At 37.9% G+C, this 127,620-nt stretch overlaps 3 protein-coding genes across 6 annotated transcripts; 2 read left to right on the plus strand and 1 right to left on the minus strand.

Annotated features, from left to right (window-relative positions):
* Positions 1 to 3,997: 3,997 nt before the first annotated feature.
* On the minus strand, positions 3,998 to 57,377 carry KDM1B (lysine demethylase 1B). Of its 4 annotated transcripts, none has more exons than XM_027874535.1 (22): positions 57,321 to 57,376; positions 56,916 to 56,959; positions 53,115 to 53,217; positions 52,284 to 52,414; positions 50,929 to 51,018; positions 50,319 to 50,430; positions 49,836 to 49,952; positions 49,110 to 49,148; positions 43,067 to 43,271; positions 41,685 to 41,869; positions 39,378 to 39,554; positions 38,770 to 38,844; positions 36,198 to 36,335; positions 34,471 to 34,642; positions 33,031 to 33,158; positions 30,011 to 30,142; positions 29,623 to 29,697; positions 16,333 to 16,449; positions 12,111 to 12,236; positions 11,016 to 11,138; positions 6,560 to 6,712; positions 3,998 to 5,964 (listed from the first exon to the last, which is right to left on the minus strand). In XM_027874535.1, exons 3-22 carry the CDS (start codon positions 53,202 to 53,204, stop codon positions 5,881 to 5,883), a joined length of 2,469 nt encoding a protein of 822 aa, XP_027730336.1. In that variant the 5' UTR covers positions 53,205 to 53,217; positions 56,916 to 56,959; positions 57,321 to 57,376; the 3' UTR covers positions 3,998 to 5,880. The 4 variants fall into 4 exon arrangements, with proteins under 4 accessions (XP_027730336.1, XP_027730426.1, XP_027730548.1 ...); XM_027874625.1 differs by lacking the exon at positions 57,321 to 57,376 and adding an exon at positions 57,148 to 57,165; XM_027874747.1 differs by lacking the exon at positions 6,560 to 6,712 and having other exon boundaries at positions 57,321 to 57,377.
* Positions 57,378 to 57,575: 198 nt separating this feature from the next.
* TPMT (thiopurine S-methyltransferase) lies at positions 57,576 to 83,986 on the plus strand. The gene is made up of 9 exons (XM_027872066.1): positions 57,576 to 57,760; positions 59,388 to 59,571; positions 66,651 to 66,743; positions 67,331 to 67,463; positions 70,098 to 70,150; positions 70,965 to 71,039; positions 80,521 to 80,606; positions 82,877 to 82,921; positions 83,573 to 83,986. The coding sequence occupies exons 2-9, from the start codon at positions 59,432 to 59,434 to the stop codon at positions 83,683 to 83,685; spliced, it is 738 nt and encodes a 245-aa protein (XP_027727867.1). The 5' UTR covers positions 57,576 to 57,760; positions 59,388 to 59,431; the 3' UTR covers positions 83,686 to 83,986.
* An 11,364-nt stretch (positions 83,987 to 95,350) lies between these two features.
* On the plus strand, positions 95,351 to 97,212 carry NHLRC1 (NHL repeat containing E3 ubiquitin protein ligase 1). The gene has a single exon (XM_027846113.1). The coding sequence runs from the start codon at positions 95,351 to 95,353 to the stop codon at positions 96,566 to 96,568; it is 1,218 nt and encodes a 405-aa protein (XP_027701914.1). The 3' UTR covers positions 96,569 to 97,212.
* Positions 97,213 to 127,620: the final 30,408 nt, after the last annotated feature.

The raw sequence follows: 127,620 nt of genomic DNA on the forward strand, positions 1-127,620 counted from the left end.
TCATTTAATAGTGAAGTAAAGATAAATTGTGAGAATGTCATACTTGTGAGAAAGACATACTTAAATGTGGACTGTGCCTGTTAACTTGAAATTGGAATGAACAGGATAACCCATAGTATCCACTCTACAGTTTTCAAAAGGTGGTTATACAACTTGTATTTCTGATCTTATTTAGTAAAGGTTACTCCAACATGGGACAAAATGTTTCCAATAATGATCTACTTGTAGATTTCACTGGTCTCTCCTCCCTCGGTGGTTTAGAGATTTGGTACTGGTGACTTTTCTTTATACTAAAGTTTTAGACTCTGCTGCATAATTACCAGAAATAATTGGGCCCCAAGAGAATAGTCTTTAAAATATTTGGGGCTTTTGTTGTTGTTAAATATAATGCTGGAGTATAAAATAGGCATGAGGACTGGTGGGTGTATATGGAACTAGTATGTGCACCCTAGCTTTACTTCTGTAGTTCTCCCCCTTTGCTTTTAATTCTAGGGCCAAGCAGAAAAAGGACAGTTTTTCAGATACTTGAAGATCACTGTACCCCGTAATATGCTCCATTATTTTTAAAAATTGCTATAGACATCTTGGGGGATGGAGCAAACTTATAAATCAGTTGTTAGTAATTATTCAGTTAATTTAATCAGTGTAGTTAGCCAAGTAGATGAATATTTTTAAGATACTTTTTTATTGAAAGATGATATACAATACAACAATCACATCGATAACTGAACGTAACACTTTTCATCAGGAGTCATGTTTTTCAGTGTGTAGTTATATGCACCAAATAAAACATAAAAATTTGAATTGTTTCAACTCAGCAGTAAGTTTTCAGTATAAATCATTTCCTCTTTATATCATTCTATTTAAGGCATAATTTCCTCTTGTTTTTGAGTGTTTTAGTTACATTTTTGTATGAGCGTGAAGAACAGCAAGAAGGCCATTTTAGCTGGGCAGTAGTGTTTGGGAAGGGGTGACTGGACTATAAAAAACTTTGATGATGTCTCCTAAGACATGCAATGAAGGAAGGAAAGTGACTAAAACTTCAAAAAAGGTTGTTTCCAAAAGCTTTCTAGAAATGATGATAAACATTTCAAGGGACTGGAGAGTCTTTTGTGCATTTTAACCAGTCTTCTGGAGATGGTAGCCCCAGAAGTAGCATGATAAAGTAGAAAAAGCATTAAATTTAAAAGTTTGAATCTTTGGGTTTTATTACCAATTTTGTAACTTTGGGCAGGTAATATATATGGTTGGGGTCGGGTAATGAAGCACTCTAAATGCCAGGCAGGAGTTTGTATTTAATCCTAGAGATTAATACAGAGCAATTTGAGTTTGAGGAGAGGTATGACAGTGCTTTAGGAAAATCACTTTGGCATCTGTGTGGAGAAAGAAGACCAGGAAGAGGCAATAAACTCGATGAGAAGTGATGAGGGCCTGAATTAGGGTATTAACTGTGTGAGTAGGGAGAAGGGGCTCTATTTGATATGTGGAGATAGAAAGGACTGGATTTGACCACTGCCAGTGTGGGATGAGTAAAATGTGAAGTGCTGAGGCTGAGTGGATGAATAAAAAGGCATTTGTTAAGCTTTATGTCCCAGCGCTGTACTTAGAGCTGAGGATACAAACAGAGAAGTGAGTCACTACTTTCAAGTGTGTTCACATTCTAATTGAGGGAGAAAACACATATAGGAGGATTCAGCTGAAGGATAGATAAGTAGTTCTAAGGGCTCCAGGGAGGTACAGATAGGTAAGTTAGGTAGCAAAGTGCCAGGCGTTCTGGAGGGCATAGTAGTAAGACAAATGGGAAAGACTGGTGGTCCTCCACTTACTGGAAGGTTTATAGTTAATTCCCTGCTCATCCAAGGGGTGAGGAGGGCCTGAAGGGAACTGGCCGACCACTTTGGAGAAGGAGGAAGTAGAGATTTCAGCTTTAGGGCAGGGAGAAGAAAGGGCCATTGGCAGTAAGGTTGAGGGATGGCACCTTGTGACACTTGAGTTGTCTAGTACTTAGTTGGGATCTGAGTGGTCTAGAGGAGGTGAGTGTAACAGATTGAGAGCCTAGGTGACTGGAAGATTTATGGCACACTCAGCAGAAATAGGGATGTTTAAGAGGGGGTTTGGGAAAGAAAATGGGATGCAGATCATAACCTCTCCATATTTGCTCGTTCTATGTGACTGTTGGACACCACCGAAGATGAAAAAGGTAGGGAGAGGGAAGTGGCTCCCAGCAGTCACTGCCTAGAGTATGCAGCTCACTTTGTGAGGGACTTCTGGAGTAGCCATGAGGTAATCTGGGTCCCAGGTGGTATGTTCCCCAGTGGACCTGTGCAGGTTGCTGAGGGTGCCCTGTCTTTAATTGGGAACTTACACAGTGATGGGAGGAGGTGTAGTGGAGAAGTGTTGAGCAAACATGAGATGGGTAGATGAAACTGTTGGAGAAGTCCTACTCCTGATTATTAAGGATGCAACCCACTTTTCCAGACTAGTAAGATGAGATTCCCATCCTATGATGTCTGGGCACATACTGCTTGGGGTCATTCCACGATTGTCCACTTTGGAGACCATTTTCTAGTCTTCATCTTCACATCTTGTCCTCAACATGATTTTGTAGAGTGCTTTACTGAAAATGTAAGCAGTCTGTATACATGCACATGCACGGGAAGAAAGAATGCATTCCTCTGAACTATCAGTCTAATAGTTATTATGTAGTTATATGATGAAATTAAACTAGGCAGCTAGGTGATAACAGTGGAAAGAGTACCTGTACCTGGGACTCTTCCTGTACCTCGAGTCTGAAAGACCTGAGTTCAAATCCTGCCTCAGGTACTTATCTGTGTGACCCTGGACAAGTCACTTAATCTCAGTTTCCTCATCTGTAAAATGGGGATAATTATAACTACTTTCCAGAGTTGTGAAGACACAAAATGAGATATTTGAAAAGCTCTTCGCAAGCCTTAATAGCCCTGTATAACCTTTTATTATCCTTTCAAAATGTTCTAAAATTTTACCAGAAATTGAAGACAAGTTCCTAGACTTAACGCTTTACAGATTCATTTTTTTTTTTAAATCAGGACATGTCCTTTTCTAATTCAGCCCTACATTTATCATTCACCAGTCTTTCAAAAATCACCAACAGTAGGCTAGTTAACTAATAACTTTTAATTAATAATCTCCTGTTAGAATATTGTCCACTTGGGATTAGTGATTTGACCTCAATAAGTGCAGCTAGCTCACTCTTGGTTATCAAAATTCTCAGACACTTTTGTTCTGCCTTTTCCAATCCAAAAAAACCTTTTCCTTGGTAGAAAAAAAAACTAAGTTGAACATCTCTGCCTTTTCTTTGCTGTCAGCTATCCTAAATTTCAGTCCATCTTGTCCCTTCTTGGATCCTTTTTTCCCAAGTATAGCTAAAACGATGCTTTTTGCTATCCTTACCTTTCCTCACCAGGCTCAATTCATTCTAAGCCATTGCACTCCTGACATTTTTACAGGATCATACTATTATAGTTTATATTTTAAATCAAGGGTTATGCTTTTTTTAGGTCAACTTGGTCACTCTAAATTTTCTCCAGTGAAAGGCTAATGTGGCATGGGATCTTAACCCTGGGATCTTGAAGGTTATGCCATCAGCTGGAAAGGGTTCAGGGATGTAGTGATAGATTGTTGCCTTTAAGGTCTAAGAGGCTTATAACTGGAGCTATAGATTTTTGTGAACCTATCAACTCCTGAAACATGTAAGTCCAGCACTCACAGTACTGAAATCACAGATCTTTATTTGGGGTTTTCATGAAAGTGTTTTTGTAAATGCACTTTGGCTATAAAGGTTATCAGCCTAGTGATATGAGGAATAGTAAAAAGGATAGACTGCTATATTGGTAGGAATGGTTAAGCTGGGCTAAACTGTTTAAACTCATGGAAGGGTGGTATGAATATTTAAATTTACCTACCCGTAATAGTTTGAACACTGATTAGAAATACATAGACATTTTGAAAAAAAAAAGACATTTCCAGTTTTATTAGGCATCTTTAACATAGTCACACAACAAGAGATCATGCTCTGCATTCAAACAATATACTTTAAAAAAAAACCATTCATTGCATATTTACAGGTCTTTGTAGACAAAATGGAAAAACATGCACATTAATTCCCAAGACTGAGAAAAAGAATATTGTGGCCTGTTAAATAACAAAGCCTCAAACCACAGCCTACTAGTTTCTGAAACATTAAATGTTTTAAAATATAAACATTTACTAGAATTTTCCATTTAGGCATGTTTGTCCCCACAACTAGAAGTACAGTTTTTAAATGTCCTCATATATACTGACTTAATAATTTACTTGTGTTGTGTATGTGTGTACTGTTTCAAACTTGATGCTTTGCACTGATTACTTAATTCCTGCCATACTTTTAACATGCTCAATAGTTTAAAGTGTAATATTCTAACTAGTACCACTGTTCTCTTACAGATAAACGTAACTAATGGTGGAAGTAATTATGGTTGATTTAGATCTGAATATTAAACAGAAATGTTTAGGTTATATCCTTAAGATTCAATTTTTAAATCACTGAAAAGCAAGTTAAATTGCCATGTTTGGATTAGGAAAAAAAAAAAATCTAGTTATCTTTATTCCCAGACATTTACATTGCAGATTGTGATGAAACTGTATTTACAGTGGGACAAATAACACAAAATAGCTTTCCCTCATTGAATCTCTTTATAAGGTAAACTTCCTGAAAATATGTTTTAAGTAACATTACACTAAGCACTCTATAATCAAAATAAGTATTCATTGTGTTTGTAGGCAAGAGCGTGTGTGAGATAGGGTAGAATGGGGTTAATCTAAAATGGGGGGGGATGATTAGGAAAATCTGACATTTTTCTGTAATTTTCCACTGGACCTGCCTATGGAATATTCTGAGCAGAGATCTATTAGAAGATATATTCCAGTTATTTGTCTTATTTCTAGCAAAAATCTTTTCTAAGCTTTATAAAATTATTTTCTCAAATCTTTAATAGTGATTGCCATACTTAAGGATATTTCAAGTATATTAACCATGAAGTTTGGCTTCAAAAAAAGTTTTTTTAATGCCACTTTAATACAAAAACTAAATAAAGTTTGTTTATTTCCGATTCTCAGTTTTTCAGGCTAATTTCCTAAGCATTCAATGGTTTGTGAAATTTGCTCTTGAGAAGAGATTACTTTTGGCTCTCTTGCAAATGTGACTGAACAAATAGAAAATGTTTTATCATAAAAGATTTCTAAAATTTAAATACCCTCCAAGTAGCCAACTGGATGAAATATGTACAGTACAAAAAATAGTCTCAGAGTTTCAGCTTATGTTTGATTAAAGCAAAGATCTGCATAATGCCAGTCTTTGTAATTCAAGCCGAAAATAAAAACTTAGTTTTAGGGAGATACAAAAGTCTTAAGGCTCATGTGGTAAAGAGGATGAATTTTCATGATTTAGATTCATGGCTACATCTAGGTTGTTCAATGATTCCCTTAACTTTTCACCTTTTGAAGGTGACAAGCTGGATGAAATACAAATTTGAAGTAAGTCTCCAACCATGAACCTTACTTTAAGACACAAGGTCACTAAATGTCCATAGCCTTACTGTCTGAAACACAAAGGGCTATATAGGCATGATGTGAGCTAGTTAAGAGGAAAATAAAGTCAAATATAAGTGCTAACAATCATTTTCTGTGGCTAGTGCTTCCATATTTAGTGCTAAACAATATACATCAATATGTCACAACAGAAATATTTCAATTTCTGGTATCCAAAAAGTTTAAGTGAGAAAAATCAGTTGGAATGGTGTCCATCTTTGTTTGCAATGTTTTTCCCGTGGGAGAAAGAGCTGGGTCCAGAGAAAATTAGAATTAAAATGCTGCTATCTTGCTTGCTTCTCGTACACCACTCAAATATGCACCGGTGACTGTTTGTGGAAAGTGCCTATTTGTTGCCTGTAACAAAGAGAATGAAGTCAGATATAAAAAAAAAACCAAGGTAATAAAGTAAAACATGCTCCAAAATTACAATTATACATGCTCTCACAAAGCAAGGAAAAAGATCAAGGACGGTTTGGCGAGTTTAAATGAAAAACTGAGTTTTACTCTATAGACAATATACCACATAAGGTCATTCCCAATCAACGTTTTCCAATAATATTTTGATAAGACTATAGCCAAACCCCATTATAAATCCCATTGTACAATCAACAATACAGTAAGCTGATCACTGTCCATTTACCAACATGGTACCAACAAGCCCTCTGCAAAGTAATTTCCCCTTACACAGTATTTTTGTTGAACCAATTAGCAATGTTAGATGGGATAGATTACAGTGTGAACATGAACATTCAAACAGCAAGTAGGCACACACATAGTGTGAACATGAATACTCATAGTTAAAGAGATAATTTTTATAGATGTTATTACAAATCTACTTGGTACCTAGCTCCATTTATTTAGCCAATTGTTCCCTGGTCATTCCCAGGACATTTCACTAGCAATAAAATGAATCAAATGTGGTTGGAGGTTGGGGAATCAAGTCACATACCTCACCAGCAAAAAAAATAGTTCCTTGTATGTCTTCTGCTAGGATGTCATAAGCTTCACCACTTCCACCTGTTCTTACAAAACTATATGCCATCTGGATCCATGGCTCTGTGTTCCACCGAGTAACAAAAAAGTTTACTGGGTCTGGTATTTCCTGTGTTGACCAGAAATTTAAATAAAAAAGAAATCATACTATATAACTGAGTTGAAATGAAATATTGGGGGCTTGGAGGTAGAAAAAAAAAATAACTAATGGTGGAAGTAATTATGGTTGATTTAGATCTGAATATTAAACAGAAATGTTTAGGTTATATCCTTAAGATTCAATTTTTAAATCACTGAAAAGCAAGTTAAATTGCCATGTTTGGATTAGAACATAAATTCCTTACAGTTAAGCCTTAATATGTCCTCCTGAAGCCAAGAGTCTTATGTCTTGAGTCAGGGACTTCGGCTGCAAAAAAAAGTGTTTGGAAACTAGAAGGTAGTCGGGGGGTGGGGGAAGAAAACATATTGGGTGGGGAAAAACAGTCAAATTAGACTGAAAATATTTCATATAGTTCCTTGCAATAAATTAGGAACAAAGATGGACTTGTAAATAATTGTCTTTGATTAAACAATAGTCTACAGGCCCACTAGCATATTGGATAGTGAGTTAACCTCCAAGTTGGGAAGATATGGGTTCCAGTCTCCTCTGACACATAATGGCTGTGTGACCCTGAGCAAATCATTGAACTTCTGGGTGCTCTGGGCAACTGTCTCATGACTAGAAGTTTCTGAGAAAGGACTAACTTGCAGAGATCGATACGGGAGTTTCCTCATCTGGATTTCCCTATATGTCAGTGAAATCACAAGTTCAGTCCCTAAGCCTTATCTTATTGGCCCCCCACAATAGGAAAATTAGGATGTGTAAAATCTTCATGGTTTAGTTTTCCTTATGATAATACTATGATGTAGGAAGCGCAACCATTATCATCCCATTCTTAAATAAACTGAAGATAAAAGGCTAAGGGACTTGCCTAAAATTCTACAGCGAGTATTAGACCCTAGCAGGGGCTCAAGCCTGGGTCCAATATTTTCCACTACAGAGGCAGTTAGGTGTTGGTGCATCAGGAAGAGCTGAGCTCAAATCCAACCTCAGATATTTACTAGCTCTGTGCTCTGGGAAAGTCACTTAACCTTTGTTTGCCTCAGTTTCCTCAACTGTAAAATGGGGATAACAACAGCTTCTACCTCTGTTGTTGTGAGGGTTGTTTGTGAGGATCAAATGAGGAAATATTTGCAAAGTGCTTAGCCCAATGCCTGGCACACTTATGAAGTCTTTCTTTCCTTCCTTTATCTCCTTCCTTCCTTTCCTTCCTTCCTCTAAGCATAGTGCTTAGTAGCCTATCTACTATAGTAGATGCTATATAAAATGCTTATTCTCTTCCCCCCTTTTCCACTATACTCAATTTTTAACTCACTACCAAAGGACAGTGAAGAAAGTACTAGGGAAAAGTTGAAGACTAATGTGTGTACATGTTTTCGTATGTATAAGTAAAGACAGTAAACAAATCCCCATTCCTTCTCCTAAATCCAACTCTATGTCCCATGAACCTCGGTCCCAAGCCCAATGAGTCACCACTTGGAAATGGGGCATGAAACTCAGCTTCTACAAGCTTGTAAGGGGAAAGAGGGTGGAGGGGTTGAAACGACAGGCTTCCAGGCCTTCTAAATTAGAACTTTGAATACATTTTCCCCATAGAAACTTTATAAATGATGGTGAGATGATAAAGTACTATTAGAAAAGCTACTGCAATGGGAAGTTGAGTGGCCAACGGTCTGATCTTAACTCTGCTATTATATGATTCTGGGCAAATCATTCATTCTCTCTGGGCTTGTTTCCCTTTATATAAGAGTTGAACTAGATGACCTCCATTGTCCCTTCTAGCTTTAAATTTTGTGACTAGTAGTATACTTTATGTACATGATGGGTTGAAAAAGTCTTTGTGGGTTAGCCTGCAAACATAACCATGCTTTGCAACATTGTTTCCCATGGGAAAAAAATTTCAAATTCTTAACAACTTAAAGACTTTTGAAATAAAATCCATTTTTAAGTTAGGGACCACTTGGAGAAAAATGCTGTTGGATACAAATGCAAAAATCCAGTTTAATAAGCCTTTATTAAGGCACTTTGCTAGGTGCTGGAGATATAAAGGAGAAGAAGGATTCAGACCTGTCCTCAAGAAGCTTATGCTCTAGCAGTTCTTTTTGTGATGGCAAAGAATTGGAAATTGAGAGGATGCCCATCACTTGGGGAATGGCTGAGCAAGTTGTGGTATATGAATATGATGGAATACTATTGTGCTATAAGAAATGATGAACAGGCTGACTTCAGAAAAACCTGGAAAGACTTGTATGGTCTGATGCTGAGAGAAGTGAGCAGAACCAAGAGAACGCTGTACACAATAACAGCCACGTTGTGCTAATATTGATAGACTTAACCCTTCCCAGCAATACAAGAATCTAAGACATCTCCAAAGGCCTTGTGATGGAGAATGCTATCCACATCCAAAGAAAGAACTATGGAATTTGAATGCAGATCGAAGCATACTATTTGCTCATTTTTTTTTCTCTACTGTGGAATTTTGTTTCCTCTTTCTGGTGGTTCCTCCTTTTGATTCTAATTCTTACTTACAACATCACTAATGTGAAAATATGTTTAGCAGGAATGTATATGTTTAGCCCATATCAGATTGTGTGCCATCTTGGAAACGGTGGTGGAGAGGAAGGGGGAGAAAAATTTTAAACTCAAAAGCATATGGAAGTGATTGTTGATAAATCAAAATAAATTAATAAAAAAAAAAGCTTATGCTCTATTGGCAGGAGGTGGGGGAGTGGAGAAGTATGATATGTACATAGAAAAATTAATACAAAATATTTGGAGGAGTGCACTAACAAGGGGGAGGGGTGTCAATAAAGGCCTCCTGTAAGAGGAGACACCTGAGGTGAACCTTCAAGGTTCCAACAAATGCTGGTGAAGAAGGTATGAACATTCTAGGCAAGGAAGAAAATCTAAAAAATGGCACAAAGGCAGAAGACAGAGCGATAAGAGCAACAAATATGCAAAATATGTGAAGAGGAATAATGGCGGGAAAAATCTTGAAAGCTAAGTTGGAACCAGACTGTAAAAGGGCTTGAAATGACAAAAGTCTTTTTATTTTAGCTTAGAGACAATACAGAGCCACAGGAACTATTTTACCCAAGAAATAATATGGACATGTGCTTTAAGAATATTAAATTTGGCATCTACATGAGGGATGATTTGGAGAAGTAAGAGAAGGCAGTCAGGGTCCAAATTAAGAGGCTATTGCTCCAGTCCAAATACGAGCTGATGAAGGTTTGAACTAGGGCTGTGGCCATGTGGCTGGAGAGAAGGAGATAGGTGCAAGAGATGCCATAGATGCAGAAAATTCAAGACTTAGCAACTGACTAGAAGTTTTAATGAGCAACATACCTGCAAAAGGTATCAGTGACAGCTGGATTCTATCTGTAACTCATGTGACCTCAGATAAATAACTTTTCATTTTTATGGCTGCCTCATATATGTTAGATAAATATTAACATCTGTGCATCTCCTGAGACTCCTGTGAATATTATTCAGTTGAAATATATAAATAGCCTTAAGCTTTCTTGGGGGGAAAGTTGCATTCTTTTTAGGGGGAAAATGGTATATATGGTATTAGTGCACATCACAAAGCAAAAAGCACTAAAATTGGCATCAGAAGCCCTGGGTTCAAATCTAGGTTTTGCTACTTGCTACCTGTGCAACCTGAGGCAAGTCATTTCCCCTCTGTGTGTCTCAGTTCTCTTTAAGGGCAAAATGAGATGGGTGGCCAAGACGATATCCAAGGTCCCTTTCAAATCTGAAGATTAACCTATGATTACTAGAATACCACAAACTGAGGCAGCTAGGTGGCATAGTGGATAGAGCTCTGGCCTTGGAGTCAGGAGGACCTGAGTTCAAATCCAGCCTCAGACACACAACACTCACTAGCTGTGTGACCCTGGGCAAGTCACTTAACCCCACTGCCTAGCCAAAAAAAAAAAAAAACACAAACAAAAAAAGGAAATAGAATACCATAGACTACATCCTTTTAAGGGAAACTATAGCTGTAAGTTTGTAAGTTTGCTAAAGTTTGAAGAATTGTACACAGTCCTCAATACAAAGTGAAACGCTACAGCCTTCAAATTTTAAACTGAGAAGAAAGCCCCAACATAACCACAGAAAAGGAGGGATACAACTGGGGTGAATCACCAATTTGTAGCCAATATCAGGTAGTGAAAAGAAAAGTAAAATTTAGGAAAACATTGAAGAATACATGCACTGATTGTCCTCATTCTTGCTGACCAGTTTTAGTCTAACAAGAAATAAATTAAATTAGTAGATGACATGTCTTTCTCATTTTAAAGAGTCTTACCTGCTCTTTGAATAGTTCCCGGAGTGTGGCCATGCACTGTTGTAGGACTTGTTTGTCATCCAGGTTCTTAATGGATGCTACAGCCTCTCCAGTGATGACTGACATCAAAACACTGTATTTACCCTGAAAAATACCAGAAAAAAAATGCTTCCTTCATTTTTCAAAACCTAAATATCTTCTTTCCAACCTGCTATTCCAAGCTGACAGAAGGGTTTTTTTTTTCCCTAGATAAGGGTTTTTCCTTCCCTCAAAATGACTTTTCCTGCTTTTTCCATTCACCAATTCATTCTTTTATCCAGTTTCACTCCTATTTAGGCATCTGCAGAGATATGCAAGCCTTTCTTTAACAAAGCCACTCCAAAACCAATGATCTAATCATGTCAGGCTTTCCTATAGACTTTCAAAATAATAAAGTAAAGATGGAAAGAAAAAAATGCAAAGGTTTAGGGCCAGGCTGAGATTTAACTATAGAAGGCCCTTTCCTGCATGGTAGAGAAAGTCTACCACTCATTTCCATATGAAAATTGATCAGACTTAAGAGTAAGCCTCAAAGACAGGGGCTCCAAAAATAGTTTACAAAACAGCAGCAATAGCAGAACATTGTAAATTGTGCAATGGTCTCAAGCTTCAATTATGGTTGCAGCAGTAAAGTCACTATGTTCTCCCATCTACCCTTCCTAATTCCAGGGTTCCTTTTTTCCCATTAGTCAAAATCTCACCTGGACACAAGATTATTTTCTTGTGTTTTGGACCAGCTCACCAAGTACCTTTGTGGATGTTTAAAGTACCATGATTTGAGCACCAAGGCAGTATTTTGAAAAGTAATTCCTAATTGACCTGAAATAAATACATGCTGCATCCACAATTCTCATACTCACTTTTAAGTCTGAGAATCTCACACTCTAGGAAAACCAGGCCGAACGTTAGAGCTTCTTTCCCATAAAGACATAGATTTCCCCTTAGGATGCAAATCCCTAGGTAATGTTTTTTATATTCTTTACGTAAACAGTGTTTGGTCTCAGAAAATTGGCATTAATCAAACCAAATTCTAGGCTGGAATAAGAGGATTCAAACCACATTACATGGATCTCATACCTGAGGATCCATATCATAAAAGACACCAAAGAGTCCACGCTTGCTGGAACAAGGAGGAACATGGCCAAAAAAATCAGCTCCTTGAATCTTATTGTCCCAAAATCTATAAGGAAATTCCAAGGCAATCTGCAGAGTGGGAGAAAGAGAAGTTTGTCTTAATTTAACTGTTAAGGTATTCCAATACTAATTCCCCATATATAAGCATCTTCCCTTTTGATTGACAGTCTCCTAATTAGATAGTCTTCAGGATCAAGGTTTGGGGTAGGGAGGTGATGCTAAAACAAGGTGTCCCTTAGTCTTAAGTATGAGTGGACCCCATTTTCAGATACCATGTCATCAGAAAAAAAATGACCAAAAAGGAAAATGGGTTTATGATGTCACAAATTCAACAGATATCCTCCTGGTGTCAAAAGAAACTGAGGAAATTCCCCAGTATGTTGGGTAGGATATGCTATCTTGGGAATAGCTTACAAGAAGATATAAATGAGTCACAGAGGATGCACAGGCTTAGAAGAGTTATGGTCTGCACTGATGGAAGTAATACTGACATCAATGAGATCATAAATCCATCGAAACACTGAAGCATTCCTGCCAACATCATTTTAAAGGTTTCTGTAAGTTGAAATCTTGAATATATACTACAAGCTGTATATGGTTACGTACATAGCCTTTGTCTATTTGGACATTTGTGGAAGCCATTAAAGAAGCCTCAAAGTCAAATATAGGTCTATACTAGTTAGCATTGATCAATTTAAGTGGTAAAATTAAAGACTGAAAGAAATGAGGCCAATCTGTACCAAGAGAAGTATAATGGTAAAAAACGGTCCTGAGTCACAGATTTGATATATTAGCTGTATAAGCATAAAGAGCTACTTAATCCCTGACCCTCAGTTTCCTCATCTGTAAAAATAGAGATAATTCTTTGTCTATCAACCTCATAGCACTGTTATAGTTTTATAAACCTTAACGTACTATGTCATGTGAGTCAACTATTATTAGTGGTAGGAACTAGACCTATGATCTCATTAGTAGAAGGAAGCCTAAGGTGAGAAAACTCCCTCTATCAATGCAAGTGGGCACCTTCTCTGAAACTTATTATTTTAGAGAAATGCCTAGAGCACCAAAAGGTTTAAGTGGCTTACCCAGGCTCACACAGTCAGTTAAGCATCAGTGGTAGATCTCGAACCCAGGTCTTCAAATCAATCTCTCTATCCACTATGTCTTGCTGCTTCGCTCATTAACAGAGATCAGAATTGTTATTTATTGTCTCAAAAGCCATAGACATCTTGGCTAGCTCTCTACCTCCTGTTTTACAGATATTCTTTTGGGCTTTTCTTGGACAATTCTGATGATTATTACTTATATCACAAGCAATTCGACTCTATGCTGTCTTCCACTGCCTTTTCATATCACCCAGCCCAGCCTCCACCATTCATTGTCTTTCCTCCTACAAACATGCTGAATAAAAGTAGAAAAAAATCACGCAACCATTCGGAGTAAATCCATTACAAATTTACATTATACACCTCAACCGGGCCCTCACAGCAATACCAGCTCCTCCCTTATCAATTCACTATTCCTCTCTCCACAGCAGCTCTTCAAGACTTTTAACCCCTACTCTCTCAGTAAAGAACTTTGCCTCAATTGAGGTCATTTACCATGAGCTCCCTCTTCTCCCCGCTTCCTCATCTATCACTCAGGTGCCTTCTGCCATTCTCCCTTCCTTCACCCCTGTTTCACATGATAAAGCGGTCTTACTATTCACCAAAACTAAGCCCTCTACTTGTTCAAGCGATCCCATTCCATCCCATCTCCTTCAACAAATTACCCCCACCCCCACCCATCTCATCCCCACTCTAGCACCTATTTTCGTTTTGGCTTTGTTTTGTTTTTTTTCTGTCTAGCACCTATTTTTGATCTCTCCCTCTCTACTGGTTCATTCCTTATTGCCTACAAACACGCTCATGACTTCCCCATCCTGAAAAAATCCTCACTTGATCCTTCTAACCCTGCTAACTACCCTCCTACATCTCTTCTGCATTTTGTAGCTAAGCTCTCCAAAAAGGCTGTCTACAACAGGTGCCCCCACTTCCTCTCCTCTCATTCACTTCTTAGCCCCTTATAATTTGGCTTCCAACCTTATTATTCCACTAAAAACTGTTCTCTCCGAAGTTACCAATTATCTCTTAGTTGCCAAATCCGATGACCTTTTCTCGATCCTCATTTTCCTTGACCTCTCTGCAGCCTTTGACACCGTTGATTACCCTCTCATCCTTGATACCCTCTTCTCTCTAGGGTTCTGGGGCACCATTCTCTCCTGGTTCTCCTCCCTTCTATTTGACCGCTCTTTCACAGTCTCTTTTGCTGGATCCTCATCCAGATCATGTTCTCTAATCTGAGTGTCCCTTAAGGTTCTGTCCTGGGTCCTCTTCTCTCTTCCCTCTATACCACTCCACTTGGTGATCTCATCAACTCCTACGGATTAAACTGCCCTCTCTCTGCTAGTGATACTAAAATCTACCTATTCTCTGCCTCAGCCGCTCTGTTGACTTCCAATCTTGCGTCACCAACTGTCTTTCAGACATCTCAAGCCGTATGTCGTGTGCATCTTAAACTATACATGTCCAAAAAAGAACTCATTATCTTTTCCCCTAACCCTCCCTATCTCCCACCTACCTATTACTATAGAGGGTAACACCAATCTTCCTGTCTTTCAGGCTAACAACCTAAGAGTCATCCTCATCTCCTCACTATCTCTCACCCCCCCATACCTAATCTGCTGCCAAGGCCTGACAGTTCCACCTTTGCAACATCCCCCAAATATGTCCTCTTCTCTTCTCTGACACTGCCCACTTCTTTGGTGCAGACCCTTATTACCTCACGCCTGGACTACTGCAATAGCCTGTTGGTGGGTTTGCCTGCCTCAGTCTCTCCGCACTGCAATCCATTCTCCATTCAGCCACCAAAGTGATTTTCCGAAAGCACAATGCTGGCTGACCATGTCACTCTCCTACTCAATAAGGTCCAGCGGCTCCCTATTGCCTCCAGGATCAAATGACCAACAGTGTCAAATCAGAATCCTCTGTTTGGCATTCAAAGCCCTTCATATACTACCCCACCCCTTTCCAATCTCATACCCTACTTTCCACCACATACTCTTCAATCCGTAGCCTCCTGGCTATTCCACAAACAAGACATTCCATCTCTTGGCTCTGGGCATTTTCTCTGGCAGTCCCCCATTCCTTCTTCAACTCCACCTACTGGATTCTCTAGCTTTCTTTAAATCCCAACCAAAATCCTATCTTTTTCTGGAAGCTTCTCCCAACCCCTCTTAATTCTAGTGCCTCCCCTCGGTTATTTCCTATTTATCCTATATATAGCTTGCTTTGTATATATTTGTTTGCATGCTGTTTCTCCCATTAGACGAGTCTAATGGAAGTTCCTTGAGGGCAAGGACCATCTTTTGCCTCTTTTTGTAACCCTAGCACTTAACGCAGTGCCTTGAAGATAGTAGGTTCTGAATAAGTGTTTATTGACTGATTGATTAACCTCCCCGGGCTTCAGCTTCCTCACATATAAAATGAGGCAGCTATATTACTAGATGGCCTCTGAGCTTCAGATTAATGATCTGATGATGTTCAATCATTATAATCATTTGGCAAAGTTTATTTTGCAGTTTGATAGGAACTCATCAACCTGTGTCTTTCCAATTTTAACTTGGAGTGATTATTGCAAAGAAGTAAATAAAGGGCTCTTTTTAACTAATGCTGCTTCTAAATTTTAAAACTTTTAAGACAGTATGTACCTTGTCTTTTTCACTAGTACTACCATGTTAACATATGCAATTCTATAAAGATTTACTAAATGCCTACATACAAGATACTAGGTCCCGTTTTCATCATGTAGTTCCATCGTAGAAAATCCTGTTTTACTCATGGCTCCCCCAGAGACCTGACCTCAACAGGTGCCAACACCTTGTACTCTGTGTTCATACTGGTCCAGCATCCAATGGCTCATTTTAGAGAACCACTCCAGTAGATACCTTATGCCCAACCATTAACTATTCTATAATTCACAGTGAATTTCAAGCCCCCTGCCCTCCAGGAATGCATCCAGGAAGAAAAATGAGGACCAGCACGATCTAGAATACGATGGAACACCTCACAAAACAACTACTATTGACCCTTTAGTTCCAAAGGCTTACCAAAGTCATCTAAATTACCTTTTCTATGATTCCTGCGCCTAAACTGTTGATGGCTTTTGTTTTCCTCTCTGGCAATGGTGGATTAAACTGAATAGCACCTTTCTGGAGCAAGGACAAAGGTACAGTGACTAAGACCTGTGGAAAACAAAACAATGAGCACATAAATGGCCAAAGGATACAAACAATTTGCTAAGAAAGAAACTGAAGCTATCAATAGCCATAAGAAAAAATGTTCTGAATCATTAATAATTAGAGAAATGCGAATCATGCCATTCCGTTACCTCACATTCAATTATATTAGCAATTATGACAAAAAACAATATAATAAATGTTAGACAGGCTGCAAGGAAACAAGCATATTGATGTATTATGACACTTTGTAGAGCAATTTGAAACTTTTCCACCCAAGTTGCTAAACTCTGCATAACTATTGATCTATCAGTACCACTATTATACTCCAAAGAAATCAAAGAATATATATGTACAAATATATTTAGGGAACCTCTTTTTTGTAGTAGCAAAGAACTGGGAACTAAGGAGGTACCCATCAATTAAGGAATGACTACACAAATTATGGTATATGAATGGAATAGAATAACACTGTGCCATGAGAAATGATGAAGGGCATGGTTTCAGAAGAACCTAGGAAAGTTTAGATGAACTGATGCAGAGGAAAGTGAGCAGAAGCAGGAGAAAAATTTATATGATAACAACACTGTAAAAACAAACAACTTTGAAAACCTTAAGAACTCTGATCAATGAAATGATCATCTATGATTCTGAAGGACTTGTAATGAAATATGCTTCTGTTACCCAAAAGTCACAACACCACAAGACATGGGTAGCAACTTGATTTATTACCAGAGAAAGGCACATGCATGTGGGAACTCCTTATACCAAGGAGTCCAGGATATAGGCCAAGCCTTGGATATTTATGGAGTGGCAAAAAGGGTCTCATGAGAGGAGTGGAGGGCAATCCACATGGATTGCCTCCCACATAGACATGACACAGGAGAAGAAAGTGAACAGTAGGGGAGAGAGAGTTCGAGGGGGCAGGAGGCTTGGGAATGTCAGACCAATGGAGGGAGGATGTTTTGCCTATCTAAAAGTGTCCCAGCTGCTCAGTTTATCAGTTTGGGTAGACTGACTGGAGCCAGGCTTGTAGGGGACTTGGATTCAAGGGCACTGAAAGCTTAATAGAGTTCAGTTACAAAAGATCACTGATATGCTAGTATAAGGGGTCTTTATCTTTAGCGGCTAAGTCAAGAAAACAAGTTCAGGGGTCCCTCCATACTACCCACCTCTTGACACAGATGGACTCAGAATACAAAATAAGACATGTATGTATCTATATACATGCATATATATAGATACATATATATATATGAGTGTGTGTGTGTGTATACACACACATACATATAGACATACACACATTCACTTGGACATGAACAATGTGGTAATTTGTCTTGCTTGTCTATACATATTTATTAAAAAAGGTCTTGTTTTTCTCGGCTTTTTTTCTCTCCCAGTGGTGAAGAGTTGGGTGGGTGGGAGAGAAAATTGATTTTTGTTTATTGAAAAAAATTTAATGAAAAAAGCCAATGAATACACATATGGCAGATGAGTAACACAAATGATCTAAGAAGTTTATAACCAGATTTATAACACTTTTATGATTTCAGGATCAGAAGAGGGAAAATAAAAAAGCTCATGCATAGCATAAGGGTAGAGCCTCATTAACACATTAGCGCACTATCTCTTCCACTGAAATCTATGATTAAATAAAAACAAATATTTCAAATTGATTCAAATATAAGCCATATTCTCCCCCATCCAAATCTGACTCCTATAAAACTTGACTATAATTTAAAACTGTTACTGTTTTTCAGAAAGAGTGTGTGTGTGTGTGTGTGTGTATTTACATTTCAGAAATCTCGGAGGTGGTCTATATTCAGACCAATGCAATATTTACTGAATTCTTACTATTAGCCAGCCAATGTGAGGGATACAAAAAAAAATTAGCAGTATTCCCTGCCCTCTAAGAGGTTACAATTATTAATATAAGAAACAATTGAAGAACAAGGAAATACTAAACTGGGGGATAATAGTTATGTAAAATAAGAATTCTGAGAAGGAAAATCAAATCTGAGGAGAATCAAAATGTGAGTTGGAGCATCTACAGCAGGCTTTGTGGAATAAGTAGGGTTTGAGTTGGACCCTAAAGGACAGACAGTCTTTAGACAGAAAGGCCCATAGGAAAGAGTATTCCAGGCTGCAGAACATCATGAAAAAAAATCTCTGAGACTGCTAAGTCTCAGAAACAGTTTTGACAGAAATAGGAAGTGTATATTGGAGACTACTCTGAAGCGTGTGAAAAAGTTACCCCCAGAAATGAGTACAGCACTAATAGTTACAGACTCTACTAATGTGTTAAGTACGTATTTGAAAATCTAAAAAATACTTAAAAGTCAGATACTTCCAAAATCAAAATCAAATTCAATACTTTTAAAACCAAAGGAGGGAAAAGTACAAACTGCTCCATCTAGGATGGAAAAGTTGTAGGCAAAGTGATAAAAGCCTCATATCTTGATTCTGGTCATATTTTCTTGATAGCAAAAGGCAAGGAGGGCAAACGACAAATACACATACACAAGGCTAGGCTCCAGCAGAAGCAACAAGCACAAAATATAACTACTGGCTGAAGATCTGGTTTTGATACATAAAATATGAGCTGGAAATTATTTGCCTCTAATTATTTTCCTGGATTGACAACGGGAAAGGCTTTATCCTACAAACTGTATCTTGTATTAGGTCCCTAAAAAAAAAATTGCTTTATGATGAAAGCCAGATATGCAGCTTTGCCCAACATAGCTCCTGAGGCTATGTCCCTTCCTTTAGGGAAGTAACATGACCCAGCAGACAGAGCACTCAACTTGAACACCTGGGTTTGGATCTCAGCTCTACCACTTATTATGTGACCCTGGGCAAATTATGTTACCCTCCAGGCCTCAGTGTCTTCATCTGCAAAATGAGGGAATTAGATTAGATGATCTCAAAGGATCCTTTCCATCCTAAATCAATGATTCTAAGTTATACAATATGAACTTAACTACTAGAAATCTGAGTGCTAAAGTCTCTACCATATCGCCATAAATTTACTGTCAAGGCAATTCATCTGGAAGAGGGGGGGTTGTACTATAAATATGGGAATTCCATGGTAGCACATAATTTACTGAAAGCCAAAAAGAACAAATAGATTATTCCACTCTCTTCGAGTTTCTGTCTTATCGTCCCAACCCTACCAGGTCCACTAGAGGGTTTAAGTTTCTGTACAAGGGAGTCTAATAATTAATAGGTTTAAATATGAGAATTGAGGTAGTAAATAAATCAATTATCACAAAAACTAACTGAAAACATCCATTTACAGCAAGTACCTCAATTAGCCAGAATGTATAGGGTACAGGATATTTCTCCTTAACTAAATTTTCTAGTTAATTCAGATTAAATACTTGAGCAATCTTGTAATAGTTCATACAATTTAGGGCTACACATTCCAGACTTATGTTGTTTTCCAGTCATTTTTCAGTCATGTCCAACTCTCTGTGATTCCTTTTGGGGTTTTCTTGGCAAAGACACTGGAGTGGTTTGCCATTCCCTTCTCCAGCTCACTTTACAGATGAGGAAACTAAGGCAAACAGGGTAAAGTGACTGCCCTGGGTCACATGGCTAATGAGTGTTTGAGGCCAGATGTGAATTCAGGAAGATGAGTCTTCCTAACTCAAGGTCCAGCAATCAATCCGCTGCACCATTGAGCTGACCTCATTCCAAACTTAGTAATTCTCAGAGAGTTACTAGGAACAACAACAAAAGAGAGAGAATCTCATTTCACTGCTGTGTAGCAAATAACATAGCATTTTTACTTCTACCACAGCTAAGTGATAGCTATCTCTATTCAAAGGGCAGGCTGGTCTGCTTCATAGAAAGGAAGGGTAGGAGACTCAAGGAATCCCTCTTCACTTTTCAGATTACTGAGGAGAAAAGTATTTTTTCTTAAATGAGAGAGCTTCAGTGTAAAAACAGTAACTAAGAAGGATCTGAAAAGGAATTCTGAGCTTGTAAGAAGGCTGGAGGATAGAACATGATGCAAAGGAAGACGACAGAACACCCAAAGCCAAGTAACAGATAAAGAGAAGGAAGCTAGACCCCTCGGAGAAGCAGCAGCTGTTTGTCCTCCAAGGAACTGTAATATGGAGCCACAGAGACTATGAGGTTAAGAGAATATCCAACAAAGATCCAAGGAAGAAGAAAGACATCCTGATGTTCAGTCCCAGACAAAAGAGACTGGATAGCTCCAGGTTGACCTGAAAACAAAGAGGTCTGCTGCCCTTCTAGCCCACATAGCCCAGGACATAAGGAAAACAGGTTTTCAAGCCAAAATACTATTTCCTAACTTCTGGTGATTCATGTGGTCAAAAACAATCCTGCCAGAAGTAATCGAAAGGGAGCACTGCTAAAGTTCATGATTTCTTATGAAAAAAATGAAATCCTCAAAGCAATTGTTCTCAACAGTGTGTCCTGTTTCATCACATGTACCATGAAACTGTAGATGTTGTATCATTGGAGAGAAAAGAAAATTTATGAATAAATTTAATACTGCTTCATTCTCATGGTTCCCCCCATTGGTTTTAATAGTTCTTTACATCATGACTAATGGGAAAACATGCATACTATGAATGTATAAGTAGAGCCCATATCAAATTGCACACCATCTAGGTGGGGGGGAGAAGTGGGAGGAGGAGAAAATTTAAAATCTTATGGAAGTGAATATTGAAAACGAAAAATAAATTATCAAAAAAATTAAATCTAATATTAATTTTACTCATTCAGCATGTGTTATGTGGGAAGAAAAGCAATAGATACTAAGATGTACTCAAATGAGAAAAACTATATCCAAAAGGGAAATCATAGTGGACAGCATTTAGGGAAAGATTAGCAGGGCCAAAATTAAAAGAGACATTGTTGTTGAAACAGACTACAGATTGCCTGGAAAAAGGAAGTGGACGAGGAAATGTAGAAACACATCTCAAGTCTGGTATGGAGATGGGATATAGCAGCAATACACAACTATGTGGCACAGTGGGTAAGAGTGTCAGGCCTGGCATCAAGAAGACCCAAGTTCAAATCCAGCCTCAGACACTTACTAGCAGTGTGACCCTAAGCAAGTCACCTAAATTCTATCTACCTCAGTTTCCTCAATTGTAAAATAGGGACAATAACAGGATCTCTGAGGTTTGTTGTAAAGATAAAAGAAGATATTTGTAAAGTGTTTTGAAAACCTTAAAGTGCTATATAAATGTCAGCGATTTAATTAAACTTAATCTAATTAAATTTAATTAATCTACTGGAGTTGTGTCATAAGCACAGCCGCACACATAATTTCTCAGCTTGCCTTAATGGTTAAAGGTAATTGGATCAATGAGAAGACTTGGAGCTTATTCTCACTAAAAAAGAAGTGGTGTAATGGAGCAGAAAGAATATTGCTTTTGGAGTTAGAGGACCTGGGTTTGAATCCTATTACCGACTACCTGTGAAAAATTAGGCAAATTACTTTACTCCTTTGGGTTTCATCATTTATAATATGAAGATGTATGGACTAAGTCAGTGGTCCCCAAAGTGCAGTGTACAAGATGGTTCACTGGGGGGCTAGAAAGAAAATATTACAATTTCTATTTCTATTTTTTTTCTAAAAAAAAATTAAGCTTAGTAATATTTAATATATGAATTGATGCTGGTGTTCTCATTCCATGTCAGGCAGTCATATGTCACATATGGTATGTAAGATATCTTGAAGGAAGATTAAGAATTCTACAACTCAGGTTGATAGTGGCACCCTCATGAATTCATTTGATTTCAAATTCTTTGTGACACACTACTGTTTCCATTTACCCAATTAGGTATGCCTATGGATTATGCTGTCTGGTTTTAACTAAACTAACATTAACAAAATGGACAAGTGACTTAAAAAGAATCCTGAGAAGGAACCTCAGATTCATAATAGTATCATCTGGCACATGGCTTAAAACACAAGACAAGGGAACAACAAAAAAATTCCAAAGCTGACACCTCTGCTCCAGTTAAGAACTCTTCTACTAGCTGTAAGTGACTAGCTCTGGGCAAGTCACTTAACCCCCATTGCCTCACCAAAAAAAGAAAAAAAGAACTCTTCACCAATTATATTACAAGATAAAAACAATAATACTCTAATCAGATACAACAATAAGTGAGTCAATAAACATTTATTAAGAACCTAAGCATTAGGGATACAAAAAGGGGCAAAAGATAGTCTCAGCCCTCAAGGAGCTCACAACTAATAGAAGTCAGAGGAAAAATAAAAGATTCTTAAGATTACTTGAAATATGGTTTCATATTTACTGTAGTCAACTGTGAACCTCATCCTAAGTATATATTAAGCTTCTAGATATTAGCTAGTGATAGTATAAAGCTATCAAAATTAGCAAGACATTAAAAAAATAAGCTTTTGTTGTTGAAAATGATGTAAATGTGGTCACCTATCAAAATTCTCTTATCTACATATTCTAAAAACTTGGAAATAACTTTTTCTAACCTATTTAAAAATCTTCCATACAGTTCCAGTGGGTTTTGAACCCGAATGTCAAAAATATAAAAATACATTGCATATGGTGGTACATGAGTGTAATCTCTGCTACTGGGAAAAGCTGAGGCTGGTGGAATGCTTGAGTTTGAGAGTTCTGAGCTGCAGTAGGGTAGAAACCAATTTGGCAACTGCATTAATTCCAACACCAAAATGGTGAATTCCCACGTGGTGTAGGGGGTTCCGAAGCTGCCTAAGGGGTCAGTTGACTCAGATCAGAAATGAAGCAGGTCAAAGAATCTATGTGGGGCAGCTAGGTGGCGCAGTGGATAGAGCACCAGCCCTGAAGTCAGGAGGACCGGAGTTCAAATCTGGCCTCAGACCAAACACTAACACTTACTAGCTGTGTGATCCTGGGCAAGTCACTTAACCCCAATTGCCTTATTAAAAAAAAAAAAAGAGTCTATGTGATCAGCCTGCGAGTGGCTATACTTTTACACTAGAAGAGACAGGGAAACCCAATCTCAAAAAAAAAAAAAAAATGCATGTGTACGTAAATGTTATGTCTTCTGATCAGTTTAAATAACTGATTGACACTAGAAAAGATGGAAATTTACTAACTGTACTTTAACAAAAAACCTTTACATAATGAGGTTAAAAAGGGAGTACTATGATTTGGCAAGTACAGTCAATGATACACTTGTTCCAATTCAACCTATGTATCTTTGTGAGACCAAGCATCAAAATAAACAGACCTTGGAACTAGATATTTGACTCATTGTATCACTAATGCCTTAAATCAGGATTTTTCTAAATTAATGAAGCATATTCAATCACATTGCTTTCCCATTTCTAATTTTAATAAGAGCAAAAAAGGTTTTGTACCATTAACAAAATAAAAATTTATTTAAAAATATTTTCTGTATGTCATCCTTTAGCTCCTATATTGTATATGTTTATATATAACATTAGTACAGTAGTACATGTACATAATTAACAAATACATACATACTGGAATGTGTATTCAATTTAACTGATGGATGTATGATTTAAAAAAGAAGTATGGATACTAGATTAGATAATCACTAAATCTGAGCCTATGCTCCCATGGACAGAAGTGACTCCTTTATCTTAATCTGATGTGCACCCTAGATTTTGGGACAGCAGATTTCAAAGGGTTCAGCATGGACGTTAAGAACGCAAGGACTAAAACTGTACTGGGCAAATCAGCCCAACGGGATCATGCTCTTGAGAATGAAATTCTGAAGACAGAAAGGGAAACAGTTACAATGAAAAGGAAAACAGGGAGTTTTACAGTGTCAGTCAACAAGTATTTATTAAACATGTTACCATGTGCCAAATACCATGCTAGGATCTGGGAATACAAAGAAAGTTCAAAACAAGATCCCTGCCCACAAAGAGCTCACATTCTAATAACGGAGACAACACACAAACAACTAAGAACATACATAATATACACAGTAAAAATGGAAGACAGTCTTGGTGGGGTATGGGGATGTGGTTGGGGTAGAGGGTGTGGAGGTAGGGGGGAGAGTTTGAGCAAGCTTGAAGCCAGAAGGTGGAGGTGAGGAAGGAGTGCATTCCAGCTATACAGGACAACCAATGCAAATGGAGTGTTGTGTTTGAAAAACAGCAAGCAGGAAGTGTAGCAGGATCACAGAGTACAAGGGAGTGAAGTGTAAAACAGGAAACACAGGAAGGAGCCAGGTTGTAATGAGTCTTAAATACCAAATGTTTGATCCTAGAAGTGAGAGAGAGGCAGAGAGACAGAGTCAGAGTCAGAGTGAAACTGAGAGTGAGAGTGTGTGTGTGTGTGTGGGGGGGAGATGTGGGTGTGTGACAATCAAGCTTATACTTTAGTAAAACAACTTTGGCACCTCAGAGGAGGACAGATTGGCAAGGGGACTTGAAGCAGGCAGACCAACCAGCAGGCTACCTCAATAGTCCAGGCACAAGGGGATGAAGGCCTGCACCAAGGTAGGAGTATGAATGGAGTGAAGGGGATGTATACAGGAGAGATCATGAAATCATGGGAGTGCAATTCAAATCAAATCAAATCATTTATTAAGTTCCTACTATGTCCCAAACACTGTCCTAGGCATGAAGAATACAAAGACAAAATGAAAACAGTTCAAGGAACTTACAGTCAACTGGAAGGCAATGCATCAACCAACCTAAGTTTTAATGAGACCAGTGGAAAAGATGGCAGCACCAGTAGGTAATGGGAAATAAATAATAAAAAAAAAAAGTGGTATGATCCTACAAAAATATCAGTAGTGCTGAAGCTCAGAATGAATTAAGGCTGGCAAGGAAATAAAAACATGATTTAAAAAAAAACAACACTTTTTAAAGCTATGATGCAGGGGAGGATAAAAGACCGGACAGAATTGCTTGGGGGTATATGGAATGATAATAATGGATGATGGAGAGAAGACTCAGTAACAACTTTTTTGCTTCTGCAATAAAAATAACTAGCATTTATATATCACTTTAAGGTTTACAGAGCACTTTACAAATATTATCTGATTTTATTCTCACAACTCTTCGAAGTAGGTACTAATAGGTACTATATCACATTTTACAGATGAGGAAACTGAGGCAAACAGAGATTAAGTGACTTGTGTAGGTGAGTGCCCTTTAGGCTGGAGACAAAACGAACAGAACAAAAATGGCAAATACGAATTGATAAATAGGAATTTAGTAATATCCATGATAAGTAAGGAGAGGTAGTGTTGCTTTAGTGGATAGAGAGCTACCCTGAGTCAGAAGATCTGGGTTTAAGCCCTGCCTTAATCCGTACTGGTTATATGACCCACACAAATCACTTAAATTCTCAGTACCACCAGAAGGCTCTTTAAAACTACAGACTTCAGTAAAATACAAAGCTGAATTAGTCAACCAATCAAAAGGCATTTATTAAGCACTTACTATATTCCAGTCATTGTGCTAGGCACCAGAAATACGAAGACAAAAATGAAACAGTCCCTGCCCTCAAGGAGCTTACATTCTATAAGGGAAGAAGAACAATTACATATACAGGTATGTACAAAACAGATACAAAATATTGGGGAGGGGGGTAGAATGTGCTGGGGAAGTGAGGATCAGAGAAGACCTCATGTAGAAAGAAGATGGTACCTAAGCTGAATCTTAGAAAACTACAGATTCTAAGCAGAACTGAGAAGCGAGGGCAATTACAGACAAAGTACTTCACTGGGAGTTCCCTACACCAGGAAAATCATAGGGGCAGTTCAAAATAAAAAGGAAGAGGACAAGAAAGCAAATTCTTAGCTCCCCTAAATGAATTTATATCCTCAGGCCCAGATGAAATGCATCTCAAGGCACTATAAGAACTGGTCGATATTGTTCATCAGCCAGTCACTGACCTATGAAAGGCCTCTGAGAAAGAAAAAGGCAAAACAAGTTTGAAGAAGGACAAATGTTGTCCCAATGTTTTAAAAGAAGGGAAGGGAATAGAGTCTTTAAACTATACGTCAGTAAGACTGACAGATTCTTGGCAAAACTTGAGGACTAGGAAGCAGCGATCTCAAAGAGCCAGTACAGCTGCTTGAAGAAAAAGTCTTGCCAAATTAATCTGTTCCCTTTTGACAAGAATACTTGAGTGATAGGTCAGGGTCACAGTGGAGATAGATATGATGTTTAAAAAGCTCAAGAGACATAGTTTCTGAGTAATTAGTCATTTTATTAATAATGTCAGCATTTTAATAAAAGGAGGTCTTTGATACTCCCGAATGCTGAAGACAATCATGGCAGCAGAATCATGGCTTATAAGCCCTTGGAAGAGGGGTGTTCCTGAGGGTGGCAATCAACTCTAATAAACTTTGATTATATCATTTACTTCTATGTTACTCCCAGCCTTGGGCAATCTATTCAAAGAATTTATATTCCCCACCCAAGCTTGAGCTAGCTGGGTGAAGTCGCAATTACCCAGAACAAGGAGAATGTTAAGCCTCTCTTCCATCAGCCCCGTCCTAGAGAGACTGGACAAAGAACTAGGAAAGGGGAAAAAAAAGCTGGGGTCTCCTCAATTTTAATAATTGGCTATTAATATGAGAGAAAAATAATCATTTCTCTCATAGAGTTTACCTAGATTTAAGTAAAACATCTGACAGTCTTTCATGCTATTCTTATGGAAAGGACAGAAATATATGGCCTAACCAGCAATACTGTTAGCTGGATTCAGAGCTGGTTAAGAGTTATTATTAATGATTCAATGTTAACTTGGAAGGGAGTCTTAAGAGGAGTGCCCCAGGGATCCATTTGTGCTTGGCCCTGTGCTCTGTAACATTTTTACTAGTAACCTGGATAAAGGCATAGATTCAATTCAATAATTGCTTATCAAACACCTACTATGCACCAGGCACTGTGCTAGGTGTTAGGTATAAAAAGCAAAACTAAAATAGTCCCTGACCTCAAGGAGCTTACATTGTGTAACAGCTGGTATACTTATCCAATTGGAGATGTCTCAAAGCTGGGAGAGGTTGCCCACAGGCTAGACCACAGGAAAGATCTTGGAGGGCTGGAATGCTAGGCCAGGTCAAATAAGACTAAAATTAATAGGGATAAGTGCAGAGTCTTACACTTGGGTTCCAAAAATCAACTGTGCAAGGACAAGATGAGAAGGTATATTTAGGCAGGAGTTCATCTGAAAAATATCTGGAGATTTTAGCAGACTGTGAGCTCAGCTTAAAAAAAAAAAATCTGATCTAAGGTTTAATTTTAACAAAGTACAGAATCCAGGATTAGGGAAGTCATGGTGTCCTGATTTATTTTCTCCTGGTTAGACCACATCTGTAGTACTATGGCCCACTCTGAGCACCAGGCAATTGATGAAGGGCCCCAAGGTCATGCCGGAAGAGAAATGAATGAAGAAAGGGAGACATTTTGCCTGAAGAGACAATTTGGAGGTGGCAGGGTAAAGGGAGGGATAGGGGAGAAATGATCACCATCTTCATATACTAGGAAAGCTGTCACATGACTTACTCTGCTTGGCTTTGAGAAGCTGAGGTAGGAGTGGTGGTAGATATAGGACCTAGAAGCTACAGAGAAACGAATTTAGAATCAATGTAAATGAAAACTTCCTAATAATCAGAGCTATACAAATGTGAAAGAAGCTGCTTTATGAAATAGTGCAACCCCTCAATGGAGAGAGATCTTCACACAAGGGTGGACAAAGGTCAAGTATTCTTGGATGTGGATTGGATTAGCTGGCCTCTGAGACCTCATCTGATTTAAAAGGACAAACATTTACTGGGTAAGACACTGTCCTAGGAATGGGGGGACAAAAAGTCAAAAGAAAAAAGTCCCTATTCTCAAGGCTTGGGGGCAGGGGGAAACAGGGACAATAACTCAGCTATAATACATGTAAATTAACGTGTATACTTATAACAACTCTAGCAGGAAGGCAAGAACAGTGAAGAATTCTAATAAGAGATAGCATCTGACCTAACCCCAGAAGGAAGTGAGGGGATTCTAAGACACAGAGTTGAGGAGGAAGTGCATTCCAGGAACAGATGGAAAGGCACTGACATAGGAATTTCCATGACAATGTGCAGTTTGCTATTTCAACCAAGCTGAATCTCTCTTGGATAACTGAGGATTTTACCATGCTTCAGGGTTATCATTCTTAACATGAACTGAACTATGACACCAAGTCCTGGAGACTGTGCAAGGAACTGGACTAAATCTGCATTGCACTGAGCCTAGGACAGATGGAGCCCAGAAATGTTTTTCTACTAATTCCTGATAGTAGCTTGGTTTTTTTGTTTTGTTTTGTTTTTTTTTTGATGCTTTCATCAAAATATGCAATGTAGCCCCCCAAAAGTCCTGAAGACTCCAGTTATCTGGAATGTAAAACAAAAGCCATTAAAAATAACTCCCACATAAACAGGCACCTTTAAGGACTGGGCCATAGATCCAGCCTCTTTGGAAAGCAATCTGTAATTAAGCAAGAAAAAGACACACAAAAATGTTCACAATAGCACTACTTGTAACAGCAAAAAGTTGGAAATGAATTGTAAGCCCACAAGTTGGGAAGAGCTGAGCAAACTATAGCATATGAATGAGATGTAATAAGTATTATTGTGCCATAAAGAACAACGAATATGAAAAGCTTAAAGAAATACATGAAGACTCATACAAAGTAATGTACAATTAAGAAAACATAAAGAAGGGGCAGCTAGGTGGTGCAGTGGATAGAGCACCGACCCTGGAGTCAGGAGGACCTGAGTTCAAATCCAGCCTCAGACACATAATACTCACTAGCTGTGTGACTCTGGGCAAGTCACTTAACCCCAACTGCCTCATTAAAAACAAAACAAAACAACAAAAAAACATAAAGAAACCAGTAACATATAATGACCACAACTAGATGAATGAATACAATTTTAAATCTGAATTCTGGACCTCTGATTCCATCAGCATGAGTAATTTTGTAATTTCCCCATATGGAAACATTGGTATGAGCTTAGTAAAATTATAACTCACACCCTTCCTTTCTTTCACCAAACAGTAAATTATCAACGTGTAAGGCTGCAAAAACTATTCATCATAGTCATTTTCATGTTATTTTAACTTGTATACTGTCACAAAATGTGCCCTGAATAAACCCATTTGTAGTGGTCAAGAAAAAGAAAATAAAGTGATATATTAGTTACCTTTTGTGCTGCCCAAACTGTACCATCTATGGTAGTGACTTGGACATCTTCCCCAGAATAGTCAATGGTCCGAACCTGTTCAAAAGAAACAATTATGCAAAGACAAATCACTGGACCCTGAAATATGCAAGGCTTTTTAAAAAATGAATTCCAATTACTTCAGAGTAGATGCAGCTCCCTAATTAGGAAGGATAATGATACTAGCCACAGCCTAACAGAATATATACAAAATACTTTCATGGAAAAACACACCAAACAGGGCTCAACACTCACAAGCATGCACTGTGAAAACAAGTAAGTTTTCTATTGCCTCCCAAACCCTTAACTCCACCCACCCTGGAAACAAATTAAATTCAACCCAAAGTGATCCATTTTTGCTAATACACACTGGAAATTTAAGTCGAATGTCCAATCCTTCAGCCAGCTTCTCAATTATTACAGAATACCCTGGAGTCAGAAGTGTGTGATCACCAGCAAACTGAGCAAAGAACTCATTGTGGTCCCACGAGCGAGCAGACACCTGTTGAATGTAGGTGAGGCAATTAACAAGTAGGACTATGTGAGCCAACGTAGACACAGCTGGCTAATCCTGAAAGGAATTCATAAGGAGAAACAGATGCAAAGCACCACAGGGCTATCAAGATACCATGTAGACTAACAAAAAAGTGGACAGGGTAGGTTACAAGCCCATAAAAGATTTTCATATCTTTGATATTATTCTGAAAACTCTGCTTTTTTAAATTTTATTTTTTAAGTCACAGGTCACATCAGCATAAGCTAACATTTATAAGAAATAAAAGATGTAGTCAAGTCATGAGACACATCCACTTCATCTGAGTACTTAAATCTTGTGATAAAAATAAGTCCATATTTGCTTTGGTCTTTTCAGATTTTGATCCTAGCCTTATAGAACTTGTTCCTGGGTAAATGGAGGATTTTAAGAGCTAATCCGGATCTAGTGAGACTCAAATATAAAATGTATCTAGTTTTTAGCTCAAGTTCACATCCAACTCTGTTAGTTAACTTTTTTTTTTTTTTGGTGAGGCAATCAGGGTTAAGTGACTTGCCCAGGGTCACACAGCTAGTAAGTGTCAAGTGTCTAAGGCTGGATTTGAACTCAGGTCCTCCTGACTCCAAAGCCAGCGCCCTATCCACTGTGCCACATATCTGCCCCTACATCCAACTCTGAAAAGGTCAAAACAAGTATAAAATTACAAGGTGGGATTATCTCAATCACAATGTTTAAAGTGGACAGAAGAGGAGAAAATAAAACTAGTAAAGCAGATGGAGTTCGTGATTAGGGCAGGGGTTGTCCTGAGGTTAATCATACTGTTAACTTCAGTCTTATGAGTGAAAGTCTCTTTGTATAGCCTACAAAAAAAAAAAAAAAAAGAGTTGTGTGGTCAAAGAATTTTGGGGGTAGGTGGAATGACCCATAGTATCAGGTTGAATTATTCTCATTTTGAGGTGAAGACAGTCATTTTATTTCTCTCTTTTTTTTTAATTTGTTCCGTATAAAAACAACATGAGTCATTAATGGAACTGATATTCAGGATAGAGAATTGGATTAATAATGTTCTATTCAAATTGATAATTTTAGCACTGCATTCTAGGTCACAGCAACAAGTGCAACTAAAAACCTGGTATCTTTAAAATACTTTGCCCAAAAATTTTACACTACATTCTACATATAAGGATAAACCCAACAATGATGAATGATTTCTTTTAAAAAGAAAATTAAATCAAAATAGCACAACATTCAAATATATTAGTTCTTTTGGAAGGTATCGATTACTTTGCATATTTTTAATTCAGAGTAGACAATGAAGGTAAATTTGCAAGAGATAGTACAGAAGAGATCAATGTAAGGTTGTAACTTGGTACAATGGAAAAAATACTGCTGGCACTGGCATCAGATACCTGGATTCAAATCTCAGCTCTTAAACTCAATAGTTATGACCCAGTAAGTTACTTACATTTCTACTTACAAAACGGGGATCACAATAAACCCATACTATCTACATTCATAGATTTGTTGTGAGGAGAGCACTTTGTAAACTTTAATGTGCTACAGAAATGTTAGTTACTTTTGTAATATGTTAGGTGAGTATAAACATATATGTCTATGTATATATCTGTATATATACACACACACAATCTGTGTGCATACACACATATGTAGTAGACAGATGGCCAACCTTAGATTCATAAAGACCTAAGCTCAAGTCCAGCCTTTGACACACTTTTTCCCAAGTGACCATGGCAGATCACTTAACCTTTCAAAGCAAGAAGCAACTTTAGGTTAGCAAGAAGCTGCCAAGGAGTACTGGTAAATACAAAAATTCTGAATACCTAGTGTTCTTCAAACCAATGAAATAACAGGTTTAGGTTAAAACATACAAGTATATTAGACATATATGATTATATGAATATACAGATATATGTATATACTATACACACAGAAACTTTGACGAATGTCCTAAAACAAGTAAACTATAAGAAAATTAATTATATTTGTAATTTTATATATATAGTCATATTTATATTTGTACTAAAAATTAGAACCATTTGCTTTTTAAACTCATGGCTGTTAACTCCATTATAATCACTGGGGGATCTCAGTAAGAGATTTCTTACAGTTCTGTTTTGTTACATAGGTACAGATTATAACTTATCCACACCATCTCATTCTAGGGCTTGAATTTCATAAATACATATTAACTGAGTACATCTTATATTTCCTTACAGAGTCTCAGTCCCAAACTAACAAATTGTTCTCCTTCACAGCAGAACCATAAACTGACCTCGATGAATATATTTGCTAGTAGTTATTTTCTATCTGATCTTGAAGCAGCTAGGTTATGCTGTGGATAGAGTGCCTGGCCTAGAGGAAGTTCAAATCTGGCCTTAGACACTTACTGGGCTGTGTGACCCTGGGCAAGTCACTTAATCCTGTTTGCCTCAGTTCCTCATCTATAAAATGAGCTGGAGAAGGAAATGGCAAACCAGTCCAGTATCTTTGTCAAGAAAATCCCAGATGTGGTCACAAAGAGTCATGACTAAAAACAACTGAACAACAACAAAACTTTGATCTTGAGTTCATGTTGATTCAATTATATAAAAACGAAGATCTGAGTTGGGGGGAGGGGAGGTAAGAAGGGGAAGGCCCAGGCCTATGATTTTATTGATGTAGGAAGTTCCACATGAGTAAACTACTTCTATTAAAGCAGATTAGCAACTATCCTGAAACGTGTAGTCTTAGGAAGTTGCCTGTGTCACCAGCAAGTGAAGTTATTTGTTAGAGGAGATACTTGAAGCTATGTGTTCCTGACTCAGAGGCTCTCTGATCACCATTCCATGCTGCCTCTGATTCTGACCAACTCCCACTTTTTACAAACCCAAGCCTACCTGATTTAGGTTGCTGCCACATGCATATTCCAAGTTGCTAAGATGGAACTGAAGCACGTGTTCCTCTAGCTCACTGAACTGGATGCCAGATTCCTGAATAAAAGCCTTGTAGATTTCCTGGATTTTTTCTGTAACGAGAGATACAAAGGCAAGAGAACTTTAAAATTTTATTATCCAATTGCTGACTGAACTGAGGCACATTTCACTCTACAAAAGGGAAAAACAGGGTGTTCTTTAGAAGGTACACATGTAACAAGTTTTCATTTCCTGAGAAGGGAAAGATAATCTTTTTAAAAATTATTTTTATTTATTTCATTAAATATTTCCCAATTACATGTAAAAAAATTTTTTAACGATCTTTTTTTTAAAAATTTTGAGTTCAAAATTCTCTCCCTCTCTCCCCGCTCCTTGAGAAGCAAGCACTCTGATTTCAATTATACATGTAAGGTGATGCTGAACATATTTCCATATTAGCCATGTTGCAAAAGAAAACACAAAGTAAAACAAGAAAAATAAAGTAGAAAAAAGTATGCTTCAACCTGCATTCAGAGTTCATCAGTTCTCTCTCTAGAGGAGGACAGTATTTTTCATTTCGGGTCTGGGATTGTTGCAGATCACTATACTGATTAGATTAGCTAAGTCTTTTATAGTGGATCATCCTTACAATATTGCAATTACCGTGTATAATATTCTGGTTCTGCTTACTTCACTTTGCATCAATTTATTTAAGTGTTCCCAGGTTTTTGTGAAATATCCCCTTTCCTCATTTCTTATAGCACAATAGCATTCCAACACAATCATATACCACAACTTATTCAGCCATTCCCAAATTGATAGGCATCCCCTCACTTTCCAATTCTTTGCCACCACAAACAGAGCTGCTATTAATATATTTGTACATAGAAGTCCTTTTCCTTTTAATTTGATCTCTTTAGGAGACAGAACTGTAGTGGTGTAAATGGGTGAAAGGGTATGCAGTTTTATAGCCCTTTGGACCTAGTTCCAAATTGTTCTCCAGAATGGTTGGGGCAGTTCACAACTTCACCAATAGTGCATTAGTGCACCTATTTTTCCACATCACCTCCAGCATTTATCATCTTCCTTTTCTACCATATTAGCCAACTTCTGGGTATTTTTAAAGTTGAGGAACAGATAATTAATTCATTTCAATAAGATTTCTATGGCAAATAGTATGCTGCACTGGGTATTCAAAGACAAAAATTAAATAGTCCCTGACCTCAAGGAGTTTATATTCCATTCAGAAAAACAACATATAAAATATATGGTCATTTATAAAGAACTGGTTAATATGCAAAAAAGTTTCAAATTCTTGAATAAAAAAAGTTAATATCCAATACCATTTATACATCATCATCAAAGAAAAGACTCAAGCCTGCTATTATAAGAACTAAGTATTGAGAAAACTCATCTCCCTCATACCTCCTAGAGCAACATCTTGTAGTTGAGTTTTATCTTTCCTCCACTCAGAAACAACATCCAAAATGGCATTAAAGTGGAAGTCCATGCGCTTATCAATAGTAGGGTCAGTGATTCTTCCACTTTCCTGGATCAAGTCACATCTTTCTCCAAGTTTGTGCATTTGGATGCCAAGCTTCAAAATAATGATAATGAAAAAATGGACATTTTTCTTGAAAAAAAAATTATCACCTTAAATCACAAAAAAAAAAAAAAATTCCTAACATCCCAACACAATGTTACAAATTAGAAGAACCCAGTTCTATAGTTTCTACTTAGAGATGGTAAGTCTCTGTTAAGACTTGTTTTAATTGATTCTCTTATAAAACTAAGAATTATAAATATCATACATGCACAACAAACAATAACTAAATGCCATTATTTACTGAGATGGCTCAAAGAGAAGGTAAAAAATACTTTAAAGTCACATTCAAAGATCTCAGATAACTAACCAAGGGCTTCCAGTAAGGCTCTCTCATCCCTCACAACACTACAGTTACAACTGGTGTATCCTTCTACACTTAGGGTTACATTTACACACCAAGGCATGACGCACCAATCAGAAAAAAAGAGGGGAAACTTCCTATTTTCCACAGTCAAGAGCATCTAGAGCATCCAAGTGCTTCTTAACTCCTGTATATATGATTTTGTGAACTGCTTTCATCCTGCTACTATCCCAACACGAAAAGGAATAGTCAAAAATTGTCAGGCTGAGGAAAATACTTAGAGAAATATGGCACAGTTGTATAATGGAAAGAATATAGCCTGGAATCAGGAGAACTGGTCCTAGTCTTGATTCTATCACTAATTGGTTGACCATTGGCAAGTCATTTAAGCCCTCCAGCTCTCAGTTTCTTCATCTGTAAAATGAGGAGGTTGAATCAGATACTATGAGGTCCCTTTAAGCTCAAGCAGTCTATGATTCTATGAAAAAAAATTTAAAAAATAACATTAGGGTCACAGTACAGCATCACACTTCCTATGGCTCTTTAGTAGCTCACATTTATACCATGCTTTAGGATTTACAAAGTGCTTTATGTACATACCACCATTTGATCCTTTTAACAAGCCTGTGTTTATGCTGTCATTAGCCCCTCAGTTCACAGATAAAGAAACAAACTGAAAGTGTCTTTTTTTTTTTTGTTAAATAGTGTCTTGCTGTGGATCAAACAGCTAGGAAATGCTTAAGGTAGGGTACAAACCTAGATCTTTCTGGCTTCAAGCCCAATGCTCTGGTCATTATACCATGCTGTTTAATCAATATTATCTGATGCAAAATCAATTTTCTCTCACTACCTTAACATTCCTCTCTCTCTCTCCCTCCCCTAACCTTTTCTTATTATCTCACCTTCTCTCTCTCACCCCTCCCTCTCATATATAAATATACACTGAAGTTCAAAGTTAACAGACTAATAAATATTTAAGGAGATATTCTTTATAGCTCTTCAAAAAAAATTTGGGGTAGCTTTCAAAGATACTAAAGACCTTCAAAAATGAAAAGTTCTTTTAGGTTCATCCACTCAGGACAGCATCACAACTACTCCTTTTTTAAATACTAGGAGGGAAAAAAATAAATTATTTCAGTAATCATAGTTTGCTTGCATGTAATGAAAAATAAAGCCATACACACAAGATTCCTGAAATACTATTCTTTCCCTTAGTTATAGTACAGCTCTCTTAGAGAAACCCACTTGCTCACACATTAGGGCTATAGGGTTGTTTATACAGCCATTGACAATCTGAGCTCCTCTTCCAACTGTGACTCCTTTAAAGGATTTGTCATCCCAGACTCTTCCACCAATCCGGTCTTTGGCTTCTAGGACGATCACCTGCATAGACACACAATTCAGGTAGCAAAAATGATGATGTTATCATTGCCGACGCATCCTGTTTTTCTCCCTGTGCTTCCCAGCCCACCACCCCAGCCTCCCTCATTGTACAGGGTTCCACAGTTGATAGTAAATAAGTTCAGTTATGTTGCTCATCATTCAGCATTCTGTTGTTGGTAAAGAAAGGACTTGAAAATGAAGGCAGTTTCACCTGGCAAAAAAAAAAAAAAATCCTGTTTCTAGTTCTGAGAAAACCAAAAAGCCTGGAACAAATCAATCAACTATTCACTGTTTCAGGTTTTTCCCCTATGATATCCCTTTTAATTCAATTCCCAGGCATAATATGAAGGGTGACAAGAGGAAAAATGAAATGAATTTCAAGGGCCTCTCAAAACACTACCTTGTATTCATATATACTATTATTAAAGCTTATTTTTTCAAGATACAATTTTTCCAATGGAATATTAACTTACTCAACTTAGTTTCCATTTACATTCTGTTTCAACTTTTTCAAAGTTTAACCAGCTTAAGATATTAATATTTCTAAACAGTTTTATGTCATACTAATATAATAAGGATGACTGACATTTGCCATCCCTTCACAAATTTACATTTATCAGACTATTTCTCCAAAACCTTCCACCAGGTGAAAAGTAGTGACTAGACTATGGTATTGGAATCCAAATGATTTAGGCTTTTCATTGTGATGATTAGCTGACATCCACACATTTTTCCCTACCATGTTTCCTCTTTTCTATTTAGCAACAAGGATTTCTTGCTGGGTTCTCTTTCCTTTAAGGATTCCAATATCATTTGTTTGAGTGGTTCCTAAACTGCTCAGGACCATTCACACCACTAAAAATGCTTATAAAGTTTATTGGTTCCTCTGTAAGGGTTCTTAACCTAGGATTCAGGAAATTGCTTAAAAAAAACTTAACTGTATTTCACTATAACTAGTTTTCTTTGTAATCCTGTTTATTTTTGTTATATTCATTTAAAAAAATCTCATTCTGAGAAAGGGATACACAAGCTTCGCTAGACTGCCAAAGTGGTCCATTACACAAAAAAAGTTAAGAATCTCTACCCAACAGATAGATTTGCTCTATGAAATCTTGTCCTTGAAACTAGAATGAGTTCTTACTTCAGCAGATTTCTTCCTTATACCCAGATACACAGCTTGGCAAAGTAATGAAAAATCTTTTAGGATGGATATCTCCAGGCCCATATCTTGACATTTTCTCCCGAGAGTAGACAATTCTTGTTGCCCCACCTTCTCTGCTCACCACAAAAACATGTTTCTAGTCTCATGGCCTCTGCCCTGATAATTATGGGCACAGACATCACTCGGGTATCTATCACACCTACTTTATACAGACCCCTTTAAACTCATGACTCCATGGAAATATGAACAGCATGGACTTCAAAAGATTTTCTCCCAAGATCTGGGGTCTAGATGTGTCTTCCTCAAGTATAAGCAGGTCTGAGTAAATTAGGAAAACTGAAGATCCAGGAGTTACTATTCCCCAAATCATTCATTCTCACAATGAGATTTTTTTTTAGTTTGTTTTTTTTTTTAACCACCAGAGTCCAATACTGACCTTTCTATGCCGGCTACCTACTTTAAAGAATGGCATTCAGTTAAAGCAAGGAAAAGTCTCCTAATCATATTTATGAATTTTTTTTTCTCTCTTAACCTCACAAGAAAAAAAAATATGGGGAAATAAATCTTTCAATCTGTCAAGGATCTTTAGGCAAGGAATATTCTAAGTATTTGTTTCTCTTAGAGTTGAGTGTTCCTTCCAACAACAGCCTTTCAACAAACATTTATTATGCACCTACCATGTTGCTAGGTGTGCTGAGATTTTCCCTTATGGACCTTACAGTCTAAAACGTGGCTAACGTATAGACATGAAGAGATAACTTGTTAAAATAAAATAAGTCAGAAGTGCATTAAAGAGCTGCAAACCAAAGTGATATGTGAGGCTAAAGGGGAAAACATTGTTACTGACTCTGGGAAGGAGACAGAGACTAGTAACAGCTTTAAGAAGATGGTATCTGATTTTGGTTTTTAAGGATGGGTAGGAACTAAACAGGTGAAAGGGAAGGAAGAAATTACAAGCATAAGGAACAGTAAATGAAAAGGCAGAGAGGTCAACTGGAATTAAGCCTAGCACTCCAACCACTATTGCATAATGCCTCTAGAAGTCAAAGTATTTCTTTAAAATTATGACAATTTTTATTTCTCATAAATCTTATTTTGATAATTAGATCCACCTTACATAGTGTATCTTTATTGGGACTAAGCAGTTGTCAATATTGGGAATATTTACATTCTCCATACAGAAGGGAACAAACCTCTAATGCCCTCAGAAAAAGCAGTCAAAAGGCCACTTTATCCTCCAGATATTTCTAGCATTGTAAAAGAGTTCCTTACCTTAATCCCAAAGTTGTGCAACTGCCTAGCAGCTGCTAATCCTGAAGGACCAGCCCCAACGATGATAACTGATTTCTTTAAAAAAAGAAAAAGAAAAAATTCAAAAAAATTGTACAATTACAGACTGAAAATACTGCCACACAGTTCATTCATCTCCATCTTCTGTAATCTCTCATAAATCTATTTTCCTTTTGCAAACTCTATCTTAAACTTTTCTATTAACCAATCCCTCCCCTCCCCTCCCACTTAGGGTTTGGAGAAATGATGCTTGCCATTTTCTTCTCTAAAGGGATTACTCATTCCATGTTGTTCTTTGTAGCAGATATACTTAACTTTTCTCCAAGATCCATGTGACCTATCAATGCTACTATTAGTAGTAGTACATTAGTAATATTTATCATCATTTGCATTATAATAACAAACTTAAATAGTATTTTAAGGTTTTCAAAGTGCTTTACAAAGATTCTCTCACTGGATCCTCCAAACAACCCAGTAAGGCAGTTGTTATAGTCATTATCATCCTCATTTTACACATGAAGAAACTGAGCTTTAGAGCAGTTAAGTGACTATTAGCAGTGGTGGTACTGTTATAAACTGCAGTCACCTACATTGTGGTAGTCTTTTGGGAGAAGACGATGGTCACGGCTGACAGACAAAACCCCAGTATTGATCAGACCTTTTCTCGTCATAAAATAAAGTATCCTCTCCGCTTCCTGAACACATCTAATGCGCACAAGGCCTCGGACGATAATGTGATGAGTGCACTTCTGAGGGGTAAGTGCTTCCTGTGTTGCAGAACAAAATAAAATTGTTAAATCAATTAAATATTCCATAGTAGTGAATACACATTAGTTATCAGCTAGCCAGTAAGAATAAACAGAGATACAGGAGCTTGTATTTTATCACAAAAAATTCCCAAACTCTCATAATTCTTTTCCTCCAAAAAAAACCAAACCAAACAAAAAAATGATCACTGTAAGTGGTATAGGATCTAAGAGCATATTACATCCCTGATCCCCTGAACTATTTAGTTTTTAAAAAGTCATCAAAGAAATTATTGGCTGCCTATCTGCAGAAGGAGCATTTAAACTTGTGCCCATGTGACTGAGAAGCAGAAAGGTATCTGTGGGGTCTGGGATCCCCTGTTAATGAGGGCTCAGTCAGAACCACCAATGATAATCCAAAAGCATTTTTCAAAAGCAGAACGTGGAGACAATATACTTGGACACTGTTGTCCTTCCTCCTACTTCATCATTTTGGGAGATAACATGGTCCCTCAAAATTCTAGAGAAAAATGAGAGGTAGGATGGCATGGTGGGTTAGGGGAGTAACCTTGTAGTAAAGATCTGGTTCAATTTCTGGTTGTAGTACATACTAGCTACGTGACCTGGAGTTAGTCACAATCTCTCAGTGCCTCCAGGCAACTCCCTCCAACTTTCTCTTATTTCTCTCTACTTTTTTCTTTATCACTCCTCCTCCTCCCAAATCCCTCTGATGGCAGATCATAAGCAAGAACAAGAGGAAGGGTAGAAGTGCCTTAACTGCATAGAAAGATGTGACAAAGTAGGCTTGGGACTGGTTATGTAAGACAGGTAAAAAGTATAGTCACTTGAAAATTGTGTTGAGCAAATTTTAAAAAACATTTAAAAGTCCTCAGTGTGTTTAGCTCATCATCATTATCACAGGATATTTCTATAATGGGCTACTAGGCAGATATAGCAGAATCTCCTTATTCAAAACACACAGCCAATCTGAAAAGCTCAGAACACTTTCAAGATATATTTCTTTCATAATGAAATGGGAGGAAAACATCAATGAACAAATATATTGAATCTAAATGCTCAAAAACAAGGAGAAAAAATCAAGTAGTTATTTTAATAGGTGGTCAAATCATTACCTGAAGATATTCATTAAAGAATGAAAAATGGAAAAAAAAGATACAATTGAACGTGAACACCTCCATTACACCTATATAAAAACATGTGCATGAACATTAATGATGAAACGATCTAATGTACAGCAAACTTTAATGCTCATTAAGAGTTCTTTTCCTGTAAATTGCATAAGTTCATAAATAGTTCATTCTGACCATCCACATACTGGACAAGAATTACATATAAGTCTATGTTGTTTAAAGAGCCTAAATTAGTGTAGATTAAGTACAACAACTGTAACATAACTATCATTCTTATAATTTCTGAAGTCATTTGAGTGGTCAAAAAATATTCCAACAGGACCACTGGAGTGCTTATTTATCAAGATTACATTTAGGAAGAGAAAAATCTAACAAAGTCAAGAATTCCAGCCTTTTAAAAAGTTTATAATCCTTCCTATTTAGTTTCACAGCCTCCTTATTAGATTTTCTCAGTTTTGCAGATTAAAAACTGATGCCCCAAAAGATCATGCTACTTACCCAAGGTCAGATAGAGCTACGATTAGACTCTTGGGCTCCCATCTCCCTTTCTTGTGCCCTCGTCACTACATAATGCTGCCTCCAGGGCTACCTGAAGAGAGGGAACCATGTTTCCTATTTCCACTGCAACTTGCAAAGTAGGACCTTACACCTTGTAGATGTCTCCCTTTTTCAACAACCAGTCGAGCTTTCCTCTTAAAGAATCCAAATGTCCATGTAGAGATAGCATCAACTTTCCTTAGACATACACAACCCACACTACATGGATATATGGATACATGGACACACATATAAGCATAAATATGTATGTAATATGTACTTTCATATATATGCACACATCCATACATATCTATGTATACTTATATATACATGCACACACATATATACATATATCCATGAATATGTGTGTGCATATACCCACATACATACACACACACTCACTCTTATATCCATGTGTATATGTGTTCTAACTGTACTGTACAACAATGCCAATCTTGCTTACTTTGCAATTAGTATACCACAGAGCAAGGATAAGGTTTCTCAAAGCCAAATACATGGTGGGGTCCCGTGAATATTCTGGGAATTCATAGAGCTCATCCAGTTCCATCACATCTGGCCTCACACAGAGGGCTTTTCCACATTCATTGGGCTGGTAGAAAGGCTGGAAGTACTGGTTCATGCCAGGAACTAAGAGAAGACAAACCAAAAGTAAGTCTCACATCTCATTAACAACAGGTAGTATCCAGGACTCAATTTGAGTGCCACCTTCTATGTGAAGCCTTTCCTGATTCCCCCAACTGCCAGTACTCTTTCCCATTAAATTACCTTGTATCTGTTTTATACACACACACACACGTACACAGTTGTCTCCTCTGATAGAATGCAAGTTTCACTGCAGGAATGGGGAATGGTTGGGCATATAATTCTGGTAGCCTGAGTGCTCAGATTTGACCCTGAAACTCTCACAGGCACTAAACACATAAAGGAAGGAGGCTAAATTTTATTTTAAAGGTATTGCTTTTTGTTTTGTTTTTACACTAAAGTTATTTTTTCTTCAGCTGCATTTCTAATGAATTATGAATCCTACTTAACAAAAACTAACATTTAATCAAAACTGAATGGCCAACTAACTGAGCCCGAAAGTACATTCCACATCTGTAGTTCCCCACCCCTCTACTGGGGAGAGGGAAGACTGTGTCATTATCAATTCTTCAGGGCTCCTATGCCTACATTTTAACAAGGGCCTCTGTGATTACACTCTAGGAGGAAGTTAGGGTACCTTACACCAATGGTATCAGACTCAAACAGAAACAGATTCCTGAAACCACATGCTGACTTAGAAAACCACAAATTTACATTATCTATGTTTTATTGCATTTTTATTTATTTTGTTAAATATTTCCTAATTACATTTTAATCTAGTTCAGGTTTCATATAGGAGTGTTACAGGGGACTGTTTGATACCACCAACTTAGAGGCCACATAAAATCTATTTGTTTCATTAGCAAGGAAGCTAACAATTACATAGGAAGAGAAAGACAAGAAATTTTTTTCCCTTTATAATTTCTTTCATCTGAAAACAATCTTCCCAAAAAGACTTCTCCCAGTGTCAATGTCTAAGAATATGGTCCCCAAAACTACTTAGACATTTCAGGATTTTTTTCCCCTCAAAAACTAGGATGGGCCATCATAAGAAAGCTACACTAAGTTCACAACAGACATGATTGTCAAATCATGCATAACCAAATCCAAAAAGTGAGGTACAACATATCAAGCATGTTCCAGTTAAAAAGGAAATCTTTAAATTTTCATGAATCTCTTGTTTCCAAGAGAAATGGGGAGGAAATGGAGGAGGGAATGCTGGCTTAGGTGAACACTTCTTACCAAAGACACCTGGAACAGCCTTGCACTGCTCCACCTTCTCGGGGCTGGCTTCACTGGGGTCTCGGTTGGTGCTGGTACAGGAGGGGCTCATGCCCACACAGTCAGGATAATAGGCAGATAGTAAAGGTGCAGCCACGCTATCTTTCAAAAAGGGAGGAAGGATAAGCATGGAATACCACCAGTGATTAGACACTTCAGCGACTCTCTAAGGTGGAGATGAGAGGAGAACAAGATGGAAAAGGAAAGAGGAGTTAGGAATATCAAGAAGACAGAAGAAATAAAACACAAAACACAAATATATTCAATAAGGCTAAAAACATTTTCTTCATTTCACATTATCTTTCCCCTTCCTTTCTTATTCTGCATTTTCCCGACTTAGACTGGCAATATTACAGGTCTGAAATCTGAAAGTAAAGGATTTGTACCAAATATGGCTTCTCATACTTAAAAGACTAAGTTTTTCAACCAAAGGTCTTCCACACAGTTCATAGGATGATAGCTCAAGAGCCGAAAGAGACCTCAGAGCCATCTGGTACAAACGTGCTCATTTTATAAATGAGAAAACTGAGGCACTGTAAGGTTAAATGACTGCCCAGGATCATAAAATTAAGTAGGCACTAATACCTACTTTGTGAAATCGGAAACCTGGTCCTCTGATTTCAGAGCTACTGGGCTAGTTTCTACTACACTTCCTGATCAAAGACTTCAGAAAATTTCTATTTTCTATAGCCAAAGTCAAATCAATCAACAGACACTTATTAAGCATATATCATACATAAGGAATTGGTCTAAGTGATGGTCATATAAACAAAAAAACTGTCCCTGCCTTAAACGAGCTTACATTCTGATGTAATCTGATGCAGGGTATAACTGAAACACCATCCCTGAGGTAATTTAGGAAGGTTTACTTTCTTTTCCACCAAGCCCACATTTTAACCTTTTATCGTGACATAAAATCCACTTTGATTTTAAGATAAGAACTGAACTCTAGATACTGGGCGCTGGACACAACATGCTAAACAACATTCCAATCCATCTTTAATGCTTCTGGTCAAAGGTTAATGGAAAGCTTCAACCACAGTATAGTCTTCAGAATAAGATTTTAAAAATACAGACCACAACAAAATTAGCCAGTTCTCAGAATACATAATACTGTTCTATACCAGATTTCATCTATGAAAGTCAAAACACAACTGCTATGTCTGAAATGTCATTTGTTAGGGATCTTAAAGTAGCTAGCAAAAAAAAAGTTGTCAAAAATAAGTCTGTATCAGACAAACAAGCCTTTTTTGATACTGATCTTCAAATACACGCAAGTCAGAGTAAACCCAAGAACTATCTGTTGTAGTTCTAAGATAAAACGGAAGAAGTAGTCACAAAGTTGACAATCTGAAACAGACCGCCACCAAGGCTTCTCAAAGTTTTAGAAAGGCAAGATTAAATAAGATGTTCTTTCATAGTCACTTTTGATAAGTCTATGTTGTTGTTTTTCAGTCATTTTCAGTCGTGTGCAAGTCTTCTTGACCTCATTTGGGTTTTTGTTTTTTTTGGCAGAGAAACTGGAGTGGTTTGTCATTTCCTACTCCAGCTCATTTTACACATGAGGATACTATGGCAAACAGGGTTAAGTGACTTGCCCAGGGTCCCACAGCTAGGAAGTATCTGAGGTCAGATTTGAACTCAGAAAGATAAGTCTTCCTAACTCCAGCCTAGGCACTCTTATTTACTGTACCACCTAGCTGCCCAGTAAGTCTGTATCACCTATATCATTCCTTAATATACTTCAATTCCCTTTACTTAAGTCCTAATCTGATATATCATCATGGCATGGAGGAGACCCTTGGTTTTCAATTCAATAAGCATTTCTTAAAAGCTCCTACTATGTACTTGGTGATCATGACACAAGACCAAAAAATGAAGCAGCCCATGCCTTCAAGAAGCTTATGTTCTCCTGAGGGGAGAAACAATACATACCTAGAAAATGAAGTACAAAAAAATAAATCTATGCAAAGTAATTTCCTATGGAAAAGAACAAGAGGAATCATCACAGACTTCCTGCAGCACATGGCACCTGAGGTGAGTTTTGAAGAAAGATATGAATTGCAGAGATGAGGAAGGAATAAATCCCAGACCTGGGGGATATAGCCTATACAAATATATGAAGGATGGGATGATAGGAAAGTGGTACATTAAGAAAAGCAAGGTAGCCAGTTTGGCTACAACATAAACCACGTGAAAGGGAGAAATGTGTAATAAGCCTGAAAGGCCAGAGCCAGAGGAGTTCGTATTCTATCCTACAGGCAAGGTGGATCTACTGGAGTTACCTGAGGAAGAAAATGAAATGTTTAGCCACGTGCTTTATGAAAATCACTTTGGTAACTGTGTGGAAGATAGGTTGGAGTGGAAGGAGACCTGGGGTAGAGAAACAAATAAGCAGGCTATTATAACAGCTCCAGCAAGAGGAGAAGAGGGCATAAACTAAGTTTATGGCCATGTGAGTGGAAAGCAGAGATGGAAGATATGTTATGGGGAAAACTTAGGAACTGATTGGACATGAAGAGGAAAGAAGAGTGAAGAGATGAGGCTGACTACAAGGTTACAACCATGGGTGAATAGAAGAATGGTGGTACAATCAACCCAAAGAAATCAGGGAGAGAAGAGGATTTATGGGGAAGGGAAGATATTAAATTGTTTTGGATGTGCTAAGTTTGAGCTGTCTACATGGGATATTCAGTTGAAGATGTCCAATGTGTAGTCCCAAAGCGATTCAAGACTAGAATTCACGAGAAAGATTGATGCTGTTAATATAAAAACTCAGGAATCATCTGATTAGAGATGAGAGTTGAACCTATGGAAGCTGATGAGCTTGTCAAAAAAAGAGAGCGAGAGAAGGTGGACGTTTATAGAGATCTGGGCTACACTCACCAAAAGGGAATAGGAAATGGATAATGATCTTGAAAAGGAGAATGAGAAGGAATGGCCAGATGGGCAGAACTAGAAAAGAGTAGTGTTATGAAAACCCAGGGAAGAAAGGGTATCCAGGAAGTCCAACAAATGCCACAGTGGGTTAAGGAAAGATAAGGACTGAGAAACGGCCACTGGATTTGACAATATATAACTGTTAACTTTAAAGAGCATTTTTCAGTTGAGGGATGAGGCAACAGAATGGAGGAAATAGAGATAACTTTTTCTAATTTGGCTGTGAAAAGGAAGAGAGATAACAGAGATAGTAGCAGTAAGTAAAAATCTTAAGAAAAGGGTAAACAGGGGACAGTTAGGTGGCACAGTGGATAGAGCACCACCCCTGGAGTTAGGAGGACTTGAGTTCAAATCTGGCCTCAGACACTTACTAGCTAGCTGTGTGACCCTGGGCAAGTCACTTAACCCCCACTGCCTCAACAACAACAACAAAAAAAAGAACAGGGTAAGCGTAGGTATATTTGTGAGCAGGACAGAAGGAGCAGTGAATAAGGAGACACTGAAAATTAAGGAGAAAGAGGGGATGACCAAAAGAGCAAACTCAAGGAGACAATGGGAAGGGCAGAGAAGAGAGCAAGAGCACAAGCAGAATGGCTAGTGTTTGCAAGGACCAGAATAAGAGTTTTTTAAAACCTTTCTTGGGCCATGGGCTCCTTTTGAGAATCTGGTGAAGTCTATGGACTCCTCCTCCAAACGTCTGTTGTCTATATTCATAAAGAAAATTCTAAATTTCAGTACAGGTTAGTATATACAAACATGATTTTTTTTTCCATTCAAGTTAACAGACTTTCTGAAAATTATCCAAGAACCTCAGCTTAAGAACCCCTGTAAGAAAGCAGAGTGGGAGATGATGTTGAGGTAATTTAAAATACAAAGCTGGGAAAAAGAGCGTACTCACGACTCATGATACATGGCCTCCATTTTTTCACTGAGGTATTTAGTGAGATCCTCTGCTGAAAGGGAGTAGGAAGGATGTAATGGATGGCTTAATGAGAGACAAGAAGGTTAGAGCACTCACTTAGTGGAGTAGGATACAGTTAGCCAGAGATGAGTAAAATGACTGCTGTACATAGGAGTAAGGATCCAATTGAGATTACGTAACAAATTTGAAATCACTTAATAGGGGCCCCAGTCAATTTGGTTGTATGACTTCCTCTATCGACTAATAAAGAGAATGGTAGGCATAATACAAGGTTGGTGTTTGGAAAGGGAAAATTGGCAAAAGGACAAGAAAACAAGAGACTCAATGGCACAGAATAATGTAAGATTGAAATGGCTTAACTATAAAGTCAAGATTTTTAAAGGAGAAAGTGGGTCCAGAGCAAAAGTGATGGTCTAAGAAAGCAGGAAGTGCAAAAGGCCTAGAAGTGGTGTTAAGGATGGAGAATAGGGTGAAGAAGGATAACGATTAGGGAGTGGTTGAATGATAGGAGGTTATTGTCAGATGAGGAATATCAGAATGATGGATAATGGAGGTGGAACATATGGGTAGATGTTAAGTTCAAATATACGACTTTTCTATGGTTATCTGGGGGGGGGAAATGCAGATCAAGGTAGTAAGGAATTGCAAAACAAAGGTTTGCAAACAAACAAAAACAAAAATTGCAAAATAAGGGTTTTCAAGGGGATATCGGCATATAAACTGAAGCCCTCAAGTATAAGGAAAAGGGGTTAGGGCTCAGGGGCTAAACCAGCGGAATCTAAGTTCCTGCAAGTCCTCTTTGAAAGCCTTTGACTCTGTGCCCAAGGTGCGTCTGTATCCAAGAACCAGCCTAGCCAAATTTGGAGAAGCTAATTAACAGGGGACAGACCACTAGGCAATGCATTTTTGTTCAGGCATAGCAACAAAGGAAGGTCATCTACTAAAAAGGGTACAATGATGGGAAGTATCCATACAAATGAAATCACAGGTCCCTGCCAGCCCATTAGGAAATGTTTATCAAAAACCTAATCAAGAAATTTAGCTTGTTAAAAAGTGGCCTGAGAATACAAAGGAATTGAATAAGGCTAAAGGAGGCTAAAACAGCATAAAGCCCCATCCTTAAGAGTTCTGCACCTTGACAGAACATGATTGTGATTAAAAGTGAAGACGACCAAATGTCTCATTAGGGCCACATCATAGACATGGATTCTAAGGTGTTGAAAGAAGTTAGTTTGTAACTTCTAGAGTTCTATCCCCTGATTCTATAAGGCTCTTTTTAGAAAACAGTTTTGTGGAATTTCTAATTCTAAATCATATACCTATTATTAGTTTCACAAAGAATTTAGGTAGTAGTTTTGCTTTGGAAAAGATTTAGCAAGAGAGAAAAGGTGAAAGCCACCTCTTGAACAAAAGAATTTCAAAATATCTCTGCTAAACATTTGCTTTTCCTAGTCCTCCAACCATCACCAGTTTAACCACTGACCTAACTAGATCTGGTACATGTATAGAAAAATAGTTATAGAAATGAAATCCTACTACAGTTTGGGATTAACAATAATTTTTTAAAAATCACTGAAATTTATAATTAAATTTTAAAAATCTCAAATTTTTATTGAGGCAATCAGGCTGTATGGCATGTGGGAGTTATGGTATGGTTCATCTACTTTGGAGATTCCTACCGATGGTCAGGTAAAGATGTTAGATTTCACCAAAATGAACAGATATAGCTGCAATTTGCTAGATAGTGAAACCGAATCCTTGTTACAAGTGGGCAGAGAAAGAACCAAAGACTGAAGATGTCAGAAGTCAAAACACATGGAAACATTGGTACTCTGAGTCTTAAGCAAAGGGGTTAAAAAAAAAAGACAGTATGACCCTCACTCTTTTTTCTCATGAAGGAAAAGGGTAGAGCTTAGCACAAGAGCTCATCCTCACACAGCTGGGACATCTGGCAAGAAACTGGAAGGAGTTTTTGAAAGAAATAACAGAGCAAACTTCACAAGAAAGGGAGATGGCACTTTGATCAGCAGCCAAGTGGAAAGAAAACTCAGAAGAATGTCATTGTCATTCACAAACAGAGCTTAACAACAAAGGTGCCATGAAGGCAAATAAGAAAGAATCTGTAGATGGTAGTTTACTTACTAGATCCTCTGGTTGGGAGCACTGGTCTGAGCCCTCCGTCTACAAAAGAACACCAATATATCACTGCCTATGTAAAAGCCCTTCATCCAAACACAATTTAAACTCATTTAGCTTTGACATTCGTTTTTCATATCAGTGTTTACAGATCAATCCTTTCATCTGAGTTTATAAACTTAAAAGTTATCCCCCATCAGAATGAACCCAGGTGTGATTTTTCAGAAAGCTCTGAGAACCCAGGGGCTTGACCTACAAACTAAAATGACTCTGCAGCTATTAATATGTACTTAGTTAATATGGTAATTTAAAACTCAGGCTTTTTGAAACTTTAATATGAATTTTAGATCCTATTCCAGTAACATTTTGTATGTGAAATATATGAAGAAAAGTTTTGCTTCTGAAATCACAGTGATCTTACTTTATACATGAAAAATAAACTTAATTTCAAAGAATTTGTTTGAATTATAGTAATCACTAAATTCCTTCATGTGTATAACTACCCTTTAACTTTTTAAAAAATATGAATTTTCTGAATGGCTAGTTTTGACTATTTCTAAAATACTGAAAAGTGTATCATTTACCTATCTTCTAGTATTGGAAGAAATATTAAAACCCTAACATAAAGGAAAATCAATATGCTAAATGCAGTAAACAAGAGATACATTACTAGCCTTTCCCAGAAAGCTAGGTTATCAACAGAGTCAAAAGGAAAACCACAGCAAGACACACCTTAACTGAGGTGTTTGGTTTGGTACCACAGCGATATGTCTGCGCGATTTGTGACGTAAGCTGAATTTCCTTTGTAAGCTGTCTCCATTTTCCACAGTCAGGTTTTGTGCACTGAACCTAGAGGGTACACGAGAAGTTTAAAAAAAAAAAAAAAAACAGTGGTGAGTAAGCAAATATTTACCTACTTGCTTCTACTCCCTACTCCTTAAAGCCTCCACCCTCAACTGCTCATGTTGTCACCTTCCTTTCAGCAATCCCGAGCGTTGTCTCCCCTCTACCCTTGGCACTGCAACCCCTGATAATCCACTTTTACCCAACCAGTTCATTTCTGATTCAACATCAAATTACGTCCCAACAAAGAGGTCTGAAAGAAGTGGTCAGAAAATGTTTTCTAGCAATGTAAGAGATGAACTTGGATCCATTCTATCATTTCTAAAACTTCAACTGCATTAAAAGCTACAAATAAAGCAGTATAGTCCTTACCCAATATGGAAGCTGTTGATCAGCCATAAAAGCTTTGGGACTAGGCTCACATTTCCCATTACTAGTCCATATCCTTTTCCAAGCAGCGTATTTTTCATACCCGTCTTTGTGACTAAAAAAAAATTTTTTTAAATCAGGTGATTAAAAATAACATTCAATTTTTACATTCCTGGTTTTTTAATCTTTTATAAGCTACTTCTATCTACAAGACAAATAATAAACGGATGGGAGAAGAGTACTTTATTAAAAGACCTACAAACCAGCCTCTCTAAGTAGTTCAAGGTGTTTTTTTTTTTTTAAAGATGGCTACCCACACAGTGCTCTCTGGTGACTGATATTCCCTTGCAGCACAAAGAGCAGAACTAACTCAGTGGACAAGAATTTCTGTAACCTAGCAATTATTTTTAAGTCCCATGTACACACAAACACAAGCAGAGACAGAATCAGAAAGAAGGAATTCCTTTTCATGTATGAATCGGACTAGTTGACCTATCAAGTGCTACAATTCTAATAATTCAAATTTTTGGTTTAGAAGACAAGTATTTAGAAAAATCCAATAAATCTTTCTAAGGACCAGGAACTTAAGAGCCCGGCCAATCAATAAACATACCTCCGGTAGTAATGGTCAAAGCATTCATTGCAAAAATGTTCCCCACAGGATAGGTGATACCATCGAGATGTATAGCCATTTTTTGCACACCTAAAGAAGAACATTCGCATAGCCATAAAATGAAGTGAAAAAAAATTCTCCAATGAATCCACCTACAACTCATTCTTTGATTAAGCAAATGATAAACAAAGCCTGACAGGAACATGGAATTGAAAGACTGACATACTGTCACCATAGTAATGATTTTTCTGTATTTCTCTATAATGTCTTATCCCATGCTACCTCATTTCACATACAAAATAATTATTTCCAGGAAATATCATGTCAGTAATTCCCAACCATTGTTTTGTAATACAGGAATGTTTCTATAATTACCTCAAGTTAAATTATAAAGTTTTCAACAACAACAAATTCCTTCCAGTAGAACTTACTTCAATTCACCTTATTTTTAAAAGAAATATAGTACTCTGAGGGGGGCCAATGGAAAAAAAAAATGATAAAAGGTTGGAAATCACTGCTCTAGATTCACACTCTATGTTTGTGATTCAGTGGACTAACGTGAGAAGTCAAAGCCCAAGGGAAAAACTGGCAAGTGCAATTTGACCTCAATATTGGAAATCTGACAGACACAAACTGCTCAAGTGACAATGATATTTTAAGAGATCTAAAAAAATAAAAAGTTAACAGAAGACACAAGTTGAAAAAAAAGGACTCGATTTTGGACACTAATTGCTTTTATTTTAGTTTTAATATGATTTTCTTAAACCTTTAATTGAGATTTTTCTCCTAATTTGAGCAGTCTCAACTGCCATCTAAGGGAGAAAATAGCTTGAGATGCCCATATTTTCCCATGGACAAAAACATGTTTTTATATTTAAAGACACTATTATGTATGTGTATATATGCATAATAATAATAGGGAGCACTTATGTAGAGTTTTTAATGTTTGCAAAGAGTTTTACAAATTTCTCATTTGATTCTCATAACCCTGGGAGTTTTGAACTCAGGTCTTCCTGACTCTATGTCCAACATTCCATCCATCGTGCCAACTAGCTGCCTCTATTATACACATATATGCATGTTAGTCAAATGTAGCTAAAAAACTGAGACGTCTCAGATATTCTTCCCTTCACTCCACCAGTTCCAATTCTAATCTCTACCAATACAAATGTATTAGTATGTCAGAACCATAAGTGACATGTTCTATGTGCAAAGAAGCTAGATGTGTATATATATCAGCATTCACATGCATGCATGTATAAATACAAGTTCCTTGAAAAACTGGTCTTTGAAGATACAATTGCCACAAGCAACACTTTCACTTTGACTTGCTAAGACATATTATCTAAGCAAACCTTTCAGCAGCACTTGAGAAGCAAACTGGACAAGTTGCTGTACATCCAGCCTTTTCACATTTCCTGTACTTCTTCTCAGATGAGGCATCATCATCATCATCTGGTGCTACTTCAGCTACTTTTTTCTTCACCTGCAGAGGAATCAGTAAAATGATGGTTCAAAAAATTTAAGTATTTAGAAGGGGAAGAGGATAATGGGTGGTGGTGCTAATAGAAGGGAGAACAGATTGGGTAAAGGGGGAATCAGAATGCAGGCTGTCATGGGGGTGGGGGAAGGAGAGGGATGGGGAGAAAATTTGTAACTCAAAATCTTGTGGAAGTAAATGTTGAAAACTAAAAATAAATAAATAAATCGGAAAAAATTAAGTATTATTAAGAAATAACTGCTGACTGATAACCCTTAATGGTTTGCAAAGTAGTTTACATACATATTCTTGTTTGACCAAATTTGAAAGAAATGTTTCTGAAAGTCACTTCTGAAGTTAGTGTTGATGCAAATAAAAAACAGAACCTGTACACTGGGGCTTTATAATGCACTTCCAATCATTGCTCTGAACAGACAGAAAGTGGTTGGTTGTTCCTTTATCATTTACTGACTTCCTTGGAGGTGGGCTCACTGTTTTAACTGTTATAGTTTTGGAGTAGAAAACCCAGTTCATGTACATTTTCCCTAAGGATCAGCTTAATGTTTCCTTCACTCAGAGCAGCTCTACCTTTCCAGGAATGTAGAACAAGTCCTATAATTCTAAAGGAGGCAGAATTTGAGAGTGCTCACTACATTTATCTACTAAAGCCCCAAAGAGTACAAGACTAGAAATAATTGTGCAATACCTGCCTCCCGGAACTCCTCAAAGGAAGACTATCTGAAGACTGGTCAAATGAAGCTGCCTTTTTCTTTGCTCGAACCCTGAGGGTTGACATCTTATCACAGAGTCTGCCAAACAGTTAAGTGTTAAAATATTAATGACTAGATACCCTGTTAGCTCTTCAGAGAAAAAAAATAGCACATACATTTATAATATATGCAAATAAACAGTAAATTCAACTCATGAGGAGTAGTCAAACCAACTGTCTGTTAGTTAAGTCCAACAGAGGAAACCACAAATGTGGAGTTTGGTTTGGTTTGGTTTTCCCTTTCAGGAATACTCTCTATTCTTTTATTTCCTCACCCACCAGCAGATGCTACACGTCAATCTTTTAGCACGTTAAAATAGAGATGAATTGCTTAATTAACCTCCATTAGGTGTGCCTTGGAAGCGGTATGGGCTAGATGGTCCTCTAAGAGCACTGGACTTGGGAGTCAGGAAAACCTGAATCCAAATCCTGCTGAAAACACTAGCTAGGGGACACTTACAAATCACTTAATCTCTCTCAGTCTGTTTTCCCACCTGCAAAATGGAAAAATAAATGGCACCTATCTCACAAGACTGTGGTGGGGAATCATCAAATGATGTACTTTTTCAAACTTCAAGCACTATATAAATGCTATTCTTATAAAAACCTTTGACTCAGTTACTGCCAAAGGCAGATAGACCAGTTACTCTGTAGGACATACAATTTTTTAGAGCTAGAACAAACCTTGGAGGTCTTCTAATCCAACACCTTCAAGAGGTACCTGAAGCTCCAAGAGTTTAAGTGACTTGCCCAATATTACACAGGTAGTTTAAGTAGCAGAGCTGGGATTTAAACCCAGATCCTCTGATAACAAATACCATGCTTTATCCATGACACCATGCTGTTTCACAGGAAACTTTTTCCACGCTCTGAAAGAGGCTCCATGATGCGGCACATTGAACAAAAATTCAATCCAATACATGCAAGAAAAACTGAAATAAATTGCAAAAGATTGAAAAGCTAACTGGTCAGTATTGTTAGATGTTTCCTGGTCTTTTTCTGGGTTTCTGTGTGTATAAAAAACACACAAAAGCCGAAATGAAAAAGACGTGAGGTTATAAAGTGGGGAGGATGGGGCAGATGTGCAAGTGGAAGGAAAAAAAAATACAGTAAACAACTAATGTAATTTGTACCGGCTTGGTGGGTTGTTTTGAAGAAGGTAGAATGGATTTACATCTAACTGCCTCTAATGACCTTCCAAAAAATGATTATTTCCCAACTATCAGGGATGGCTTGAATAACCTATTATTAGCAACCTACCACTCCCCTTTCCCCCTACTCCCCACACATACTTTGCCATCCACAAAACTAAGGAAAACAGTTTTTGAGTCAATTAGTCTTGGCCACTCAGATTGGTTTTCCCTGTAATCCAGCCTATTTTCTGTTCAAGTTTATTAAAAAGTCCTAAGTTGGTTATAATATGAAGGACCCACAAACTTGCCTTTTCATTAGGTCTCTTTGACAAACAATAGCTTTTTAAACTAGTTTAAAAAGTTATCTCAAACCATTAAGGAAACAGTCCTGGGAAGATTTTTAATTGTGTATCATCAGCTTCTCTCAAGGTTTCAGATTTCACCTACATACTCAATAGATATTTTGTAATATGCCTAAAGTCCTCTAAAAGTGAATGTTTCCCCCTATGAGTTTCAGAGCATCTGTTACATAATTAGAGCTTTTTGTTAAATCATTATAACTGCTTAATAATTATTAACCTGAAGGAAATTTCCAGATTCCACTTAAATCATCTTTAAAATGCAATATGATTTAGAGATCAGTAAAAACATTAGTCTTTCATGTAAATACAAAATTCCAAAAAGCTCAATAGGAAACAATCATGAACTTCATAACATAACAGCAAACACAATTAAAGTGTGTCAGACAACCAAGAAAAACATACTGTGCAAGAAAAAGGGCTTAGGAATAGAAACTGAAACTGGCCCCAATTCAACCAACCTTTACCATCACCACCTGGGAGGATTCAACCATTCACAAAACAAAGCACAAACATCAAGAAATTTCAATTGACTCTTCAACTGCCATTTTTGTTCATGTGTCTGTGAGTATACTTTTAATTGCACAAGCAATAGCCAATCCCTATTCCTGTTTTTCCTGTTTAAACACTCTGAAAATATGTCATGAAAACCAGTGGTCAAATCAGGCTTGTCTTCAAAAATGTCACACTCAAGTTACAGCTTTTGCAGTTTCCACTCTCAATTTACCCCTATATGTATGTATAAATATTTATGTGTATATATGGAGGCATATATTAATTTTCCCGTAACCCCTTTCTATTTCTACTTTTTGTGCTTATTTTAATTTCCCTATCATTCTAAATGATGGAGAGGAAAAAAAACAAATACTCTATGCAAAGCTTAAAGGAAACTACAACTTGAGTCTTCTATCATAATTTCAGATTTATGTATGGGATCCTTAAATAATTTAGTTCAAAGTTTTAGAAACTGAGCTTACACCTTTTTAAAAAAAACCTTCAAATATAACATATTTTATATTTAATATGAATTTTCCTATTTTAGGTTTAAATTTAGTTCTGCCAAATGTTTAAAAAAAAAAACAGGAAAAAGAAGGGAAAAGAAAGAAAGAAGAGTTCCTCTCCTCCCCCAGAGGATAGATATTTTTTTCTTTCCAAAGCTGCAGACCTTAGGGGATAGAATCTACAAAAATATCAACCAAAAGGGAGCCATCTGTGCTTACAGGTTATAGACTACAGAGACTACTTGTTTTGGGAGGAAGTTAACTAGAAAAAAAAAAAGTTGTTCATCAGAGAAATAATTAACTGTAGGCCTGACTACTCATATGTGACACCTCAAAAAGACAATGTGCTGGGGCACTAAAAACATGGCAGTATAGTGCTGCACTTCATTACTCCCTATAATAAGGAAATCTCAAGAAAAACAAAGGTAGCTCTTATGAGTCTCAGTTCCTGTTACTAATAGGATCTTCAGTAGCTACCAACCTTCCCTGACAGGAAATAACAATGGTAATTCTCCCAAACAGTTCACAAAGTTTCTCCAATTCTTGTCTTTTGTCCACCATAATAACTAGCAATACACTTCACAAACAAAATATATCACCACTTCCCAGCGGTTGTCAAGGTGTTTTGTCTTATTTTCTGATAATGGTGATGAGTTTCAAGGATGCCAAGCATCTTTCTTCCCCAGTGATTAACGTCACTCTTTTGCAAGACAGCTGGACAAAGCAGTATAATCTATGGAGTGTAACCTGTGAGTACAGATGGCTCAACACCAACTTTCTACAGCTGGGCCTTCTCCTTCCTTCCTCTTATGCTTGACAGCTGAGTAACAACCATCATGCTCTGCCCGCCCCCACCTTCTAGTTCTCTCTCTCTAGGACGAGTTACCCCAGCAACCTCCCAAAGTAAGTCCTAAGAAAGTGTCAAGCACGGGGGCTACCCTTTCTGCAGGACCAGTGGTTTCTAGCAGGTCACCTTATTAACCAAGGCAGAGCCAGACACACCGTTTCCTATTTTCTTTTGCATCCCTCAAGGCTCTAGGAAAGCTCCTCCCGCAGCAGACCACCCCCGAGTGACAGAGCTCTGACAGCAGCAATGAAAACATGAAGAGCTCATCATCCCCCGTGACAGCAAGCAAAAGCAGCAGCAGTGCCTCTTGGCAAACTGGCTTTTCTTCCTCTCTCTCCTTCTCCCTCCCTTTCTCTCTAGGGCAGGGAAAGAAGGAACAGAATAGGGTTGCCTCTCACCTTTGCACTGAACTGGTGCGGCGAGTCGCAGTGAGCAGAAGCAGCTGCAAGAAAAAGCAAGGGCTGTAAGAGATGGGGCAAGAGCAACTCTACAACTAGCCAGTGGATTCCCTCTTCCCAAATTCGTCCTCACCCCACAACCGCGGTTTGGAGCCCGTGCCGAAGAGCGCACCCCCGCACCGCACCCCACCACACCCTACGCCACCCCCACGCCCCTTTAGAGTCTCCGGACCTCACTGGCGTCCCCTCTCGGACCTTTCCACTTCCCACCCCGATTCTCCTGGGTAGGAGAGGTTGCGAAAGAGGAACGAGGGGGGCCTGCACCCCCGCCGAGCCGCTTTGTGCGGGCGCTGTCACCCGAAGTCACCCACCGCCCCCGCCCCGGCGCAGCCGCGCGCCTCCAACCTCCGAGCGCCAGCAAGAGGGCGGGCGCGGCGCCGAGCCCCCGAATCCTCCCGGGAGCCGCGCGCCGCGCGCACGGGACCGGACAATCCGCGCAGGGAGCGAAGAGCAGCCTGCGCTCAGCCGCCGGCCGCCGCGGCGCCGCTGCTTCCGCCCCTGTCACGCCGTGACCCGGTGGGGGAGGAGCTGGGGAGGGGCTGGGGACCCGCCTCCGCCCCGGCCGCCCCGCCCCGGCTATTTCCGCCGGCGCAGCTTAGACCCAGACAGAGGGGGAGGGAAGAGAGGTGGGGTCTGCTGCGGAGAGGCGGGCCCCGAGTGCCAGGAGTGCTGGGGAACCTGTTTGCTCACAGAGCCCAAACTGGGACCTGGGAGGTGCGGTCGGTGAGTGCACGTGTCCAGCTCGCGTAGGCTTGCAGGAGGAGTGCGTGTGAGCCTGTGAAACTGTGAGTGACCCTTCCACCCCCACCCCCATCCCCAACCGTGGGCACGGGAGGAGTGAGCATTGATTTAAAACTGGGGAGAACCTTGGAGTGCATCGCCCTGCCCTCGTTTTTACAAATGAGGAAACTGAGGCCCAGAGAGGTGACTGCAAACCCAAGGCTCTTGGCACCGTCCCACTCTGCAAGAAGTGGAGTGGAACCTGTGCACCCTCTGCTGAAGAGCTGTGGTTGTTAGGGGAGGTGAGCGGCTGAGAGCCACTTGTGATGCATCATATCTGGTATATGCCATCCACCCCCTCCTACCCTGTCATTAACCCAAAATCGTGTTGGACTTTAATGATTTTTAGAGGCAAGAATGACCCATGGACTTGTGATATTCCTGCTAGTCTACCTGTTTTCGTGTAACCTAGGGAGAAAAAAAATGTGAAACCTTCAACCCTCACATCTCCTGACCCATGCTTAAACCTTCACCTTAAAACTTTGATCGAAGAAAACTATTACTTAAGTTAGCTATTATTCCTTAAAAACAGGAAAAATAGGCATGGGAGGACAGAAATAGTAAGTACTGCAGTGACCAGGTAAAAATTGCATATGTTATATGAAGTGTACAACCCACACACACACACACTGCCCCCCCCCGCCCGCTACTGCACAGCGCAGTAACAATACAGTATTTAAGTGTTACTGTTATTGTAGATATGCATTTTATAGCTGGTTATGATAGTTCGTCGATCCCATGAACCACTTTTTTTATGGTACTGCTTTAAAAGAGAGGGAGGGAATAAGCATTTATTTAGTATGCAAAGCCTCATTTGATCCTCCCAACAGCTCTATGAAGTAGGTGTTATTATTATCCTCATTTTACAGGTGAGGAAACAGGCAAACAGAGATTTTATGACTTGTCCAGGAGCACACAGCAGGTTCGAAGTTGGATTCGAATTCAGATTTGAATTTTTGTCACCTTGATTCCAGGCCTAGTACCCTAGCCATTGTATGAACCTGGGGCAAGTCACTTAATCCTCTTTGCCTCAGTCTGAAGAAAGAAATGGCAACCCTTCCAGTATCTTTGTCCAAGAAAACCCCAAATGGGATCATGAAGAGTCAGACATGACTGAAATATTTAAAATAGGATATTTGCTTATTAAAAAAAATCAAATTCTCTATGACTCAGTAATAGAAAATATCTGTTGCATAAAGTGAAGTAAACCTGTATATTTAGGTAAAAAAAAAATTTTGTGTATCATTCTTAGTTGTCTCACTTTTCAGTTGGCACTTTTAGGACATCAAAAATGCCTTATTCCCTGATTCTTTTGTAAAGTGGGGTGGAGGTGGGGGAAAGGACAAGCATTCCATAGGTATGGAACATTACATATAATGTCTGATTTTTGGGGTTGATTTATCTTATTGAATTTTATCTCTTCTTCCTTTTTTTCTTTAGTCTTTATTTTTAAAAATCCTAGAAGGGGTAGCTCTCTGACAGGAAAGCATATAAAGGGAAATTTAGGCAATGTAAAAATAAGATAGCAGTAAAGTTTATTTAAAGCAAAAAAATTCTTACTACCAATGCTAACATTGGATAACAACATTTCAGTGCATTTAACTGACAGTGGTGTCAATGCCTTTCATTTAGACTTGAGAAATTCCTGATTTGTGGAAGGTATCTGCCCAGAAATCATGGATGGTTCAACAGCTATAGCAGAAGCCAAAGATCACTCCACTCTTGGGGAACAGCAAGACAATACACTAACTCTTGAGTATTGGCATAAAAAATGGGAGATGCATGATATTGGATTTCATCAAGAACATGGAAATAAGTAAGAAACACTGTTTCATCCAACAAAGAAATGTTAAACTTGGTATTATTATTATTATTATCATGATTATTAGATTCACATTGCACAGCCCTGGGTACACACATTAGACATTAGAAGAGACAATAAACTTTTATTGCACGAAAGCTTAAAAAGCATGATCTTTTTCCTTAAAAGAAAAAGCATACTTCACACTATAAGCACTATTGTATTGGCTCTGATTTCCCATGTTTAAATTTAGGAACTTTCACCAAGCAATCACCAAATGTAGGCAACTAGTAGAGTGAAAGAACTAAAAGACATCAGAAGACCTGGGTTTGATTCCCACCACTCACCACTTCCTAGCTATATGTCCTTGAGCTAATTGTTTATTTCTTTGACCTCAGTTTCTTCACCTGTAAGCTGCCATAATAATGCTTGAGAAAGAGAATTATTTCATAGAGTTATTGTGACCATAAAATTAGATAATGAAAAAGAGAATGATATACTGTTTGGGGGGCCAGACATATGATAATAATTAAAACCTGTTCAAGCATAAGATAAGGTAGGCTGTGAGAGAAGCAAACAACAGGTCTAGGTGAAGCACCAGCAAAATTTCAGGAGGGAGAGACTTGTTTCAGTTTGAGTAAGCCAGACAGTCTGGGTTCAGATTTTGACTCGGCCACTTAATACCTTTGTGACCATCATTATCTTAACTTCTCTTTGCGTCAGTTTTTTCTTCAGTAAAATGAAGGGGTTGCACTTCATGGCCTCTTAGGGCTTTTCCAGCTACAAAATCTTTGTTCTGTGAGTTAAACATAATCAGGCTGAAAAGGTAGGTTGGACTGTGTAGTGGGCCTTAAATGCTAGGCTGAGAAGATAGTGCTTTATCCTATAGCAACAGAAAATCATTGAAGTGTGTTATTATTGTTGTTCTTTCTAGCAGTGGAATGATATGGTCATAACTCTACCCTAAAAATTAATTTTGTTAGCCATGTAATATAGTAGAAAGAAACCTTGGTTTTGACTCAAGACCTCGATTTGAATCAGAGCCCTACAACTTGCTACCTATGTGAGTTTGAGAAGGTCAGTCTGTTTAGCCTCAGTGGCTTCACCTGCAAAATAGGGGGGCTGGAATCGATGACTCGTCGGGTCCATTCTGACTCTAAATAAATCTCTAATCTATGATCCCAGGTGGCCTCTAAGGTCCCTTCCAACCCTAAATCTGTATTTCTAAAGTAATTGTGCCAGATTAACTTTTTCTTTTTTTAATGAGATCATCTCCTAGTTGAAAGATCAGGGGAATATTGTAGATCTACTTTACCTAGATTTCAACAAAGCATTTGAACATTTAATTTATTGTTCTATCCTTGTTGATAAGCCGCTGAGATAGAGGTAAATGATAATACTCCTAGGTGGATTTGATCCTGTGAAGGATATACTAGAGATGCAAGAGACTGGTAGTAGGGAGGCCATTTAAAAGATCATTACAACTTCTGCTTTTGGGAGCTAAGATGACGGAGTAAGAAGTACGTTGCTCTTACCCTCCCTTATTAACCTCTGAAAGCCCAGAAAATATCACCCCAGGAAAAACCCCCGAAACAGTTGAACCAGAAGAAAATCCAGTAACCCAGGTAGCTTGAAGGATTAATGGGAAAGGCCCCTCTTGCCCTGGGGAAAGGGAAGCAGTACAGAAAGGGAGGTGTCCCAGCACTAGTGGAAAGCCCCTCCTCAGCATACCAGGAAGAAATCCTGAAATCCAGGTGGTAGAGCAGGCAAACACCAACACCAGGACCCCCGAGTGTCTCAGTGCAGGCAGGGGAACCAGTGGAAACCAGCTTGGAAAACTACCAGGTGCCTGGACATTCTACAGCAGCCCAGTCTCCCAGTACCTCAGCAAAACTAAGGGAAGCGGTGCTCCAAGGGGTTCCAGGCGGATGAACATCCTGCAACATCCATCTGAAAGGAGCTGAAGAAAGCAAAAGGAAGGAAAGGCCAGGGTGAGCAGGAAATCTCCACGGGCCACACTACCCAGTCCTACCCTTACAGTTCCAGTGTTGCTGATTCCAGCCAATACCAGATAAGCTGTCAGAACCGTACGGCCTCCAACTGCCAAGATCGGAGGCCCCAGCACAGAAAGCCAGTGACCAGGCCCTAGGCTCCCAACACAAGAAGCTTGAGTCACTGCCCTTTGCTCCCCAGCAGGAGAGCTTAATCTCTTTAAAGGCCAGGAAATAAGCAAACACCATGAGCAAAAAGAAACGTACAATATATTTTTATTATGGGAACAGTGAAGATCAAGGCAGAAATTCTAAAGAGGACAACATTGTCAACAAACCCACATCTGGAACCTCAGAAGGGAATATGAACTGGTCTGAAGCCCAAAAAGCCTTCTTAGAAGAGCTCAAGAAGGATTTTAAAAGTCAGATGAGAGAGGTAGAAGAAAAAATGGGAAAAGAAATGAGAGGTATGAAAGAGAGAGTCAATAGCTTGGAAAAGGAAGGGCAAAAATTAACTGTAGAAAACAAGTCCTTAAAAAATACAATTGGCCAACTGGAAAAAATGTACACTGAAGGAAACAAATCTCTAAAGAGTACAATAGGCCAATTGGAGAAGGAGGTACAAAATCTAATAGAAGAAAACAATTTGTTAAAAATTAGAATTGGGCAAATGGAAGCTAATGATTCTATCAGAGAGCAGGAAGCAGTCAAACAGAAACAAAAGAATGAAAAAATAGATGAAAATGTAAAATACCTCATTGGTAAAACAGCTGATCTGGAAAATCGATCCAGGAGAGACATTTTAAAAATTATTGGTCTACCTGAAAATCGTGATGGGAAAAAAAAAAAAAGATCATTGCAATAGTCGAGGTGAGACACAAAGAGACCCGGAACTAAGGTGGTGACAGTGCCAATAGAGAAGAGAGGATAGACATAGGAGATATTGTGGAAGTAAAATCATCAGGATTTGTTAGCCAGTTAAGTGTGGTGTGTGGGGAAAGGACGTCAAGCATACAAGCCTTGGTGACTCAAGGATGACTTCAACTAATAGATAATTAGGAGCAGGGACTACGATAAGGAAAAAATTGAGGAATTCAGTTTTGTATATGCTAAGATTATAGTATCAATAAAACATCCAGGTGGGGATGTCCCACAGGCATTTGGAGATGTGAACTGTAGTTCAGGAGAAAGAGTATGACTGAATATACAGATTTGGAAGTCATTTGCCGAGATATCATAATTGAATCATGGGAGTAGATAAGATCACCAAAGAGGACATATAGTTAGAGAAGATGAGAGGTCTCAGAGCATAATCTTAGGGGATACCAATATTTAGGGAGCAGGAAGAGGACAAGTGAGTATTTTGTACCCCATATTTCAAACAAATAACAGATCCTCAGGGTTTCTTAATCTTCTTTATATTAGCTGGTGAGTCATCCCAGAAATCATTCCTAATAGTAGCCCTTTGTATAAGCACCTACTAAAAGAACTGCTGTAGGGAATTTATGTATCAAAAAAAGAAGGGGTGACTCAGTAACAGATCCTCTGCCCAATTCAGTCAATAAGCATTTATTAATTATGTACTATATGCCAAGAACTATGGTAGGTGCAAAGGATACAGAAACAAAAAAATGAAACAATCTCTATTCTCTCAAGGAGCTTACATTATATCAGGGGAGATAACTAATCACTTATTTCTTTGACCATATATGAATATGTGTGTATATATATGGATTTACAAACTAGGAATATATACAAAATAAATGCAAAATAAATACAAAGTAGTTAGGAAGGAAGAGCTCTAGCATCCGGAAAGGCTTCATGTAGAAGGTGGTACTTAGGCTGCATCTTGAAAAATAATGTGGACTTCTCAGAGGCAGAAGTGAGAATGAACAAATGCATTCTCAGCACAGGAGATGGTCTTTGCAAAGGCACAAAGATAGGACAGGGACTGTTGTGTGAGCAACAGTCACCAGCCATTTTGGCTGGACCACAGCAGGTTATGTGGGAAGAATAACCTGAGGTCAAGTTGTGAAGTCCTCTAAAAACCAAATAAAGGAGTTTATATTTTATCCTAGAGGTAAGAGCCATTAGTTTTTTGAGTAAGGGAGTGGCATAGTCAAATCTCTGTTCAAGGCAAATCATTTTAGCAGTTATGTGGAAGGTGGATTTAATGTTAGACACTTGAAGAAGTGAGGTTAGTAGGATGTTATTCCAGGAAAGAAAATTATATAGATCATAGAATTAGAGCAAGCAGGAGCCTTACAGGCTATCTGGTCTATTTCATTTCAGAGATAAGGAGATTAAGGTAGACATAAGGGAAATGGTGTACCCAGGATCACACAACTAGTAAGAGTCTAAGGTGAAATTTGAACCCAGGTCTTTCTGATTTCCAAGTTAACTGCCTTGCCCACTCTGCCGTTTTGCTTCTTGTGATAAGGGCCTGAATTAACGTACAAGAGTTATTGTGGAAGTACAAACAAACAAGATTTAGCAACTGATTGGAGATGAAGGGTAAGAGAAAGTGAGGGATTGAGGAAAGTACTGAGTTTAAAAACCTAGGAGACTGGAAGAATGGTGCTATTCTTAATAGACATGGGGAAATTTGTTAGAGGGGCTTGAGAGGAAAGACGGTGAGTTCCATTTTGTATACATTGAGTTTGAGATGTCTCCAGAACTTCTGGTTTAAAATGCCAAGTAGGTAGTTGGTTTTGCGTACCTAGGACGTGTGTGTGTGTGTGTGTGTGTGTGTGTGTGTGTGTGTAAATTTATGTCATCTGCATAGAAATGATCATTCAATCCATGGGAGTTGATGATGTTATTCAATCAATAAACATTTATTAAGAGCCTACTATGTGCCAGGCACTGTGCTTAAGCACTAGGCATATAAAAAGAGGCATAAGGCAGTCCCTGCCTTCAAGGAGCTTACAATCTAATTGGAGAGACAACATGAAAACAAATATATACAAAGTAAGCTATATGCAGAATAATTCGAAAATAATTAACAGAAGGAAGGCACTAGAATTAAGAGAGGTTAGAGGAGGCTTCCTGTAGAAGGTGGGATTTTAGTTGGTATTTGAAACCAGGAAGGTCAGGGGTCAGAGCAGAGGAGAGAGAGTGTTCCAGATATGGGGAACAGGTAAAGAAAATGCCCAGAACTGAGAGATGGAATGTTTTATTCATGGAATAGCCAGGAGGCTAGTGTCATTAATTCAAAGAATCCATGTTGGGCAGTAAGGTATGAGAAGACTGGAAAGGTAGGAGGAAGCTAGGTTAGAAGGGTTTTGAATGGCAAACAGAGCATTTTGTATTTGCTTCTGGAGGCAATAGGAAGCCACTGGAGTTGAGGGGGAATAGGTGATTGGGGTATGTAACATGATGGGACTTGCATTTCAGGAAAATCATATATTTTCCTAAAAATTGGATTGGAGTAGGTAGAAACCTGACAGACCAACCAGCAGTCTATTGCAATAATCCAGGTGTGAGGTGATGAGGGCCTGCACCAGAGTGGTAGTAATGTTCAGAGGAGACAAAGGGTCGTAATAAAGAGATATTGGAAAGGCAAAATCAGCAGGCCTTTGCAACAGATTGGATGTGGGGGGATGAGAGATAGTAAGGAGTTGAGGGTTGTTAGCCTGAGTGACTGAGGATGATGTTAACCCTCTAGAGTAACAGGGAAAATAGGAGGTGGAGGGGAGGGTTTAGGGGGGAAAATAATTATTTCCATTTTGGACATATTGAATTTAAGATGCCTATTGGACATCCAGTTTGAGATGTGAGATTGGAGGTCAGCAGAGAGTCTGAGACAGGATAGGTAGATTTGAGAATCATTAGCATTGAGAAGAGATCACCAAGTGAAGTGGAATAACGGAAGAGTAGAAAAAGGACCAGGAATGAACCCTGAGGGATACCTAAAGTTAGAGGCTGTGATCTGGGAGGAAGATCCAGCAAAGGAGAGTGAGAAAGAGTGGTCAGATAGGTAGGAGGAGAACCAGGAGAGGGCGGTGTCCTGAAAACCTAGAGAGAAGAGAGAATCAAGGAGAAGAAGGTGATCAGGCTGCAGAGAGGTCATGGTAATGGACAATGAGGATTGAGAAAAGGCCATGAGATTTGGCAACTAAGTAATCATTAGTAACTTTGAAGAGAGCCTTTTTTAGTAGAATGATAAGGTCAGAAGCCAGATTATAAGGGGTTAAAAAGAGAGTGAGAGGAGAGAAAGTAGAGGCATCTATTATGAATGGCCTTTTCAAGGCTGCAAAGGTCAGAAGAGATAATAATGATAGTAATAATAGCTAACATTTATATGGTGCTTACATGTGCCAGACTCTGTTCTTTATAATTATCATCTCATTGGATCTTCACAACAGCCCTTGGGGTTAGGTATTATTATATCCCCAATTTTACAGATAAGGAAACTGAGGCAAACTGGGATAAGTGACCTGCCCAGAGCCACAGCTAGTTTCTGAGGCCACATTTGAACTCAGGCCTTCCTGACTGCAGGCCCGGCCCCCTGTCCACTGCGCCACCTACCTGCCTAGCACATAGTAGGCACTCCTTCCCTTTCTTCCACAGCACTATCTTACTGTGTGTAAAACGCATCTCAGAGATTGGAAATTCAGCTGAGCAAGTACAATTATCAGATAACTAAATTGCAATGGTAAATAGGAGATATAAACATTCACTTTTCCATTTCTTTTATTTCTAGGATCTGTAGTATTCCCTGTTCCAATGTAGAGAACAGCTGCTCTACCATTTAATAGATGGTTTTTGAGAATAATTGTGACTGAAAAAATGAGTCAATCTGTGACCTACCTGGTAATGAGCCTTTCCAAAGCAGGAATGAAGGGGTCATCTGACTGATACCCAGAGCCCTTCCAGCTTAGTAGAACACCTCAGAGCTTGCACTTCATAGATATATCCTTCAAGAATCCAGGGTTACCTTCAGATCTCAGTGAGACACCAGATTATAGCAAACTCCATTGCTTTTTAATTCAGAAATAGGGTTGTGGGATTTGGGATTGAGGCAGTACTGGGCCTTTGCTGTTGTAATGAATTCTTTTTAAAAATTGTTAATGTATTTTGTTCATTTCTTCTCCCTCCCAGGTTATTAAGGAAGCACATGAATACATTTCTTAATGGCAGAAGTGGACTCAGGGTATTTTTCCCTCTTTGTGGAAAAGCAGTTGAAATGAAATGGTAGGAACAAACGCATACTAGTAATTTTTCTTTCAGTGACAGTATAATGGATTCTTCAGACAATTTAAAAATGACATATGGAATAAATGTATATGGGTAATACTTCATTTTAAGGATTTCCATAAGATTTTTAGAGTACTTAGTTATAGAGGAATTTTCTTAATTAAGAGATGATATGAAATTGTGTTCCTAAACTGGAAGGATAGGGAGATGGTTGTAGCTTGTAGCACAGCATTTTTGTAATTTACCCATAAACAAAAAGAAGTCCTTTGAAACCAGGAGGAAAGACAGGTGTCACAGAGGCAGCTTGGGAGGGTAGAAAGAAAACTGAGTTTGACTCTGCCACTTTCTTCCGTAGTGACCTTAACCTCTCTGAGCCATTTAGCTCACAGTCATTTAAAATCAGATTTGGTGTCCTAATACAAATTTTGAAGAAATTACATTGAAGAACAAGTGCTGTTCTGCATTTGTAGAAGGAATTTAGCTCATCTGGCATTTTCTCTCTACCCATGGAATCACTGATCTGATAAAACCTCAAACAAAACAACCAGAGAATAAATACTAACAATGCTGTTTTCTCTGTACAGGTTTGCTGACCTGGGTCATAGTGTAGTTGGAGTTGAAATCAGTGAACTGGGCATACGAGAATTTTTTACTGAGCACAATCTGTCTTACTCAGAAGAATCAGTTGCAGAAATTTCTGGAGCCAAAGTATTTAAGGTTTGTTTTGTCTGTTTTTTACATAAATACGTACCTATATCTCTAAAAAGTTTATACAATTTAAACATTTTCTAAGGGCCAAGTTATATATGATTAGCAAGAATGAAAGGAAACAAAAGTTTGTAATTTCTCTGACTATTACATAAACATACTCATAGACTTTTTTTTCACTTGTAGACTTTTGATTCAACAATCTCAAGGTTTCTCAGTATTTATTATTCATCAAAAATGAGTTACTTTAGGAAGAAATCTTGAAAATTTCTAGGCCTAGTCCACTGGTGACCATTGAGTTTAGGAGTCCAGCACTCTTTGCCACATATCTGGATCAGATTGTTGACGCCACAGTGTCCTCATCCAGAGTCAAGACATATCTTACGTCAGTTTTTAGTCTGAGCTATGCGTGACTTGGGATATTAATGTATATTCTTCTCCTGAATTTTAGAAGCAGCAACCCTAAAGCATCATCTTGGTAGAAATGACTTCACATGTCTCCCTATGTTATAGACACCATGTATCTCCAGTGCCCAGTTTCTCCTCCCATGCAAGGTGGGATGATGGAAGAAGTACTACCATTTACTACGTCTGTGATCCTGGGCAAGTCACTGTAACTCTTTGGGCCTCAGCTTCCTGATCTGTAAAACAAGGAGATAGCATTAACTAAATGATCCTTAAGGCAGCTCTAAGTGTTTGATCCTGTGACCCCAGAATAGACAGAAATCATCTTCCACCTGACCGGACAATAACTGTATTACCCTAATCACCTAATTTATCAATCACACAAAAAGTAATTAAAGGGCATTAGCTAGATAGCCCAGAGGAAGATAGTCATGAAATTCTACATAAGTCACATACTAGCTGTGTGACCATGGGCAAGTCATTAAATTTCTCTTAGCCTCAGTTTCCACTCAATGGCCTTTGAGGGCCCTTCTAGCTCTAAATTTATTCTCCCTTGATCGTGTGAAAGCATGAGGTAGTAGACAGATTTTAGGACTAAAAGTTACAAGACCTAAGTTCCAGTACCAGCTTGACTTCTTAGCACCGTGGTCTAGCACTTCGCCCAGTGCTTCTATGTAATACTAAATTCTTATTAATGAATGCTCATTGACATGACTTGACTAGTCACTTGCTGTGTGACTAACTGTAAGTCTGGGATCCAGGTTTCTTATGTGTAAAATGATAGGGTTGTACTAGATTATTTCTAAGGACATTGAATGTTTATTGAAAATCTGTAATATTCTGGGCACCATGTGGGAATAGAAAAAAAAATTAAAACATGGTTCCTTCACTCAAGGAGTTTATAATCCAGTTGAGGGAAAGACCATACACATGAAGAACTTACTGGACAGTATGTAATTAGTGGGAGGGGCATAGTATAGAATTGTAAAATCTGTCGTTCAAGGAGGGAGAAATCACTGGGGTCTTGGGTGGTCAAAGGTGGCCTCAGAGAATAAATGGGTTTTAAGCTGTGCCTTGGAAAGTTGATAGGTTTCAGACAGGCAGGGTAGAAGTAATGGCCCAAAGATGGGAGTACTAGGACTCCATTCTGGAAGAAAGGGAATTGTATTGGGGAAATAGAAGCAAACTTTATTTGATAAACTCCCCGGTAAGAGTCTCTTCAGACAACTAAGAGGAAGCATATAGTACAGTGAAAAGAGCATTAGACTCAGGGCCTGAAGAGGTCTGAGTTCAGATCCTCTCCTTGATACTTATTCTGGGACCATGGCAAATTACTTCACATCCCTTAGATTCACTTGCCTCAGTTTGTAAGATGGATGTAGTCATACCTATATAACTTAACCACACAGGTTTGTGGTAAAGATCAATAATAATAACAGCTAACATTTATGTAGAGCTTACTATGTGCCAGGCACTGTGTTAAGGGCACTCTTATCTCATTTGATCCACACAACAACCTTGTGAGGTAGGTGCTGTTATTATCCCCATTTTACAGATGAGGAAACTGAAGTAAACAGAGGTTAAGTGACTTGTCCAGGATCACACAACTCATAAGTGTATGAGGCTGGATTTGAACTTAGGCCTTTCTGACTCTAAGCTCAGTACTTTATCTACTGCACCAGGATCAAATGAAATAAAATGTGTGAAGTGCTTCACAAATCTCAAAACAAAATATAAGCATCAATGATTAATATTTTTTTATGTCCAGTACTTGGTAAATGGAAGATATTAGGGAAAATTCTCTTATATCAGCCAAAAGGGAGTTAGAATAATATCTTTCAGTGAAAGACTTCAGAAGAACCTAAGGATTTCAGTCTGCCTTTTGGTAAACAGATTTATCTTAACAGAGTCAGAACTGGAAGAGAAAGCAGGTATCCCTAGAATTGTAGCAAGTTCTGAAATGAATAATATATCATGATCTGCCTAGATTAGTGTGTATCTGTGAGCTAAATCTTTTAATATACTCAGGACAAATATCTTTTATACTAAAATGAGGAACTATTAAAAGATTATGATAAAGCTATATTGTAGAGATTTAAATTTTTTAAATCCTTTTATCTTTCCTTTAATTTTATCATTCTCTCTCTGTCCATCTACTTTTCTGGACTTTCACCTTCCTATCTTTCTCTGATTACCCACAAAGTATTTTTATTTTCTGAATTTATGTTGTTGTTTCAGAGCTCATCAGGGAATATCACTTTATACTGTTGCAGTATTTTTGACCTTCCCAGGTAGGAATAAATTACATGTCTGAAACCACATGCCTGGCAAGAAGACTTGTAGACTTTTCATCTGGACACAATATTTGCTATAGCATACACAGAGGATCAATTTTATTTTTAATTCCGCATGGTTTATTTTTTCATTATAGGTACAAATGTCTTCATTATACCTAATTAGTACCTTTGACCTTGGCTAAAACCTTCTTTGGAAGAAAATTATTGTGACCCTGAGCTGTATAGTTTCTTCCACCTAATCCCTGGACCTGTAACCAAAATTGAACTTATTGGTGAAGAAGGGGAAGAGATCCCTCCCTGCCACCCTCACCAACCCAGCAATAAGTTCCCTGTAGAGTCCTAAACTGCATTCATTTGGGAAATAGCAGCAGAATTGTCCTTCATCAGGGCTCCTTCCTTACCTTCCCCAACTCATGATAACCCTGATGTTGATGACATTGCTCCTTTTAAAAAAGGGGGGAGGGAATAACAGTTTCCTTGCTCATTCATCTATTCCTTGGTTTTATACAACCCTTTTAATATAGGGTAAAGGTGACTTAGGAAGAATCAGGATATCATTAACTCTATCATGAAATCACAGCATTAACCCCTAGGGGAAAAAAAAAACAACATAAAAACAAGAAAAGAAGCTAATCTTTCTGGACTTGTTTCCCTGTGGCAACCTTTGAGGGATAAGGTAGACTGTCATTTCACCTATGTATTGAACTACTGGTGTGGATTTGCCCTCCACTAATATAAATAAACTTCTGTATAACTTACAGATTTTTCCCCTTCCATTAAAGGTTAATTTTTTTTTTTTTACTTGTAGGGCCAATGTTGGCAAATTTGACAGGATTTGGGATAGAGGAGCCTTAGTTGCTATTAATTCAGGTGACCGAGAATGGTTAGTACTTTGTTTTGCTTTTTTAAAATGTGCTCTCAGAAGCTTTTTTTAAAAACATGTTTTATAGCTTTATAACTTATGAATAAATAGAATCATCTTGATTTTATTAGCTTTCAAGAATCCTTTGCTGTGTCTTTGGTAGTTTTGTTTTTATTATTGCTATCTTATTAGGAAAAACAAACATGATACTACATAATAATTAAAAGTGTTGTTATATAAAATTTTCTGTTAAATATCTATACATATATCTATATTTATAATCATCAAAATAATAGTAAACAATGATTATATAATTTGGTTGAAGTTATAATTCTCATATTAATTAAGCCTAACTTGATATATAATAAGGGAAATTATATAGTATGGTTGCTCAAAAAAGCTTGATTTTTCATGATTTAGTAGGATTTATTGCCATATTTGAACTTGGTAAGTTAAAAGGTATCATCTGAATACAAACCTATAATTTAACAATATTCTTATTAAAACTATTTTAATTGTTTTCTACCTTATCCTATCATCATATCTGGCACATAGTCAGTGCTTAATAAATTCTTCTTGATTAATTGATAGAAATATTATGTGTGTGTGAGGTTTATCACTGTTTATATGAGAAAATGAACCTCTGACTAAGTAAACTACATAAAATTTCCTTCTTAGAGGAAAATTGATGACAGATTTGAAAAGTTTTGGGGGAAGGTGGTTTACACCTGGATGGAAGCAAGAATGTCATAAAAATATAACAGTTGTATTTTCAAATTGTAGCTGGATTGAGCAACTGAGAAAGGATTTTTTAAATGTTTACTTTGTCATTTTCTAACATTCTTCCCTTCTCTGTTTTGCCCTTTTTTTTTCTTGTCATAACCTCTTCATCAAATATCCTTTTAAAAAAAAAGAAGACAACCCTTTTATTCCTATGTTTTTCTGGATGTAACAGTTTTCTTCTTTTATAATTGGGGTGTAAAAGAATACTTCAGGCTGCCCTCTTAAAATTACTAGAGAAGCATTTACAACACATTATTCCCCTGGAATGTATATCACAGAGACCTGCTATCCAGATGTTAATTACCTCCATATTGTAATATAGCAAAAACCTCATTAAATCAGACTAATTGGATAGAAGGCCACTTGGAATAAATGAGATATTTGAATTTTGTAATATTATAAAAGAAATGGTGTTTTATTGCTATACATATAAGAATTGACAAGTAATCTACATATTCATTATACGTATACAACAAACACACACACACATAAAATTGACAAAGCCTTTCTATTCTGCTTTAAAAAATAGGTAACTGAACTCTCTTTAGTATTTAATGTTGTTAGCTATGTGCACTTTAATGAAACCATCTTCTCCCCTGGCTTTTGTGATACTGTACTCTTTTTCTTCTTCTCCTACTTCTTTTACCACTCCTTGCTCTCTTTTTAGGACTTTCTTCTCCACCATTTGAAATGTGGGCCTTACCTAAGTTTCCTTCCCCGGGCTTTTGCTTCAGCTCTTTTCTCTCTATGAATGACTCCCACCTCTCTATCTTTACTCCAGCCTCTCTCCAAAGCTGTTGTCTCTTGTTTTCAGCTACTTCCCCTAATTGCCCACCATCACCTCTTTCAACATGCCTGAAATTGAACTCATCATCTTCCCCCACCCCAACTCATATCCTCTTTCTGACTTAGCTATTTATGTTCGTTTCATCACTAATCTTCCTGTTGACAATAGCTATATTTCTGAAATCTTTGCAAGCTATTTTGTAAATGAACCATAGTTTCTATTTGTTTATAATTTCAAAAATCTTCTGTCTCATGGCTAACTTTCTATTACAGGTAGCCCCTACTATTTTGTTTCATATTTCTCTGCTTCCCAGACACTGTTGTGTAATTAATGAATCTGTAAGAAGGTAGCCTGATATTTAAAAAAAAATAAAACCTCCAGAGGGTTTTTTGGTAAAGTGAAGAATATTTTCATACAGCAAATGGCATTGCTTCTCTAAACCCTGGCCACCAGTCTCTCTCTTTTTTGAAGCTTTGATAGTGTTTTTTAAAAGCAAAGCACTTATCCATTCATTCTTCCATCCATTCATAGTGACCAATTTTTATGGTGCATAATACTTCAAAATGCTTTGCAAAGACATAAAATATTTCATTTCACTAGGTCTTCTCTTGGACAGATTATACTTATTCCTTGAAATTATTGACTCAAACACCCGTAGGAAATACAAGAAACTTTTAGGCATACCCAAAAGGAAATATATTACATTAGCAAAATTTCTCACTACTGTTAAGGCTCCTTTCTCTTCTTTACCGACATGATGGGGCAGCATCTGAGTCGAGGCCATGACCAATATGACTGTGGCACTTGTCAGTTATGAAAGTTGCTGAGGAGAGAAAATGGAGAGAATGGAGCACATTCTCTTTTAGAATGAAATCATATCTTAATGTTTGAAGGTTTATTTCCTAGTTGATTCTGAAGAAACTGGAGGATGACCTGCTGTTAACCTGACAGAGCTAACCATTTTCCGACTGCAGAGACACAGCTGCCCTTTCTCCTTTTGCCACTGACCCGAAAGGTTAGAGACTAAAGAAAATCCCAAAAGGCCAACCTAGAAAATAACAAAGCTATCATGAGTAAATTAGAAGAACATGGAACATATAACGTATCATACTTACAGATAGGAGAAGAATTTATGAATAAATAAGAGATAAAGAGCATTATGAGATATAAAGTGGGTAATTTTGATTACATTAAATTAAAAAGGTTTTGTACAAATAAAAACAATGTAGCCAAGATTAGAAGGAAAGCAGAAAATTGGAGGGGAGGATTTTACAGACATTTTCTCAGAAAAGGTCTCATCTCAAATATATAGAGAACTTTGTCAAATTTACAAGAATATGAGTTGTTCCTCAATTGATAAATGGTCAAAGGCAGTTTTTTGATAAAGAGAAAAAGCTATATGTATAATCATGAAAAAAATGCTTTAAATCATCATTGATCAGAGAAATGCAAATTAAAACAACTTTGAGATATCATCTCATACCTATTAGATTGGCTAAAATGATAGAAGGGAGAAATGACAGATGTTGTAGGGGATGTTAGAAAATTGGGACACTAATACACTGTTGGTAGAACTATGAACTGATCCAACCATTTTGGAGAACAATCTGGAATGATGCCCAAAGAGTTATAAAAGTGTTGCAGCAGTACCTCTATTAGGTCTGTTTCCCAAGGTGATCAGGGAAAAAGGAGAAGAATCTATATGTTCTAAAATGTTTTTGGCAACTCTCCTTATGGTGGTAAAGAATTGGAAATCAAGGGGATGCCCATCAATTGGGGAATGTCTGAACAAGTTGTGGTATATGATTGTGATGGAATACTGTGCTGAAGAGTAAAATGTGCAGAACCAAAAGAATGTTGTACGTAGTAACGATAATTTCCACAGCTTAAGGAGTTTGCACTAAAGAAATTGAATGCAGTGGTCAATGACTTCTGGGCAGAAATTTCAGAGTCTATAGACAAAATAGAAGTCCTGTATGAAGATGAAGGTTTTCATAGTCATCACTTTGCTGCCCTTATGCCATCCAAAGTGTTCTATCACCTGGGGACTTTTGAGGAATCTCTGAACTATGCTGTGGGAGCCGGCAACCTCTTCAGTGTCAATGATAATTCAGAATATGTGGAGACCATCATAGCTAAATGTATTGACCATTACACCAAGCAGTGTGTGGAGAATGCCACATTGCCTGAGGGGGAAAGAAAGCCTGTTGACCAGAGACTAGAAGGGATCGTGAACAAGATGTTTCAGAGGTGTCTGGATGATTACAAGAACAAAGAGGCCATCAGTATCTCTCTGGAGACCCGCAGGCTGGACATCTTTGAGAAGACCATATTGGAATCGAATGATGTCCCTGGGATGCCGGCTTACAGCCTCAAGCTCTGCGTGTCTCTGATGCAGAATAAATAGTTCTGTAATAGAGTACTGAGAATTCTGGTTAAAATTTACATGAATTTGGAGAAGCCAGACTTCATCAGTGTTTGCCAGTGCTTGATTTTCTTAGATGATCCTCAGGCTATGAATGATATCTTGGAGAAGTTGGTCAAAGAGGACAGACTCCTCATGGCCTATCAGATTTGCTTCAACCTGTATGAGAGTGCCAGCTAGCAGTTCCTGTCCTCCGTAATCCAGAACCTCCATACTATGGGCACGCCCATTGCTTCTGAGCCTGGCTCAACCAACATAGGCACTGTGCCCAGGGCTGAGAAGGAGAGTGAGAGTATGGAAAGAGAAGAAAAGATAGGCCACACATTTGTTGGGAAGTCCCCAGAAGTGAACAGAGCCCAAGGACCAGTGTATGACAAATAAGAGAGGACCTTATATGAAGCCATTTGAGTTTATGTGAATATCAAATTTAATTTTGTAGTATCAAAATTCCCTTTTTTGTGGGGCAGCTAGGTGGTGCAGTGGATAGAGCACCAGCCCTGAAGTCAGGAGGACCTGAGTTCAAATCCGGCCTCAGACCAAACACTTCACACTTACTAGCTGTGTGACCCTGGGCAAGTCACTTAACCCCAATTGCCCCCCCCAAAAAAATTCCCTTTTTTATATCCACTACTGAGTGTTTTGGTTATCTTTGTATATTTTATTTTATTTTTTATTACCTAGCATATCTCTTAGAAATGCAGTGATATAAAAATACAAGTAGTATCCATTTTAAATCCTATGCATTTAACACCTTTTGAAAATAAATATTCATTCTCAGTAACAGTAATATTAGCAACAATCCTACCCTATTAAGACATTACATTGAAATAGGTTTTTTGTTTTTGTTGGTAGCAATATGATACACTGTATTTTAACTAATCCTTTTTGATAATGTGGTTCATTACATACATTTTAATTTAGAACAACACTGAAGCACAGAAGTAAATTATATTGAAATAAGTGTGTCATAACATAAATATCCTCTTGCTTTTCTTTCATTAATTGTCCCTTCCATTTTTATCCCCAGTCTCTCATTGAGCATATTTTTTAGAAGTAAAAAAAAAAGTCCTCATTAGATAGCCGCATAGTTTAAACAGATTCCATTAAAACAAATTCCCACATTGACTGTGTCCAAAAATGCATGTCTCTTTCTGCACCTCTCTGTCAGGAAGTGATGATGTGTTTCATTTTCACTTTTTTGAATTCATGATTTATCATTGTGTTGATTAGAATTCTAAAATCTTTGAAAGTTTTCCTCTTAATGATGTTATAATAATAAAATTGCATATTGTTATCATTGTATAAATTGTTCTCCAAGAAGATATGGGAAAATTAGAACATTAATACATTGTTAGTGGAGTTGTGAACTGATCTAACCATTTTGGAAACAATTTGGAACTATAAAAATGTGCATACCCTTTGACCCAGCAAGACCATTTCTAGGGCTGTATCCCAAAGAGATCATAAAAGTGGGGAAAGGACCCACATGTACAAAAATATTTATAGCAGCTCTTTCTGTGGTAGCAAAGAATTGGAAATTGAGGGGATGCCCATCAATTAGGGAATAGCTGAACAAGTTGTGGTATATGAATGTAATGGAATACTATTGTGCTATAAGAAATGATGAGCAGGCAGACTCCAGAAAAACCTGGAAAGACTTGTATGAACTGATGCTGAGTGAAGTGAGCAGAACCAGGAGAACATTATACACAGTAACAGCCACATTGTGCAATGACTAACTTTAATAGACTTAGCTCTTCTCAGCAATGCAAGGATCTAAGATTTCTCCGAAAACTCATGATGGAAAATGCTATCCACTTCCAGAGAAAGAACTATGGAGTTTGAATGCAGTTTGAAGTATACTACTTGCTCTTTTTTTTTTTCTTCTGTTTTATTTTGTTTTTTCTTTCTCATGGTTCCTCCTATTGGTTCTAATTCTTCTTTACAACATGACTAATGTGAAAATATGTTTAATATGAATGTATATGTAGAGCCTATAACAGATTGCATGCCATCTTGGGGAGGGAGATGGAGAAGGAGGGGGAGAAAATTTAAGACTTAAAATCTTATGGAAGGGATTGTTGAAAATTAAAAATAAATTAATTTTAAAAAAGCATAAAATAAATTTAAAAAATTGTTCTTCAAGTTCTGTTCATTCTCCACTGCATCCGCTTATAGGTCTTTACATTTTTCTCTGAAATTATCCATTTTGTGATTTCTTATGATAATATTCCATTGCATTCGTATACCACAATTTGCTTAGCTATTCCCCAGTAGGAAGAAACTCCCTTGATTTCCAGTTTGGGGCTACTATAAAAAGAGTTGCTATATTTTTCATACACTTTTTGATCTATGTAGAGTATAGACCTAGTGGCACTATACTGGAATCACAGGGTATATATAATTTAGTAACTTTGGAGGTATAGTTTCAAATTGCTTTCTAGAACGGGTAGGGCAATTCATAGCTCCACCCAACGGTATACTGGTGTATCTGTTTTCCCATAGTCCCTCCAAATAGTTGTCATTTTCCTCTTTTGTTCTTTTTGCTAATATGATAGGTGTGAAGTGGAATCTTAAAGTTGCTTTAATTTTCGTGTCTCTGTTAGTGATTTTTGGCATTTTTATAAGGTTGTTTATATCTTGGATTTCTTTGAAAACTGCCTATTCATATTCTTTGCCCACTTACCTCTTGGGGAATGTCTCTTAGTCTTACAAATTTGAATCAGTTCCTTATGTATCTTAGAAATGACTCCTTTGGGGGGCAGCTAAGTGGCGCAGTGGGTAGAGCACTGACCCTGGGTTCAGGAGGACCTGAGTTCAAATACGGCCTCAGACCCATAACACTTACTAGCTGTGTGACCCTGGGCAAGTCACTTAACTTTTTTTTGCCTTGCAAAAAAAAAAAAAAAAAGAAATGACTCCTTTGTCAAAAAAAACTTGTTCCATGTATGTTTGGATATGAAACTTATCAGAGAAACTTTCGACAAAGATTTTTTTCTCCAGTGAATTTGTTTCTCTTCTCATTTTAACTACATTAGATTAGTTTGGGCAAAAACTTCCTAATTTTATGTAACCAAAATTGCCTGTATAGCTTGTGTGATCCTCTCTATTGTTTGTTTAGTCATGAATTCTTCCCCTGTGCACATATTTGAAAAGTGATACTTCTTTTATTCTCTTACTTATTTTTGATATTACCTTTTATATCTAGGCCGTGTATACATTGTGTTCTTTACAAAGGATGAAGAAACCCTTTTCTTAAGTTTTTATCTGGAAACTAAAATTCTACTTATTCTACAGACTACCCTTTCATCTCATACCCCCTTCTTGGGCTCTTAGGCCCCTATTGCCTCCATGTAAGCCCTTCTCTCTTTCCCCCCAAAAAAACCTAAACTTCAAAAACATTCTTATAAATTCTTAACAGAAGTGTCGTTTCAAACCTAGTAGTAAGAAAGGTGATGACTACCAGGTCTCTGCCTTCTCTATTCCATGCTCCACATACCTGCTAAAAATAATTTTCCTAAGGCAAAGGTTTGACCTGACTTTCCTCTCTGATAAAATACATCTCAATTTGGCATTAAAGCCTACCATTATCTAGGACTGTTCTATTATTACAGCTTATTTCATTTTGAGAAACACAGTAAGGCACTGTGCAAGGTGGACATTAGGAGAAAATGGTAAAAATGGGTAGACAAAAGTTAAATAAAAAGGGTAGACAAAGGTAAAAATGAAAATAAAATCACATTCTGCTTGTGAGGAGCTTATATTCTTCAAGAAATACAGCATATAAATAGGTAAGGAAAATTACAAAATAATATGCAGAGGAAAGAATGGTAATAGGTAGGGAGATCAATAAATGCCTCTATGCCTTCGAGGATACTAAAGGATTCTAAGAATTGGAGGTGAAGAGGGATTGCATTCCAGGAGTGGTGGACAACCTGCTGTTCAAAGGCATGCAGAGGGGATATAAAGAGAATGTAGGCTAGTTTGGCCAGAGCAAAGACTGTATATAGAGGAGTGAGGAGAAATAAATCTGGATAAGTGATTGGAGCCAAATTGTGAAGGGTCTCAAGTGCCACACTGAGGATCAATGAAATAACATTTATAAAAAGTGCTTAGCACGGTACCTGGCCCATAGTAGGCACTACATAATTGTTTATTCCCTTCCTCTTTATCCTAGAGACAACAGGAGACACTAAAGATTCTCATACGGGAGTGAAATGGTCAGACTTCTGAGATTTTTATTACCAGTATCTGCAAAATGGATTAAGGGAGAGTGTAGAATCAGATCAATTAGGAAGCAATTACAATAACCTAAATGAGATTTGATAAGAATCTGAACTAGGATAGGGGTTTATTGAATAGAGAAACGGGAATAGATACGTGAGATTGTTCAACCAAACTCACCTCAGTGTTAAATATTTCTGGAATACCCTCCCAGACTTTGTAGCTATCTCTCAAAATTTTTATCTTCCTCCAAAATTCCTATGCAAAGCCTTTCCTGAACTTTGCAGCTCACTCCACCCTGTCCTCGCTGTCCTCAAATCATTTTATATTTTATTCATATACTTGTTTTATTCCTCAGTAGAACCTAACCTCCTTGAGGGTGAGTTTGTTTGCCTAGTGCCTTGCCTTTTGCTGCAATCATAGTAGTACATAAGAACTTTGACCAAGTAATAGCTAACTGTCATTCCAGAGGACCAATAAGGAAACCTGTTGGATAGGTAGGGAGATCAAGGGAGAGAACGAGCCCATTTATTTTGGACATGGCTAGTGAGGGAATTCCTTTTGCTTGAGTATGTATATTCTTCATGAGGGTTTTCTTTTTTTCTTTTCTCCCCCCCCCTCCCCCAGTGATAGGGGTGAGAGGTAGAAGGAAGAGAAAATTGATTTTTGGTAATTGAAAAAAAAATAGACTTTCATTTAAAACTACATATAAGTGCTTAACAAATGTTTGCATCAAATTGAATCCAATCCAGTCTATTCTCTGAGTATATTTCTGTTTGGATGTTTGTGTATGTGTGTGTGTAGCATGTTTTCTGTTATGACTCATAGCACTATAATAAGGCCATTAACCCTTCCTTTCTCAGATTTCTGTGAGTTCTGTGATGCTGATCTGATTAGGACTACAAGCCCCCATTCCAGTATGAAAGTTCGTTGTCCCCTATAGGACCTTACACATTTCTTTTTAACCTTTCTTGATAATAATGCTTTCTATTGAAAATTTGAAAAAAAATTAGCAAATTTAGATGCTTTGAGTAGAATTTCATTTTATAAGAAATTGTTTTTTAAATTTGAGAAAGGTCTAGTTTTACTTTGTTAGAATGAATATTAAACCACTTTAAACACATCTTGATTTCCCCCTTCCCTAAATTCCTACAGCTCTAACACATTTTAGCACTTAATTATACCCTGTCTTCCTGTCTTTATAAAACTGTTGTATGTGAGATATTTTGGCTTTTACTTTACACAGAAAAGTAATATACATAACCTTTTATTTTCTTTTTTAGCTATGCCAAGTTAATGTTGTCTCTATTGGAAAAGGATTTTCACTATCTCCTGGTTACTTTTTCATTTGATCCAACTAAATTTTCAGGTAAGTATTTTTTTGACTCCAAAGAATAAGAAACTCATCGAATTAGTGCTTAAGAGTTTATAAATGAGTTCCTCACAACAAGCATGTGAAAGTATAATTATTCATATTTGGAAATGAGAAAAATTAAAGCTCAAAAGAGAATTGTTATGACTACAATCATGCACCTACAAAGAAAGTGGAAGCTACAAGTCTAGAATCCATAGTTTTTTGGTTCTAGATTCTATGCTCTTCCCCTCTGTCACTCTTTAAAATAATGAGTTATAAACTAAGAGAATGGTTTTTGCCCCATTTATCTTATTGGAATCCTTGGTGTAAGTTAAAATAATTCTAGCTGGTAAAGTGAATAGATACTCATGTGTAAGAATAACATAGAAGCTGTTAAGTTGTATATACCATCAATGCTGCTACTGGGCATATACCCCAAAGAGATTAAAGAAAGAAGGAAAAGGCCTTATATGTCCTTTTTATTTATATCAATTCTTCTTGTGGTGGCAAAGAATTGGAAAGTGAGGGGATACTTAAAAATTAGGGAATGACTGAATAAGTAGTTATGGTATATGAATGCAATGGAATACCATTATGCTGTAAGAAATGATGAAGGGGATGATTTCAGGAAGACCAGGGAGGATCTATATGAATAGATGCAGAATGAAATGAGCAGAACCAAAAGAACAACTTGTACAGTAACAGCAATATTGAAAAGGTAAACAACTTTGAAAGACTTAGTAACTCTGATCAACACAGTGACCAACCACTATTCTAACAATTCATGATGTAACATGCTATCCACCTTCTCACAGAGAAATGATGGACCCAGAATGCAGATTGAAGCAGATTTTCTTCTGTTTCTTCTGCTTTTTTATTTATCATGGCTAATATGGGAATTTATTTTACTAGACTATACATATTTGTAATGGTTTTTATTTTTCTTGTCTTTCTCAATGGATGGGGCAGAGGGAGGGAGAGAATTTGGGACTAAACATAAGATGGAATTTTTAAAAATTTGAAAAAAGTAATATAATTTGTATGAAAATGTGATATATTTAAAAAGATAATTTTTTCCATTAGCTTGTCATCTTTTTTATTCAGTCTCACATCAGACTGGAAAAGTGTCTGTATGGGGAAAGATTTATAGCCCTGTGTATTTACAGAAAAGGGAGTTTAAATGAGCTTTGGACTTGAGGAAGGGAAAGATCAGTCTGCCCCATGAGGGGTACAACACATTTCTATATTCATGGTGTATTTTGCTTGTGTTTACTCACTACCATGAGGGTGCAGAAGGAATAGACTAGGAGCAATTAAAGAGGTGTGCTAGGGTGGGAGTGTTCTAACATTTTGCTATTGTTTGGTTTCCATGCGCTTATGATTTAATCTTTTAATTTACCTTGTGATTTGAATTTGTCAGTAAACTAAAATGGTTTTGGCTTCCACCTAATACTTCACTGCCCAAAGAATAAATTACCATCTTTCTTTTGAATTTATAGAAGGATATTTATTTTTGTCCTTGTTTTATTTATTTTGTTTGGCTTGATTGAATTTTAAAATTTGACTATGCACATGGCTAATCCAGTTCTCCAGAAGAGTTTGGGGGGAAAATGCATCATATTTTTGATGTGTGAAAAATTTCCAATTAATTATTAGTTATGCTTTTGTTAGACCTATTTGTGGAATAAGGTGCATTTTTGTTTCTTTTCCATTTTGAAAATCACATATTCATCATAAAAATTCATAGTAATTCATCACAAAACAAGATTTAATGTCTATAAATAACTATATTATTTGAATGGAAACAGATTCTATACATGTAAAATTTGTTACTATATTGTGATTTTATAAGAATATAGAAGGTAGCCAAAAAAAGTACAGAGCAGAAAATTTTTGCTAGGAATGTTATGCATGAGGGCAAAGAGTTATATGTGTGTACAGAAAGAAGTAGACAAGGAGTACCCCCAGGAAATATTAGAAATTTTATGGAACATTTCTTATTATATTCCTGCCCTAGCCACAGCTTCCCCATGCCCATTTCCCCTACCTTTATGATATAGGAATGGCAGGAAGCCCTATGAATTCATTCCTAATGAAATTCCATTCTTTGGAAATAATAGATACGGAGAAGGGAGCATTCATTTTATTTCTTTGAGTAGTCTCACTTATTTGGAAAATTGGGCTTTGTGTGTAATAAATGAAATGAAAAAATAACTTGTTACTTTTTAGAATTGAGAGAGTTTCATTTCTTTTCACTGTATTTCTCTCATATATCTTTCTTTTAGGTCCACCATTTTATGTTCCTGACAGTGAAGTTAAAAGTTTGTTTGGTGAGTTACCAAATTATGTTTATAGTTTTCCTTAAAAAAAATTCAACAACTAATTCTGTTAGATTGACGTCAGTTTGTTGTCAGAATAATAACAGTATCATGTTAAGTATTACAGTGTTTCATTATTAGAAGTGTATTACATTCAGATATAGTCACTCTAATATGACTCTCACAATACCCTGTGAGGTAACTACTCCCATTTTATAGATGAGTTTCAAGTTTTATAGGTAAGTTTCAAGAGAGTTGCTATTTGCACAAGGTTGCACAGTTAGTAAGTGACAGTACAGTCCTTTCCCAACTAGTCTCTAATGCCTCTAAAAATCTAGAAATATATGTAATATGAAATCATGAAACTCTTTCATTAAAAATAGGAGAAATTTGAGAAATCACAATTTAGGAGTTTTTGCCATTAGTAATTCCCCTATTTCATTGAAATTACTCTGGCAAGCATGATTTAAAAGACATTAGAAACATGACAGTATAAGCAGATGAAATTTTAAAAAATAATTCCCCAGTTACTAGACTAAGCTCCCTCACAGCAAGAACTATGTCTTAATATGTGATGTTTTTCTCTGTTGTGTGTGTTTTGAAGAGTGAATGAATGCATCTATCCTCACAATATTAAACTTCAGTCCTTTTTTCTTGTTCCAGGCTCAACATGTAATATTCAGTGTCTTGAGAAGGCTGATGCTTTAAAAGAAAGACATAAAAAATGGGGAATTGATTACTTTATTGAGATTTTATATCTCTTTACAGAAAAATAAATGAAAATTAAAGCTGCATAATATTTGGAAACGTAACCAAAATCTTATATGTATCTTTACATCTTTTAGCTACTAAAAGTGACTGTGACATGAAAAATATAATGAACATCTTTGAAAGTTTTTTTTTTTAAAACTATCATTACATACCACTTGTAGTATCTATTGGAATATGCATGTAACTTCAAGAGGGGCTACTATTTTATTATGTTCATGATTCCAATGTTGAAATTAAATATTTTAATTTGAACAACATTTGTAAATAAAAAATTCCTCATGCCACTTTTCTGCATCCTCAATTCATGTCCCCACAAAATCTAGTTCAAGCAGTTTTATATTTTAATACATTTGATGTCTTTATTGTTTATAAATTTTCAAATAAAGTATCAATGCTTTAGAAACATAAAATTATTTTCTCTAAGTAATTGAAAAAGTGTTAGTCTTTATTACAAATAGTAACATGATCATCACCTATACAATGCTAACATTTTTCAGCCTTTTAACATTGTTTTCTATACACTAGTGCATATGAAAATATATATGTATATATATTTACATCTTGTTCCAATTTTATATCATATAAGTGTATAGGGCATCAGAGAAGTGAGGAACTATTAGGGCATAATATTGTATACCTTGTCAAAAGCAGTCATTGACTAGGACATGTTTGTTTAGTTGCTTTTCTTTGTTACAAGGGAGGGTTCAGTGAGAGAGGGATGTAATTTTCATTATGTTAAAAAAAAAGCATCAATAAAACTTTTTTTAAAAGGCATATGGAAAAGTATTTGGCATGTAAATAGTGCTAAGATTGGGCATAGAAAGAGTAGGCAACCACCTCAAGCACAGCATGCAACAAAGGAGGTCACATTTCTTATAATTATGGCTTAAAATCCCCAATTTCCGGGCATCAATTTTCAAACCTTGTATAAGTTGCCCAGGTTACTAGTACTGATTTTTCATTTAAATGCATGGCAGGTTTTTGTTTTGTTTTGTTTTGCCACTTTTCAGTGTCTCACAAACTAGAATTCTAAAAGGGTTAGTCTCATGATATTCTAGTGTGAATTTTAAGAAAAAATAGAAGACTTTATTAGCAATAAGTCTATACTATTTTAAGAATGTAAATGGCTCAAAATAATGCAAAATCATCATAATTAGGAAGTTGAGTATTATAGGGATAAGTGATTTTTTGTTATGGCTTTGTATTTGTGGTTCTTTTAGATGACCACTTTCAGGAATATTTTATTTTTTATTGATTATTTTTTAAATGTTATTTTATTTTTACCTCCAGTTACATGTCAAGAAATTTTTCAGCATTCATTTTTACAAGGTTCAGGAATATCCTCATGACATTTGCACCACCATTAATTTTTCTATTGTGTAATATGATATCCTTATCTATTTCTTTTATTATACTGTCAGACTAAAGAGATACAACTTTTCAAAACTACCAAGATGAAATGTATCACACACAAGGTGACTTTTCAGAGCAAATAAATTATTTTCAAAGCATCCTAAGAATGCTTATTACATAATGTAAACAGATGATTTGGGTCACCATGCTACTCAAATGGTGTCAATTAAATGCACATGAATGCACCGTGAATCTGTGGTTTCATCCACGTAGGAAATCCTGGGGTAACTCATCTGTAACTTACAGTCTTAGAAAATCACCAAGGGCATTGTGAAATTAAGGGACTTACCCAAGGTCACACAGCCAGGATATAACAATGTTGGGTTTTGCACTTGGCTGTTCTTGACTGCAAGGCCCTTTCACTGTCTGTTCCATAGTGCTGTCTATCACTTTGCACATAGCAGGTAGGTCATAAATATTTGCTTAATTTAACTATTAAATTGAACGTTTCTTCCTTTAAGGTAGACTAATTGATTATTCATGGTTTCCTTATGAAAGAAAACTTAAAAAAGTGAGATGAGATCTTGGTCAAGTGGAGGGATCCTGGTCAAGTACAGGAGAGACTCCTTTGCTACCCGTTTAAGCAAATAAGGACCCCTGGCCCTTTATGACTTTTGTGTTAACTAGTACCAACATTTGCTTTTCTCTCAGTAACAAGCAGTAGTAAAGATCTTTCATGGAAAGGCTCCTTTGGAATGAGTTTTTAAAAGCAAAGTGGCTTACAGTTGTGACATCATACCATTTCTCATTGAATTTGTTTCATGATGCAATCAAGTGCAAAGGTACTTGATTTATGAAAGCAGGGTATGGTAGGAAGATGATAGGGCTACGTCTTTGTATCCTCTCATGCCTCCCCACCACAAGCTCACAGTTAGACTATAGCAAATACTTTTATGTCTGGATTCTTTAATGGAGTGTAATCTTGAAATGGCAACTTCATAGAAATCTAGATCCCATCAATCAGTCAGTAGGGCTTACCATGTGTCAAGCATTGTGCTAAATGCTAAAGAGAGAAAATACAGAAATAGTCCCTGCCCTCAAGAAACTCACATTCTTACAAAGACAACGTGTACATAAATAGGTACGTATGAGACAAAAAAAAAGATAGTAATAATAACTAGCATTAATACCTCACTTTAAAGTTTGCAAAGTGTTTTAACTATGTTAAGTCATTTTATCTTTACTACAACCCTATGAGGTAGGTACTATTATTACCCCCATTTTGCTTGTGAGGAAAATGAGGCCAAGAGAGGTCAATGACTTGCCTAGGGTTACACAGCTAGTATGCGTCTGAGGCAGAATTTTAACTTAGACTTTCCTAACTCCATGTCCAACAACTCAAAGGGATCTTTAGTAGGGAAGGTACTAGCTACTGGAGGATCTAGGAAAGGCCATATTCAGAAGGTGACCTTTGAGCTGAATCTTCAAGGCATTTAGAAATTCTAAAAGTTGTAAGTGAGGCAGAAAAGCCCTCTAGGTTTAAAAGACTACCAGTGCAAAGGCAGGAGATAAAGCATTTTGTGTGAGGAACAAGTAGGCCAGTACAGCTAGACTACAGAGTGCATGTTGGGGAGTAATGTGTAAGAATGGAAAGGTGTGGAGAGGCTAAGTTGTAAAGAGTTTTAAATGCCAAGCAAAGGAATTTATATTTGATCCTAAAGATAATAGAGAAATATGGGAGTTTACTGAGTGGGGGGTTGGGTAACATGGTCATGATCTATGCTTTAGAAAAATCACTTTTGCAGCTCTGTGGAGGATGGATTGGAATGGGGAGAGACTTGAAGCAGAGAAACCAGTTAGAAATCTCCTGCAGTTGTCCAGGTGAGAGATGATGGTCTAATCTAGGGAGGCAACTGTGTGAATGAAGAGGTGACGTATATGGGTGAGATGTTGGGGAGGGAGAAAAGATAAAATTCAGCAAATGAGTAGGATATGTGGGGTAAGTGAAGGTCAGGCCTCAAGGATGACCCTAATGTTGCAGAGCTGGATGACTGGGAAAATGGTGGTGCTTCTGACTAATAGGAATGTCCTGAATAGGGCTAGATTTGAGGGGGTGGAGAAAATAAGGAGTTGTTCTGGATGTGTCAAATTTGAGGTGCCTACAGGACAACTAATTCAAAATTTTCAACAAGCAGTTGTTAATGTGGAACTGGAGCTCAAGGAGAGACAAAACGAAAACTCTGATATTCCTAACACATAAATACCAAAGAAATTAGTTTTAAAATTGTTGTCTCTGCTATTCCCTGACGTTGTCAGGATATAGACCTAAACATGCTATTTTCACTTTCTTTCCTTCCTTTTTTTTTTATTTGAGTTTTCTTCCACAAAATGACTAATATATTTTGTTTTGCATGATTGCACACAACCTAAAATCAGATTGCTTACTGTCTCAGGAAGAGGGGAGGGAAAGGAGGAAGGAATAGAATTTGGAACTCAAAACTTTAAAAAAAGTTTAAAATTGTTTTTACATGTAATTGGGGGGAAATAATATATATAATATATATATATATATATACATATTTTTTTTTAAAAAAGAGATCATTAGTAACTTTGGAGAGAGCAATTTTAGTTAAATGATGTGGTTTGGAAGCCAGATTACAAAAGGTTGACTGAGAGAAGAGGAAATAAGCACAACCACGAGGACAACTTTTTCTAGGAATTTAGCTATAAAAGGGAGAATGGAATAATGGCTTGAGGGGATCATAGGGCATAGATAAGGTTTTTAAAGATGAGGAAAATAAGCAATTTGTATGGAACAGGAAAGAAGTCAAAAGAGAGGGAAAGATTGAAAATTAAAGAAAAAGAAGGTGATTGTGAAAATAATCACTGTGAGTACTCTTTCCACCAATGCTGTCAATCAATCATGCATGCCCTACCCCTCTTTTCATTTCTTGCCATCAATAAAATGAATGCTCCCATGACAACACTGTGGCTGGAAAGAGTGTATCACTTGGCTTCTCTATGGATCAAGTCTCATAAATCCAATTTCATAAATCCAAATCAATGAAATCCAAGATTACATACAGGAAATTGATACAAATATAGAGATCAAGGGCTGTTTTTCTGTAGGTCGAAGGATATGAGTAGACAGTTCTAAAGTGAAGAAATGCAGTGTATGAACAGTCAAATGAAAAAAAAATGATCCAAATTACTAACAATAAATGAAATGCAAATTAACAACAACTCTGATGTTCATCCTCACCCCAGTTTGGCAAAAATGACAAGTAAGAAAAATAACATTTTTCAGAGTGACTGTAGAAAGGCATTGTAATATATTGTTGGTGGAATTGTGAATTGGTCCAACCATTCTGAAAAGCAATTTAGAACTATTTTCCAAAACCACTAAACTATACATACTTGAACCAGTAGTACCATTACTGGGGATATACCTCAAAGGAATCAGAGACAGTGAACAGAACAATACATACAAAAATATAGCAGCACTTTTTTTGTTTTAGCAAGAACTAGAAACAAAATCATGCCACTGGTAATGGCTGAACAAATTATGGCATATGAATGTAATAGAATTTGTTGTGCTATAAGAAATAATAAATGGGATGAGTTCAGAGAAACCTGGGAAGACTTGTATGAACTGATATAGTTAAGTAAGCAGAATCAGAAGAAAAACTTCTACAATAACTACAATATTAAAGAAAACCACTTTAAATATTTAAGAACTTCAACAAAGCAATGACTGATGATGAAGATGGTTGGCAAAAAGGTGATTGATAATAGGTACAGAATGAGAAATACATTTTCAGACACAGACAATATATGGGTTTGTTTTGCTTGAGCATACATATTCGTTACTCGGAAAAGCACTTTTAGCAGGGAGTGGGGGAGGGAGAAGCTTCAGAGGACAATGTGGGTGGGTGATATTAGTGATAGTGATAACCAAAAGAAAAAAAAAAAGAAGACAGCATCAGTGCAACATTTTGAAAATATGTGGAGTGCAGAAGGAAATTCAGAAGAAAACAGATGAGCAGAACAATGTTAGTACTAATGCATTAACTTTAACATACACTTTTAAAAACTAGGCTGTATGTAATACAGATTCATTGGTATCATATTCAATCCTCTTTTTCTATTCTTCTTTGTATATGGAAGTGTTCATGGTTGTCAAGATCATTTTTTTAGAGAAAGCAGTAAAAAGTGATAGCTCTGTGGGTCAAAGTCACTGGATTAAAACCAAGAAGTTGAAACCTCTGGAATGTAGATTCAGATTAGGAAACCTATACGGTCCAGAGCTAAATCTTTCATAAGGGAAGTCCCTGGAAATAATCATCAAATGACATCTGTGAGGGAAATGAGGTGAGTCTGTCTTTAACTTACAGCAGCCAAGTTCACAGAGGATTCACATAGGACAGTGGATAGGGTACCATCCCTGGAGGCAGGTAGACCTAAATTCAAATCCACCCTCAGACACTTACTAGCTGTGTGACCCTGGTCAAGTTACTTAACCTGGATTGCTTTCCACCACCCCAAAAAAGGATCTATATACTTAAGGAAGCTTGAACCAGAGTATTGCATAAAGAATGAATGGACTCTATATTTTGAGAGAGGTGAAAGATGATCTCTCATATTCTTTCCAGTTCTGTAGCTATGAAACTGGACTGGAAACTCAAGTAGACACATTACATTAAGCATATGATGAAGATGACAGTTTTATTTTAATTTTATTTTTAGATTTCTATCTCCCCCAGAATACCTAAATAAATACACATATGTGCACTCTTATTCTTAACAGACATGAACTGCTATTTCCAGACATACTGATAGATTTAATTAATAAGTGTATTGGACCAATTAGATGAGTGTTGTGTTGTACTTTGCCTTGTCAGTTTTAGTACCATATGAATATATTGTAGTTTGAAATATACCATACTTTAGAAATTATGCCCATAGCAGGTGACAATACATAAAATAACTTTGTCATGCAAACCCCTCTCTTTGATTTTCCAGTTACTCTGGACACAATTTCTCTTTCAAAGACCCCAGTTATAAGCAAAGCCTCTAGCTCTGTCCCCACTCCCCATCTCCAGTTACTTCATTTCCATATCTACCTCTTTAAGTGGTAACTAGCTCCCCATTCCTGTTGTTCTCTGTCACCAGAGGCAGTTAGGTGGTACAGCTGATTAGAGTGCTAGCCTGGAGTCAGGAAGACCTGAATTAAAATCTAGCCTCATGCACTTACTAGATGTATCACCTTGGGCAAGTCACTTATGTTTGCTTCAGATTCCTCAAATGTAAAGCAGAGATAATAAGAGTACCTACCTTTCAAGATTGTTATGAGGATCAAATGAGACACTAATTGTGAAATAATAATTATAAGGCAGTTAGCACAGTGCCGAACACAGAGTAGGAACTATGTAAATGCTTATTTCCTTCCCTTCTTCCTTCCTCACCAGGGACAGTGTGAACAGTGGCAACAGCAGAGCTGATTCATGAAAATCATGCAATGAGCATGATTCATGAAAATTGAATTGAGTCAGATAATGAGGTGGTTGTAACAAGGAGAGGACAGACAGAACCCAAGATACCAGGATTTTTCACCCAATTGATTGCTCTTGGTCCTGAGTTGAGGTCCAAGTTTCTTTAGCATGCTTAGAAAAATATATGATAGATACAAATTTAGTTAAGTGAACAAAAATAAATATATATGGCCTACCATGTTAAATTTGCTATATACCTAAAAAAACCTTTTAAGTACTAGAATTTCAAATATTTGTTTATTTGTTATTTGTATTTGTTATTCCTGTTTATTTGTTTATCCTGTTTGTTTGTTAGTTATTTGTTCCTGTTGATGTTTGTCAAGTTTACAGTAATAAATTTGATTTTTTAAAAAAGAATACTGTAGGAGAGAGGAATTTCATAGGAATGTCAGGATGTTGTCCTACTGGCAATCCCAAGTTCATTTTTCTTTTTAAAGGCTTTTTTGAGCTATTGTGAGGGCTTTATTTGTTATGTATAACATACTATAGTGAGTGTATCTATTTATAGTTTCCTTTGAGTCCTTTGTGTCTTCTACATTTCTTATGGAGTGAAATAAAGACTGTCCTCTATCCAATAAATGTTTATTACCTTGAGTGCTTGTAAAGGAGCTAGAGACCCTGTTATTCCCATTTTTGGAAACCTAGGCACAAGCTATTCAGACAACTATATTCAAAGCTTTCTCTCTCTCTTTTTTTTTTTTTTGGTTTTGTTTTTAGGCATTTGGGGTTAAGTGACTAGCCCAGGGTCACACAGCTAGTAAGTGTCAAGTGCTTGGTCTGAGGCCGGATTTAAACTCAGGTCCTCCTGACTTCAGGGCCGGTGGTTTATCCACTGTGCCACCTAGCTGCCCAACTATTCAAAGCTTTCTCAATGCATGCTTTTGGTGGGTATGGGGAGAATGAGAAAAGGGATAAATGAAAGGTAAAACTACCCTTTTGGATTGGGTCCAATCCCAGACCCAGTCCATGTGAGCTCAACACTGTCCTGGGCCATGACTTGCACTTATATAGATAGATATAGACAAATATAGATATCTGATTATTTGAAGAAGAAGAGATTCCCCTTAACTATATGGATCAGGAAAGACTTTCTGTAGCAGGTGGCATATGAGTTGAACCCAGAAGAAGTCAGAGGAGGGGTCCAGGTTGAATGGAGATTAACTTTATTTTTTTTTATTATATGACCAAATACTATTCCTATATACTCACTTTTCCTGTTGTTTGATGATTGTGTGACTATGTAACATTGTCATCTGCTCATACTTTTAAATTTTTATTGGAAAGGGGACTTATTTTAAGAGTGATTCCCAGCCTTTTAGGGGAATGTCCATTCATCTGACAAACATTTACTGAGTACTTACTAGATACATGTGACTGATTAATGTTACTGTTTTTTTCCCTCCTCAAATTTTATACTTATGTAAGGTAAAGTGAATAAAACAAAGTTGTTTTGAGACTTTTTCAATACCCCTTGAGGTAACTGGAGACACCTTAGGGTGTCACAAAAACTGGGTTGGAAGGTATTGCTCTATCTGTTCAGTAACCAAGATCTCCCAAATGCCTCATCTTACAGCTGTTGCAATCTAGGGAATCTCCCCATGTCCTCTCAATAGTCATTAACTTACAGATCTCAGTTCAAAAAGAATATAGATAAATGAAATGAAAGTACAATCTCTAGGCAAGCCAATTATGCCAAGCGTTGAGTAAGTCAGACATAAAGGAGATGAGTTCAATGGTATGTGTCACCCAAGTAAATCATTGTAACAGCCATAGTCAGGCTCTAAGGGAGAAGGCAAACAAAAGATGGTAGAAAAAGAAAGGGAAAAGTCACAAAAGAGTGAGTCACAGACACTAGGCCATTCTTCTGTTTTTGTTTTGTTTTGTTTTGTTAAAAAAAAAAGCTAAGATTTCTTAGATCAGATCAGAAAAACAATAATCTCCCTTTCCATTTATTTTCATCAAATGTGGAAGAATTTTTAGATGTCTTCTTAGTAGGGTTGCCAGAATCACACATTAAAGAAGATGGTGCTAGAAGGGGAAGGAAGTGATAATAGTGGCTGGTGTGCCTGTGGGGGGTGGTGGGGTGGGGTGGGGTGTAGGGGATGGGTGGATGGTGTATATTAGAACAGGGATGGTGGATGATCTGGGACTTAACTGACTTTACATGATAAATGTATTATCTTCTTAGAACCAGGAAGTAGGTCACCAGGGTTTCAGTTACCACACATCACAGATGATTACGGCCTTTTCTTGTCTTTAGTCCTCCCTTCCACACACATACCCAGAAGCCTCCATCATCAAAGTATGTATGTAAGAAAGGTCCTGATAAAGTAATTTACACAATAGTGTAATTTAATATTTCCTCTCCGAGACATATAAATAATGGTCAAAGTGCCTATTGGCTGAAAGTCCTTCAAACCAGACGGTTGGTTTTGTTTACAAGATGCATCAAAAGGAATCATTTGACTGTTCAGGTTGTGCTAATATTAGCTAAAAGCCTAACATAAAGGAACCCTTGCTGAGCACAAGTGGCTAGGGCATTTTCCAGTCCCTTTCCCTGGGGGGGACCTCTCTCTACACTGAATTCAGGCAGGCATGTAGGTAGACTGAGTTAAATCCTAGGGGGAACCTGACCCCTAGATGGGTCAAACTCGTCACACTCTTTAGCTAGTTATGTCCCCACCTCAGCCTCACTGAGGTAAAAACAAAACAAAACAAAACAAAACAAACAAATAAAAAACCTCTCCAATTTAGATTATGGTTCAAATCTAAGGCTTCTCAAAAAGAGTAAGGCATGAAAGTACCCAATATACAACATGAATAAGGTATGAGAGGCATTTATTTCCTACACACAAAAGAAATGCTAATCACAAAACCTACCCACACAATGACAAAGTGACTTCAATCAGGATTCAGAAACTTATTACTACTATTAGATCTCAGACTGGGAGGTTAAGTTGTGAACATGTGACAATGAAGCAGTTTGTGGTACTTCCAAATGGGAATTCCACATTTTATTTTGGCTCTGAACTATCTAAACAACTCCTGGTCCATGTCTTCTGTCAGTGTTTATTTTCTCCAATGAAGAAATTCTCCTTGCCTCCAATGAGCTCCACATGATGCATCCAGAACCCTTCAGACTAACAAAGTTGCCTCCAAACTTGGATAGGTGAGAAGCCATGTAAATGAAAGAATTCTTTTACTAGTGCTATAGACTTTGTTGAGCAGAGGTGTCAATCACCTTGCCTGCAGGCTGCATTTGGCCCAAAACATTCCCTAGTGCCAGCCCAAACCAGATTAAGATGTAATCGGGAAATATTTGACAAAATGAATAAAAATGTAATTAACAGAGATTGTTACAATAAAACATAGATAATATTAATAGATAATAAAAATAGATGATTTAAAAACTAAGTCAATATCCTGTTGTTCAGTGGCCCCTGTTTCTATTTGACTTTGACACCACTGTTGTAGAGTTAGAATCAACAAGACTTCACAAATGATTTGATTTGAGGGTAAAAGAGAGGGAAAAATCAAAGATGCCTCTGAGGTTAAACACCTGGAAGGATGTTGCTGACCTAAATAGAAGTGGAAAGGGGCAGGTTTAAGAGAAGGTGGGAAATAATAATTTTGGTTGTGCCAAATTTTAAATGCTGATGGGATATTCCAGTGGAGCTGTCTAGCTGGGTGATGTGAGAATGGAATTCAGGAGAGAGAGTAATGCTGGAGATAGGGATTTCTGCAATATTTGCATAGAAATGATAATTGAACTCAATGGGAATGGATGTTATTTCCAAAGCAAAGAGTATAGAGAGATGAGAGGAGGACTCAGGACAGAATTGGGAGCAGGAAATAAATGAAAAAAATCTGGAAAGACGACAAACAAGAAGCAGAATAAAGGGAACTGCCTTCCATCCCTCTTATTTCTCATTTTCTACAAAACAGTTCCTCTTTGAAGCCCTGACTCTTTCATCTCAAAGTAATTTCTCTCTCCCAAACTCAGCATTTGTTGCTTGTACCAATCACTCATTGGGCAATTCATGAGAGGCTTCCTTGAGCAGGTCTTCCCTCCCTCCCTCTCCTACATGGTACAGTGGATAGAGCACTGGACCTAGAGTCCAGAAAATCTGAGTTCAGATCTGGCCTCAAGCACTTACTAGCTGTGTGATCTTGGGCAAATTGCTGTTTGTTTCAGTGTTTCTCAACTGTAATTTTTTCTCAATTCTTTCCTTCCTGATTGACTATGTGACCAGCACAGTTCTGGGTATTGAGAGTGATACAAAAGAAGTATAACACCCAATCCCTGTCTTTCAACATTAACTCTTTCACAGGTATTATGGATACACACACACACACACACACACACACACACACACATATATACATATTTGTGTGTATATATATGTGTGTGTGTATACATATATATATATATATATATATATATATATATAATCTCTCCACATAGATTGTAAGCTGCTTGGGTAAGCTACTTCTCTGTACCCCCTTGGTGCCCACCTCATGGTGGTACCCAATAAAAACTGAATGAATCATTCGGTTTTTCGGATGTTCTGGTGTTCACCAGAGGGCAGCAGACAGCAGCAAATGCGTTCCAGCTGGCTCCTGGGCAGCCTCTGACGTCGCAGACCCAGTGACATTCCAGCGCTCGGTCGAGGGCAGCGTGGGGACAGCGTCACGCCGCCCTGCCCGTGCGGGGAGAGGTCGGAAGGGACTGGGGGAGGGGAGGGAAGCCCTCCTCCAGCTAAGCATGTCCGCAGAGGCTTCCGAGAGAGAGCCGGGTCTGAGGGCGCTGGTGAGGGAAGCTGAGGTCAGCCTGCTCGAGTGCAAAGTGTGCTTTGAAAAATTCAGCCACGAAAAGAACCGAAGGCCCAGGAACTTGACCTGCGGCCACGTGATCTGCCTAGGCTGTGTGACGGCCCTGGTGCAACCCCGGACCCGCACCCTCGAGTGCCCCTTCTGCAGGAAAGCGGGCAAGAGCTCGGAGACCAGTGACTGCTTACCGCTGCTGCAGTTCCTCGAGCTCCTGGGCCCCGTGCTCCGCGCACCCCCATCCTCAGGGGCTGGGGCAGCCAGGGAACCAAGGGACCCAGCGGCCAAGTGGGCCCCCGGGGCTCTGACTTGCAGCCACTCCTTTGGGGGTTGGGGGACCCTTATCAACCCCACTGCGATGGCTTTGTGCCCGAGGTCCGGTAGGGTGGTCATAGTGCATGACGGCAGGAAGCGAGTGAAGGTATTTGACTCAGACGGAATATGTGCCCATCAGTTTGGAGAAAAAGGGGAGGCCGCCCAGGACGTCCGGTACCCTCTGGGTGTTACCGTTACTTCTGACGGCCACGTGGTCATCACCGACGCTGGGGACCGCTCAGTGAAAGTGTTTGATTTTTCAGGGCAGAATAAGCTGGTCATTGGAGGTCGCTTCTCTTTGCCCTGGGGTGTGCAGACCACCCCGCAGAAGGAAATTATGGTGTCTGATGCTGAGGCAGGGTCGCTTCACCTCTTGGTGGTTGACTTTCAGAAAGGGGAGCTCAGGAGGGCAGAAAGGCTCCTGGCTCATCTCTGCAACCCCAGAGCTCTAGCTGTGTCTCCGATCACTGGGGCCATCGCGGTAACAGAGCACCTGCTAGCCCAGGGGCCCTGCCCTGCCAGCACCAGAGTGAAAGTGTTCAGCCCTGGCTTGCAGCTCCTGGGCCAGGTGGACACTTTTGGCCTGAGCCTCTTCATCCCCTCCAAAATAGATGCCACTGCTGTGACCTTTGACCACCAGGGGAATGTCATTGTTGCTGATACAACTAGCCAAGCTATAGTGTGTTTAGGGAAACCTGAGGAGTTTCCAGTCTTGAAGCCTATCATTACCCAAGGGCTTTCTTACCCTGTGGCATTGACTTACACAGAAGATAATTCCCTTCTTGTCCTAGACAGTGGAGTCCATGTTGTAAAAGTCTATAAAGCTGACTGCTCACGCTAGGCAGACACATGCACATGTGCCTGTGTGTACGTACTCTTATTTAAAAATCTAATTTATTTCAGTTGGATTTCGTAAAGAAAAGACCTTAGGGATTGTCCAGAGATGGAAAGAGGAGCTTGTGATTTCATCAGATCAACACAATTGCCTTTTCTCTGATTGTACTCTTGATGAAATTACTATTGACCTTCCTCCTTTGAGCAAGAAAAACAAAAAGCTTATTCCAAAAAGGCAGGACTATGTCTTCTTCTTTTGCATTGCACATTATATTTAACAAATAGGTACTACTTGCTTAGTTAGCTGGTGGAAAATATCTGAGCTGGCTCCCAGGTTTTCAAATATTGGAGAACTGTGTGAGTATTAGTAGCCCTGGACACCTGTGTTAAGGTAAGGACTTTACAGTGTACTGAACAGTGGAACCTTAACTCACTATGTCCTTATGCTAATGGCAGGTAGGTGGCCCAGTGGAAAGAGTGTTGAAGCTGGAATTAGAAAGTCTTGAGTTCACCAGCTTCAGAGGTAAGTCACTTAGGTTCTGCCTGTCTTGGTTTCCTGATCTGTAAAATGGCAACAGCGCCTGTATCCTAAGATTGTAATGAAGATAAAATTAAATATACTCAAAGTGCTTTGTAAATCAAAAAATGCTAGCTGCCCTTATTATTATTATGCTATCATTATTATTATAGAATGATTCATTAAAGGTAGAAAAAAATAGCATATCTATCTAGGACTTTTGTTGTTGCTTAGTTATTTTTTAGTTGTGTCCAACTCTTTGTGACGCTATTTGGAGTTTTCTTGGCAAAGATACTAGGGTGGTTTGCCATTTCCTTCTGCAGCTCATTTTACAGATGAGAAAACTGAGGCAAACAGGGTTAAGTGATTTGCCCAGGGTCATATAGCTAGTAAGTGTCTGAGGCCAGATTTGAACTTGGGAAAATGAGTCTTCTTGACTCCAGGCCCCACATCCTATCCACTGTGCCACCTACCTGCCCCCATCTGTGACTTTAAATAGTTTTAAAAAGCACTTGCCTCACAGCAACCCTGTAAGACTGTGGGTCTTAACCTTTTTTTGGATCATATGGTGAAACCTATGGATCCCTTCTCAAAATGTTTCTAAATGCACAATATGTAAGACATAGGATTACAAAAGAAATCGATTATGTTGAAACAGTTATCAAAAACATTTTTTTAGCAAGTTTATGGACTCCAGGTTAAGAACCCCTGCTACAAGGCAAGTAATACTATCCTCATTTTCCAATTGAAGAAACAGTGACTCAGAGAGATTATAATTTGCCACAGTAACATATCTGTTAAATGTCAAAGCAAGCCAGGTCTCTTGGCATCCAATCCAGGGCTCTCTCCACTGCACCATGCTGCCTGTTTACATGGTTGGATATCTTGGACTTGACCAAATGAAATATGTGGTATCCCGAAAGAATTTATGGGGAGGTTTATTCTTTGTGATTTGACACTTGTTCTATTTATTGCAAAATTCTCAAAAAGCTACACTCTTTATCTTTAGCACTGTTCTAGGCACGCAATAAATGCTCATTGAATTGATTCAAAGTCTGGACTATTAATGTTGCAACTACTTAACTGAATTATTTAACACAGTCTGACTGTGAATGGAGTGGAAATTTCAAGTCTATTTTCTTAGCAGAGGTAAACTTGTGAGGGATTCCCATGATGTGTGAAAAGCTCCGGTGACCAGAAATGAAGGAATAGCAACAGCAAGAAGATTCTTAAGAAGTTTTCTCAGGAAAAGGAAGGATGAGTACTTGCTTTCAGGAGGAAAAATGCCTTTTCCTTTGCAGTAGGTACACTTAGTTCATGCAGTCTCCAGTTTAGGTCCTCCTGACTCCAGGGCCAGTGCTCTATCCACTGCGCCACCTAGCTGCCCCAAGTCTCCAGTTTAGGAATGAGATAAATTTCAAAGGGTTGTTTGTTATTTAGGACAAGTTTTCCCATAGAAACAATGTTATGGGAAGTGGTTAAGTTCTCAGGCTAGCCCAGAAAGGTCTACTTAATTGATAATATATAGTTTTAATAATATTATTTCAGCTGTACTTAATTACTCTATATGGAAAATCTCATTCTGCCATTCACTTGGGGATGCCAGGAACAGCACTCAGCCCCCTTGGTAATATCTGATGGCAGAAGCTTCCTTTGGGTGATGTGAAGGGGAAAGCAAAGGATCACAGGAGCCACTAACATCAACTTTCTGTATCAGATTAAGAGAAAACATCTCTCAATCTAGACAGCATTTGCAGATGCAGATATCTGAACCTGAGAACAGAAACCCCATAGAGGGTTGGAAAGTGTAGAGGCTCCCAAACTGTCTCCCTTGCTGCTCACGTCTAAGTATGGATCATACACAAGTCACGATAAGGACTGCACTTAGGACTTCATTGTAATAAATAACTCCTAGATAAGGAAAACAACTCTGCCAACGTGAATTGGCTCTTCTGCAACTGTAGCCTTAGAGAAGTGCCGGAACCACTGAGAGGATCACACAACCAGTATGTGTCAGAAGTGGGCTTGAACTCAAGGCTTTTGGGCTTTGAGGCCAGATTTCAATCCTCTGTGTGACATATTTCCCTCGTTCATAGGTTGACTGTTCATAATTTAGTAATTGTCTACACTGGTAAGGTATTGCTTATTATTGTGGGGACTTTACCATGAGAAGTAGGAGATTCTTAGAATTATGACTATGGTAGGGCATTTTTTTCCCGGGGCACTGAAATATAGAGGGCTCAAACATCTTAAAATATTATGCATTTAAAAAATTTGTTACATTTACATTTGGACATGCTCTTTCAATTCCTTAGACAGTATAGAAACTACTTAGCAAGAATAATTAGTTAAGGGGTAGCTAGGTGGTGAAGTGGATAGAGCACCAGCCCTGAAGTCAGGAGGTCCTGAGTTCAAATCTGGCCTCAGACCACACACTTGACACTTACTAGCTATGTGACCATGGGCAAGTCACCCAATTGCCTAAAAAAAAAAAAATACAGCAATAAAGAATAATTAGTTAAACTAGAAAGCTTCCAGATGCTATACTTCAATCACCCCTCAGCCTTAAACAAGCTTATTTCATTCCTAGACAGTTTCTCAATATCATGAGATCCTTATTTCCCTTCCATAGTCAGTTTTCCATAGGCCTTCTCTTTCATAGACTGGGATCTTGCCTCCTCCCAACAAGGCACCAGTCAGGGTGAAGAGTGCCCCACCACCCACCATAGGGTGCTGATTTGAAAGCACAATTAGTGATGGGAGCATTCCCAGTTACCAAAATGCTGGTTATGGCTCTGAAGGTTATATTAGAAATTCAGTATTAGGAGTGCTTGGCATGTCATTAATTGCTATCATTCATTCCAGGACAAGTTGGCAGGGTTCAGGGTAGGGAATCACAGCCTCATATATTAAGGAACCTTAGGCTCAAAGGAACATTTAAGCAGCTAGATGATGCAGTTGGTAGAGCAATGAGCCTGGTGTCAGGAAGACTGAATTTCAAATCTGGCCTCAAACACATCCTAGCTATGTGACTGTGAGCAAGTCACTTAACCTCTGTTTGTCTCAGTTCTTTAGCTGTAAAATGGGAATAATAAAAGCACCTCCCTTCCTGGGCTGTTGTGAGGATCAAATGAGGTAATATTTGTAAAGTGCCTAGCACAGAGTAATCTCTATATTATTATTATTTAATCCAACCCTCTCATTTTATAGATGAACCAACTGAGGCCCAGGAAAGTGAAATAATTTGCCTAAGAATACAAAGGTAGTTAAGTGGCAGGACTGGAAACTGACCCTATATGTATGGATCCTAATTCCACTATTCTTCCTACTATGTCCCACTATCTGGAGTGGATCAAGGTTGGGCTAAAAACGTTTAGAGGGTGATTCAAAAGCATAGGGAATCATTGTGGAAATAGGGAATTTCCAAGATAAAGCTACAAAGGACTGGAATCATTCTCCCAGTGACATGAGGGTATATATTATGGTTGTGTTGTTGCCTGAGGCACTCACCACCTGTGGAGTTATTAAACATTTTCATTGATATCATTTATTTTTATTACTTTCATTTCAGAATATGTCCTCCCCATAGAAAGCTATCCCTTGAAACAAAGAGGGAAAAAAAAAGAATGTTAGCAAAATCAACCTACTTTGATAGTATATGCAATATTTTACATCCATATTCCTCTGCCTCTTTAAGGATAGAGGGAAATGAATTTTTTCTACTCTCCTCCAGGGCTAAGCTTCTTGATCAGTATAATTTAATGATTCCATAGCTTTCAGCTTATTTTTTCTTTTTTTCTTTCCATCTACACTATTACACTCATTGTTTTTCCTGGTTCTACTTACTTCACTATGCAACAGCTCATATAAGACTTTCCAGGCTTCTTTTTCGTTCTTCATATTCACAATTTTTACAATGCAACTAATTAATTAATTAGTTAATCAATTAATAACATTCCATTACATTCATGTACCAAAATTTACTAGACGTTCCCCAATCTAAAGAAGGTACTTTGCTTCCAGTTCTTTGCTACCACACAAAGCAGTTTGTATATTTTAAATGCAAGCTAGTCTTCCTGCTTGAAAAGGTAAAATATTGGGAACAGCATCATTCTGTGCCTTACCTAAGGAGAATAGAAGAAATAATGCAAGAAAGAAACAGGAACAAAAGAGATTCTGAGAAGGCAGAGGAGAATTGTATCCAGCATGAAGGTTGACTAGTATAGGAACATGATTCAGAAAAGAAGACTCTTATTCATGTGGCTAACTGACAATTTGTTCTTTTTCTGTATGGTATATATATAATCAAGATATTATAAAAAATTTATAAACTTAGCAAATCCTGTGATTACTCTCTACTATTGCTGAAATGAATAAATGCCACCATGGGAAAAAACTGAAATCTATCTCTGTTAATATTTTGGTCAGGAAACTAAAAATGGTAGCATGGATAATGTCTATAGACTACTGGAAATGAATCTTTTGCTGACCAGGTATGGAAGGACTGGAATTGGGGTTTTTTGGACCAATAAATCAGTAAACATTTATTAAGCACCTACTATGTTCCAGGCACAGATACTGTGCTAAGCACTGAACCATAACCTATAATACCAGGAAAGATGCGCTTCTACCAGGCTAAGGAAGAACAAGAGATTTTCCCACCTGATCAAGAGGGCTTTAAGCTATAGTTTATGAGGGATGGATAAAAATGTCCATGTAAAACTTTAGGACCAGATACAATGAAGGACAGCAGGTATGACTGAGGTAGACAACAAATATTGAGTAAAAGTCCCATAATTCCCCCTTTTTTTAAAAGGCAGTTCTGGTTAAAGGACTGGCCCAGGGTCACACAGCTAGTAAGTGTCTGAGGGTGGATTTGAACTCAGGTCCACCTGACTCTAGGGCTGTTGCTCTGTGCACTGCACCACCTAGCTACCCTAAAAGTCCCATAATTGTTGAGAGAAAATAAGAAAAAGCTCAAAACAATAATTGAGATATCATATATGTGTATCACCAGTTTTTAGAATACAGGTGAATAAACTAAGTGAATTTGATTGAGGACAAATGTATTCCAGGGTACTGAAAGAATGTACATGTATCATTGAGACACCACTGTCCATAATCTGAGGAATTACTGAAAGAAGTGTCAGAAGATTTGAGTATGGGTGAGTATGACCTTGATTTTCAAAATAGAGTAAAATAAATCAATTCTGGAAACCATAAAGAATATTCTTTGCGAAATTTTAGAGTGCTTATTCCCTGAGATCCCAACCTATCTTAGTTTTTAAACTGTTCTAGTTTTAAGTTTCCAACTTGCTAAGTATCCCTTGAATTGCTCTGACTCTGACATCATCCAGGTCTTTGTTCCTCCTGTTACTTATTTCTGGACTTTTTGAATGGGTATTTCATCTGGGTGCTAGACTTTGGAAGGGTCTCCCGCTGCATCCAGGGCCATCACCAGCTGTCCTGACCTATGTCTTGCCCCTGGACTCTGATGACTCTGGAGGAGACAGTCAGGCTGATGACTTTGCACAGCCCTGCCTCACTTAAATCCCATTCACTTGTAAGTCAAGAACTCACCCTCCTGATTTTGTTGGTCCTCTTTGAGAATAAAGGAGAAACAACAATCTGTGGCTTTGGAGTCCCCAGCTTGTGCCTTGAATTCATTCACTTTCATCTGGCTGGTCTCATCTCTTCAGTTCCCTGATCCCTTCCCCTTATTTCAGTTGGATTTTCTAGTACTTACTTCAATTATTTCAACCAACATACCCTAGCATTCTCTGCTCTATAGCTGACCATCATGGACTTACTGATCATCCTGAAAATGGCCTCTGTCGGTACCTACCAGTGAGAACTTTGAGCTTCAATTCAATTAAGCATGTATTAAGTACTTACTAAGTGTAAGCCTTCTAGCCTTCCAGCTCAGTTCTTGTTATTCCCATTCAGTGCCTTGGGTTAAGAGAGTGGGAGGGAAAGCTAATACACTTGATGACAGAACTAAGAAGATTCAAAAATATTTCAGCAGCCTGGAAGGAGGGGCTGAAGCTAACAAGATGAATTTCAAAGGAAAAAACATAAAGTCCCATACTAAGGTTCAAAAAATTAACTTTGTTTGATGTTGGAGACTTGACTCCCTGTCAATTCCTTTAGGGGGAAAAAAAACTAAGGTTTTTTGGAAGCTCAGTAGAGATCAAATGTGAATGTAACTGCTACCACAATTTCAGGGTTAATATCCAAGTATTCAGATCAAGCTCTGTGCCAGTTAGACTCCATCTAGAGTAGTATATTCCATTTTAGGTGCCATATTTGAGAAGGGACATTGACAGGTGTTCATGTCAAAGGAGGGTCACCAGAATGGTAAAGAAGCTGAAATAGAGACATTTCTGAGGAAGAAACACTGAAGGAAGCAACTAGGGATGTTTAGTCTGGAGAAGAGAACTATAGTTTTGTTTGGGTTTGTTTTTGGCAGGGGGTTGAGAGGTGGGATGGGAGTGGACACGATTGTTATCTTCCAAAACTTGAGGTACTATTTTTGGGAACAGGAATTGGACTTATTTTGTGGATCTTCAAAGGAAAAAACCAGAATTGTACATTGCAAAACATAAGTTTCACAGTAATACGAGAAAATCTTCCTAACAATTAAAACTGTTTAAAACTGGAATGTGCTGCCCTGTGAGATAATGAGTTCCCTCTCAAGGGATGTCTTCAGAGGGAGGCTACCTGCTCTATAAAAGATTCCCAAATTGGCTGGAAGGTTGGAAAATGAATAACCACCAAGACCCCTTCCAGTTCTATGAGTCTATGATTCTAACCCAACTGGCTTGTTTTTCCTTTGGTTAGAGAACTCCTATCTCATGAGCTGTGTGGTGGTCTTTTATCTAGGAGTACTTAAAGCCATATTTGGACAAACAAGCTTAAAATATGAGAAGAAAAGCATTTGCACAGGGATAGAATGTATTGGATTATTTATCAGTTCTTTCTCTGGATGCAGATAGTGTCTTCCTTCATATGTCCTTTGTAGTTAATTTGGGTATTTATAATATTCAAAATGACTTAAGTTGTTCAAAGTTATTCTTAAAACAATATTGATGTTATTGTATACAGTGTTCTCTTAGTTCTACTCATTTCACTCTTCATTATTTTGTGCAAGTCTTTCCGTGTTTTTCTAAAATCATTGAGCTCATCATTTCTTATAACACAGTAGTATTCCATCACAATCATATACCATAACCTATTCAGTCATTCCCCAATTGATGGGCATCCCTGTAATTTCTAGTTCTTTGCCACCACAAAGAGAGCTGCTATAAATATTTTAGAACATATAGGTTCTTTTCCTTTTCCTTAATCATCTTTGGAAATAGATGTAATGGTATTGTTGGATCAAAAGCAGTTTAATAATTCTTGGGGCTTAATTCCAGATTGCTTTCCAAAATGCTTGGATCAGCTCACAGTTCCATTGACATTGAATTAGTGGGAAAAAATAATTTATTGGGAAGTACCTGGTTTGTTCCTTCTCTCTCCCCTTCCTTTACATTGATTATTTTAGTTTGCATGTTTTTTTATTAGAGGTAACTGAAGAGAGCAATCCTTTGATCTTCCTTAAGGTTCAGAGGTCTCATCTGAATTAGTTTACGCAATTACTTTGTAAATCAAGGTTGGAGCTGTCTCTCAAAAATTACTCTTGTGTCAAGATTTTTTTTCTTTTCCTACTAAGAATCAATCTGTATATGGAAGAACAAGTAAGTATTCTCTGTTTCTTCTCAAGCACTAAAGCTCTCTTGACTAAACGGTCGGGGAAACAGTTTAAAAAGCAAGGTAGTTCATGTGGATTTCAAATACTGGTTCAACTTAAATTTAGTAGATAGCACAGAGTCAGATGGATTGCAATTTAATCTAAACCAGTTCACCTCTTCTTTGCCAGAGAAGATTTATTTGGATGATTGAATTTATTTGGATGAATTCCTCTATACCTTTTAGGGATTTTTCTTTGTTGCAAGCTACTGAGTGTTTTCACAGCTGACTGCTAAATAACTGTGCCTCATTGGACTTGCTCTGCCTCAGTTCCTTCATCTTAACTATAAGGGCATTCAACTAGAAAATCTATGAGGTTCCCTTTCACTCTGAAATTCACTGTTTCTGTGATCCAAAATGCTCACTCAACACATCCCAATGAGGGTGGCCGTTTTAGCAAAAGGCCAGTGTATTTGAAAGTTAGGCCAAGGAATTCTAAGGCCTCTTCATTGCATTTTTTATTTAACTGTCTGCCCCCAAGATTGGCTTTTTTTTAATTCTCAGAAAAAAAGGTGATGTGCTAGCTTTTCATAGGGTATGTCTCAGCTGACAGGTAGCATGTCCTCATTGATGGAGTGCTGGACTTGGAATCATAAGACCAGGGTTTAAATCCCACATCTAACACTTACTAGCAGTACCTTGGTCATGTCACTTATCTTTTCTAAGACTCAAACAACTGTGACTTGGCAGCCTCCAAAGCTAATTCAATCTTGAGCTGCATTAAAAGAGGGGCAGAACTTCCATGAATAAGGAGGTGGTTGTCTCCCTGAAATCTGCCTTAGTTAAACCACATCTGGAGTTTTGTGTTCAGCTCTGAATGCTAATAGTTTAGAAAGGATGTTGATAAGCTGGAAAGCAACAGAGGAGAGCAGCCAGTGGGGAAGGGTTTTTAGTCTGTTCCTTAAGAGAGTGATTGAAGGAATGGGGAATATTTAACTTGGAGAAGAGAATGGAGAAGAAAAACTTATTAATTTTCTGAAACAGCTAGGTTTAGTTTTGTTTTGTATCTTGTGTCTGCTTACACCATAACTTTCTGTTCTCCAATTTTTAAATGGTATATTTTTTTGCAAATGTAGACCATTTATCCATTTGGAATTTACTGTGGTATGTATCTAAATCTATCATGGGTTTTATGGTCTAAACCTATTTTCCATCTAGCTATTTTCCATTTTTGGCAGCAGAAATGCTTATTCAATAAAGAGTCACTTCCCTATTAGTCTGCGTACTTAGAGTTATCAAATACTAGAATGCTACATGGGGCAGCTAGGTGACACAGTGGATAGAGCACTTAGGCCCAGAGTCAGGAAAACCTGATTTCAAATCTGGCCTCAGACACTTACTAGCTGTGTGACCCTGGGCAAGTCACTTAACCCTGTTTGCCTCAGTTTCCTCATTTGTAAAATGAGCTGGAGAAGGAAACCACACCAGCATCTTTGCCAAGAAAACCCCAAATGAGGTCATGGAGAGTCAGACACGATTGAAAACAACTGAACAGCAATACCAAGCCCCTTTCTTCTTGCTCCCCAACCCCAAGATTTCCCTTGATATTCTTGATCTTATTCCTCTATTTTTGTCTAATTCTATATTCAAAACAGACAGCTTCTGAGAATGCTAGAGGAAAACCTGCCAAAATCTGGCAAGTAAACCTTGACTGTTTTGATTTCACTGTTCAGTGCTCCACAAAACCCTGCTCTGGCAAGTGTGAAGATTATTCTGGGATCTTGAAAGCAGAGCAGTAGAGAATCCAGAACTCCAACAGGTTAGACATGTTGTAAAGGCTGAATAGAATCCTGGCAATAGACTGTGGCTGCTTTTCTAGTAGTATAGCTAAGATAGAGATGAAGAATTCACGGTGATGAAGTGTTTTGCATCAGCAATCCATGTAGCAATTACAAATACAAAGTGGTTACAGTCTTCTGGCTCCCCTTTCTACTTCTGCACGGATAGTGGCAGAGTGACCAGAAATGAGGCAGAGGATTCTAAGAATCCCGCAGTGTTTAAATGGTCTAAAACGTTGATTTAGTTGTTAGTACTATTCAAGGCCCTTGTCTTCTCTAGCCTGGACTCTTGGTATAGCCATCTAATCAGTCTTCCTGACTCCAGTCTTTCCCCTCTCTAATTCATTCTTTACACAGCTGCTAAGGTGATAAAAATGTAAGCTCCTCTGCTTGGTATTTAAAGCCTTTCATGATATGGCTCCAGCATACCTTCCCAGGCTTATTGTATGTTACTGTCCTTTACGTACCATATGATTCAGCCAAACTGGCCTGCTTCCTCCCTCCCACACATAACACTCTATTCCCCATATCTATGTCTTTTCACAGGTTGTCCACCATGCCTGGCTTATACTCCATCTTCACCTTTACTGCACAGAATACCTACCTGAAAGAAATGATTATTAAAAACTGGGAGTGGTCTGGGAGCAAGAGTGATCAAAGTCATGTTCCTCTCATTAGAATGGGCCCACCTCTCATTATAATTTATTCTTGTTATTAATTATTAACAAATCAGAGTTGACTGCCACCCTTAGGAACACCCATTTTCCAAGGGCATATAAGTGTTGAGTGGGTTCCATGAAAGATCTTTGGCATTCAAGAGTTCCATTGACTCTTTTTATTAATTACCCACTTGCATAATTAATAAAATGATTAATTACCCAGAAACCATGTTTCTTGAACTTTTTATATATCACATAATTATGTTCCAAGCTTACCTCCCACCTCCTAACAAAGCTTGTCCTGGTCTCCTCAGTTCTTAGTACTCCCTCTCACAGAAATTACTTTGTATATATGTTTTATGTACATAACGCCTCCCAGTTTTTTTTTTCCCTCGTGGTCTATTCTGGGCCCTCTTCCCTTCTATGTTCTCTCTGTTGGTGACCTTATCAGCTACCATAGACTTATTTACTCTCTGCATATGACCCACAAATCTATATAGCTAACCCCAGTCTCTTCCCCAAAGGTTCAATCCCTCATCAGTTGTCTATTGGATATTTCAAACTGGAGGTCCCCTAGTCATTTCAAACTTAATATGTCCAAATCAGAACTCACTGTCTTTTTCTCCAAACCCACCTCTATTCCAAACTTCCCTATTCTGTCAAAAGCACCACCAGCATTTCAATCTCCCAGGTTCATAACTTTGGCATTGTCTTTGATTCCTCTCTCTTTCTCACCCTTCGTAGACACTCAGTTGCCTCTGTCCATTTTTAATTCCACAACATCTCTTGTATCCAATCCCTTCTTTATTTACACAGCCACAACCTTAAGTCAAGTCTCCACCATTTTTCATGTAGAATTTTGCAATGGCCTCTTACTCACTCTTCCTCAAGTCTCCCCTCTCTCCAGCTCATCCTGTACACCAAGGCTCCTTAAACTTTCTCCACTCATGACCCCTTTTCAGATTTTGGCAGCATTCATTGGCTTTGCATGGCCTAAGAGCATGCACGGTGCTAAGCGTATCAGCTTTGTTTTCAGAACCAAGGCTGCAGTGAAGTTGCACAATGCAACACAGGAAAGCACTGCCAGAAACACCTAGGATTCGTTACACATTTGATTTTTAATTAATTTTAGGTCATTGCACATTCAGAAACCTTTTACTGATGCCAAATTTTTCATGACCCACAGTTTAACATGCACTGCCACAGCCAACAAAACGGTTTTCCTTAACATCCAACTATATCACCCCCCAACTCAGGAAGCTCCAGTGACCCCCTATTACCTATAAGACAAAATATCAGCTCTTCTGGTTGACTTTTTAAAACCTTTACAGCTTGGCCCCAACCCGTCTTTCTAGCCTTATCCTACATTACTCATCTTCTCAATTATATGGTTTTTTTCTTTGTTCCTCACACCTGGCACTCCATTTCAACTCTGCTTTTGTATTTCCCCCATGCCTATAACGGCAGTGAAGTGGCACAGTGGATAGAGTGCTGGGTCTAAAGTTTGGAAGACATCTCCCTGAGTTCAAATCTGGCCTCAGACACTTGCTAGCTGTGTGACCCTGGGCAAGTCACTTAACCCTGTCTGCCTCAGTTTCCTCATTTGTAAAATGAGCTGGAGAAAGAAATGGCAAACCACTCTAGTATCTTTGCCAAGAAAACCCAAAAGGTGCCATGAAGAATTGGACACAACTGAAACAACTTAACAACATGTCAATAATATACTCCCTCTTCACCACTGCCTCATATAATTCCTTTTTTCCTTCAAGACACAACTCAAGTATCACCTTTCTTGATTCCCCCAATGACTAGTGTGTTTCCTCTTTAACTACCTTTTATTTAGGTGCATTTTGTTTATTTACATTTACTGTGTATATACTTATATGTGCACTTATTATCTCCTTTGTTAGAATGTAATTTCCTTGAGAGTAGGGGTTGTTTCATTTTTTTTTTGTATTTGTATTTCCACTGCCTAGCACACTACCTGGGACATATTAGGAACTTAATAAATTATTGCTAATTGATTCTGTATTCGCTTATCTATGTTCATGTTACTTTTCCCTAATAGAATGTAACCAGAAGAGCAAAGACTACTTTGTTATTTATCTTTTATTCCCACTGACTAGCATAGTGCAAAGCACCTAGGAGTTGTTAATAAAGGCTTGTGGAATTAACTGAATAAATGACTCCTTATCCAATAACCAATAGTGGGTCTTGTCATTCTCATTACAAATGAAACCAGAAGACAAAAGAAAATTGCAAATAGGCGGTAGGACAACACATAGATATTTCTTGTAAAGGCAAATAAAGGACTTGGTAGAGTTTTTAAACTGCATATCCAAAAGCAACAAGATGCTTCATTCCACGTACATTTGGCTATCTTGTATCACAGTGATCATGAGAAATATTTACCAAAAAATAGTCCCATGAAAATAATATGTGCCAACTTATGTGTGCTATCAACATCTGTTGCAGAGAAATTCTACTGTGAACTCAGTAAGACACTAAATTAATTCAAAATATGTTTGAAAATTGATAATTTCAATGCAAAGGTGAGGATAGCAAAAAGAATGTTGAAAAACATGGTTTAGGAGTAAGGAACAAGAAAGTTCAATGACTTATATAGTATTACATAAAGGCCCCACATCACAAATGCTTTTTTTGAGAAAGGAACTGGAAGACATTGACCATGGCAAGCACTAATTAACATAACCCTTGTCTTTTACATATTCCAAATCATAAAAGTGGGTTTCCTATGATTTACTTACGAGGAAAAAGAGAATATAAAAATTCAGAAATAACACACCAGCTTTAGATAATTAGAAGTTCATACTAAAGAAAATTAACTAATTTCTGTATTACCTTTTTACTCCCCAACTGAGCCCTATCTGAAAGAGGAAAAGAATAAAAGAAAAAAGGTTTATAGCAGCTTTTTTTGTGGTGGCAAAGAAGTAGAAATTGCAGGGATTATTATATATTATTATTAAATCCCCAATCATTTGGGAAATGGCTAAACAAGTTGTGGTATATGATTGTGATAGAATACTACTGTGCTATAAAAAATGATGAGCTCAGTGATCTTAGAAAAACATGGAAAGGTCTGCACTAAATAATAAAGAGCAAAATGAGCAGAACCAAGAAGACATTGTATATGGTAACAGCAATATTGTTTTAATACAGACTTTGAGCAAATAAGCAATTTTGACTATTATAAATACCCAAATTAACTATAAAAGTCATAAGAAGGAAGATACTCTCTGCATCCAGACAAAAAACTGATAAATAAAAGTATGAATAGAATAATTTTACATATATACCTATTTTTATCTAATGGTAGCTGTCTCTAGGGTAGGGGAGGGAAGGAAAAAAGAGAAAAAAAGAAATTTGCCTGATAACTTTATTATATATTTAAAAGGAATAGCAAGTTGTACATAATAGATTTGCAACTTCATGTGCAATCATCTTTTTTATTATACTATGTTATGGAAATGTTTGTTTTATTCCATAAATTAAAAATAAAAAAGAAGAAAAGAAAAAGAAAAATTATATAATATTTATTATGTGCTAGGTACTGTGCCAAGTGATCTGCAATTATTATCTTATTTGATCCTCGTAACAATATTGGCAGGTAGGTGCTATTATTAACTCCATTTTACATATGAGGAAATTGAGGCAAAGAGATTAAGTAGTCACACAGTCAGGTGTTCCTAACTCCACTGTGTCACCTATCTAGCGATATACCATAAAACTCTCTGTCTTTATCCTTTCAAACGACCTTACGAAGAAATTAATCAGGTTTGCCTGTATATAATGTCAAACAACACAGGAAAGAACCAAGCTATGAGTAGGATGTTTCTATCTTTGCTTAAGCCCATAGTTTAAAGAAAAAATCAAATAAGTATAAACGCAAAGCAGCCCTTTGCCATACCGTTTACATACCTGGTCAGCTGCTTCACATCTGTCTGTGCCTACCCTCCTCATATTTCAGGACTTTGGTGAATATTGTAAATTGATCTTACAGATCAGAGCCTCACACGCACGCACACACACACACACACACACACACACATGCACATACACCACAATGACCTCTTCTTCTACAAAAGATTCCTGGGCTAATTAACACAGCTAAAGCACACCCCTGACTCAGCTTTATTTGACTAGGGCTTTGGATGATCTTTGACTCAAGGTCTGATATTTCACTACAGCCAAATATTTAGACATAGATAGACAAATAATAAATAAAGAAAGGACTATTCTACAGATATTGTTTTCAACAACCAATGAAAGAGATTCTCTAGCTGGATGTCCCACAATGCTCCTGTGGATCCATGAGTTGGGCCATACTATATTGTGCAGCATTTAAATGATAAGGCGGGAGAAAGCTCCAAGAGACTTCTGCCTTTTAGGCCCAGACTTATAGAAGCATGCATTCCTGAAGATCAGGCTTGGAAATGTCCTCTTGCCATATTGCCCACCTGTATGGAGGAGAATTTGCTAAAGGTAAGAGAGAATAGGAATCTGACTCATTACCAACTATCTAGGATCACTGATCTACAGCTCTATGGAACCTCAGACATCATCCAGGGTAACCCCTTCATCTTACATATGGGGAAACTGAGGCCCAGGGAGGTTAAGTGATCTGCCCAAGGTCACAAGGTAGGAATTATCAGAGATGGTTCCTCTGACTCCAAATTCATTGTCTTGTCGCTGTGGTACTCATTTTAGAATAATAAATGATTAGAGATGAGGAAACCAAGCATCTGCTCTGCTAACTGGAGTAGAGCAAACTTCTTTCCTTGTGGCATCTGCCTCCAGTCTGCCGTCTCACTTAGGGTAGGAAATCCAACTGCCCTCTATTTTTTTTTCCTTTGGAGAGGAAGGGAGTGGGAGATGGTTACCCACTGATAGTACCAAAGGGATAGAATAGGAAAAGTCAAAGTGAGGACAAGGAGGGAGAAAGAAGGACAGGGAGGGACAAGAGACTGGGACTTGTCCATTGGGATTTTGTTGTTCAGTTGAATCTGGCTCTTCATGACTTCATTTAGGATTTTGCCATGTCTTGGCAAAGATACTGGAGTGGTTCACCATTTCCTTTTCCAGCTCATTTTACAGAAGATAAAACTGAGGCAAACAAAGTTAAGTGACTTGCCTAGGGTCACACAGCTAGTAAGTGTCTGAGGCCAGATTTGAAGTCAGGGAGATGAGTCTTTCTGACTGGCACTCTATCCACTATACCACCAAGCCACATCCATTGGGGTAGCAGAGTTCAATCACTAGGCAGCAGGTGAAAGCAGATTAGGAATAAAAGCTAAACATAGGGGCTTGCAGGCTTTTTTGGAGAGAGGGAGTAGAGAGTGAATTACTCTCTGGGTTCTCTGCTATTGTTTATTATGCAACCCAGTCAGGTCATAGTGAACCTGGAGCATACTGGAGGCACAGCTGACCTCACAGGTAGAAGGAACAGTTTGGTTTCCATTTTCTTTCTTTTTTTTTTCTTTAGTGTAGGGGAGGAGGAAAGGAGAAAAAAAGGAAATGTTCAATAATTTAAAAAAAATTTAAGAATATATTTGCTTAGTGTCTTGTAAATCTAATAAAAAAGATAATTGTTTAGTTTTACTTTACAAAACAAACCAAACAAGTAGAGAAACAATGGGGTGGGGGTGATTGGAGCAGAACTAAAAACTGACCTTCCTTAAAACATTTCCTCTAACCTGCCTAAGTTAGTGTCCTCCCTTATTTCTGTTATCCTATGTGCTTGCTTTAGAAACTAAGTGTTTTAACTGACTTAAAGGGACTGGTTACTTTAGAAGAGTTACGAATTGCAAAGGATCTCTATTGTTATCTAATTTACCCATTACTGCACCCCAGGCTTTTTGAGTAGACTCTTGAGGGTATAGAGCACTTTGTTGTTCAGTTGTTTTCAATTGTGTCCAACTCTACAAGACCCCATTTTGGGTTTTCTTGGCAAAGATACTGGAGTGGTTTGCCATTTCTTTCTCCGACTCACTTTACAGTTGAGGAAAATAAGGCAAACAGAGTTAAGTGACTTGCCCAGGATCACACAACTAGTAAGTGTCAGAGGCCAGATTTGAAATCAGGAAGTGTCTTCTTGATTTTAGGTCAGGCATTCTATTCACTGCACCACCTAGCTGCTCAAGAATAGGTAACAATGATTCATATTTACATTAACAGTTTGCATACAGGACTGGAAAGATGGGCAACGCCTCAACCACCCCAAGGGGAAAAAAAATTGAGAGTGTAATAGACTTAATCCTCTCACCTCCACACACAAATTTTTAAACTAAGTCTTAGAATTCCAAATCTGGTTCTTTCTTCTTACTGACTCTCAGTAAATTCTAAAAGACAGCAAACGAAAGAAAGGTTTAGAGTCTAGGGGCATTATCCACATATGAGGTGTCACACGTGGAGAGTCCTAGGCAGTTGAAGACAGTATGGGATTATTGGGAGCTGGGAGGGGAAAAGGGTGAACAGATAGTATCCCTGAAGGAAGGACTTGAGGACAAATTTGTAGTACTTCACAATTTTGACTAGGATCAATCACCAGAAGTAAGAAAGCTAAAGTAGTCTAATGGGTACACATTAATAATTGACTGAGAAGCAGCCCAGTGGAGTCCATAAGAGAAATGGTCTCAGAGTCAGGAAGATCTGGGTAAAAATCCAGCCTCCAACATATACTGGCTTTTTGACCCTGGGCAACCTCTCTATGTGTTTCAGCAACTCCCTCTAAGACTGTAAGTTGCACCAAAGGTGTATTAGTAGAGAAAGTTCCTTACCAGGAGCTCCCTACACTCCTGAAATCATAGATATGGAAAACAAAACAAAACAAATGGCCTTGATATTTATGTAGCATTTGATACACATTGCCAGATTTGAACCCCATAGCATACCTGAGAGGGAGGTACTACAGGGAAGGGAGAAGGGAATAAGTATTTATATAATACCTACCGTGTGCCAAGCCTTGTGCTAAGCGCTTTACTGTAAGTTATTATTCCCATTTTACAATGGAAGAAAGTGAGGCAGATGGCATGTTTGCACAGGTTGTAGATAATGGACAATGTTTTTGCACTTTCCCAATAGAATGAAGCATGGCGGTGCTTGCTCCCATGCTTTTTAGCAATGTTGTTGTTTTCAGCTAAGATGAAAATGGCATCAAGGTCAGCTACTGCACTCTTGATAAATTATTTAACTTGAAAAGGCTAATTTGCAAAGCAGAGTTGTGGTAGCTCAAAAGGAGCAAGGAACATGAGATGTGCAAATTTAGAGACATCTCCATTCCAAATGTTCATATAGACTTTTTGTGCCTGACCTGTAGTAGAGGCTTTCGAGCTTGTATTGGTCTGATCAGCCACAGTCAGACACACTGTACATTGACCTCGACATAATGATGTCATTTTGGTCCTCTTCAATTACAAAGGGCAACAACCAACCATTATTATTATCATCTTTATTTCACAGATGAGGGAACTAAGATGAGCGAACTAAGAACACAGAGCTTGTGAACACTGGCCCATGGTCACATGACTGGTATTTTTAAATTTTAAAGAATATTTTATTTTTTCCAATTACATAGAAAGAAAATTTTTAATATTCTTTTATAGGGGGCAGGGGGTAAAGCACCTTTGTTTTTACTTATCACTCAGCCACATATTCAAGGCAATATACCCAACCTTTGTCATGACAATTTGCATAATTGTTTTATATCTGGACCAGTTCTTTATTTTTTTTTACTTTGTTTTATTTACTGTATTAAAATAAAATGCAGAGAGCACCATATTTACAATGACCTAACCAGAGTGATGCATCTTGCTACTGATAACATAAAACCTAAAAACCAGGAAAAGCAGGTGCAGAAGAGATGACTGGCAATTTGTGGACACAGACTGTGCTTGAGATAAATCTGAGCTCCCGCAAAAGGAGGCTGTGTGCAACAGTCTTCACCTAGAGCACTGCTGTATCATACAATTTAACATTCATTTTGAAAAATTTTTTTGAGTTCCAAATTTTCTCTCTCCCTCTCTCCGTTTCCCCTCCCTGAGACAGTAAGCAATTTGATATTCATTATACACATATACATATATAATCATGCAAAACATATGTCCATATTAGTCATTTTGTACAAGAAGAAGCAAATAAAAAAGAAATAAAATGAAAAATAAGATGCTTCAGTCTATATTCAGCTGACATCAGTTTTTTTCTCTGGAGGAGGATAGCATTTTTCATCATAAGACCTTTGGAATTGTCTTGGATTATTCATTGTATTGCTGAAAATAGCTAAGTCATTCACTGTTGGCCTTTGTACAATGTTCCTGTTACTGTGTACAATGTTCTCCTGGTTCTGCTCACTTCACTTTGCATCAGTTTGTGTAAGCCTTTCCAAGTTTTTCTGAAATCAGTCTGCTAGCCAGTTTTTGGGGTTTTTTGATAGCATAATAGTTTTCCACTACAATCACATAACACACCTTATTCAGCCACTCCCCAACTGATGGGCATTCCCTCAATTTCCAATTCTTAGCCAACACAAAAAGAGTTGCTATAAATGCTTTTATACAAATCGCTCCTTTCACTTTACATTTGATCTCTATGGGATACAGACCTAGTAGTGGTATTGCTAGATCAAAGGATATGCATAGTTTTATAATGGCTGGCAAATATTAAGAAGTAGGCTGTGGACCCAGGCTTTTTTGACTCTATAGCAGGCTACCCACTATAGCACACAATTGACCTAAGGTTTTATTTAAAAGTGTTAACTTTGTTCTGAATTTTCCAGGTCCACTGAGCAGGGGGATTAGATTCTCCTTAACCTTCACTACCAGATCTAAACACAGTGACAGACCTTTGGCGGGAGGGGGAATGAGAACAAGGGGAAGGCTGAAAGGAATCACAGGCCAAGTAGAACATCTTTGAAAGTAACATAATAAATTTATTATAAGTTTAAAAAGAAAAGTAAGCTCTATATATAGAGCTACAGTTTTATGAACTATCCTCTCCTTTTGCTCCAAAATGTCCATGGAAAATTCACTTTATTGGGCATTTCTTAAGTTTGACATAGTAAATGAATGAATGAAATTTAAGAAATAGAGGGAGAATATCTCAGTTAGGAAGAAAAGCAGTCTGTATAGGGTTGTAGAACTGAAGCAAGATAGGAGAATCTAAGAAAGAAAAGGAATATAGACATGGTTGGGGGCAGATGGATCTGATTCAATGAAACTATAGAGCAAACTACATCAAAATTCAAAACAAGTCGTCAAGAAAGGACCAGCATGAAAGAGGAGGCCTTGTGATGTCATGGGAAGAGAGAGTCAGAACAGATCTGGGCTTTAATTCTGAGTTGCTTAACCTCTGAACCTCGATTTCCTCATATGTAAAATGAGGATAACACTTTACCAACCACTTCAAAAACCTGCTACAGGGATTGATCAATCAATCAATAGACAGGCATTTATTAAGCACTTGCTATGCACAAACATTGTGCAAGGTACTGGGGATACAAAGATAAAAGCAAAACAGTCTGCCCTCAAGGAGCTTGCAATCTAATGGGGGGGAGAGAGCATGCATACATATATCTTAGTATATAAAATAAAGATCATATAATATTTCGAGTGAGAGGCATTAGCTGCTGAGAAGAGGAGAGGCCTTATGTAGAAAGTAGCACTTGAACTGAGCTTTGAAGGAAATAAAAACTCCAAGAGGCAGAGATGAGGAGAGAGTTCATACATGGAGAGAAGCCTGTGAAAAGGGATGGAAATGGGAATTGGTGTGTAATGTGTAAGACACAGGAAGATGGTCCGTTTGGCTGGAACAAAGAGTATGGGAAATGAAATAATGTATCCTAAATCTGGAATGGTTGGTTGGAACTAGGTTGTAAAAGGTATCCAAATGTTAATGAAGGCATTTAGATTTAATTCTTGAAATAATAGGGAACCACTGGAGTTTATTGTGAAGAGGAGTGATAGGAAGAAGAACTGTGCTTTAGGAATATAATTTTGACAGTTAGGTGGAAGATGAATTGAAAGAGCTGAAGACTTGAGGTAGGAACTCAGCTAAAAGGGTATTGCAATAGTCTAAGGCAGAGGTGATATGAGTATGAACTAGAGTAGGTGACTGGGTCAGCAGAGAAAAGGATACAGATGAGGGAGATATTGAGGCAGGACTGATGAGACTTGGCAATTTATTGGATTTAGTGAGGAGGACAGTGGTGGAAAATGAGGAGGTAAGGATAACTCCAAGATTTTGGACTTGGATGACTCAGAAGAATTTCAGTGTCTTCAATAGAAATGTGGAAGTTTGGAAGAAAAGAATGAGTTCTGTTTTGGAAATATTGAGTTTGCGATACCTATGGGATATCCAATAGGTGGTTAATGATTAAAGATATGGGACTGAACCTCAGGTGAGAGACTGGATGGATTCAGCCAGGTAATCTTGGATACAAAAGGGAGAAAATCAGTTCTCACATATTAGGTGTAACTTTTCATGGAAAAGAAGGCTAAGCTAACCTACTTGGTAAAGGCAATAGAAAGTTCTTTCCAAGGTGCCATAATCGGAATACTTTCCACTCCAATTTCTTCCCATCAGCATCTTCCCATTTGTGTAGCTTAGCCCATTGGCATGTGCCAATTCTCAATCCACCCAGAAACCCAACTCCTCAAAATCTTTTATTTCCATTTCCAAGTTACAGACTCGGATGCCTGCTATAACTGTTGCCATTCTCCAGTGAGCACGTTATATGTACAGGTCTTAAAGCTTAACCAAAACACAATGTTTATAGACTTCAGCAGAAAGAAAGTTTGAGCATCCTCAAACCTGGCAAGCTGTTGCAAGTCAAAGCAGTGATTTGAATTCTGATACACATCACTGAGCTTTCATAATCCTTCCATATCTGCCCATCTTGATATCTTTGATGGAGATAATAAATTTTTATTCACATTCAAATCCTACTTGCTATAGACCCAGGACTATATTTCTTGACTCTGTTGATTTAAGTTCAACTGATTCAGATGATTAGTAGTGTGACAAGATAGTCAAACTGGAGGAACAAGTCCCAGACTGAGAATCTGGCATGTTTACAATTTGTTATCTTCTCAAATAATTTAATTCTGTTAATGCAGGTGCTGGGCAACTAGGTAGTATAGTGGATAAAGTACTGGGCTTGAGTTCAAATCAAGCCTCAGACACTTACTAGCTGTATGACTCTGGACAAGACACTTAACCCTGTTTGCCTCAGTTTTCTCATCTGTAAAATGGACTGGAGAAGGAAATGGCAAACCACTCCGTTTCTTTTCCAAGAAAACCCCAAATGTGACCACAAAGAGTTGAACACAACTGAAACAACTCAATGACAACAACAATGCAGGTGCTAAAATGAGTAAAATTGGTATGAAACAATTAGGGAATGTTGCTGCTAAAAGGAATCTCAGGGATATCCTTTCCTCTCATCTTGTTTTTCTCAGGGACTTCCTGGTTATTTTCCCCAAACTTTGGTTTCCCCAAGCATTGGTCCCACCAAACTTTATATGGTTCCTGTTTCTGACACATGTTCATGATCTTGCTTCTGTTTCCCCCCTTTTCTTCCATGTTTAACTTAACATACTTTAGGAAAGCGCTCAGCATCACCATCCTTTCCATATTCTGAATACCACACATTGAACTACCCTTTTATTAGCTCAGATCATCTTTGACACTAACCTTGATGCATCAAGCATAATTTAACTATATGTCTAGATTCTAACCCAGTGTCTTGATGTCATGTACTTTTCACTTCTCTGACTCCTAACTACTAACTGGGCTTCTGATACCCAATCATGTCTTAGGATAATAGTTTTAGAACAGAACCTTTGGAGATTATCTAGACTAACCCACCAATTTTTACAGATGAGTAAACTGAGATCCATAGAGGGTCACATAGGTAGTAAGAGGTTTTGACCACTAGCTTCTGAGTCCTCCTCAGTTCTAGCCTAACCCCTCTTCCAGACTTTACCTTTTATTTCTAGTCTTTTCTTGATCCTCTTGGTTTTGGCTTCCATTCCTGTCTCCAAGATTCAATTTCATTCACCCTCCTAATGGAATAATTCTCTGATTAATTCTGTATAAGACCAGAAAATCTGTGAAGTTTAACTTCTTTTGATAGACCCTTCCAGCAGGTAAATTTGTCTGATATTCATTTTTCATTTTAACTCCTTTCAAAGAGTATGTGTGTATGTGTGTGTGTGTGTGTGTGTGTGTAGTTTCTGAACTGTCCGTGGAGTATATTTTAGCAAATACTACATATTTGGTGGGTGTGGGAGAGGCCTAGGGAACGAGGAAATATTACATGAATATTTATCGACGACTCTAAATGTATTCAAGTCTGCTGGCCTCAACACAGAGTCCTGAAAGAATTGAGAGATGAGATTAAATGACTAATTTAATGACTAAATTATTGTCAGTAATTGTTGAGGAGTCACAGAAAATAGGAAAAGTGTTGAAGAAAGGAGAATATTGAAGGAAATAATAAGAAGAAAACAAGAAAATAATAGCTTCTAAGAAGCAGAGGTGAAAATAAGAAGAGAAAGTAGACATATTGAATGAAAGGTAGGTGAAAGACCTGGGGATATTTAACTGGACGAAAGAAAACTGGAGGAGGAAGAGGAGATAAAATGGCTATATTTATAGAGCCATACTATGAAAGAAGGCTTGTATATATTCTCTGAAGCTTTAAAGGGCAGAAGTAAGCAATAGATAGGGGTTAGAAGGGACCAGATTTTGGCACAAGATAAGGGAGAATTTTCTAACAGTTGCAATTGTCCAAAGTAACTTGTCCAAATACTTGCTTTGTGAGGTAATGATTTCCCTGTTACTGGAAATGACTATACAAAAGGCACATGATCAACTTTAAGAGATGGTCAAAGGAAGATTCATTATAAAATAAGAGATTTGGCTACACTATCTATAAAATCCATTCTTAAGTTAAGATTCTGTGATTCTAGAATTCAATCCTAGGGATATCTAACATAATCATTACTTGTTTTGACTTACATAACATTAAAGGGATCTAAATGACAATCTTGTTCAACTTCCTCATTTTACATGTGGTCAGATGAGTTTGTCTCAATGCTAAAAGATTTCCACGTTTTCTCATTACTCACACCTCTTTATTTTACGTTATTGGAGATGAGTGACATTTCACTTTGTTTGAAAGACTGGAATAGAAAAAGCTTTCTTCCTGAAAACCAAATTCAATTCCTTCCTTATTATTTATTTCTCTTTTTAATATCTCTGTAGTTTTCCCATCTTTTATTCTCAATCTCTTCATTCCACCCTTCCTACATATATAAACACACACATTATTTTTTCGTGAGTTAAGTCCTTTAGTATGTTTCCTCTACATATTTACTACTGTTGAGTCAAATAAATAATTTTAAGAGCCCAGGAGAATATGAAAATGAGAGTAAAATGGAAAACTGGTTTGGAAAGATTAATTAGGTCCCTAGAAAACATGTAGTTGGTGTTTTACTCTTCAACAAGCTTCCTAGAAATATCTATACCCTGTCTAACATTTTAAAAATATGTTTATTGATGCCTTTTTAAAAATATCACCATCACTTGCCAATGATTCTCTTTCTCCCAGTAGAACCTTCCCTTGTAATAAAGAAGGGTAGTCAAGCAAAGTAAGCTAACACATTGGCCACAACTGGAAATTCATGCTTCATTCTGTACTTCTAGTTTACCTGGGCTATGGCAAGAGGTGGGAGGGCTATTTCCATGACTGCTTTCTAGTGTTGACTGGTCACTGCATTGATGAGAATTCTGAAATCTTGCAGAATTCCAGGCTTTCAAGAGGTTAGTTTTTGATATGCAGCAGTATGTAAGCTAGCTAAGTCCTTATGTCCTTATGTGTATAAGGTCATCTTCTGGCTCAGACAGCTTATGAGACTCTAAGAGAATTTTTTAGTGTTCTGAGATGTCCCATCCATGTGCTCTGGTTGGAAACATGAACATGTCACTTCTTCCGCTCTCCCATTCTGAGGTTCCCTGAATGTTGGTGTCCTTTTTGGAAACCACTAAGCTTTCTGACTTTTGGAGGGAGTAGAGGAGGAAGACTGGTATCTAATGCTATTAATTAATCTCTTATATAGTTTGAAGAACTTTCAATATATAATCAAGAGACTTTACAAGGGTAGGCTCCTTTAGTGTGGAGTTGGAGTTGGTGAAGGTCTCCCTTCCCCGGTACTATGACAGTAAATAACTATTATAGTAATATATCTATACAAAGCATCCCAAAAGTTGTAGCAATAGTTTTAGGCTTTAATAACTTATACACTCAAACATACATAATATATTTAACATAATATATAATATGAATATATATTAACATATTGATATATGTAGTAAGATGTACTCCCAGCTTCCCTCACTTCTCTTGCTCTTTGCTACCAGCCTTCCCACCCTGAAGAATCCTTTGCCCTGATGCCTGCCTCTCCTGATTGGTGAGTCCCTAGCCCAGACTGCCATGTCTAGAGAGGTCCCAGCCATGCTCACTCATTTCACTCCCAGCTTGAGTCACTATTCCCTGGATATTTTTTTTAACATTCTCCTTGCCAACTGCCTTACCCCTATAAAAGTACCCTTCTTTCCTCTGCCAAGCCTCTTTTCCAGTTCCCCAGTTATGTATTGTCTTCCCCTTCCCCCATTAGAATGTAAGCTCCTTGAGAGCGGGAACTTCCTTATCCCCAAGATAGCACAATGACTGGAACATAGTAACCCCATCAAATGCTTTACCTGTCTGTTTTGAATGTTAAGGTTTACAAAGTGCTTTGCATACATATTGTCATTTGATCTTCACAAGAAACATGTGAGGTAGGTAATACAAACATTATTATCCCACCTGGCTACTTTCCTGGACTTCATCATCTCCAGAAACCATTATTCTGCAAGATAACATCAACTCTGAAACTCATACCTCTTCAGCACCCCATACTCCTGGGGTGCCTCCCTCTTGTTAGAGAAGATGGAGGGTAGACAGCTGAGAATTCCTCCCAGATCCTCCACCATTTAAGCAGGGTACCAGAGAATTCTCCTCACCATTTTCCATCTGGCTGCTTTCCTGGACTTTATCATTATTCTGCAAGATGAAATCAATTCTCAAACTCTCACCTCCTCAGATCATTTCCCATTCCAGCTGCACGACTTGATCATGACTCCACTTCAGGTAACATTTCTTCTCCAACCCAACTTCTTTTTATGTGTTATCCTGTCCCATTAGATTGTGAAGGCACAAGATTCAGGGCAGGGATTGTCTTATGTCTTTCTTTGTATTCCCAGTACTGAGCACAGTGCCTGGCACATAGTGCACTTTATAAATGTTTATTGACTTGCCATTTTAGAGATGAGGAAATTGAGATCCAGGGACCACAGTTACTTGATGACAGTAACTACAACGAGGAAGTGACTGAACTGGGATTCAAACCCAGATGTCCTAGAACCCAGCCCAGGGCTCTTCCTATTACACCACTCTCTCCTGGAATACGAGACATATCACCAGAATGGTGTTACATGACTAATCATTAGTTTAAATGAATTACTTGTTTGCTTCTGGTACAACACAAGGTGTTAAATTTAATCTTCCAAGCTCTATTTGGTTTGGGCCACAACATCCTTTGAGAACAGAGTTCCTTTTACTTCCGACATAGCCCACAGCTTCTTAGTAGCTTTAAACACTGGCTTTGGCTCACTAGGTAAATTAGAGGCAAGGTGAAGATTAAGATTCGTAACTCCTGAGGTACTAATCTTTCAATGAGTCAGCCCTCTTAGTCTCCATGACCTTGTTTATTGGTGTACAGAACTAATGGGTGAAGTCCAAAGGACTAGTGCCACACCTTTCTTCATCTTCAGGAACAAAGCTACCAAAAAGAAAACCACCCTGCAGATAGGGCCCTTGCACATACACCTTGAGGGAGGCAAATGGAAGTTCATCAAGAACAGAAAGAGAAGAAAATGCCAAAGTTGTTCAAAGAAAATGGAAGTGCCAAAGGGAGGGAAATTCCAGGAAAGAGATGACACCCTGTTAACTACCCTTCCTGGAGTCTCTACCAGGTGTACTCTGGCAAAACTCCCTGCTTGAGAAAGCCTGGTAACAATAAAACAGCCCAAACAAAGGCACTGTCCTGGCATCTGCAATAAACATTTTGCATGACTCAGTTGTGTTTATATAGTAGTTGACTTTCTATTATCCCCTCTCCAGAAGGGGAACAGCCGCTTAAATCATCACAATCAACAAATAATACAAACATTACCTATATTTGGTTTAGGAGTGGGTCAGAGGAGGGAAGAAGAGAATAAGCATCTATTAAGCACCTACTTTGTGCCAGGCACTGTGCTAAGCACTTTACAAATATCTCATTTGTTCCTCACAACCCTGAGATATAGGTGCTATTATTATGTTCATTTTATCGTTGAGGAAACCAAGGCAGACAGAGGTTAAGTAATTTGGGCACAAAGATAGTAAGTGTTTGAGGCCAAATTCGAATTTGGGTTTTCCTGGCCCAGTGTTCTATCCACCAGGCCACCTAGCTGCCTTGGTTTATTTATTGGTTGATTCAATTGTTCATTAATTCGTGAGATGGAAATTGATCTGTACCTTCATTGGTATAGGGAATTCTTTATGAGAAAACTCACTCTACCAATGTAGACTGGTATGTTCTCTATAACTTTTAGTCTTGCAGAGGGCAAGACTATCCTGAGCACTGGGAAGTTGAATAACTTGCCTAGGTCACATAGTTTATGTGTCTGGGAGGGGACTTGAATCCTCATCATGACTTCAAGGCTGGCTTTCTATTCACTCTGCTATTCTCTAAGTCACAGATTACATATGATTGTCATGTATAGCCTATATCAGATTGCATGCCCTCTTGGAGAGGGGGAGGGAAAGGAGGGAGAGAGAAAAAATTTGGAACTCAAAATCTTATAAAAGTGAATGTTGAAAACTATCTTTACATTTAATTGGAAAAAATAAAATATTAAGTGGGAATTTTTTTTTTGTTTTTTTTTTTAATCACATATTAAAGCAACACCACCACATAGTTCTTATAGTCACAGAATCACACAATCTCATAATTGGAAGAGATCTCATGTGGCCCATGTCATGTAGGTCATGTAGTCCAACTCATAATTAATTAGGAATCCCATCTGTAGCCTCCCCAACAATTGTTCATCCAGCTTCTGCTCAAGAACGTCAATCATGCTGGGTCCCAAGTGAGCCCATTCCATCTAGGGAGTTTTTTTTTTCTTACTTTGTGAAACTTCCACCTATCCCTTCTAGTGCAGTCCTTTGAGGCCAAATAGAATGATTTAAATCCTTCTTCCACATGGTCATCTGCCCTACCATTATGCCTTGTAGGCCATTAGGCTTTACCATTTGTTCTGCTGCTGAAACTTCCAGACCACAAGACCCTGTCATCTTACCTGCTACTGCACCCTCTAGACCTCTGAGCATTTCCCTCTGCTCTACTGCTGTACCCTAAAGACCACAATGACTTAACATTTGCTCAGCAGCTTCGCTCTAAGGACGCTTGGGCCTTACCACCTGTTCCATTACTGAACTCTAAAGACCTCAGATCTTTTCCATTTACCCTTCAACTGAACTTTCCTATATGTGTTGTGACCACCATTATAATGTGAGCTCCTTGAGACTATCTCACTTTTCTAGTCATATCTTCAGTGTTTTGTATATATAATGAATAAATTCTTTAAAATGTTTTTTGTTCATTCTTTCTATATGTTGTTGTTGTTCAGTTGTTTCAGTCTTGTCCAACTCTTCGTGATCCCATTTGAGGTTTTCTTGGCAAAGATACTTGAGTGGTTTGACATTCCTTCTGCTCATTTTACAGATGAGAAACTGAGGCAAACCGAGGTTAACTGACTTGCTCAGGGTCACACAGCTAGTAAGTGCATGAGGCCAGATTTGAACTCAGGTCTTCCTGACTGCAGGTCCAGTGCTCTATCCACTGTACCACCTAGAAAGTAGCTATCAGAAAGCAACTATCATGTCCCACCTAAATCTTCTCTTCTTTGGATTAAACATCCCTCTTTGTTTTAAAGAATCTTCTCAAGGCAATTTCCTTTCTTGTCAACTTCCTGGTCACCAAATCTGGACTCATCCTAGAACTGCAGAGAACAGTATCTGTGGAGAATGAGACAGAAGTAGAGTAGACGGGATGCTGAGCAGCAATGAGGGGCTAGTTGAAGGATATTAATCAACAAATACTTATTAATTGCCTAGCATGTACTGTGCTAGGCCACGGGGATACAAAGCCAAAGATGAAAGAGTCCTTGCCCTCAAAGGGCTCATATTCTATTGACAGAATCAAGATAGCTAGCTAGCTAGATTTGTATGTGTTTATATATACACATGTGCATGTATACATACATATATAATAGGTATATACAAATGAAATATAAGGTAATTTGGAGGATGAGGAGTACTACTAGCTGAGAGGAACAGGAAAGGCTTCACATATTTTAATGGTTTGTCTGTCATGTGGAAGAGGGATATGAATTGTTTTCCTTGACTACAGAGGGCAGCTCCAGCACCAGATGGTGGAAGTTATAAAGCGGTTGAACTCCCTAACAATCATTGCCATCCAAAAGTTGAATGAGCTCTGCTATTAGGTGGTGAGTTCCTCATTGGAAGTCTTCAAGCAGAAGCTTCACCACCAATTATTGAGAATAATGTAGGAAGAGTTTCTAATCAGATATGGGTTGGACTAAATGACCTTAAAGTCCCTTCTAACTCCGACAGGAAGTTTTTGCCAGAATCTCCCCAGACTAAATGAGAATTGTCAGCATTTGACTATTTGTGCCCTTTCAACTGGAAGACATGTAGGGAGGACAAATGAGTGGATTGCAATAGTCTGTGAACAGTCATTTTTGATGTTTATCTTCAAGCACTATCCTCATGTAAGTATTTAGTTTTACTGCTCAACCTTTTCAGGGGTCTGGAAGGGCAAACTGTCATTCAATCAAAAGACACCCAGATTCTTGCTGTCTTCTCACCTCATTTAAAATGAAAGGCAACTTCCTTTCTTAATAGAGTACATTCAAACCCTCCCCTCAAGCGAAAATAGCATGTCTTTGGACAAGGGAGAGCCTGTTAAGTGAAGGGAATGTGATAGGGTATCAGTAGCTTCTTCTCAGATCCCACTGATACTGTAACTAGCTGGTATCCTCTTTCATTAGGAATACTCTCAAGGTTTGTGCGTGGTCTAGCACATTCTACGCCAGTGCTATTTATTTTCCATCTTCTGCTTTGGGGAGATAGTATACCTGTGGAAGTAAACCCCATTCTGAAGCTTGTTTTCAGCTCTCTGACCAAAATGATAAGTTGACAATTACATCTAAGAGACACCCATTGCCCATTCTCCTATGTAGAAGTGACCAAGCTGTTTTACAATTGGTCTTTCCAGAGTAAACCTTTAAATCATATAGTCTTGTAGCTCTTCTTTCTTGTTCTTCCTCCAATGAGCACAAAGCCACTAAAATCAGCACAAGGCTTGGTAGTACCTAGGTTGAGCCTCTAATAAGCCAGTTTCCAATGGGAAACTCATTTAAATCAAGTTTTCAAATGGTACTCAAACCACAGATATGGGTTCTTCTAGTTATTCATGTTAATAATAATTATGGACATTTATATAGTGCTTTAAAGTTAGCAAAGAATTTTAAATATGTAATTTCAATTTAATCTCACCACTGTTCTGTAAGTGCTAACTATATGTGCATTTATAAATACATATTATTATTATTACTATTTTATAGGTAAGGAATTTGAGGTGTATCTAGTGAGTGTCTGAGATAGGGATTAAACCCAGATCAACCTGACTTCAAGTCTAGCAGTCTAACCACTGTATCACACTGTATTTCATTATCATTAGATGCTTTCTAGTATGATACTGTTCCAGGTAGAAAGAGGAGGTAGAGACAGTCAATTATAATGATCCTGATAATTATTTCACTGCTTAATACACTGATGCTGAGAAATAAATTAATAAATAAATGAAAGAATAGATTAATAGATAAATAAGTAAAGAAATAAATAATGGCAATTCAGGACCAGGTCGTCTCCACCAGAATGGATATTCTGAGGAAACCTGGATTTGTAGTTGCCATTTGTCCCTCAGGCTCTATGAGCACCAAAATGACATCATGATGTCAGGGTCAATGTACAGCGTGGATATGGCTGATCAGACCAATACAAGTTCAGACTGCTCTACCACAAGGCAGGCACAAATAGTCCATATGACCATTTGGAGAGGAGATGTCC

Source organism: Vombatus ursinus, unplaced genomic scaffold (assembly GCF_900497805.2).
Source record: "Vombatus ursinus unplaced genomic scaffold, bare-nosed wombat genome assembly UNPS02000577.1, whole genome shotgun sequence".
Classification (NCBI taxonomy): Eukaryota; Metazoa; Chordata; class Mammalia; order Diprotodontia; family Vombatidae; genus Vombatus; species Vombatus ursinus.

Coding starts and splice junctions, on each gene's coding strand:
- KDM1B (XM_027874535.1), bottom strand. CDS start 53,204: ATGTCAACCCTCAGGGTTCGAGCAAAGAAAAAGGCAGCTTCATTTGAC. Junction 16,450..29,622: donor CAGTTTGGGCAGCACAAAAG/GTAACTAATATA, acceptor TGTTTTCCACAG/GTCTTAGTCACTGTACCTTT. Junction 11,139..12,110: donor TTTATGATATGGATCCTCAG/GTATGAGATCCA, acceptor GGTATTTTTCAG/GGTAAATACAGTGTTTTGAT.
- TPMT (XM_027872066.1), top strand. CDS start 59,432: ATGGATGGTTCAACAGCTATAGCAGAAGCCAAAGATCACTCCACTCTT. Junction 67,464..70,097: donor CTGGAGCCAAAGTATTTAAG/GTTTGTTTTGTC, acceptor TTGTTGTTTCAG/AGCTCATCAGGGAATATCAC. Junction 70,151..70,964: donor AGTATTTTTGACCTTCCCAG/GTAGGAATAAAT, acceptor TTTTACTTGTAG/GGCCAATGTTGGCAAATTTG.
- NHLRC1 (XM_027846113.1), top strand. CDS start 95,351: ATGTCCGCAGAGGCTTCCGAGAGAGAGCCGGGTCTGAGGGCGCTGGTG.